The sequence below is a fragment of the Numenius arquata genome, chromosome 7, assembly GCF_964106895.1.
Source record: "Numenius arquata chromosome 7, bNumArq3.hap1.1, whole genome shotgun sequence".
Classification (NCBI taxonomy): domain Eukaryota; kingdom Metazoa; phylum Chordata; class Aves; order Charadriiformes; family Scolopacidae; genus Numenius; species Numenius arquata.
The window spans coordinates 41,488,368-41,631,664 of record NC_133582.1 but is presented as its reverse complement, the minus strand read 5'-3'; the positions used below and the strand labels follow the sequence as shown (position 1 = coordinate 41,631,664).

The 143,297-nt window shown below is 44.9% G+C and overlaps 4 protein-coding genes across 6 annotated transcripts in view; 2 read left to right on the top strand and 2 right to left on the bottom strand.

Moving 5' to 3' along the window:
* Positions 1-35,337: 35,337 nt before the first annotated feature.
* TMEM158 (transmembrane protein 158) lies at positions 35,338-36,282 on the top strand. Its single transcript, XM_074150993.1, has one exon. The coding sequence runs from the start codon at positions 35,338-35,340 to the stop codon at positions 36,280-36,282; it is 945 nt and encodes a 314-aa protein (XP_074007094.1).
* Positions 36,283-78,613: 42,331 nt separating this feature from the next.
* Positions 78,614-105,084, top strand: CDCP1 (CUB domain containing protein 1). The gene is made up of 10 exons (XM_074150792.1): positions 78,614-78,699; positions 84,279-84,343; positions 92,033-92,236; positions 93,555-93,911; positions 95,277-95,645; positions 99,875-100,102; positions 100,867-101,247; positions 101,706-102,071; positions 103,351-103,432; positions 104,637-105,084. The coding sequence occupies exons 1-10, from the start codon at positions 78,614-78,616 to the stop codon at positions 105,082-105,084; spliced, it is 2,586 nt and encodes an 861-aa protein (XP_074006893.1).
* A 15,478-nt stretch (positions 105,085-120,562) lies between these two features.
* Positions 120,563-129,060, bottom strand: CLEC3B (C-type lectin domain family 3 member B). The gene is made up of 3 exons (XM_074150469.1): positions 128,874-129,060; positions 123,912-124,010; positions 120,563-122,541 (listed from the first exon to the last, which is right to left on the bottom strand). The coding sequence occupies exons 1-3, from the start codon at positions 128,977-128,979 to the stop codon at positions 122,141-122,143; spliced, it is 606 nt and encodes a 201-aa protein (XP_074006570.1). The 5' UTR covers positions 128,980-129,060; the 3' UTR covers positions 120,563-122,140.
* Positions 129,061-138,383: 9,323 nt separating this feature from the next.
* Positions 138,384-143,297, bottom strand: part of EXOSC7 (exosome component 7) — a 24,723-nt gene continuing 19,809 nt past the window's right edge. For 2 of the 3 annotated variants that reach the window (XM_074150631.1, XM_074150629.1), the window contains 3 exons: positions 143,120-143,243; positions 142,031-142,186; positions 138,384-138,984 (listed from right to left, as the gene is read on the bottom strand). In XM_074150631.1, the coding sequence (XP_074006732.1) occupies positions 138,880-138,984; positions 142,031-142,186; positions 143,120-143,243 (385 nt within the window). In that variant the 3' untranslated portion in view covers positions 138,384-138,879. The remainder of the gene's footprint in view (positions 138,985-142,030; positions 142,187-143,119; positions 143,244-143,297) is intronic. The other variant, XM_074150630.1, reaches the window with a different exon arrangement.

The window sequence follows — 143,297 nt, the reverse complement described above, 5'->3', positions numbered from 1 at the left end:
GATTACATCATCACTCTGTAAAGAAGTTCTTTTTGACAACTGATTGTAATTTTCTTCTGCTAAATTTCCACAAGTTCCTCCTAACTCTCTCCCATATTGCAGCATGTGTGTGCTCTCCAGACTATGCCAGGAGTAAGTTTCTGTTGCTTTCACACCTTTTGTAGCTTGGGGAAGTCACAAAAAACAACCCAGACCAAAACTATCTGAAACTAGACTAATTTAAAAGCTCAGATTCTGCCATCATGCTCGTACCCAAACAAAAAGTGCGCCTGAAGCCCATGCATCAGCGGAATTGATGGACAGAAGATGCTGTGCCCAGAACAGATCACAAGTAGTGCCCCTCAGCTGGCTCCACGGTTGCCTCCACTCAGCAGACTCCCCTCTGCTTTGCTCAGAGTCCTGGTGCGAAAACTTCTCACTTTTTGTTTACTAGCTTGGCTCTAGGAGATGCCTACGGGTAAGAATGACAATTTGGAAGATGGAAATTGATTTGGTCGCTGTATCCTGCTCTCAGAAAGCAGAGGAGTGCTTCACATTGTGTTCACCCCATTAGCTAAGAATACAAGATTATTTTTTTTTCCATGGATTTTGTGACATGCAAGACCACAGAAATGCCCTGCTGACTCCTAAACAAGGGTGAGGAATGGGCTGTCCTTGAGCTCTTGCCAATGGGACAGGGAGACCTAGGGCAGGGGAAGATGTTTTCTCTGTTTTCTGTGTCGCTAATGATTATTTCTCTGATCTGGAAGTCCAGGTTGCCAGATGTTTCTGGTTCCCCTGTTAGCAAAACATAAACTTTAGAGACAAGTTTGGCCCTGCCTTAAAACCAAACAGGAGCTTTAAAAAGAACCTCTCAGGTTCTTTCCCTGTCTAGTTGGAGAAACTAGGCACTTCTGGAAAGGAAGGTTTTCATTTGTCACACAGACTTAATGACTAAGTACAACAGTAGAAGCAGGGGGTTAAATGATAGACTATTTACTGGTTATCATTTTCACAAACTATAACTAGTTGACCTTTTTATTGCCTTTCTAAGAGGTTCCTGCCCCATTTCTGCCCCCTGCCTCCTGGCCACAGGTCTCTGTCCTCTCAGTCGTGTCAGAGACTGAATCGATGATCTTTTTGTGGCCTGTCTCTAACAGAGGGGACAAAAATCTCCTCCCCTTGTGGGAAAGGATAATAACTGGCAGTTACTGTTTGTGCCTAATGCATTACTGCCCGAGCAGTATTTACAAAGGTAACAGCCCTGTCTGAAGCTAAAGCAGGGGTACAGCTAGAAGTAACAAAAGTCCTGTCGTTAGAGTAAGTATATTAAGAAGTTGGTGTCCATTCAGTTGTCTCTTTGTGGCACAAAAGACCAAGTGCTAAGAGAGAGAGAAGAGCTGTTGTATGTTATTTACCGATGATAAACTCTGATTGACTCCCTTGGTCAGCAGTTTGCAAAAGAAGGTCTGTTGTGCCATTCAGAGGACCTATGGAGGCTTTGGTACCTGCCCAGGCTACAGGACAAGGAGAAGTCTGATCCTGCCCCTTAATCTGACCCATACTAGCTTTCCCTTTCCATCTCAGTAGCTGGGGTATCTGTGCCATTCCCCTGCCCCTTGCTATTGCAGCTTCTCTCCACCGTGTGAACAAAAGGGAGGTTCACACACCCCCAGAGGTGAATGGAGGTGGGACCACCATCTGGAGACCCTCAAATCCTTCCAAAGGGTTTGAAGGTCTCCAGACGATGGTCCTAGCTGATGGTCCCAGCACTGTTGTGGGACAGAAGTTCAAAAGTTGCATTTGGGCTGGGAGGGGATCAGCAGCCTGCTCCAGGGCCATGGTATTTGCCTTACAAAATAGTCACAGATGTGGGTTATTTTCTGCTACTAACTAGAAGAATAGTTTTAAATCTACGTGTCACTCTCCCGTTTCTCTTTTAAGAGACAGTGCTTATTTTTAGAAGAAATTACTCACAAACAGTAGGTTTTCCTGGTCATATCCGCTGATAGAAATGTCTGTATTGCAGATGGCAGCATGTCTAATTCTCGTGAGACAAATTTCCTGGAACTGAACAGAAGACAAAGTGTGAATATCACAGCATCATTTAAGTAACCATGCCTGTTTAGCAGAAAATCAGTCAGCAATACAAAACAATTTTTTAAAAAAGCAGTGTCTCGGACATCCATTTCAAGTTGCATGTAAACAGCTCAATCTTTCTCAAGCTAGTTGTGGCTGCAGAAGCAAAATCGGGTAATGAAAACATGGTTTTGAACCGGGAATTAATGAACAAGTTGCCCAGTAATCACAGAGATGTTTTTTCACTGGCACAGCTAGACACCCTCCGGGTTTTTTTCCTTCTTGAGCCACTATAGTAATGAGACAAAATAAAAGCTATATACTTTTGGGGGGAATTACTAGCGCAGAAGTAGCTTGCAAGCCAGTGAACAGAAGAACAGGGTCTTAAAGGCCTCCTGTCAACTTTCTTCTTGTTCAAGCTGAGTGCACCAGGTACGAACTGTCATAGATGGGCAATCAACCAGAGAGAAACACTACAGCTCTAATAAGACACGATTATTAGTGAAAGGCAATGCCTGATGAACAAAAGTCTTTCAGATTAGCCTTTGCTACGTAAGGATATTGTTGGAAAAAAAATAAATTGTACAAACAAGTTGAGAAAAAAAAGTAGCAGAGAAATAGAACTGAGGGTTCGGCTATCCTGAGAGATCAGGAATATAACGCTGGCGTAAAACGTTTTTATATTTACCTTTAACATTGCTTGCTAACTACAAACTCGTGAAGAGTAGGAACTAAGAGTGCCCAAGCATGACCCATGCAGTTGAAAACAAAGTATTAGCCCAGGAGATGTATTTCAAAGTGATCTGCTTTTCAGTGGAAGGTATGTAGGGGGATTTATTAACATAAGAAAAAGGGAAAAAAGATAAAATTATGTCTGAGGTAGATATTCTTCATATCTTTAATCCTAAGGTGATTCTAGAATCTAGACAAAGCCCATGAGCAAAGAATAAAAAAAACTCATTAATTTTTTTTCCTCTCTTCATTTTTTCCTCTCCATCTGCCCTTCCCACCCTCCCTCACTGTTTAAGTCAAAAGAAAAATAATCTGCATAGACTGATAAAAAGACGGTAAAGACAGAAGCCCCAAAACTCAGCCAGGAGACACCGAGACCTTCTCCCTTACAGAACTCAACACAGGATGATGGAGGGAAAGCTTCACTTCTTTTCCCGTCTCCATTTCAGCAGATTGGGCATCTGCCCTTTTAATCCAGCTTTCATTTAGTGGAAGGGGCCTGAAACATTTCTTCTTTAGTTGCTCTGCGCTGTATCCTTTTCCCATCCTGGAAAGCAAGAGGCATTTGGGATACCACAGGGGAGCAGGAGCACTCCCAGTACATGCATGATAAATAGTAAAAGCTTTTGGCAGTGCAATCTGCCAGTAGAGGAAATAAAACTTACGTATATTTATGCAAATCAGTATATTCAGCACAGATAATACATGAACCAAAGACTCTGTTGGCTTTGTGAGGTTTAGTGTAGGTGGGTGGAAGGTTCCGCTGTGCCTGCCATAGAGCAGAAAGGCTAGTGACTCTGGGAGAGAAGGGAGGTTGGATGGACTGAACAGGGTGGATGAATCACTGGGGCATGGCCCTAGGGAAAGCCAGGCATCTCAGGGCTACACTACCAGGAATGCAGTGCTGCCTGGTTAGGCATGGGATAGACGCTGCTATCATTTCTGTTACCTAGTCCAATAAAGGAGATGATAAACAGCTTTTTTAAAATTTTTAGAATTATTCATATTGCAAGTTACTAAACAACAACTGAGACCGCGTGGAATACATAGGAATTGTATGAGGCTGAAGTTATTGCACCTTTCTCTGCAAAATGATTTCAACATCCCTCATACCGTTTGAGTTATGTCCTCTGTCGCTACAGTGAATTGCAAACGTTTGTAGATGTCTCCCTCCATACATCTGTGCATATATTTGTTTATATAAAAGAACCATCTTCAAATGAATTGCTGGCGTTCAGCAGTTTTGGCTATGGGCTCAGACTAGAAGGCTGGTGAATCTAAGACAGGAGAAGAATTCATGTTTTTAAGCATGAATCTCTCTTCTGTGTGTTTTCTATGACTGGGATATCTCACAATTTAACACACTGTATTCTCTGTGGGGTGAAGGCTGGACAAGAGAATACATGAGGGTTGTTCAGCCTGGAGAAAAGGAGGCTGAGGGGAGACCTTATTACTCTCTACAGCTCCCTGAAAGGAGGGTGCAGAGAGGCGGGGGTCAGTCTCTTCTCCCAAGTCACAGGCGACAGGACAAGAGGAAATGGCCTCAAGTTGCGCCAGGGGAGGTTCAGATTGGATATTAGGAAAAATTTTGACACCGAAAGGGTTACTAAGCATTGGAATGGGCTGCCCAGGGAAGTGGTTGAGGCACCATCCTCGGAGGTATTCAAAAGACGGGTTGACATAGTGCTTAGAGACACGGTTTAGTGATGGTTTTTGTCAGAGTTAGGTTGATGGTTGGACTAGATGATCTTAAAGGTCCCTTCCAACCTGGACAATTCCATGATTCTATGAGAATAATCCCTCAGTGCCTGAGCAAACCACAGCCCGCAGCCAGGAACACGAAGGATGCCTGGTCTTCGTTCGGCCCGCCGGCTCTCCTGGAAGAAGAATATTAAGTCAACAAACCACCAGCTCTGAGGGCACACTGTCAGCTTGCACCTTTAGCACTACTCCAGTCACTTTAACAGAAAATATCCTATCCAAGCCTTCTGGATTGCATATAAGGAGAAGGATCTCTTCTGACCAATGCAATTCATCACCATCAGAAAGAATATATATTAAATCTTATCTGGACAGAAGCACCAACTGCAAAAACCTTTATAAAATTCCTCTTTGTGACAAAAAGAGCACATTACCTCTTTCCAGTCTCTCGTATTTCTGTACTTTCCCCCTGCCTCTTTCCCAGGCATTAATTCATCCTCCAAAGGAGTTGGCTTTACTCAGCGTTGCCTCCACTGACCCACACAGAACTATGTGGCGGGCAAGTTTCAGGAAGGAATTCCTAACTTTTGATAAAAGTTTGCAAAAAGAAGAGGGAATGCCTTTTCATACTTAAAATGTGAGATGTCCCGGTCATAGAAAACATCAAGAAGAGAGATCTATGCTTAAAAATATTAATTCCTACCAGTCTCAGGGAAGACAGAAATCATTTTCTTTGACTTGCACTGACCTCTTCCCCTCTCCACACGTGATAGATCCATTTCCACGTTCTTGCAGTCATTTGAAATAAAGGTCCCCTCTTTACTTTCCAAAAGGCAGAAAAACAGCAACCGGCTGATGCGTACGCAGCCTATTTTCTTTGCTGGACCAGGTCTATGTACAGGCAGAGCAGAGCCCCTTCCCACAGCCTCCCCTCCGCCGCCTCTGCCGAGTCTCATCCATGGCAGGAAGGGCTGCATTTTGCCTCCCTGCCGAAAAGCCTCATGTTTTTTATGGAAATGGCAAACCCAACCCGTGGCACTTCCAAGGTCAGTGTGTCTCACTGCTCTTATATAAATAAGATATTACAAGGCACCCTTTCTGCAGCAGTAGCACCTCAGCTAGTCCACAGGTTACCTTACTGTGCATTAATCATCCGTGCTTAAATTCCCCTGGCAGTTTGCATCATTGTGTGACAGTCTCTGGAAATGAAACCTTTAGTGTCAAAGCGGCCCCGAACAACCCTCCGCACACCTCCGGTGAGCGAATCTGAATGTTTAGCAAGAGGAGTGACTGCAGAGTTTCTCTCTGACTCCCCAGCCCCAACAGCTACTGTGAAAATTAAACAGGCAGCACAAAAGACCCATGAGTAATGCTGCACATAGTTGCCATAAGGATAATAGCTGGCATTTGAGTCTCATTGGCCAGTTCAGGATAGCATCCGCGAGGCCAGAGAGGTCGCCATACCGATCCCAGGATTTAGAAGTGAGATTAGAGGCAGCTGTTCTTTTATCAGTGTAAAGATGAAAGCTCAGGGTATAAAAATAAAACACAACTGATCATCCCTCTCCTTGGAGGCCGTAACCAACTTCAGCAGCAGCTCTTGCCTCAAGCAGCAGTGGTGGCATCATGGTGTGCCCACGCTGCCTTTGTGGGGGGACATCCCTCCGCCCTGTGTGGTGGCTGCTGATGTCTTCAGGGGGACCTTCCGGCTGCCACTGTTTTGCAGCTCCCTGGAAGAATGTGTGCTGTGGGGAGGGGACAGCTGCCCCTACAGAAAGCCTTTGTTTGGAAGAGCTCTGCTATTGAATAAACAGCCACGAACACTGTTTGGAGCTGAGATGAAGGGCACTTGCTTTTGTTTTAATTTCACGGCGTCACTTCTCTGTAGTAAAAAGCATCCATGTAACTAGCAAGCTGGGGAGAAGCATCTTTCATCTTGCTTCCAGCCTCCTCATCAGAGATGAACAGAGTGGGGGCAAACCGTCCCCCACCCGAGGTGATTTTGCCTGAGTCCTCAACACCAGTGGACAGCCACTAGACCACGGAAATGCTGAAAATTGGGCCGTATGGGCCAGAGCAGACATGGCTTTCCCTACAAAAACCAAACAGAAATTGAACTATTAAAAACCTAAGTTGCCTTCATGCGGGCGAGCTGTTTTCTTTAGAGCATAATAAATCAAAACTGTCTCTACAAGCCATCTCTGTATGAGGAGATGAGAACAGAATACAAAATTTGGGAGAAAAATTTCAAAACCTTAATCCCAAGAAAGAGTACTCTTAACCACTGCTTATAATTTCTGCAGTATTTCATTAAACGTTTATTAACATGGCACTTGTTTAGAAAGATCAGATTATTCAAACCAACATAGCATGAAAATTTGTCTTCTCTGAAAAATGTTTTCCCTCTCTGAATATATTAGATCGCCATCATCAAGTTGCACATTGAAGCATTTATTGTTGGCCCTTAATGTCTGAAATGTTGGGTTACATGTACCCTCCTAAGGCCACCCCTTGTCCTGTATCACCATACTTTTTCGTCAGCAGATCCCCCTGTTAATCATATGAACCAGTATGCTGATATAAGGCATTCTGCAAACATAGATACGAAGCTAGAAAGATTATGAATATCTAAAAGGAATCATCTTTGGGAAGGGACCAAGCAATGAAAAATTTCATTCCCCAAAGCGATTCCATCAGAAAGTTAAGAGCCCCTCGAAACCGTGGACTTTAATGACACCTTCCCAAACTACTGATTTGTTTTATGTACAGTCTGATCACCTGCCTTGAGAATGCATCAGCACTAGTCACAAGTCATAAATATTTTACTGTGTAACTGGGAAGTGCTGGTTTTTAGACAACTCAGTTTTAGACAACTCAAGATTACCAGATTTCTAGGTAATTGACTTTCTTTTGGTTGGCGCTTAAGTAATTTATTAAAACAAAGATGGCAGGAGTGTGTCAGGTAATTAAGAGAATAATACCTAAATCCTCCTTTTGGTTCAGCTCTTACTCTGGTCTTCATTTACTTCACTTCTTCTGAAAAATCATCAAATCTTTAGTTCACAGGTTTAATGGTATGCACACTGACATGGCTGAAGTTATATATTTGATCATTTTGTAACGCTCTGGAGCCCTCTGCCCTGCCGTTGTTGGACACCCCCCCAAAAAAAAAACTCCAGTACTTTCTATAAAATACTGGGAAGGTTTGTGGAGTGTGTGTTAATCTCTGGTCTGAACATCAGGACAAGCAGAAAACAAAATGAAAACGTCAGGAGTGAGGAATCTCAGTCCCTTAATTCTTCATAGTCTCTTTCTTGCTCGTAAATTAGATTTATCAGAGTGCCTGGGTATGTAAAATATACATGAAAGGAAAGTCTCCTAATGGGATCAGCAATTGTAATCATCCTCTTTTACTTATTGCTTTCAACTAGTTAGAAAATTGCAGGCAGAAGAACAGGACCATTACTAGAGGACCAGCAGATCTGCTGCACTTTTTGGCCATGGCGGTAGCTGTATTACAGCCAGGGAGAGGTACCGTCACGAGAAGCAGGGGATCAAAATGTGCTTTCCATTACTTTGGTCCCTGCTCAATTCAGTGACCTTGTGCGGTTTAAACAGAGTGAAAATCTCAGCGCTTTGTATGCACAGCAGGTACCAAAAAATGTACCATAAACCAGCTGAACTCGCCGGGTTTGATTACCACTTGCATATTTATGCAAATCGTCCCCATGACTTCTGGGGAAGCGACACAAAGCAGAAAGGTTTCCTACAGTTCGTCTTGGAGGGAGGGGGGTTCTTGCCTAATCACCCAGGATAGGTGAAGATACCAAAGCGCTTGCTGACAGTGGGACACATCCTCTTTCCCCCTGGACTCTGCCTGCCCTAATGAGTGCCTGCCCTAATGAGTGCCTGCTTGCTCTCTCTCTGCAGAAGATGCTCTTCCCCGTGCTAAACAGCACATTTAACACCGGCACTCACCCGGAGCCTAGGGAACATCAGCTGTATGCTCTACCTCAGTTCCTTTCCTGCCAGGTAGAGCGGTATATGTGATCGAGACTGTGCATCTTAAAATAGCACGGTGGAGACGGTGCTGCTCAGCACCCTCCAAAGGGTAGCTAATTGCCACGGCAGCCCAGCACGGCGGCACACGCCAGGGACCTGCACTCTGCAGATTAGGAATTCGCACACGTGGGGAAGAACATGGGGGAGAAGGACAGCAAGAGGCAGCGATAAAGAAAAAGAAGATCAAATCAGACAGGCAAACAGGGAGAGAACAACCAGTAGATAGAGTTAGGAGTGTCAGGGATGAAGGCAGCAGCTCCCAGAGGATGCGCAAGCGTTACAAGCTGGGGGACAAAGAGTTTGATTTCTCCTTGCTTGTACCAGCTACTGCTGCAGGCTGATGATCCTGCTGGTGGCAATGCACACAGTGGGCACTGAAGAAAAAGACCAGAAGACCAGCCTGTTCAGAGATGACAGCACACCCTCCAATCCAAGAGAGGACCTCCAAGCAAAATGATGGCTTTCAGTGAGAAACAGATAGGCCAGGCTGCAGGAAGAAACTAGGAAAAATGACAAGTACATCTTCAGAGCCTCAGTAGGAGTCACACAGACCCACCTATGGCCAATCACCAACCTTCATGCCCTGAATGAAGGCAGATGAGCCACCCAGAAAGCCTTCAGACACACCATGCTTTGAGTGTGCATCCCCTCTGGGCTCAGGAATGAGGGCGCACACCCCTTGCAGGCTTTGTTCAGCCCAGTTATTGGGTTGAAGTCTCTCGAGACCAGGATTGATCTCCCAGAACTCTGTGATTTCCTGCTCATCCGTCCCATACCCACCACAGCATGTTCAAAGCATCTTGTTTGAGAATCTTTTCTCACCTGCCTTGTCAAAGATGTGCTGAACACACTCATGATGTTACACAATGGCATAACTAGACCCTCACTAATAAATAATAGTTTGGCACATAGTTAGTATTAAAAAGGGCATAACTTCCAGCTTCAGTCCATTTCTGACACGTAGTATTTGTATTCTTGTGTTCTTGAAAAGCACAATCACAAAACTTCCATTATCTTTCTACTGAGTAAGCCATCATTTTGTTCAGATACAGGCAGTGGAGTAGGCGATGAAGATGTCTGGGTTTCCAAGGAGTTAGCCCTTGAATCAGTGTCTCGAAGAAACAAGAGGCCTGAACAGCTAAAAGTTCTCCCCTAAAATCACACTTTGAGAAGCCCTGACCGATTTTGCTTTATTACAGTGCTTTGCAAGGGTGAAATTAAGCTGCATAAGCACGATGGAGCAGGGAAGTTCAGCCTCACTGAAGAACTCCCCCACGCACCTGTTCTTGTAGAAACGGAGAGAAAGCTCTTTTAAGAGATGAAATACAAATCTGAACATGACATCATCAGAAGCACGGGCTGTGAGCAGGTTACGGTTTCCTAGCAACTCCTGCAAGCAGCTCGCTTCAGCGGCAAAGCATTAGGGTTTAAGTGGCAGCCGGGCACCTGGCTGCAAAGCCCTGCTCTATTCATCAGCAGAACCCGGTGTTCAGTGGCAGAAATAGAAAAAACAAACACAAAAACCAACCAAACAAAAAAAAAACCAAAATAAAAAGAAAAAAATCTGGGAACATTATATTAAAGACCTCCGTTGCAGCCTGCAAAGCGAACCTCTTTGGGGGCCCACCCTGTTGTGGTACTGCATGGTAGATGACAGGCTTTTCCTCCAACAGAGTCCACTCTGAAAGGCAAGCTAGGACATGGTGGCAAGACAACCCGGTAAGAGAGTACAAGAGTGTACAGTGTCTGACGGATCTGCAAGGGTTGCTTTCAGATGACACTGGATGCCGATATCCATAAATTCCCCTCTGCAGCTCTGTATTGATCCTAATCGCGTGTGCCCAGCTAATGCACATGTTCTAGGAAGGCAGCTGGTTTTAATTGGGAGACTCCAATCATGGAGGAATCGAGCATCTCCTGCATTCTGCGGCAGGGCATCTGCAGGCTTCCCTGGCAGTGGCTGCAGAGTCTCCAGGAAAAACCAGTGCAAAAAAGGCCTGAACAAACCCACTACCAGCACAACCGCTCCACAGACTTCAAAGCCATCACCACTGACTTGGTCATGTGAATTATATATTTATTTGTCTTCACATTTGCAAGGAAGAACCGCATCTCTACTTGCCTTTCCCAACCCACGTTGGCGTACCCCGAACCATTCGCGTGGTCAGGATTTCACCCAGGTTTGCCACATACCTTGGCGTCTGCAGAGAAATGAGACACCTCCCGTTTCTACGTGTCAGTGTCCAAACTGTCTCATTTGTGGGAGAGCTAAGAGACAGGGAAAGTCTGCAGCAGATAAGCGGTGAATTGACAGCAGTCTATACTCAGTAGCTGAGGAAACACAAATTGTGTGAGCATGGTGTAATGCAATATATGATATTATTTATAATCTCATCAGGCTTTTCAAGTCTTCAACTGCTTCCTCTTTAGATTGTCATAGATTTATTTCTAGATGAGAGTCACAGCTTCTATTTGATGTTAAGATGCTTTTTGTTTTTCCTGTTAAAACACTGCAATTCTAGGAAATGCACCTATCACTTAGGTGTCTAGCCCTTTTGATGGACTGTTCTCAGTCAATCCTTTCATTAAGAGAGGTGAGCCGTGATGTTCCTTCTGGCAATATTTTCATCACACTCTCCTCTCCTGCAAGCCTGTCCTCTGTTGCAGGATATTGCAGTCTTGATTAAGATAGGGCCCGTGATGGGGTGATAAACACGGGTGTAGATAAACCCCCCAGAGCAGGGCAGAGCAGCAGGGAAGAGCAACCCTGGGGAAAGGGGTCCAGGCCCACTGGGGGACCTGCTGACACTGCTCCTGCTTGCTCACAGGTCTTTGGAGACCACTCGTGGCTGGCATACATGGGTGTACCTCCCTGTAAGAGGACAGCTTTTTAACTTTGCAGCAGTACCTGTATTTCTAAGCTGCATCATTACAGGGCTCTGGTCGGCTTTCTTTGGGAAAAAAAAAAAAAAAGAAAAAAAAAAAGAAAAAAAAAGAGGGATTTGCTCTACATCTACAGATGTTACTCTGTCTACTGCTTTGGCATTAGAGTATCTGAAAAAGCTTAGTCCCCCCAAAAAATGTTACAGAGGTTTATACGAACAGTCTGAGGCCCAGGAGCGAGGCGAGTTATTCATGAACACACTGGCTAACCTTTACCAGTTTTCTTCTTGTTAGTAGCTTCGTAGATGAAAATACAGGAGCTGATGTCAAGGAGCAGGTGAATGGTCCATCCATTACCATCTCACTGGTTCTTCCATTCCCCAAGACTGTAGAGGAAGATGATGAAAAAACAAATAGTAAACAAATAGGAGATTTGCCTGTTGGCAGGGAAGGGAGACTACTTCTTATCTTTATGCTAGTAACTTGATTTCTCCAGAGACACAGAAGCTTATAACCTTACATTAGATGGGATAGAGAAAATATTAAACGAATACTTTAATAATTTATACAAACATCTAATCCTTTTTATAGCTTTGCTAAGTTTTTGGCCTCAATGGTTATTGTAGGAGGTTAACTGTAGTCTCTATAAAATTACTTCCTTTTATCAGATTTCAATTTGTTGCCCTTCTGTTAACATCTTGTTCTTGTGTTATATGAAAGACTAGAGAGCAGCACCCATTTAACCTTCTCCACGATGTGCATGGGGAGGGGGGGGATACGACTCTTGTCACGTCCTTCTAATCCATGCCCTCTCCAGGATCAGCGTTGCCAATTTTCTGGCAAATGCTGTTCCTGTGCGCCAAGGAAGCCTTTCAAGGTACCAGCTTCTCTTTTATCTGTCATGGTTCTTCCAGTGTGGTGGTCAGAGCTGCAGGGCACTTAGGGAGGATGTGCCATTCCAGTCTCACAGTTTAATGCTGTTGGGGCATCTAGTTCTGCTCAGCTGTTTCGGGGAGAACTGGCTTCACCTGGTGAGGCTGGCAGAAATCTTGCTTCACTGAGGAGCCCATGCAAAGAAAAAAGCTACAACACAACCTTCAGCAATCCCAGAGAGGAAAGGGACTGATTGTTCTTCAGCCTTCCCCTTTTCTTTTCAACAAACTCTTAGGAAGGAGTAGGAGCTGCTAGAGAGATAACAAGAATAACAAAAATCCCTGCAGTGCAAGATGTGTGGAGGCTCGGAGAGTCGTGGTACCATCTGTGCCTGTCTATTTACAGCCAGAACAACTAACGCCCAACTAATGGTGAAGAGAAGCAGAGCATCATGTCATGGAGACAGCTCTCTAATCTTACATAAAAGCAGCTTTCTGAAAAGCCTGAAGTGTTCAGATGGAGAGAGGAATGATCACAATTTACACTTAGGAGTGCTTATTTATGGAATGGTGGAAACACCTCTGTTTCAGCCACATCCTTTGAACGATCTTCAGCCGAGACTCCCAGACAAGCTTGGCCAGAGCTTTTTCAGCAACACAAAGTTTACTACACACAAAACATGGCGTTACAGATAGAGCCGTAGTTACAGAAAAAGATCAGTAATGAGGGGAAAAGCAAGTACGCTGTGGAAGCAGCCTGCTTGTTTTGATTTAAAAAAAAAGATTTTTGTGTTTGGTACAGCTTCTGTGTGAAAAGAATCGGTATTAGTTGAAGGGAATAAATGAGCTCTTCCCTTCATACTTTTCAATGAAAATATGTTTTGAAAACATATATGTTTAGGCTGCAATTTTAAAACATAATTTTTGAAATAAAAGGAAAACGCAGAGTTAAATCCACTGTGTTTACCTCCATGGTGTTGTCCTCAGGGATAATTCTAGACCCTGTGACTCAATTTGACTCCAGCAGGGAAAAGAGATTGGACTGGAAGAAAGTACTGTTTTCAGGTGAAACAGTTGCAGGCAATTATCCACCTAATGAATGGAGCTGGGTGCACAGGGAAGGGGCAGGGACACACTATGTTCTGAAGCAGGAGACACACCTGGGGAAAGGAGAACTTGGGGACCAGAGAAAGTCCCAGATGAAAGAAATAAAAGGTAGAAAGGAAGGAAAAAGCATTTGGACTGGGGAAGTCTCTGTACAAGGGAAGACAAGTTCTATGTCTATGGTTTAAAAAAAAGTATATAGAAAAGAAAATTAGGTTTCACTTAAACCGCAGCTTCCAAGGAACTGATAATATGTAAAGAAGTCTCTAAAAATCAAAGACTTTTTTGGATTCATAAAATGTATGAGTTCAAGTGCTCAGCTTTTGCCATTGGAAATTTTAGATGCTAAATAAACATCCAGCTAAGTAATATCTAAAGTTATAAACACTACCAGAAAGGGTGCTAAATTTGCTCGCTGTTCTGTCTCCATTGACTTCAGCGGAGCAGGTAATTACTCTCTCTGTCCCTTTATGGTTTTTTTATTCATTTACTTATTTCAGAACAGATACCTAGACCTCTGAACACTCACAAAAGTATAATAAAAAAGGAATAAAACCCACAATACAAGAGAAGAACAAATGGTCACCACAAAGACGGGGTACACTTAAATATAATAACAGCCCAGTGGAGAGAGGGAGTGAGCCATTACCATCATCCTATCAAAAGTCCTGGAAGAAAAGATGAGTATTCAGTGTTATGTTTGCTCACAGAAACAGACTCCTGCAAGAGGTTGGTCTTTTTCCCTTCTGATTGTCAAGTTCCAAGGGATGAAGGAAAAGTATCTCATTTTTCTGATAAATTGTGAGGCTACAGAACTGTTCTGTGACCATCCAAACCACTGCCTCGAAACATCTCTGGAGAACTTCCACCAGCCTCTCAGAACTCTAATACGTACAGCCCAAACCTGCTAATTAACAAAAGTGCCTCTGAAGATTGTACCACCAAATAGATGCAAATTATGCCTCTAATTTCTTTCTTCATTACATTCCTTGTTTTCCTTTGATGCTGTAATGCCTTTTTCTCCCCATGACAACACACTAGCAATGACTGATAACATCTTGAAAGTAATTGCTAACATTTGAAATTTTATTTTTCAGCTTTAGTTTTGTAGGGACTTTTCTTTGACCATGTCTGGGGTTTCCTCCTAATCCTGCTTCAGCTTTCTCCAATCCTCCAGGAATTGATTCCCCTTTTCGCTGGAATTCTAGCACTCTTTGCTCGTTCTCTGCGCTTTTTTGGCCAACTATGGCAAATAGTTATCAGACCAACTTATGATATTTGTAAAAGCAGAAATGACAGCAAATCTAGTGGAATGGAAGCACGGCTACATGGCCTCATCCTGTATAGTTTGTGAGGCATTTATGCCCAGCTACTCTATGATATTTTAGGTAAGAAATTCCCTTTGACATCAGGGTTGCCTAAATAACTTTGAGGAAGTGGACCTCTGACAAGGATGCCAATGCAACTTGCCTGTACTAAAAAGAAATGTATGTTTGTTAGAAAAGGAATGGAAATAGAATTAAACGCCCCAGCAGCTAGTCAAAAATAAGTTTCTTTCTACAGATAATAAGGACATATATATATCAGTATATAGATATGAATATTACACATTCTTACAAAAACAATACGATTTTTTTATCTTTATATATGTCCTATAGTTGTTGGGTAGCAACAACATTTTCAAAACTTACACAACTTCACACAAACCAAACTCCTAATAATAGGAAAATTAAGATATTTGGAATAATTTGATGTTATGTGAGCTATGAAAAGATGTCCTTGACTATTCAATTGTCTGCTTTTTACATATTTGCATCCTTGGCAGCCATACATTTGGCATCCAGCAAATTTCCCTACCTTTGGCACTTCTTGGTTGTTTCTCCTTTTGCAAGCGTAAGATAACGATAGTAAGCACCGGAAAAGTGCAGATTTGCACCTTTCATTTGTTAAAGTTCAAAATCAAGCTTGTTCCATAAAGGAAGCACAGGATGAACTGCTGTGGTGTAACTACCCAGATCCCACACGGGAATGTGATCAGAGGAACTGAATGTCCTACGTGGGCTAGAGCTAAAGAATGTTTCAAATGCAGACACTCAAATAGTGCTATAATTTGTCTACGGAAGAGGTTGTGAAGACATTCCTTTGTTTAATGGACCAGAATATACCAAGGATATGTTATAAATTTAGTAACACTGATTTAGGTTTCAGTGTACTGCCAAAAATAAGTATACCAAGTACTCTTAGAATGGAGAATGAAAATAAAGGCAGGACTTAATCTGATGGTAAAATGAGGTATTACTGAATCCATCCAACTTAACGATTTAATTGTTGAGTAAAAATGAAGTAATTGGTAAAATGTACACTAAATAAGTGTTTATGCATACCACAGAAGAGGTGAAGGCAAAAAGAGATGTCTTATTACACGAATCAGCATAAAAAGCAGCATCCGGACTGCAGAAAATCATCACAAAATTGTAGTAGAGATCCATTCAATGTTCAGCAAATCCCCTTAAATATTGGCAAACATTTCTGGGTCGTGCAAGTTTTCCTGAGTATAGTCATAAACACGTAATATGGTATGACCGCAAATCTCTCTCTTTTGGAGAATTATAGGAAACTAGTTACCCTACAGCACTGAGACCACAAAGGAAGGTTTTCAATTCATAGCACAACCAGAGGAAATGGGTAGGCTAAAAATAATAACTCAATCCTCCTTTCATTCTTCAGGCATCCCTTAAGAATGACATTTTGGGGAGGGGGTGTCATTCATACAGGGAAGTATTTGTCTTGTGTTAGAAAAACAGAATAAGCTCCTTAACTCTTCTGCATAGTCATGGAGGACTGACTTCAAAGAGGTTTTCTTTAGAAAAAGGGCCATTGTTTTTCTTCAGCTGTGTCAGAAACAGCCATTTTACCAGGTAATGGAGGCAATTCTGCTCATTGTAGACTGCAAGTCATTTATCTTCTAAAGGAGAAATGCCAAGGCCATAAAATATACATGTATATCTACACATACATATATATGCACACAGACATTCACCTGACAAACAGCTACCGTTCCTAGCTGCCCGTCACCACATCTGTGTTGGAGGTTGCCAACTGCCCCAGCTCTGCCAGTGGAAGGGACTTTGTGAATGCTCCCTCACCTGAAAAAAAAATGTTGGTGGGATGATCTTGCTTTTAAGGATGAATATAAGCCAATAGTCACAGCGCAGACCAAACAGAGCGGTGGGCAGAGAAACAGATGCCTCCAGGTGGTGGGCGGCTGCAAGCCCCAGGAGAGCCATGAGCATAATCAATGTTATCCTCGGGTGGCAACACCGGAGTCAGGAGCTGTGGGCAGATACTGGTCTCCTTGACACAGAAGATGATTGTGAGCTCCCTGTACAGTTGGCAACATCTTGACCACCCGACAGTAATGACTCTGTTTGGAAAACTTCTCCAAGTGAAAGCTGCAGCATTTGTACTTATCTATTAAATCAAGCTGCTGATCTCTCTATTAACAGAGATGGAGAACTTGCGTTCACATCACCACTGGTTCTGAATAAAAAGGGGCAATATCTAGTATGATATTCCACTCAGAAAAAGCATGTCATAAAATTATTGACATGTTTTTTTTCAAAACTAAGGTCTACCTACAGTGAACAGACAGGCTTTCATTGATTACCCTATCCTTTCATATTTTCCCTTCAACCAAAATCAATGTAATTTTAGATTTGATTCCTCTGGTTTGCTGTTTCCATTTTTTAAAATCCACTTTTATTACAACATGTGTTACCATGTAGGTTTCTGATTTACTAAACTATAAATAGAGAGATTTCCTTGCTGTGTCCTGTGCAGTTACGGTAATTGCTCAAGGTTGAATGTTTGGTGGTGTTAATGGGAACTCTGCAAGGTGATATAAATATACAACAGGAGAATCACAATGTAGGAAAATGTAGATGAGCCCATCAAGAAATGCATAAATGTAGGCATTAGGTTAGATAAAACTAAATATAGAATTAGATTATTTCTTCGTATCTGGTTCTGATGTGATACAAACAAGTGTATCCAATGGCAAATGCAAATTTGTGCTTAGCATTCATACTGTTTCCTCCTGTGAAGAAAGGGATTAAAGTTTAGGCGTGGGTCTAAAGAAAAAGATCAATGTATGGAAAGAACAGCCTGAATTCATTAGGAGGTTTGACATCAATGTTAGAGCATTAGTGAAGATGTCTTAGGTTTCACAAACTCTCCCCACATTCCAAGACCAAAAGCAGAGACTTCATAAAGCCATTTTGTTCATGAGATTCCTGTAAGCATTTGTATGTCTTTGATTGCATCCCATTGTGAGCCTTCCTTGAAGTTTCAGCTCCAGAAGTGCCCAAGTCTAAAAAATAGAAGTGAATTGATTACAGATGACACCTGCTGTTTACTCTCACCCTCCGAGTTTCACATACTCTCAAATAACACAAAAAAATATTAGCCAGTAAAAATGGCACAAAAATAGTACAGTTTTCCTTAAGAGATCTGCTTTACTTAAAAGACCCTGCATAGAAATTCTGCTACTCACAGCCGGTGCTAGACTCCGATTAGCAGAGAAGGTCTGTAAATCTGAAGCTAAACTTGAGATGAGTTTCTGAGGAAAACAGATTTCTGTTTACCTCATCTATAATAATAATAATTTCAAGCAAAACAGATCTGGGATGAGGTCACAGTCTTCACCCTACCAGAGTATAAATACCGTAAGTATTTAAAAAGCCCTTGGAAATCAGCTACCAGGTCTTTTATTTTCAGCAGGGAGAGAATTATATGCTGTTATTTTCTTCCTCCTCTCATGCCAACAGTGTGACACAAGGATGCCTACTGGTGCCACACCTGACTCAGAAGTGGAGAAGATCTGGTCCAAGCACATATAGTAACTGGCAACAGTGTGAGCTGGTTTACTTCTTACCTCCTCAGCCCCTTCAGTTTTCCCCTTCCTTTTATGATTTCCTAGAAAAGGGAAGCAGCTTCAGCTACAGCTTCATGCCCACTGAAAGTCTGCAAGTCTCTGGCCCTGAATAACTTTCTTGATGGGCAAAGATACAGGAGGGTCTTTGGCTCCCCCACCCTTTCCCCAGATTTTTTCATCTGACCCCTCTGCACCAGCAAAGCCATCAAAGAAAATGAAGCAACAGGAACTAATTAAGATCATGAGAGTTTAGGAAGTTTAGGAGTGAAAAATAATTTGATGGGGGAACAATTTGATTGGATTTAAAATTCTGCACCATAATGGGCTGTGTGGGGGTGAAAATTGCTACTGAATAGTGGGGAAGTAGCCAAGCAAGGAGAGAAGGTCCAGCACAGCCACAGGTATTTCTGCTTCCCACGTCTCCTGTGAGGTGCTTGCAAGGGAAGCCTTTTCTGCTGCTCCTGCAGAGCACATACATGCTGCAACTCATTGTTATTTTGACAAGGAGGTCCTCTTGCTGAAATCTTGCACACATCACGTTGACTCTGCACACAACTGCACCTCTGCATTTTCCATCCGTAAATTTACTAAATGCTACAGTGCTCCTGATGCCTTTCCTTCTGCTTAAGAATGAAATAGTTGGAGAAAAAAAGCTTGCCTTTCCAGTCAGCTCAAAATATTCTGTCATTTCTGGGAGAAATCCCCAGTCTGTACTAACCCCCAAGCTTCAAAATATAACAAAATAAATTAGCTCACGGTGAGCACTGTTTTGAAGTGAGTAGTTCATTATCTCCTTGCCTAGGGCAGAGGATTGACAAAAGGAAGAAAAGATCCAGATATTTTCTGGATTCTTCCTTGGGATAAGTTACAGCTTTAATTAAAAATGCTGCCTGGCAAAATGGCTGATGTGCACAGGCTCTGTTGATGCCCAGAATGGAAAAGTCTCCTTGAAGGAGAGCTATGCACATGTAGTCTATGTATTGCTTTCACTGTCTTGATTTGGAACAGTAAATTGGAAATATATATTTATTTCTTAACTTTTAAGGATAAATTCAGGATTGTGCCTCCCATTCAGAGAAAAAAAAAAACAAAAAACACTGCTAAAAAACCAACGAGCTCACTCCCTGTTCTGTTGGCCATGGTGGGCATTTCAGGTGCTGGTCCACCAGCAGCCCCTACATCACCAAGCGGCTCTTGGCAAGGCCACAGGATGAGACTCTGCCCTTCTCCCCCTTCCCCATGTGTACATCCAGCTCCACCTACGAGTCCCTCTTCTGCTCTGCAGCGTCGTTTGCAGCTGGGGTGAAAAACTTGTCTTCCCGTGCAGCCTAAACGTGTCCTCCTTTCAAGAGAGATTGGCTTCTGCAAAGAAACCAAACACCGGGCTCTGGGATAAACAAACCATTTGTCATGTGCAATATATGTATTGTGTTGATTTGTGTTGATTTGGGGATCATTTTCTGGGTAGTACAAGCACCCAGCTGGGAATGGAGAATGGGCAGCACAGTCCTGCTCACCTCGAGTGCTGTTTTAATAGAACCAACAGTGCTGTCGCCCAAAAGACCCCTGAAGAAATTAAATAACATATATGAGGCAACGATTGCTGTTTTTTTTCTTTCAAGAATGCCAAATGCATGTCTGATTTCTTAGTCCCTTGAAGTGTTTCAGTGATTTCTGTTCTAAATCTGCTTTGCTGCTATCACCTGTTTCTCCATAGATAATGCAAATAGGCACAACTCCTCTCTACTGGGGCAGGATTGCTGGTAACTTTCCAGGGCATTCAGGATGTAACGCTGATTCCTAGATTGATTCCCTCTGCTTATATACTTTAAAGTTTGCTCCCTGCAGGCAGTAGTGATTATGTTGGTGATAAGAATGCTTATTGCATTGGTTCTTCCTTTGCCTAGGAATGTATGTGTTAGTGGCCATAGACGCACAATGCATACTGGCAAATCCCTTCTAGTCACCAGCCCTCCCATCCCTTGAGCCTTACTGGTTCCACCTCCAGCAGGACATTGCTATCACAGAAGGTCCCAAGGTTGTTTCCAAAGCAAGACTAGTCCAATGGAGGTTTAAAACAATAGAAACTAAAATCTTAAGCTCACTTCTCATGAGATATCAAAAGTGAGTGTGGTATTGGATTGTATTCGCTTGCTTGGTCTGACAAGTAAGCTATAGGTATTTAATCTGCTGGATCTTCACAAGCTCAGGAGTTCCAGTCACACTCAACTCACTGTACTAAACATGCTAGGTGGACACAAACTATGTGGCCTAAGGCCAAATCCAGGAGACATGGGTACTGCAGACTGTTCCCCACTGTCACGGATATGTACTGATGAGGGCTCCAGAAAGGGCTGTCTTTCTGAAGGCCATGTCAGCAAATGAATGACAAGTGGATGACAGATACCTCTAGAGAAGCAATGGTGATATTAGGACCGGTAAATTCCTAACACAAGCATTAATGTTATACACTATACCCAAATTATCAACAGATCTGCTATACTGAGATGTCTTGCAAAAACTGATTCGGCCTTCTTACAGATACTGGCACAGGCTACTGCTTAATTGAGTCATTATTAGCAGTTCAGTGAGGGTGCGTTTAGTCACTCAGGTAGCAGCATTTTATCTAGCATTTAGTGCTTAACTAGAAAATCACAAATTCTTGACTGTAAACCCTGAAGGTGCCACAGATTATAAAATGGAAAAAATACAAATGGGAGGAAATATCAATTCAGTAAAATATGGCCTTCCAGGAACAGAATTTGTCTTGCATCTTAGTACAGTATTTCCACTTCATTTTTTGGCTTTTTACACTATTTAAGATAAAGAAATAGCATGTACTCATCTTTGAGGTATCAGATTATCCACAAGAAGATTTAACCTAACAGAGTTTTTTATACTCCATCAGGCACAGCTATTGCAGTGAAATATTGTTCCTTTCCATTCCCTAAGTCAATAGAAACGAAATACAACATATTCTCTACCTTCTTTTCAAAGGACAGACATAATTGATGCTATTTCCTTGAGAAAACAAAAAGTGAAAAGCAAAAAAGCTTGGCTTCAGATTCTCAGAGACACTTCACTCAGCCTCCAGAGTTCAATTCCGATAAGCTCAGCCAGGAAAGGGCTAACTGGCTGAAGCGTTATGGAGCAACATAAAAAACTCCGTTCATAACAAGCTCTTTGTATGATACAGACAGCTTTCATTTGGTGTGGGGCACAGATGACGCTGCAAAATGGTGAGAATAAAGTTCAGAAAAGTGCAAGACTGAAGGGTCAAATTCTTTGCTTGGGATACGACTCCAATTTATGCCAAAACCCCTTTAAAGTGGTAGAGCTACAGGATATCAGCAATAGCGCACGTAGCTTAAATTGTAATTTGAATTGAATCTTGGGGAAGAAAGTCAAGGAGCAGAGAGAAAAAAGTTCTTATTTCATGGGAGCATATTCCTCCATTTCCCCATAATTGCTGCCTATAAAGAGGCTCTTCCCATTTTTGGTCAGACAACTGCTACTTTGCTGAGCAATGCAGGTATTAAAGGCCCCTCCACACCTTCCCATTCGGCCCCGACAAAGCTTCATGTCACAACACACATTAAAAGTGGAATAAATACCACATGATAAAGTGTTCCAATGATACATCTGAGTGACTGTAAAAGCAGCGTCATCATCTTTAACCTATTAAACCCAGGAGGCTTCAAAAGGTACACTGAAGAAGGCTACTCCTGGCTCTGCCCCACTGCACCAGTTCTTGCCCTTCATCCTCTGCACTGGTGACGTAAGAGCAAGAAAGAGAAATCTCTTGTGGTTTGTCCATAGGATAATTACCTGAGCCTTAGGTGAAGCATGCAGAAAATATCCGTTTTCTTTATCGATTTGTGAAGTGGTTAGCTCCAGAAGGAATGGGACGGCTTAGATGATGTTTCTGGATAACCCAGGCACCGTTTTGCTGACTCCACTGGGTAACAGCTCAGTTGCTGGTTGTGTAACTCATTTTTATCCTGCCCAGCTGCATGCAAAGGTTAAAAAAGATATAATTAGTCCCCTTCTCTGTTCCCACCTCTGGCCCACACAAACCCTGTCTCTTATTCAACCTGTCACTGTTAGCAGTATTATCCAGGTCTCCTGAAAAGAGACAGCAATGAGAAAAATTATGGTAATTTAATTCAGAATGATCTTTCCTTTGTAGTTTGCACATTACTTTTGCAGATACATCTATTAATAACCTGTAGGAATCAGCTTCTATTTACGTAGCACTTCTCTTCCCAAAGGGTCTCTGAGTGCTTTGCTAACCTCAGGGATCATTTCATTCTTTCCTGACAAGCAAGGCTCAGTTGCACCTTTACGGCAAACTTCAGGCAAAGGATGGGGAGAGGGGAATGCTGAGCCAACCCACTCCTGCAGAGCTCTGCTAGAGTCCAGCAGAAGGTCTCCTGTCCCACGCAGGTATTGTTACTCCAGTGCCTGAGGCTCACTTTGTCCTTCTCTCCCTGCCTTCCCTCTGGCTGCACAGAAGGAGCTCCAGCAACCAAGGAGGTTCGCACTGACACTGTGTGGTGACACTCCCGGTTCCCGCTCCATCAGCACGGAGCTCATCTTGAGCAATATCTATGGTGTTAAATTAATTATTCATGCAATTTAATTAAGAAGTACTGGAAGTCTCTGGGAATGCTGGGGAGAGAAATCCTGCCTGCCTGTTACTGTTATTTCTCTGCAGGGTTTTGTTTTTTTTTTGGACTACAGGTGCACCTACAGGCACCACCAAGACTAGTTCTCACTGCGCTACGTGCTGTAGTGGTATCCACTCAGTTGTAGCTCAGTGTTGTCCGGTTAAAGGACAAAGAGGCAATAGGCACACATTGAAATACAACAGTAAATTCCATTTAAATATGGGTTTTCAAAGGCTGGCACACGTTGCCCAGAAAGGTTGTGGAGTCACCGGCCTTGAAGATACTCAAAACCTGACCAGACATGATCCTGAACAACCTGCTGTAGTTGACCCAGATTAGAGCAGGGGGGTCGGACAGTCCCTTCTAGCTCAAGCTATTCTGTACTTCTGTACACTTACAGGTAAAAGTTGGAAGGAGCAGTGGCAGAGCGAAGCACCTTGTTCTGTCCATGTTACCAGACAGGTTAACCAAAGAATTAGGATTCACTCCAGGGCTTATTCTGATGGCCCCTCCATCAGACCATGCTGGGGACAGAGTATGGAGGCCAAGGAACTGCCTCCCATTCAGAGCTCAGTTGTTACAATGGGCTTCAACATTGCTCAGTGGACATCTAAAGAGAAGTCTTCATGTGAACATAGTATTATCTATATATAATATGTAGATAGATGTGTGTATATGTATACATGGGGTCATCCTCAAGTATAGGCCTTCAACTCTTGGAAAAGTTTTTGTGGACTATCTATATATAAGAGCACTGCCAGAGTTATCATCCATAAGTTTTTCTAGTGCCTTTTGTAACTTCTTTGCAGCGAGCTGAATGGATCCAGGTGCAGTAATACTACAGGTATAGACAGCATTTATACAAACAATGATCATCTTCAGTGCGGAGCTCCTGGAGCTGTTCACTCAACGCTGACAGTCCCTGGGGGACTCCGGAGCAAATAACTTCCGTGAAGCAAATACTTTTTCAATGGATTTGACTTCAAAAGCAGTTTCTAGTAGCTGAAAAACCTGACCCAAAAAATTACTACTGAAATCACAGAGAACAGCATTATTTCAGCAGATGCCTGGCCATATTGCAATCAAATTTATGGCCTCAAACCTCTCCACTCTTATGTGTCTTAACCAGAAATAACTCTGTCAAAATCAACAGGAAGATGTTGATGTAAACCCTGTGTTCAGAGGAAAACCTGGCCTTTTGAATGAATTGTTTAGTATTCATATCCATACCTCTTTGTAGCCCTGGCACATTGGAAACAGTATATTAGGAGAGACAGAAGAATCTCGCCATCTGTGAGTGACCAAGAGTAAAATCTCTACAAAAGATCTCTCTAACAATGCTAACAATCAGGGAAGTGTTAGGTGTGTAAATGAGCCAAGGGCTGGTCTGCAAAGTTGGCACAAAATGTAGCTTTGTCCAGAACAAACCATTCTGTGACAATCTGCCACCTTCCAGTTCAGTTTTCAATGACGTAACCCTCTCAAGCTTTTACTTTTGTTCTGGTCTTGTGGAAACGCTTAGTTTAATAAAATACCACCACTTTTGATGTTATTGCTTGATACTGACTCCCGTATGTATTGTCTTCTGTATTTTGTATTAAGTAATATTAGATAATGTATAAACATAATATTGCAGATATGTGACATTTGAGACATTAATTCGATGCAAAGTCTAAGCAAAATTAATCAAGATAGTATGGTTGGCACAAACCATATTTTGTTATTGACATGATACTAGTAAGCCAACTCTTTTAAATCCATACAATAATAGCTTAGAAACAAATTTCTTTAGAATTTTGATTTCCTGAGGAATTTCACTTTTCAGTTCTACTTCAGAATGTTTTTATATTAGTGTTAGAATTGCCTGTGGAAGAGGCCTTAGTCCAAACCAGTTCTCATGATAATAAACAAGAATTTTCACAAGAGCAGCTCCACTGCCTTGAAACAGTTTTTGGACTTTGCCTTTGAAGGTGCCATTTTCAACCATACCTCAAACTCCTCTTTTCAGTAGTGACACAAGAAATCACAGTTCTGCTCCTGTGTCAAATCTCCTTCCAGTACAAAGGACTGTCAGAAGGCCTTCTGTGTCAGTTAAGCCTCAGGTTCAAGTTGTGTGGACAATTCTGCTTAAAAGATGTAATTTGCTTTTACCACTGAGGAAATCTTTATAACGCATCACATCAATGTTTGATGCTAAAGACTATTTTGAATAAGAAAATAATGCTAAATAATTAACCATATTCATCTTCACTAATCAGCAGAGCCTCAGCGAGTCCCGTTTATTGAACTCATTTTTGTTCCTTATGTGTGTGCTCAAGAGTATAAATTACAGAACAAAAATAGCATCAGCATTTGTAAAATCTCTAGAGAAAACCAGCTACTGGTGTACTTGACAACAGGGAGAACAGCTGGAAAGTCTAATACCCACCTCTTCCAACCACATAAAAAACAAAGATTCTGGCAGACTGACCAAGGCTTACGCTCCACACTTCTTCCTAATTCTGTCCCTATAACATGATTTTCTCTGTAAAATACAAATATCTTGATTTTTTTTAGGTTTTTTTTTTTTAATTAACACGTGACACTAAGCTCTGCCTTTCTTCTTATGCAATTACCAGTTTAACAAGCAGCTACCTTCACTCAACCTTTCTGTGGCTTCCTTCTTATCACTGCCAACATGCCAAATCTGTCTTCCTACTTGTAGGCTAGAAGCAGGGAGAATAGAAGTGAGATAAATACATCCCTAAGCTGAAACTGCGCTCCTTGTCTTCCGAGACCAGCCATCCAGTATGTCCACTTAAGCAGAATTGCTGGCAGAAAGTGAAAATTAGCTATACTGGTTATTTTATGTAGTAAAATGTCCAATTTTACTGGGACTCCATCTAACTTGGAGTCCCAGTTACACCATTTCAGAACCGGTGGGCGCAAATCATTGAATAGGAGGACTAGGAGAACCAGCTCAGATACTGCAGGCAGAAAACCCATGCTGGTTTGTTTTGGTTTTGTTGCTGTTTTTTTTTTCCCTGGGGAAAGTTCTGTAACCTCTAAGCATATGAATAAAGGTCCAGCCTTCTGAGCAAGGACTTGACATCAGCATAGCAGAAAACAAAAGCTGTAGAGAGATGATAACAGTCTGAAGTAGAAAACAGAGATGAAAGTCCAAGATTAATGATGTTTTTAAAAAAAGTTATATTGTTATATTGTGTGTATTACATGGCACTGTACATAAAACTTAAGGCTCAGATACCCATTCAAAGATACCACACAAGAAGCCACGATCAGTGGATTAGCAGCTCTCACTTGGTAGCACAGAGAAGCCATCTGTTTGATTAACGGCAGGCAAGAATACGCATATCGGCAGACATCAGTGAGGAGAGATACAAACCAAAATCAAACTGCAAAGGCATGAACAAAAGTTAAAGGAAAGGAAATGTAGGAACTTCTAAAACAAGATATTCAGGTAATCCTACAGATTTCTGAGCAAACTGCTTCCCTGTGCTGAGAGAGGAAGATGCTCCTTTCTCTTCTAGCATTGTACTTCTACATATTCAGCAAAGCTGGGAAAACGGATTTTGATCTAATCTGCTGCTTGCACACACTATTGATCTGGCATGAGGAAGAAAATGTAGCCAGCGCGTATTTTATGGCAGGGATGAAAGCTAATTCAATATTCAGATACGCAGACAATACAACAGAAATAATATTCTCGTAAGGCATTAAGCTAATTAAAGTGTTATAAACTCTCTATCAGATTATCCTCTTTATTCTAGTGGTCCACTGGTGTCAGCATCCCTCACTGTCATTGCACATGGCAATCCCATAGAGACTAATTAAATTTTCCTGGCTTGCAATAAGAATACATGGGGGTTATTTTTAAATCCAATTTTTACCTGTATGAATAAGATGTGACCAAAAGCACAAACATGCCTATGTCATCTTCTCATAACTCTGTCTTCCTCCAGGGCTTGGGAAGTGTATACCAGAGCCTGGAAACCAGGGAACCATGGCATTTCTACCAGCAGTTTGTCAACTGCAGCAGGATTAGTCTGGATAAACCATAGCATGTGGGTATAGGTGAGAAAAGAGACAATGGCTTCATTCATAGCTAGAACTCAAGAAGAGAAGCCTGAATATGGTTATGACAGATTACCACCTACCAGTCTTTCTGAGAATATAAAAAGGCAATTGTCAGCTCTGGGAGCTCTACGGTGACAGAGTAAAAAGGGCAAATGCAATGATGTGGGTGATGGATTCACATATAATATTAGAAAGTGTAGCATTTGATGTGATGGCTTGAGCAAGAGATCCCCCAGACTAATTTAAGTTACACATCTTACACATCTAAGTTACTAACTTAGTTACACAACATAAATTGATACGTGTCCCTCTTTAATTTGCAGAATCAAGCCCAGGCACACCTTTTAAATCTGGTCAGATCAGTGAAGAAACAGGCACGTAACATCAGAGGCTATATTCCCTACTTGTTTTGCGATTATTAGTTCATGAAAGAGTAGGTAAAGCTGAGCGAATATTGATCTTTCAGAGAGCAAGCTGTTTGTACTGCACGTATTTTCTAAGCATCTCCCTCTGATTCAGAACATTGAGAGTATTTGCATGAAAAGAAAAAAAAATCTTTGTTTTTGAAGGGCCTGTATTCCTCTGCTGCTTGTTCAACGCATCAGGTTTAAAGGCTGAAACCTGCATTTGCTCTTACTTGTGTACCCCTGCATTAAGGGCTCAGTCTTTTGTATCATACAGAATAGCATTTGTAAGTGCCATGGTCCTGCTGAAAGCAATCAGTTGCTTTGTTCATGTACTGACTTTGCTGGATTAGGACAAGAGTGCTTTGGAAATTAGGAATTGAAGCTCTGACTCCTTTTGACTTCCATGAAGCTATTCCAGCTCAGCAAAGGTATAACAGACATGTCTTGGGTTTTGAGTGCCTAATTACAGCTCAGACAATTGTTGAACTGTCATACTGATTGTGGCCATTGCTGGGAAAATAAGTAGTGTGAACTAGCAAGTTCCCTAGAAATGAAGAACATTTCGTTTTCTTTTAAATCTCGTTCCTATCTAACCCAGAAACAGCTGACAGTTTTTTTGAATCTGCTAGTTGAAGCCCAGGCTGTCTGTTGTTCTGCAAATAATTATGATGCTGGACCAATGAGCGGAACGGGAAATGTAACCACCTTCTCTTTGACACCTTAGGACTGCTTCCCAGCTGGAGGAATGGGTGGGCACCAGGCTCGTTGTGTCTGCTTGGATGACTCAGCCCCACTCACTGGCACTGACACTTCTGAAAAGAGTTAATGCGGTTCTGCTGACTCACAGAGGCAGATGAATCTCTTTTCCCGTTTTGATAGACAGCAAGTGTGTCTCACCAGAGAAGGGACAGCAGGCAAGGGTTCCCAAACAGGGGCATGCATGTCTAGTATGCAGACCACCGCAAGTGGTACCCAAGTGCTGCTTGAGAACTCAAGGGTCACCGCTTCTGCATACCAACAGCTACAGCAGCTCCAGGAGCCCCAACTGAAAGTGTTGATGCACAGTCTGGAGGCAGGGAGGAGTTTATTTTTTACTGCTAATTTTACTGATGATGTTGATACTGCTGTACGCTTTAAATGTCAATGATTTGTCTCATGCAGCATCTCCAAAGTATCACAATTCGTTTCAGTTTGCTCTGCCAAAAGCCCTAGCCAAGGCCTGTGCATCTTCCCTATTGTAATCTCCTCTCTGGCTAGAGCACCTGGAACTGTCTCAAGTTTACTCATTTGGGCACATCACAGAGTTTTCCACAGTTCTCTGTCATTTCTCTTCTTCCACTGCTCCAAATACAAACTCCTTGTTCTCACTTTCAAAGCCCTTCACAATTCAATCCTGCCTCATACCAATCCTGGCATTTGTTATTCTTCCACCAACCCTCGCTTTGTCGATTGCCGGCTCCATTCCTGCTTCTCGATTGTACACTTCCCTTTATGACTGGGGACAAAAACCTGCAGTGAAACCAGTAAAGTCCCTGCTGCAGACAACGTTTCTGTCATGTATTACACAGCACTGAAGCACCAGCTAATAACAGCAAGGCAGAGGATGATCAGGGCTGTAGGTTGGCTAAGGAGCCGCACACAGAAGTTGTATCATACCCTCTCCTTTGAACTCCGATTCTCATCCACTTGTTTTCTGGAGACGTTCTTTAGGATACGGACTGTCATCGACAACGTCTTGTGTTTGTGCGTCTTCTGTGCAGCACGGCAAAACAACTCTGTGACACAAAACCTGCGAACTAGCTTGTCTTCCTCTCCTGTGGAACAGGATTGTTTCACAGACCAAGTCTCTTGCAGCTTCTCGGGGAAGCTTCTTGGGATTTTGTATTTTATAGCTGGATTTCAAAGCCACAGAGAGACTGAGGCCACACGGTAAGCTCACAGGAGTGCCAAACCCACGTCTCCTTACTGCAGACTAATACCAGACTTCAGCACCTGTCTCCCTTTTCTATACAGAGATAAATAACAGTAAAGGCAAGCCCTAGGGCCATGTTCAGAACAGGCTGGGAAACACTCTAAGTATTTGCAGAACTAAATGCTTTCCAGGGAGCTATTTTTCAATGTATTGTTGTAGTAAATGTTTAGATTTTCCAAAGACAAACTCATAAAACAGTCATTAAGGAATGCTATTTTATGTACAAATATTTTGCAGAACAATTTAATATGTAATCACACAAAATGTTTTTGCATTCCTAGCACCTCCACAGCATCAGCATTAAACTACTGCTTTACCTGACATCTTTTTTCCTTCAAGAACGGCTGTGACATGTCAGGTTTTGCCCAGAACCCCGGGGGATCATTCAGATGTTGAGAACAGCTGTGCTTCATGAACACACAAAGCCTGACATCTGGACAAACCCACCCTACAACGGCCTTTAGCAACCTGGCAGAAAGCGGTCCCGAGCATACTCCGTTGGGAACAAAGGTGTTACCACTGCCCTTTCACCCTACCCGAGGTTTCTTAAAAATTACTCAGACTGCCAGTCCCTCAATTCTGCCTGCACAGACCATGTAATTTGGATTCATTACCTTTATCGACATATCAGATCTGAAAATTGCCAGTTTCAGCCAAGCTCCAGCACTGGATAGGTTTACCGGTGAAATAAATATGAGGTAAAATAGCTTATAGTTATAGTCAGCATCCTGGCCCATAAAATTTAAAATAAGCAAGTGTGGTAGTTAAAAGACAAAATAAATATTGTCCAGGGCTGAATCTTGCCTAAGCTTCAGAAGTTCACCTGTGAGGAAGTCTCACATGAGTGAGGATCTTTTCCAACCTGCAAGTGGGAAACTAGTCAAGAATGTGAACCCAGTCTTCCTAGAACACTGCTTCAGGTCAAAACACGTCTTAAAAACTTCACTGTATAAATGGAATACCTGAAAGTACTGCATTTATCACTCTTTGTGGGGCAACTAGATCTAACCAACCTATGCCATAGGTTTTTGGGTTTTTTGGTTTTTTTTTTTTTTTTCCTCTATTTTTCGATTACCTCAAGTCAGTCTGATCTTGTTTTAAGATCACCTTCAGCTGTGGAGGTGCAAAGTTTGTTCTTTGGACCATTTCTCTCTTACATCCATTTTCACTAAGTTTTCTTTTTCTGTCATTTCTTTTTGATGTTTGTCTAAAAGCCTCAACCTATATAAAGTATGCTACAAAAAAAAAGCTCTGAAAGTCTATTAATACTTTCCCTTTAGGATTCTCTGCATATATTTCACACTTATCTTTAGGTTTGAAGCAGTCTTTTTAGTCTGTGCTAGTACAGCACAGAGCCTAACAGAGTGCTGGACATGAGGTCCTAAGTACTCCTCAAAGCTCACGGAGCCCTCAATCTTACTGATACCACCTGAGGCTTTGAACAATGTTTTCCCAATATCTAGCAATCGAGAGCTCATCTTGACATGCAGTGGTTAGTAGCCCTTTCTGCTGCTGATAGAAATGCATGTCAAACGATGTCTTTGCTGAGATAGGTGTGTTGACTTCTCCAGAGAGATTATGCCCTTGTTCTCAGGCTGTTTGCCAACTGGCTGTTCCCTTCGTCTGGGCTCCTGATATTCATACAAAGAGTGCCACAAAACCCTGGCTTGTTCTGTGCAGCGCATGATCTCTGTTTTCTGCAGATAAATCTTTCTGACATGATGTAGCAGCAGCAAGCCACTTAGTCCAACCACCTCTTACTATCTATTTCAGAAGCTTCAGTGGCCTTTAACTGTTTCATCACAAACATTTTCCAACAAATCCACAAGAATAGCAGGCAAGCAGGAGGAGAATGAAGGTTCTGATCACTGTGCTCACAATCAAAGCAACATGTTGGTGGGCAGTATGAAACATCCCTTAGCTCCTTCCTCAACCAGCAAACCACTGATTATCAATGACTCTTCAAAGAGCACATTCCACAGCCACCATAAGATCAGCTCACATCCTTACATTAGTCTGAGATTCTCCCCCCACATCAGCTGTGAAACCATGAGGCAACCAAGCCTTCTAAGTTATAGCACAGAAACATTTTTCCTCAGCTGGGAATAAGCACCTCTCTCAGAACAATCCCCAGGATGACTGGATCCTACTCCTTTCACAGAACTGAAACTGCTCTTTTCTGAAAGGAGTCAAGTACCAACTTCTTTCTCCTGACCTCACCTCCCTCTTCAGCTGTTGACTGTGAAATTCTCCTTATTTACCTTGCACTTTTACAGAGATCAGTAACACACCACTCTACTTACTTGCTCTTAGCATCTTTTTTCCTGTAATTGACAGCAGGTGTCTTTCCACAGAAAAATACCTCTGTGATGTTACACAGCTGAGTATCCAGCCCTTTGCTCTGCTACTTTCCTATCTTCTCTCCCACATGCAACGCCTTTCAGAAATGACAACCTCAAAAGCGCCTCATCTGTCAAGGAAAGTTCCACAGTTATTCCCTTTCCTCAGTGCAGATCAGCATAAGTTTGCTGAATTGAGGAATGCTGCCCGAGGGTCACAAGATTTGACTTGAATCTAATTATGGATTTCCTTCTGGAATCTGTACCTGCTTAGGGTCAGTTTCCACTAGCTGCAATGAGACTTCAGGCTCTAAACCAGCATCCTCATGAGATGCACCTTTAATGGCACTTGGGCAGAAATACTTATTCTTGATTTCATCATCTAGAAGTATTTCACAAGCGATACTTTAAAAACAATGTTTAGTTAAAACATCATTAGAACAACTCTCAAAGATTCTGATTGTCCTTTACCAAAGATTCTGATTGTCCTTTACCGTTAGTTTTCATCCTCCCAACAGCTCTGCAGTCTGTCTCATGAAACTCCTACTGTCTTGTTACCTCATTATTCCCTTCTAAAATTTTATCATTATAGCCCACTTCACACCTCCTCTACCACACTGACAAATGCTACTGTGACCTATGGTGCATATTATAGTTCTAGTTATATCTATAGAAGCAAACCTGCAAAATCTCCATCCTGATCTGCCTGTGACTTGTGGGTCATCTCTGGCTGGCCCCTAATTTCTTTATGCTTCAGCCTCCCCAGCCATAAAACTGCCTTGCTCTTTGAGATTTATGGCTGAAAAACGCAGAACAGAGCTAAATATTAATATTACTTCTAGAGAGTTTTCAAGTGTACTGCAACCTCTTTTGAATGACTGAATCCATGCCGAGATTAATTATATCTGATAGACCTATAAATTAAATATCTGTAAAGGGCCCTGTTGCATAGTGGCTATCACCCAATGATCTAACATACTTTCTGCTTCTTCTGCCCACTTGCTCAATTATTCCTTGATGAAGAGGAATAGATATGAGGCACCCATGCATCTCCAACCTGAAATGAGTTGCTCTCTTTTAGTTCTTTGCTACGGCAGTCTAAATGATGCTAAATGCATTTAACCATCCTGTGGCAAGTTATCTTTTCTTGCAGGAAAAGAAAATTAGCTCAACTCTCCCTCATCAAACTTCTTCGCAAATACCCTTGACTGCATTCAGCTGGGCGCTGGGAGCTGAGACCAAGAGAACTGAAGCTCTGCCTGAGAACATTTGCCACCCACATACTGCAACAGTGTTCAGGAGCTAAATCTTATTTATGAGGCTTAGTTTCATTTCCAGTCCTTTGTGCCAAAATCCCAATGCAATGTAATTTGTGCACATGAGTGGTCGCAGTTTTGTCATTATTTGCAGCACACTAGCCCTCTCTTAATCTGGTTTTGGGTCTGCAGACATACTACAACAGAAACACAGCCACACAAATGTGTAGGACTGTAGCTATGACAAAGGACATCAGGAGATGCACACAGAGACACATGTAGGGACAACAAAAAGTATCAGAGAAGTCTTAAATAAGAGACATTGAAAATTGTGCTGAAAATTGTATTAGCTGTATTGTAACATCTGAGCAAAAACCCAGAACTGGAACCACACAGCTTGCTTTGAATGCTTCATCAGGCATGTTTCTCTGTAATAAGCCAAACTAAAAACCTAGCCAAACCACAGACATCTGGTAGACAATACCCGTTGGGCTAACGTGGGACTGAACACAAGTCCATTTTGGTGTTCAGGTCTCTTCTGAATTGAATAGAAGGCAAGCAACTCTGGGTTTTGTAATCATACATTTAGACAGGGGTTTTGAAAGAAAACCGATTCACTACCTTCATTCATGGTGAATTACAGCAAATCCAAAATTTACTCTCTACCCTCTCGCACTACTGTCATCTGTCTGAATGACTTCACAGGGGTATTACAGGAACTCATTCTCCAAGTGAGAACGTGTCCGTGTGTCGCTTTGACGTGGGACCATGTTTCACACAGGACCGATGCCAACCTCAGAGGAGCGCCTTACTGAGTTCAGTTCTATCGTTTACACAAATTGTCCTATATATTCTTGGGAAAGACTAGGGGTTTTTTGTATTTGTGTCTCCCTTTTGCATCTGCATTTGTCAAAAAAAGGGATGCAAAGTCAAAGAAGAGAGTCTCAGTTCTGGACACCTGCCAGGAAAGATGTTAACTCTGTCCAGCTATCTGCCCAAGGTAAAGGCTAAGAAACGTTCATCATTTGTGTCATCCAGTTCTGTCCCTCCCCGAGGCTCCAAAGTGCCAAACTGCAACACAGCAAGCCTCAGCTTGCATGGCGAGTGATACCGCGGCCACCACAAGGTCGTGAGACAAGCTGAAGTACCTCGCTCGACTATAGAAACTATCACGCTTACAAAGCAGCCTTCGGACAAAACGCAAGCCAAGTCTCACAGTTACCACACTCGGGGGCTTTGTGCTCCTTCTACCACAAGCTCCCGCGTTTAAATCTTTGCGACGGGGACCGACCGCGCCCGTCGGCGGGCTGCCCTGCGCCTCAAGCCCAGCCCAGGCTGCGGACGCCCGGCTGCCGGAGCAGCTCCCGGGGCTCAGCCCGGGCTGGCGGAGCATCGCTGGCAGAGCCCAGCCACTGCACCCTACCTGACAGCCCGCCATCCCTTCCTCCGCCGCTACCTTCCTATAAAGTCGAAATAAAAGTGTGTGCGCTCGGTTCCGGGATGCTCTTCCTCCACCTCAGCCCGGGGCGGCGGCCCCAGCCCCTTTCTCTACCCCCCGAGGAGGGGGAAAGGCGACTGCCATCGTCGCCCCCGCCCCACAGGTCGGCAGGGAGAGGGGGGACGGGGGAGGGGGGGACGGGGGAGGGGGGGGACCCGGCGGGCTCGAGGATCTCAGCTCTCCCCCCTGCGGAGGAGGTGGCGGCGGCGGGCGGCACGGGAGAGCGGTCCCCGCCCGAGGGGGAGAGCGGTCCCCGCCCGAGGGGGAGAGCGGTCCCCGCCCGAGGGGGAGAGCGGTCCCCGCCCGAGGGGGAGAGCGGTCCCCGCCCGAGGGGGAGAGCGGTCCCCGCCCGAGGGGGAGAGCGGTCCCCGCCCGAGGGGGAGAGCGGCCGCCTCTGCCGTGCGGGGGTCCCGGGAAGCGCTGCCTGCCCCGGGGAGAGCAGCTGCGGGGGTGCCCGGCCGGCACCTCGGGGCGCGGCGGCGGGGCCGGGCCGGGCTCACGGCTCCTCCCGCTGGGGCGCTGCCGGGCCGGGCCGGGGGCGGAGGAGGCGGGGAAGGGGGGAGCCGCTGCCGTCACCGAGGCTCCCGGCTCGCCTCGCCTCGCCGCCGCGGCAGCCCCAGCCCCGCGCCCACCCCCTCGCCTGCCCCCACCCTCCTTCCCTTTCTCTGGGCGAGAGCAGAGTGCCTTCCCCTTCCCAGATGGCAGCCGGCAGCGCCATGCAGCCTCCCGTTCCTCCTCCTCCGCTGCCTCCTCTCCGGCTCTAAGTCAATGCCATGCTGCCGCTGCTCCTCCCGGCACTGCTGGCCGCCTGCCTGCCCGCCGGCCAGGGCTGGAGCCCCTCGGCGGCCGCCAGCGGGCAGGAGGAGCCGGAGCAAGAGCTCTTCTTGCCCGCTGCCAACTCCTCCTCCCGCTCCTTGCCTAGCCTCGAGATGGACTTCGACGGGGCAGCAAGCAAGGAGGAAGGCGGCAGCACCACCGCCGCCACCACCAGCCCGGGCACGTCGGCTGCCCCTAGCCGAGAGCCTTTCCCTTCCGCTCCCACCTCCTCCGGGCAGCAGCAGCAGCAGCAGCCGCGTCCCCAGCCGCATCCCGCCGAGGACCCGCACTGCAATATCAGCGTGCAGCGGCAGATGCTGAGCTCGCTGCTGGTGCGCTGGAGCCGCCCGCTGGGCATCCAGTGCGACCTCCTGCTCTTCTCCACCAACAGCCACGGGCGGGCCTTCTTCTCCGCCGCCTTCCACCGCGTGGGGCCGCCGCTGCTCATCGAGCACCTGGGGCTGGCGGCCGGCGGCGCCCAGCAGGACTTGCGCCTCTGCGTGGGCTGCAGCTGGGTGCGGGGCCGGCGGGTCGGGCGCCTGCGGGGCACCGCGCCTCAGGCCGCCGCCGCCGCCTCTGCTGCTTCCTCCTCCTCCTCTTCCTCCTCCTCCTCGCTCTCTTACCCGCCGGCGGCGGAGCCCGGCCAGTACTGGCTGCAAGGGGAGCCGCTGAATTTCTGCTGCCTGGATTTCAGCCTGGAGGAGCTGAAGGGGGAGCCGGGTTGGCGGCTGAACCGCAAGCCCATCGAGTCCACCTTGGTGGCGTGTTTCATGACTCTGGTCATCATCGTGTGGAGCGTGGCCGCCCTCATCTGGCCGGTGCCCATCATCGCCGGCTTCCTGCCCAACGGCATGGAGCAGCGCCGCAGCACCACCGCCACCACCACTGCCGCCGCCAAGTAGCCTCTCTCCCGGTGACTGACCCCCTTGTTCCTCTTCGTCGTGTGGTGTGGCGGGACGAACCCTGCCGCCATTTTCTCCTTTCAAGCGCGTCAGGCGCGGCGCGAGCGGCCGCGGGGTCGCCTCAGCGCCCGACCCGTCCTGTCCCTGAGGGGAGCGGCCCGGCCCTGAGGGGCGCATCCCCGCCGCCGCCGGGGACGACAAGATCCTCGTTTTATATCTTTAATATCCGTTTTAAACGAACCTTTTACTAAAAAAGAAGAAAAAGGAAGAAAAAAAAAAAAAGACAGCCCCCAAATCAGCGCAAGAAATAAAAGACCCTCCCATTCAACCGCGTTTGTTGTAGTTGGAGTAGCTTTTTTTGTAATGAATACCGTTTTCTTTTTCTTTATTTACAGAAAGGGAAGACTTTTTGGCAGGATGAAGAACTGAAGCGGTATATATATATATATATAGTTATTGCTGAAGCTGAACTTTAACGAACCTTTTACACTGTATTTCCCAGTTGAGATAGTGTGTATTTAATATTGTAGCTCCGCGTTATTTGGCTTTTAATACAGAGGTTTTCTTTCTGGAGCCACTGTAGCCTTTTGTCAGTCTGTTTTTGCCAGGGTGGAATGGAGGGGTTGCCCGATTTCCCCATCTGCAAACGGGCTGCCAAGCTCCTTTCCCCATGGGATGATATTACTGGGGTTGTTGGTGGAAAAAGGGGAATTCCAAACCCTTTCTGAATGGTGGTTTGTCCTATCCTTACAGTAGATTTAGGTCTATTTGCCTACATCAGGGTGGGATGGGGAACATGGCTGTGCCAGAGATCCTCCAAGGCGGTTTACTTAGCACTGCTCCACAGGCGACGGCTTTCTCCATGGTGTTGGGTTGGGTGGTTTCGGTCCTGGGAAGAGAAGGCACCCTCTTTGGGACGTATTAAAAGCAGCTCGGAGGCAAGTCTCTGACTTCCCCAAAGCGCATTCCTCAAAAACAACTCAGGCACAGCGTATTTGTTGAAAGCATGGTAATATCAGACCTCTTCTTCATCTACCAGGGTTGCTCACAGAAAGCCTGTGGGGTCGAGAGAAGGTCCACCCCAGATGGCAGCTGCCACTGTGCACGCATGCGAGGAAGAAAGATTTGCAAGATTTTCTTGTCAAAGCAGACAGTTGCGTAGCCCAAAATATTGTTTGTTGTATACTTCCAACTGTTTAGCCTTATAAGAAGTTGTTTTCCTTTGCCTTAGATGTGAATAGTCCAGCTGAAGTATCTAAAACCAAAATGCGAACTGCGTGAGAAAGATTTGCAATAGGAATTCTCATTCCTTTGTCAACATTAATGTATTTAATTTGTTAGTGACCCATGAACTCACTTGGGGGTAATTTGCTGTATTTGTAATATTTTTTCTTCCCTATGTTTGGTGGAAATGACTGGATGAAAAGTCTGAGAGGGTTAAATTCTTAGGATTCCTATTTTTTTAATTGAGAACAAAATAAATGCATGCTTTATGTGTATGCTATCTGGAAAAAAAAAGATGCAGAGAGAAAAAGATTGACAAACAGCAGAAATAAATGAAGATTTTAAAATGTTCCATGCTACTGGGCTACCTCTACCCTCTCTGTTTCTCCTATTGATCTTAACGGGCACGTCACTCGAGTAAACAATCGCAGTGGTGGTGTTTTCAGAAAGCAGGGAGTCCAGTCGCTGTGAGAAATGTTCGTTTGACCTGTTGATCTGAAGGGCACCTTCCCCTGGATGCATGGTTTACAAAGCCCCACTTTTCTTTCCTTGGTGTGAAAAACACAGTGTCATTTCCACCTTGTGCAAATTCTTTCGCACAGAAACGCCACGTGCTGGGGAGCGCATATTTGCCTGTAATGTCCCGTGTGAGAGAGGAGCATCTGTCCTGAAAGGCAAGGCTAGCGAGAGAACACGAAGCTAATCTTAACACCCTCCCGAAAAAGAAAAGCTCTACGTATGGAATAAACCTCAGAAAAGTTGCTGTGCCAAAAAAGAATTTCTTCTTTTAAATGAAGATGCATTTAGTCGGAGCTTTAAGAACTCCTGTTGGAAGTTGTGCTGGCTTTGTAGCGTACAGTGCGTGGTACTCACTGTGATCCAGGGAGCCCGTGCTTTAAGTCAAGGTTGGAATCTTTTTTTTTTTTTGCTTATCCTGGTTTCACCAGTGAAATGCCATTGTTTTTTTTTTCTTGAATTGCATCAACATAAGCAAGATAATGGCGTTACTGTCTGAAACAGGCAGCTTCAGTTATTCAGGGTTTTTTATTTGTGGTTCTTACAGACAACTACCAAGAACAGTAAATCTGGTCTGGAATGGTTTTGGGGTTTCTCTTTTAACTTCTGCCAGTATCAGCTTGAATACAAACCTTGCGAGCAGGCAATGCCACGCTCAGAATATTTTGCTGCTTCACTTTAACAGTGTGATAGAAGATGAAGGATTTGCTTCTATAAATATGCTTGTAAGTGGAGCTGCTATTAAAAATCTGCTAAAATGTGAAATGTTTAAAACACAGGGATGGCATTAAAAAAAAACCCGAAACAAACCCCCAAAAGGCAAATCTTGTCCAGAATACGAAAAAACCGCAACATTTTAAGGGGGTGCTGATCTCAGCTACAAAGTGCAAAGAGCACTTTGGAGTCAGGGAGGATGTTTCCTGAGATCGCAGTGACCCTTGGGGCAAGCACGTTTCTCTTTGGTAGAGAGAGTCTGCCTTTCTGTGCCTGAAGGAGTAATTTCGGCACAGTGGAGGGCACAGAGATTACCTGATGCACCGGGTTTAGCCTGGACCTAACTCCTGGAACCCTCGGGTGAGGTGGCAGCAGGGTTTCTCCTGTAAGGGACAGAGAATGGAAGTGCATTATGCAGACCGTGAGCTTTCTGCAGTCGCTAATACATCTAACACCAATAACCCTGCTCCCATAGCTGTGGCTGCTAATATGACTCTTAAGTAGCCGGTAATTTTGAGTAACAAAAGGCGCACACAGCTTTCCCCCACGTCCATGGGAAGTTCATGGGAATTAAACGCAGAAGATTCAAGCCCAGAGTAATGGGAAATGATACATCTCCACACCAGCTAGTTTTAGATTTTGACTTGAGACACCAAAGTGTCTATTTATTTTATTTTCGCTGGCAGCGGAGATTTATGGTCTCTTTACTAGGGATGGTTCTAGGCCATTTTTATTCATTTGGATTTATTTTTAAGACCAGTTGGTAGAAGGGTCAGTGCAAGAGTGGGATTAGTCACCATATATAATCCTTCATATACTCAGGGCGGGCATATATATGCATATATATACATACATCTATACATAAGGACTTCCTGTGTACAACAGAAAGTCAAAAGGGAGAAAAAGGATGGTGAGAAGCAAATAGTACAGAACAAGTAATACTGTTTTTCCTTCACTAACTATTTGTTAGATCTTGTTTCCTGGTAAATTATCCTGACTTTTTTTATGTACGTGTGTTTGTTGGAAAGCAAGGGGTAGCAAGCGACAGAGGTAATTTCTCAATTTCCTTTTTTATGTAATTCAAGTGTATTGAAGATTTTTTTCCCAAGAACCAGGAACTCTCTCTAGAGAGATATTCAACGTTAGAAGGTACTAGGCTTGTGTGCTAGCGTGAGACTGGTGCATTTTTTGCTGTATATCCAGACCTCAGAAGTGGATGTGTCTCCCTCACCTACTTGTTTAGTTATGTTTTGTAGATATATTAGAAGCAGAAGTATACAGATCAATACATAGTTTTAGCATGGACGCAGTCTTGCTGTTATTTGGTGCCATATTGATTGCCATCATGAGAATATAAAAATGTAGTACAGTATAATAATTATATATTGTGTAAGCATACTGTTGTTCAATAGGTTATCAGTAATCAAGGGCAGTTTTGTATGTCAGGAGGTACGTGGGTATTTGGGGCAAAATTGCCGTACTTGGATAAATGTGAGAGTTGTTACTGATTCAGGGCTTAGTTCACCCGTGCTTTTGATGATTAATATGACTGCAACAGCAGTACTATTTGTGCGGTGAATATTACTCAATATGAGTAAGGGCTACTGAACCAGGCCCTAAAAATACTAATTAAAAGCCTCACTTGTCTGAGTAAGTATTATTCATCATGACCTCCGCTTACTGAATAAAAGTATCTCCAGGGCTGACATTACATGATTCCAGGGGCTGAACAAAAGCCCAATGAAATCAAATAGTTAATTGAAGTTTTGTATGACTAAAGATTGAAGAATCTATTTTAAAGATACATATCTAGATATAAGAGTAGGTATTGCATTCTTGATCCTCTCTGGTTTTTATACACAGAGTTTATAAATCCAAAGCCAGGATTTCTCAGGCCAATGTAGGGCCTTGCTAGTTTGGAAATAAACTTCTTTCTGAAGCTAGTGTGAAAATGTCGGTTATTTTTCAAGGAATTGTACTGAATAAATGTCATTTTTTTCCAATATATTTCAGGAAATGGCCTTGTTTTTTCAAAAAAACATTTTTAATGATTCTGGGAAAATGTTTAAATATAAAATCCCAAGTGCATTCAGATTTCAAAACATAAAACATCTTTTTAACCGGTAACTGATTTTTAAAAGCAAATTTTAAACAAAAACATCAGTTTCCACTTTTTCCCTCAGAAGCAGAACATTTCAATGAAGATCAGAAGTGCAGATGAGTGTCCCACATTGCAAAAGTGCTTTTGTGGAAAAAATTTTTTCTTTTTACTCCTATTTTTTGTGTGATACATAGCCATGGTCTAATCATAGTGTTCTCATCCGTGATTTGGAATTGATGGCAGCTTGTGACAGATAAGGAGCTACATTTCCCGTCCCTCCTTCATAATAGTTCTGCTTAAATAAGTAGTTCAAAATAATTGGGGAAAAAATAGCTTAGCCTGTTGGTTTTGTTTCTATTCTATTATGCCAAGGGAGAAAGTAGCCTGGTATAAAAATTGGGATATTAAAGATGTTTACTGGAAATGTCTGGATGGTGTTTGATTACATTTGTGGCCAGACTAAGTCTCCCAATCCAAACATCTTCCAACATTTGTAAAGTTTGGATTCATAACTGAGTGTAGCAGTTCAGTCATCGATGTGACAGAGGAGTCTCTGGCTGTGTGTGTTGGGAAAGCCAGGGTCTAAAACCTTATTTTAGCTGTTGTGTTTTCTCAACAGGTTACCGAAATCAGAGTAAAACCAGAAGATCCAAATATTCTGTGAAATGCTGTGCGTTTCTTTGTGCTTGACTTGTTCTTTGCTTTCGTAGAAAAACATGGTATTAATGAGGCATGAATTCGAGATCAATGCTGTTCTGAGGAAGTGAATTCACCGGGAGTGTGAAGTTAAATTATATTTTTGTTCCTTGTAAGGTGAGACTTGCTAGAAGCAGTGAGACCTTACCTTGTTGGTGTGATTCTGGGCGTTGCTAAGCAACATGAAGTGGTTAGAATGGAGATACAGAAGAAGAGCACGGAAGAATAAAGGAAACAAAAGACATCGAAAAAGCATAAAAGAGAATAAGTGTGCCAGCACATTCTGCAAAGAAGTTGCAAGGTACCAACTGGGAAAAAGCGATTAAGATCATAGAGAAAAAAAGAAAGCTGACATAAGATGGATTAGGAACTTGACTCCGTACTTCATATTCAATCACATTTTCCAGTGCTTTGCTTAAATAATTGATTGCAGGTTTGGCCCCAAATGGTGAAAGTAGTGGCAAAAGAGAATAAAAGCCTGGGAAGAAATGGGAGGGTCAAGAAAGATTAGGAGTGGAACCACCATACCATAAATAAAAAGAGAAAATAAATCACTCTCCATATTGCTAGAAATCAAGCAACAAGATGGCAAGGCACTCTGTTGCATATACTATCTACTCTAATTTTGTTCAGATGTTCTCCGAGGCTGAAAGGAAAACATACTAGAAGTTTTATTTATGGAATGGATATGGTTCTTCCATCATATCTTTTTTTTGATCCATGTAAAATAGACGTTTCTCATTGTCCAGCACAAGAATGTTAATCAGAACGGTATTAAAGCTTTTCACCTGAATTGAAGTAGTGCTGGTGTGACTGTATTTCCCAGGCTGGACCACTGCTGTGGACAAGACTACATGCTGGTATGCTGTTTACAGCATTCTGATCTATATTGCCAACAATTTCTCACTCATATGTTTTGAAGACTACCTACTTAATCATCCTGTCCTGTCCCTATCTCCGTTGTCTCCCAGACTTCACTCCATTTTTTCTTGTCATTGAAAATTAATCATTCTTAAGATTTGCTCCTTCTTACTTACTATGTCCCTTTTTCCTTCCCTCTTTCCCTAGCACGTTTTTATCTTGACATTTTTTGTCATCAGATTTCTCACCTGTCTTTCCCACAAGCACGTCTGGTATTATCAAGCTATAAGAAGTACCCCAGGAAACTCTGCTATCAGTTTCTTTTGCTTTTCCACTCTGCTTCTCACCCCTTCAGACCGTACCTCTCACGCCTTTGGTCTGTGACACCTACAAGCCAAAGATGAACAGGAAACCTTGTGTTGAGGGCAAAAACCCAAGGGCAAAGTTGTCTCTCCCACCAGTCCTGTGGTCACAGGACTTTGTCCACACTTCTGCCCCAGACAGTGAGCAGGGGCCCTAAGTTACTGTGTCCTCCTGTAGTAAATGAGAAGTGGACCCATTTGAAGAGTTTCCTTTCACCTTAATTCCTCAAAGTCCTTTCTCTGAATAAGCCTGTACTCATGCACCTCCCCAAAACCGTATCTCATGAATCATGGGAGCTCTTGCATGCCACCCTTCCCAAATATCCTCCACTGTGATGTCAGGACGCGCCTCACCCTGCCTTCTGCTCTAACCAAAGGTAGGTGTCTCACGTCTTGGCAAAGCTCTGCACAGCTGGAGAAGCAGTGATCTCACTTAGGAACGGATCAGTGTTTAAAGTTACGCTCAGCTCAGCTATGCAACTACAGGGTCGAAACCATTACTTTTTAATTAAAACCTTGGATTGTGCAGAAATTGTAAGTCCCTCGCCTGGATAGAGAAGTGGTACAGGCAGAGGGTCCTGGCAGATTTTTCAAGTGCTGATCTAGTAGCATTCTGGCGTCACTAGTCACTGACTGACTGGCCAGGACAACTGGCTGCAGCCCTGCTTCTGGAGGATGATCGATACGTACAGCTCACGCTGGAGTCTGTGAGTGCTCAAGCCTTCTGAGAAACCACATGTCTGTCCGTGTCTCTCTCTAGCTGTGGAGGAAATAATACTTACGCTTCTCTCACTGGTAGTGAAAGGATTAATGAGCTAAATCCGTATGGTGTTTTCAGCATGTGAAGCACAATAGAAATGCAAAACATTAACATGATTTTATTCCTTCTCTGTTCTTTCTTTTTGCACTTAAGGACATGGTTTAAGCCTTACGTTGTTAAATTAAGGTATTCTGCACAATTTTGTCCACAATTTAGCCAGGCAATGGCTGTACTCTAGAAATGCTTTTCCCATTGAAAGGTGCTGCTGTGAGCTGATATATTAAAAACAAATCATTACTAAGTGACGAATGTTACTGGAAGAGATTCTCATTAATCCAAAAGTATATGAAAGAATCCCCCAAGGTGTAAGAAATACTTTCTAGGAGGTGAATATATGAAAAAAATTGGTGTGGAGGTAGCTGGTGGAGATTTAATCATGGGGCTGTTTCATTTCTTTTCTTGCACTGTTTCATCACATTTTCTCTGGGGAATGTGAGCTGTGCCTAATTATGCCGGCAATGTAGTTGCTCCTAAATGGAAACTGGAAACTACTTTCTTCAGGCAATACTTACTATGAATTCTTGAGATGTTTTCATTTCCTCCAGGACATGTAAAGCACTTAACAATGCAGGGTCACATCATTTTCTTAACCCAGAGAAATCCACTTCTGAGGCATGGTGTTTACCTCACAGTGTGTCCAGTGCAGCCCTGCAATGCCCTATCCCTTCCCCGAGATGGGGTTTTGCCATGGTGCCCCAACACCCACTGTGTAGTTGTAGGATCATTTCAGGGCTAGGACCATGAAGACAGAGGCCTTATGCCTGTGTCCTCCACCCCAGCCATATATCACCTTTCCCTCTGTCCTGGAAGCACAATTATGGTGGGAATAAATTTACAGCAAGCCCACGCAAGTGGCAGTTTCTCACTAAAAATTAATATAGCTGTACTGGTTTCTGGAGATGACCACTGCCAGCAGACCTCTTGTTCCCCTTGCCCTCAGCTGATGGCAGTCCGTGCCAGTGGAGCACTCCGCAGCTATCGCTTCTCCATCGGTCCTTGTGGGGCAGCTAAGGGAAACTGTATTCACAATTTAGCAAGTGAATGAGGTTTTAGCCTGAAAGCCATTCTGAGCAGAAGAGATCTTTCTCTGAGCTGTCTGGGAGTGTCCGTGCACTATATGAGCTGTGTACTGATGCCTTTAATGCGTATTGAGAGTTTTGCAGGCCTTTTTCGTTTGCTTTGTTGTTTGGGTTTGGGTTTTTTTCAGAGTTTGACTAGGAATTGCTGTAGGTATTGCCTTGGGAACCTTTCCTATGCATACAAAATGTAATTCCATAGGCTTTGCTCTAACTACCCTGATGTGAGAGTGGATTGCCCGTGACAAAACTCATCCTCCAAAATGTACTTACTTACCTTCAATTCTGAAACAGAGACTCCTATTCTCTCCCCATGAGATTGCCATCATAACACTTACCGGCACCAGCCCATGCTGCGTTAAGACAGAAGAAGACAGTTCTTATTTTCCTCCTACATCTGGAATCTTTCATGCCTGTGACAATTTTGAGTTCCCTGAATTCAGCCGGCGAGATTGATAATGGTGCTGCCCAATGCTAACTGAAGTGTCGTGGGTGGAATGGGTCAGAGAGATTTACTCTCCTCCCACACACAAAGTACAGAAAGAAAACAACATTGGCTAATCTGTTTTCCTCCATGCGCAGGGCACAGCGAAATCAGTGGTTTTACCCGTGTAAGAAAAACAGCCTCTCCTGAAGCAGGCTCTGAATGAAGCAGTTCTTCAAAAAACAAAACCAAGAACTGTATTTTGTGCGTGTAACGCCTGCTGATCACCGCGAGAACAGCCCTGGCGAGGCTGTGTGATTGGAAGGTCTTTTACCATAGTGCCAGGAATAGGATCACTTTTTGAAAATTTCCCAATTAGTTTCATCAAATTACGTGTGATTCAGCGGATACCTGCACTATCTTCAGTATCTTCATGGCGATCAAGTAGCTATCTTTCTTCTGCTACATATAAAAAGATAATGAGAAACCTATAATGATGAATAACGTTAATGACATTTCTGACCAAATAACTTCTTTAAATGCCAGTTAAATCCTTCCAACACTGATATTCAGAGAGCTTGTAAGCTGGGAAACATCAAAGAGTTAATACATTTCTGTAATGTATTTAAAATATCAAAATCCGCAGTGTGAGGACTACAGGTCGACTGTAGCAACAGAAAGCATTCACAGCAAGTTCCCAAGCATGTGTTGTCTGCTATTACTTGGCAAATAATAGTTATGCTTAGCTACTTCCTAGTATCTTCCAATCCCACATTCATGGTAAAACCAATTACTCGTGACAATGCGCATAAAATATTTTCAAACTACTGCTCTGAGCTCCTCAATGATACCAGCATACTTCATCTGCCAATAAGCCTGTCTTGAATATAAGGGTTTAAGAGGTCCAAAATGTTCTTTCCCACTGACCATCTTCATTTTCTTGCCTTTATTTCCTCGAGCTGCTGTACTGCCTGTCATTGCTCAGCATGCTTAGAGTTGTGGTTGTTTAGGAAGCGATGTAATATGTGAGCAATTCAGCAAAAAGCTTGCTACAGGCAACGCTAATCCTTCGAGGCTTGTAGTTAGCAGAGGAAGGGAGGGTGCTGGAGGGTCCGTGCACTGCTGGCTGTAAAGCGCCGAGCATGACTTCGGGAAAGAGCGAAATCAATGTTCACGGCAGTGATTTTGAGAAATTGATCGTTATTCATCAGTTCAAAGCACTGAGCAGTTAGTCTGGATAAAGCATAAGGAAAGGAGGATGTATCAGCTCCTCTGTTTTTAATTTAAGCTTTGGCGGTTGTTAGAATTTGATGAATTTAGTAAATAAATGTATTGCAGGGTATAAGTTTCTATATTACTGTAGGATTTTGAGTTAGTTCAGAGAACTGGAATTTGGGGGTTTGATCAATTCAGAGAACACACAGAAAATATATGCTGAAAGAACAGGTCATGTGAAGAGCCCTTCTGATGCACAGTAGAGGACATCAGCACAGCTTGGCATAAGTACCACATCTCAGCTCACCCCACAGCACTGCAATACTTACCAGTTAACCCCACTGTGCTGGAACAACTGAGCCTTCTCCTTGGTGGGCAGGAGGGTGAAACCCCTGAGAGATGGCAGGCCCAAGGGCTGAGGGCAGCAGTCACTAACCTCTGCGCCAGTCACGGAGGCCCACTGACGTGGACACATGTCCATGGAGCAGATAGCTGGAGCAAATCTGAGAAGCTGCTTTCCTCTTGGTGGCTGCTTGGTGAGACTTACCACGTTGTGCTAGCATGGAGCTAGCTTCAGAAAAAGCAAAATCACCACGTATATGAGCTGGTCTAAAGAGTCACTTGGAGCCGCTCTGACTGACTCCAGTTTCAGTGTGCTCAGTCACGCTTTCTTGACTTTTGCCCTTCTCCACTGTTGAAGGTAGCTGCCCAGGGAGTACCTCAGGTGTTTAACAAATACCAGTTACTCAAACAAAGTCTTCATTTTGTTAGTTACCAGTGGCAGACAGAATTTTTGAAAAACATTTCAATCCAGTAAGGTTTTCTGCAGTTGTTTGCACCTCAAGGTGCTGTGCAAATGGAATCCACGGAAGATGTCACGGCTGAAGGGTATTTGTGCGGACATTGCCTGCTCCAGTACTCTAGGCTTCTTGCATTTTCAAGACTTCACACTTCCTCCCCTAAGTTATTTTTCTCCATTGGCGCTTTGGCTTCTAGACCCCGCCTCAACTTTGGTGCTTTCCTCTTTCCACTGACCAACATATCAGAATACTCCATGCGCAATGGTTTTGAATAAGAGTATATTGCCCTTGTGTGTTTCATTGCGTATCCTGAATTTTCTTTTCTCCGAGCTCCTGTTGGAAGATGAAGGCAAGATAAAACAATTAGCACTGTTGTTCTCACGGAAGAACCCATTCCTGGCCAGTACTGCAAGTTGGTTGTGGCAGTAGCGCTGTTATGTGAGCTTTGCTTTTGCCCAAAGGTCCAAGTGATTAGCTACATGACTGGTAGTTGAATTCAGCAGGGTATTTGCTAATAGTCTCGGATATTTATTCTTGGAGAGCGTGCTAAGAGTATGGATATTTATGCTTCATGTCATTAATAACCAGAAATTGTATCTAATAAGGTTACAGTCCTGTGTACATTATACAGAAAATGGCATTTAAAAAACAAGCTATGCCTTGTCTTAAAGGTCAAAGTTGTTTCCAGATTACCTTCTGCATATTAAGGAAAGCGAAATATTAGTGCAAAAATGTATGAGATGGTTAGTAAAAGCATGTGTTTGAATAGTAATTGGAGGCAGTATTAATGAAAGCCAGGCCTCTGTGATGAACCCCATGGTATCTGAACGGTAACACGATTCACACAGAATTGGTCGTGACCATGAGAGGGTGTAGGCAGTGCACAGCTTTATCCCAGGCTTTGTGAATGCTCGCATGAGTGCTTCTTTGTAGAAACTTCAGCAAGCCCACTCTGATGTGCTGCGGGCACAAGTCGACACCTGAGGCAGAATCTCCGGCACGTGGCATCACCGTGCTTGCTCGCATGAGTTGCTCGCATGCTCGCTTGCCCCACAGAGTTTCCAGCTCTCCCGCACCCTTCCAGCTGACCACAGTGCAGCAGAAGAGGCACAGTGCCATTACTGCGTGCTGTGCTAGAGGTCTCTGGCTGGCTCACCACTCCTCTTGCCCCAAAGACTTTTGGCCAGCCAAAATGTCAGAGGCTTTCTGAGCCTGACCTGTGGGTCCCAGGCAGTCGAGCTACAGGCTGTCCTTTGGGGGATGCTGGGATGCCCTGACTTTGCTTGGCCTGACTCTGGGCTGCCATTATGCTCCAGATTTGTGCTCCTGGTCATTGGTTCAGTCTCCCGCTCTGCACGCCGCTCCTGCCTCTGAACTCCTTAGCTTTGACCTGCTACAGGTTGGATCAATGGGCCGAGGCCAATGGGATGAGGTTTAATAAGGCCAAGAGCCGGGTCCTGCATTTTGGTCACAGCAACCCCAGGCAACGTTACAGGCTTGGGGCAGAGTGGCTGGAAAGCTGCCCAGCAGAAAAGGACCTGGGGGTGTTGGTGGACAGCCAGCTTAACGTGAGCCAGCAGTGTGCCCAGGTGGCCAAGAAGGCCAATGGCATCCTGGCCTGTGTGAGGAACAGCGTGGCCAGCAGGAGTAGGGAAGTGATGGTGCCTCTGTACTGAGCACTGGTGAGGCCTCACCTCGAGTGCTGTGTTCAGTTCTGGGCCCCTCACTACAGGAAGGACATGGAGCGGCTGGAGCGTGTCCAGAGGAGAGCCACCAAGCTGGTGAGGGGTCTAGAGAACAAGTCATACGAGGAGAGGCTGAGGGAACTGGGCATGTTGAGTTTGGAGAAGAGGAGGCTGAGGGGGGACCTCATTGCCCTCTACAACTCCCTGAAAGGAGGGTGTAGAGAGGTGGGTGTTGGACTGTTCTCCCAAGGGAATAATGGCAGGACCAGAGGAAATGGTCTGAAGTTGCAGCAGGGGAGGATTAGATTAGATATTAGGAAGAATTACTTTACTGAGAGGATGGTCAGGCAGTGGAACAGCCTGCCCAGGGAGGTGGTGGAGTCGCCATCCCTGGAGGTATTTAAGAAACGTGTAGACATGGCACTTCAGGGCATGCTCTAGTGCCCGAGATTGTTGGTTTGTGTCTGTTTGTGGGTGGGTGTGGTGTGTGGTGTTTTGTGTGGGTTTTTTGTGGTTGGACTCGATGATCTCAAAGGTCCCTTCCAACCATGAAGATTCTGTGATTCTGTGATTCTCTGTCCCTGACCACTTCACCTGATCTTGCTCAATCTCTGACTACATCCTTCACCACTGGCTTCCCGGCCATACCATGCCCTGGACCTAACTCTTGGGACTGGAGTAAGTTTTTTGGATGAGAAACTTGGAAGATGGGAGGGCTTGCTCCTTTAGTGCAGAGAGCTATTCTCCACCTCATCATGACTCGTCATAGTGATTCATTTTGCATGTAAGTAATTCACGAAGTTAAAAGGAACAAACAAAAAGTTTAGGTAGCCACTGCAACTAAAATGAGGGATTTCTCTTGGGGTAAAGTATATTGGAGAAGAATGGGACCGAATATAACCCGTGCTTGCAGGGAAGACAGAGACTCACAGACATACAGGTATTCACAATGCGCATCTATGTCTGTTCTATGGAGTTGGGGATTTGCTTTAACAGCAGTGTGATTTATGAGGTAATCACACTGTCTAATGATGCTATCAGATACTGGCCTGTGCGATGAGCAGAAGTGACTCACTGGCAAGTTAAATAGCAGAAGGGGAATGAAAATGTGCATTCACCAGCCATCCCATTAGTGCAGAGTGCCGTAAAGTGCCATTAACATCTCAGTACATACAGGCTAAATAGACTTACCCAAATCAGTTTTATTACCTCAGTGTGTGCATGCTTTAGCCTGCAAACCACAGCACGGTGCTGGCTCTTTCCCCACAGGGAGCAGAGCTGTGCCCTGCTGTGCTCTTCTGACTGCTTCCTGCTCCACAGCTCCGGCTGTGCTGTGTGCCATCCACCCCACAGACCCTGCACACCTATCCCTGATCACCAGCGGCATCCCGTTTCCAAGGCAGCAGGAACACCTATGCCAAGAAGCCAGTGTCCAGAAAGTATCACCTACTTGTCTTTAAAGACCTGCTTTTTAACTGGTTATGGTGAGTTCGGAAATGATAGATGTAAGTGTGTTACATTGCTATTAGGCTACCAGGGAAGATATTAAAAGTGGCCATAAATCATTTGTTATGCAGTCTCCTCGCCTCTAGAACGATCCACGCCAAACATTTATTTCCTTAATGAAATGTCCTTTCTTCTCTGGTTGACTCTTTGCAAGACAGCAAGAATCAAATCCTCTGCGTGATCAATAAATAGCAAGGAATCAATTCCCTTGTAACCTCTCTGGCCCTAATGCTGCAACCCCAGCGGTTTCAGCATTGTTTCTCCAGATTTACACGTGGGAATATGAGGTCAGGACCGTTTTTTTCTCTGGCAAGTAAGAGAAGGCTCTTTCAAAGGTAATAATAAAGTGGCCCTGGCTATCCCTAGCTATTGCTAAGAAGCCAGGGTACAAACTGGCTGGGCAGACTATACCTAAGCAGCCCAGGTCTGGCCATGAAATCCAGAGGAGAGGAGGCTGGTGGGGCCTTCTGCAGCCAGCTATCTGTTATCCTCCCACCGCAGGAGCTGGCGGACAAGGAAACCTCCATCCACAGGCTGAAGAAGGACTAGTGACAGTATGAAATTACTCCAAGGTGCAGACAAACCAAGTGACTCCCCATGGCTGAGCTATAAATTAGTCTCTGCAGCCCGCCAGCATAACCTGCCAGCTGATAGCTTATAAATAAGCTACAGAACAGGGTTAATATTTACCTACATGTCTCAGACAGGTGGCATTCTGAAGATGGAAAGCGTTACAGAAGCGCTAGACTAAGTCATCATTAAGCCTTTCTGCTGGCATATTTACTCACCTCTAATAGCTTACAGAGGTGCAGAAATACAATTAAACTAGAAGATATCTATAGCTGCTTGCCTCCTGATAACACCTCATCTTCTCATGTATTGATTTAATGCCTGTGCTGGTGGTCTAACATATGTTTACCGTGTTTTACAAGCACCAGTGTGCTGACCTGATTTCTGTGTACTGACCCTGCCTGTTTCATTGTTCCTCTGGTTGGTATTTATTTATTGTATCTGATAACATATACAGAAGCTTGCCAGGGTCTCAAAGGCAGGGTAGCTTATCCACGGCTCAACATTCAGAGCGTTTCTGTAAGTAAAATGTGCTGTGGGATTGGACTTTCTGGGCAGTAAAAGTATCCGTCATTACACTTCATCAAGAGATCATTAAAACCAACCTTTAGCCCTTTTGAGTTCTGTGGTTTAGAACAGAGACGAGCACAGTGCAGTCATTTCCATTTGCTCTGTCTGGAGAGGTTTTTTTCTTTCCTCATGATACAGCTGTTGCAATTTGCTTTTTTCTTTAAAGACAGTAATAATGTATGGATGTGCACTCTTATTACTGGTTGCCATTAGCCCTTACAAGCATCCCTGTATTTTTGTTACAGGCGCTATCAAAGGAAAAGAAACAAGGAGCAGATACGGTGTCTGTGTGTGTACATCAGCTCACTGCAAGGAAGAAAATTTTCCTGCCGGCCTTTTGCATGGGTAATATTGGAATAAAGAATTACATAAAAAGGAAAAGGAGCGTCTCTGGCACAGAACTCAATATGGTGAAGGGAAGGCGATATTTTGAGTGATGCAGGCATTTAATTTATTACCCTCTGACAGCCTAAGCTATCATTTTGCTTCGATTACATAAAACCTGGTCATCACACACTGATTCTCACATCTCCAAAACCCCAATCCCGCACAGAGATTTGTGCCACGCAGTCATCTTGGACTGCAAGCAAAAACCTGCCTCTCACCAAGGTGACGTTCCCTCTTCCTTTCTTTCTTTTGTCCTCCTGAAAGGATTAATAGGAAGCATGACCCAGAGCCAATTCCTGGCACATGACAGCTGGAAACTTCTGCATAAATGTGCAGTTTTTCTAACATGACCATTAGTGCTCACGGTGATGTGCTACAACTGCTAAACATGGGTTTGTGGTCACAGTGCTAATTGGACGTAGCAGTTCAGCCTGCTCCTGGCTCTGCTCTTTATCTTGGCAAACTAGGATTAAGCGGGGTTAGCAGCCCCTGGCACCTAGTCCTGCATCCATGGCAGAGTCGCAAACTTGAAGGTTTAGGGCTGCGAGAGCCAGAACCAGTTTGGACGTGCTGGGTGCAAGAAGCAGGTTGGCATTACTTTGGATGAAAAGCACGAGGTGTTGTGAAAGCACTGTTTTAGATGTCTATTTTAGGATGAGATGATCCGTGCTCTGTGACTATTTCTTTCCACTGTTATGGATGAAACCTAGATGGGATATTTACATGGTAGATGTCTACATATGCTTAGATGAATCCCACCCCTAAAGCCAAATCTAAATTTTGCCATGTGTAATTTAAACACATTATTCCATGTTCTTCTGACACCCCGCCCCCGCCCTCCCCAAACAAATAATCCCATCCTGTTTATAGCTACTCAATCCCATCCTGCTTATAGCTTCAAGTATTTGAAGACCCTTCCTACATCCCTCCTCCATGCTCTCTTCTTTAGCTAAAGAACCACGCATGGCATTGGAGTACCCAAGCAAATCTCTCAATCTTGACTGCTAAAGGCCTCCTCTCTCTCTCTTCATGCTATTTAATATAATTCTATGAAGAATGGAATAGGAATAGAATATAACAGAAATTATACTCTATGAAGAGTAAATTGCCTGCTATAGACTCCGGGTGGAATTCAGAAGCACGCTCCCCAGAAAGATGTCTTTTGACAATGAGAGTAGTTTCATAATCAAACCCCTAAAAATGCTGAGTGTTCTGTTTTGTGAGCATCCAATGAAAGTGATGCACTCCATCTGGAATGTCCAAATTGTATCTTTGCTGTTCTAAAAGAGCCTGCAGTAAAGCAATCAAAAATAATTGATTTGGTAGGTCCAGTTTCATGCTATATTCAATTCCAGCATTTCCTGAAGAGTCTTCAACTAATAGTATCTTAAATTTATACTGAATACTTAAAAAGGAAGGAGCTGGGAACAATGGATGTCCTCTCTGAGTGAAGTCAGGCAAACATCGAATTACTGGCCTGCAGATTTTCAGATCACTGTTTTTGACCCATGAAGACACTGAAAAGTCATCCCCTCCTCTAACAAAACTTCACGGGTAGAGGCAGAAGCTTCGTCTGAACCTTGGAAATAGCACATATAATACCTTTGTTAAACTAGTTTCCATGGTAACAATTTCATGTCATTGAACATCATTAAAGACTATAAGAACTTTTCAGTTAGCTTGTCTTTAGGGTTTTATTGACCTCCCTTTCTGAATAACTGTTCTCCTGGGAGATAAGACTCTGGGAAAAACAAGGGATGCAGGAGGTGGACTGCTTTGCTGTCATGTTATTAGCAACCCGTTTCTTTGATTTTTCAGCTCAGGATTTCAGAACAAAATCTGTAAATATGAGTAGGCATGGAAACGTGGCACAGATATTTCTGTCTCTAACACAAAAATAAGGCAACTAAAGATGACTGCAGTTAAGTAGCTTGTCCAGAGAGGAAAAAAAGGGAAGCATGAGGAAGCTGAGTGAGAAATTATACGCTGTGATGACTTGACTCCCCCATTTAGCATCCTTGCCAGAACACTATTGTTCCACTTTGTGTTAAAGCTGGATAAAACTGCTGTCAACTTTCTTTGCCACTGGCCCCTCTGGCATAGCAGAAGAGATGAAAACCCTGGCAAATCTTGACCTACGTGAGTAGCTCAGCTCTTCTTACAGGAAGCTCTAGCAGTAAAAGGGAGTGAGATGCAGTAGCAGGAAATCTCAGCAGTTGCCTGTGATTTCCTCTGTGCAGTGGGGTGGTTTTTTTTTAGCTTACATAATTAACATTTGTTTTCTTACCCAAGAATGTTTCATGTACTACAGTCTTCTCTCATGGGCAACATTTGTCACTTCTCCTGCTAGGGCAGGATTGCAGCCCTAGAAATAGGAGCAAACCATGTCTTGAATCTGGCTCTAAAATCACACTGGCTTCTATGTAAGGCTTTTCCAACAGCCTGAAGGTCTCCTATGGCATTGTCAGCTCTAGGGACTTCCACAGCATTGAGGAAAGAGCCTTGAAAACTACTGCTGAGAAAGGAAGTCAGTAAGAACCACCCTCTGGCCATGCTGCTGTTGTTTTCCCGGCACTGGGCCTGGCTGAAAGAATTTGTGAGTGCCTTCTCCTCTACTTGACACAGCTGCAGCCAGCTGGGATAGGTCCTTCAGAGAGGGAGGGGGACCAAGGAAAATATGTCTATGCTTTTTTGGATCAGAACCAAACACACAAATCAAAATATTGTGCATTTTTGGAGAGGCAGATATGACTGCAGGCAGCCTGTTACTCCCGTGTGCTAGGTTGGGGTGTCAACTATATCCAGGGGATACAGAACATAGATTTCAAAAGATAAATGGTTCACCAGCTGAGATATGTATTCAATATGCTACCATCCTATGACAAATAGCAAATTGCCTACTACTGCCAGCAGGATGCCTGCACAGAAATCAAAGGAAGGATAAGGGTTTCATTTTTTCCTGGTGGAAACCTGTTTGAGGGGGGAGTCAAATAATGCACTGTATTACTATAGGTTTATAATACAATAAAAAGATATCAATTTTGGACTGAGACAAAGTCAAACATTGTTTTTCAGACCAAAAGAAGAAGCTGTGAAACTGTGTTTCAGGTTAAATAAAATAATTGATAGAGCATTTCACAGAGGCCTTCAGCAGCTTCTGCTGCAGCCTGAGCAGGAGGAGGTGGAACACGGCTGGGAGGGAACAAGAGGAAAAGTGACATTCCTGCTTCTTTAAAAATTTCCAGAATTATTTATAGCCAGGCACAGCGTCACTCTTTTTGTTCTGGATACTGAAGACTGAGGTGGTCATGATACTTCTTCCCCTTTCCCACAGAAGCCTAGTGTTTGGGGGATGCACCCTAGATGTGGGAGAACAAAGTTGGATTTCCTCATCTCTGAGGTGAACGCTGTAGTTCCAAAATACATTTCTTTAAAAGCACACTCAAATACTTGAAATTACAGAAATTACTTGAGCCAGCAGCTCCATAACTTGATGGTGACAGGCTCAGTGGGGGAAGGGCAGATGGGTTCCAGTTTCTAATTCACTGGGCAGTAAGATGTGGATTTTTCCACACCACTTCCCAATTCCTAGTGAAGGAATTGACACCACCAAGTATTTTTCTCTGCTTTCTTTAGCTTTACAATGCTACAGCAGAAGGAAACACCAAGACCTCAAATGATCTGACATTCTCTAAATATCTGTTTCTGCCCGAATTATTAAGTTCAACGTGAAACTTGAATAAGCAGAGTGGCTCCTAAAATGTCTCTCACTGACAAAAAATTATTTGTGACAAAAATTAATTTATGAGCCCAGTAGTATTGAATGAGGCATGAAAAGTCTGTTACATTATCATTCTGGAATTGGAATTTCTCCAAAAAAATTTTAAAAAAAATTTAGCATTACACGTTAATTTTTAAAATTAAAATTCTACCTGCAGGGTTGAAAGGAGATCTAGGGGATTTGAAATGAGGGAAACCTCAACCACAATCCTACTTCCAGCTTTTCTAGCTGAGCCCTGGGTATTCCCCCAATCCCAGGGCAAGCAGTTCCCTGGTTATTGCGCTGTTTTGGGCAGGCCAAGGCTCCTTCCCTGGCTGTCTCTGCCTGATGGAGCTGTGCAGAGCTGCATGCAGCAGGGCTCCAGGGGGTCCTGGCTCTGAGACAGGCTCCTTGACAGGCTGCAACGCTGCTTGCCCAGAAGCTGGTTGGTTGAACTGATAGAAAACAAGGATGAAATAATATGCACAAAACTTTTTATTTCAATTATCAAAACATTTTTCATCTGACTTTTTTCCAATGGCCTTTTAAAATGAATTCAGCCTTCCTGGCACATTTATTATCGGTGAGAAAACATCCTTACCTTTAAGCTTACCTAATGATCTTTTCCTTCCCTTTTTTGCTTTTTCTGCTTCACTCTTTCTTTCAAACCTTAGCAACCCTCCTATCTTTCTCCTGCTCTTGCAGGAAATCCCAAGTCTGAACAGAAATATGCCTCATTCTGTTGGTACAACTAGCAATTCTACCATTTACATGGGCATGAACTACCCTGTCATTCAACACTGACACTCATTTCAGATGAAAAACTGATGCAAAGGAGGAGGGGGTGGGCAGACCTTTCTGTGTTGCTATTTCAAATGATGTACATGATGTTGGACAAATTTTCTTTCTCTTTAAAAATTCAGTGTCATTGCTTAGTCCTAAAAATTACTGTCCAAACCTCCTTTCTACTTTGAGGAAATTAAAAGCTGTGACTAAGGCTCGTCTCTATCAACATCTCAAATCATTCTTTAATGAAGAGAACAAGGATCTTGTCTCTTTGTTTTCACACAGGCTTCAGTTCAAAACAGCTTGCTTGAGGATAGCATTTAATTGACCTGAGTGATGGAGCACTTCCAGGATGCCTCTTGCCTAGCAACAACCGCCAGGTAGGGGAGCTTTAATAACTGCTGGGATTTAGAAACTGGAGAATGCTGTTGTGCAGCAATCGTGGCTTCTGAGTAGCCCAAAAGTGAGCCATCAGTGCAAGCTGTCTCCCCTAATGCAACCTTAGACCAGGGCTGCTGGCTGGTAGGTCATGAGCTCTTGCATTTCGCTCCCAGGCCCTAGCAGCAAGATGGTCCCCGTGCAGGGCTGCATTGCTGGCTCTGTCCAAGATGTTTGCTGCAAACATCATCTAGATCTAATGGCATGCCCAGCCCTGCTCTGTCCTGCAAGCTGCAAGGACACGTGGAAGGATAAGGCAGTTACCCTTCGGCAGTAAGCTGCTGCTGGGGCTCCTTGGCTCTCTGAGGGTTGTGGTACAGGTGTTGTGGTTTTCAGCTTTGTACAGACAGCTTGGAGGTCAGGCTGGCTACTTTACTCCGAATATCTTGCAGAGCAGTATGTGGAAGCTTGAAACCTCAGGTGGTAACCAGAACTCTGCCTCTTTGGTAAATAAGCAACTGTTACCAGGCCAGGGTTCATTTTATCCTATGATGTATAAGTGACAGACCAACCAAAGCAAAATACAAATGAAAAAAAGGGGGCTGGTGCTCAAATGAAATGTATCCAAACAATTTTGACAGAGAGCCTTTCTGTGCATCTTCAGTTTCTAACAAAAGAGAGAATTTCCAAAGCCAGCTAACAGACAAGGTCTTCATCCCACTAAGCCAATGTTGGGGTCAAGTCCTTTGTCTTTTAAATATAGAGCATTTGGGGAAATGAAGCTGAAAAAGTGAATATAAAAGAACAGTCAATATTTCCATTTATCCCCATTCCAGGCACAGGGTTGGGTTTTTTTGGATTTGTGGAGAACTGTGCTACAAAGAGTCTGTGTGTGCTAATAACTAAGCATTCCCTACATTTGTCTCCCTGCTTTCGGAAACGTCCTTCAGCTAATTTTCAGTAGCCCTTTATGTAGTAGTCATTTTTTGACTGCTTTGAATTTTTGTGTTACATATGTGTGTGTGTGTGTCTTTGTGTCTGTATGTGTATATAACTCATATACCATTCTGATGGACTTTGCAGCCCAAGCCCCTTCTGCAGTTTCTTCCCCTAAATCTGTTGCTTTTCTTGTAAATCCTCTAACCAGCCATGGTACCTGACACTGTAACCAGAGATGAGAAGCAGATCTGATAGTTACTGTCATACTCCTAGTCCTCCTCTCTCCTCCTCTTCCCCTGAGCATCAGCATCCACAGCCACACAAGAGGATGCCACGTGAGAGGCAAATAGAGCCAAGCCTTGCTAGCCGCTGCTGCTTGAGAGGAGGTGACGCAGGTCCTCATCTACAAGGACTGACTTGATCTTTTGGGGTGGACTAAAGATGGGAAAAGAGGATTATTTTGACAGGGAGAAGTAAAATCAGAGAGTTCCCCCCAAGCACTGAAGTATCTCACTTGGACTCTGTTAGCCTCCGTCCCTCTTTTCCAGCTTGTGCCTTGTCACACAATCTGTTTAGGACAGGAATCTGCCCGTTTCTTCCCTGCTGCCATTGAAGCCTTAGACTCTAAATGTCTCAGGGCCAAGACTTGCTTCACGTTGTTGGTCAAGCACCATTCACGCCTCCAGTGTTGCACCAGCAAAATAACCGCACTGGGTATCTGCTTCAGTGTTGAAGCCACTATCTCCAAGAACAGGGTGGTGTGCTGCAAACTGGCCTTGTCTGTTGAGGAGTCCCATCCCATGGCTCGCTGAACCTGTCTGGTCTTGGTCAGTGGGGTCTCATTAAGCCTCAGCACAGTTTGTGATGTGTCAGATAAGAATAATCCTATGGGAGAAAAATGAAACCCTGAGTCTCTACTCTCTTGCTGTGTGGCTATATCCTGACCTGTGTGAAGCTATCAGAAGGTAACAGTCTTCTGGTCTGCACTCGTTCGATCAGTGTTCTCTTGGTGGAGCTGTGCTTTGGTGTTGGTAACAACCTGAAAGGGAGAAGGCAGAGATTGCTGTACATCTCTTAATCTCTGGTGTGCAGGAAAAGTTTCCCAGCTTCTTCTGCTTTTCTTTCCTGTGCTTTTGTCCAGGAATGCATCTCCGTGGGCTTTTGCAGCCTACAAGGGGCTGTAGCTAGCGCAGGTCCAACACTGCCCTAGCCTGGCTGTATTATTTCTGCCCATCTTAGAGCACTACCAAGGCAAGCTGACATTTCCCTGCAAAAAAATCATGTAATCTTATCACTGGTTTGTTAGTCCAAACCTCTTATAGAAACATGCTTTTCAGACATGCCTAGCTCAAATCTGGAGTAGCTGGCCATGAGATTTCAGGGGGAATTACATGTTCCTTGGAAGCATGTTCCTCCAAACTTTACTTTGAGGCAAAAACAGATGAGCAGATTTTGATCTCGGCTGCCTGAGAGGGAGTTTGCAGCGACATTATGGTTAGCAGTTGGGCTACTCTCCATTTATACCAGCTCAGAGTTGAATCTGGCCGGCAGTCAAGCCAGTAGGTCTCATGGGATCTTATCTGCACTGTTTTTAAAACCTATTTCTTAAGAAAAACAAAGGCAGTTCCCTTAATCTGAAGTTCATAATGTTTTCAGTAATCCAGCTACCCAAAAACAACTCCCCCCCCCCGCCCCCGGCAAGTAAAACTCCTTTAGAAAGGCAGCAAACAAGACTCTTTTCCTGGTGCCTTGCTGCTCTACGAGGAGGACCAGCCCTTTTTTCTTCAGAAGGCACAGAGTTTGTGTATAACTGGCCAAGAAGGGATCGCTGAAAGGAAGACTAGACTTAGGCTGGGGGGATTCAATCCCCGCTCTCATACGGGCTGCCTGGTCGAGGTTGAGCATCGCTTTGCTTCCGTTCCCCATCTGCCAGATGGGATTATTGCTCCGCTCAGGCATTTACGGGGATGGGGGCCGGGCAAGAGCCTGTAGCAAGGGGAAGGCTCTCTGATCTTGCAGCTCCTGACATCTGTGCCTACACTGGTAACGAAAAGGCCACTGGTGTAAGTGGCTTTTTGTTGTGGAAACTGCAACGAGACCTGAAATGAACTGAGACCACCTGCTTTCTTTGTCGTAATGAAAGCAACTGAACAAAGAGTAAAGCCTGTTTATTTCTAACAGGTTTGATCTGTGAACAGGAATCCTGGTTCTCTGGGGGGGGGGGTTGGATTATGACTCCCCATTAATGTTCATGCTGCTCCCCAATAATGCCTTCCCTTGTCTTTTCCTTGTTTCCTTTCTGCCCCTTTCCCCTCAATTCCCTATTTCTCTTCCACTCTCCTGCTTTTCTTTTCTTCCATCCTTCAGTTCACTGGGTTTTTTCACAGTAAGGCTAACGGGTAAAATCACAACCTTTTTTTTACAAATTGTGACTCCTGCTCCATGCTCACATAACCCAAATGTAATTTTCCCATCCCACCTCTAGGTGGTTGAAATAAGCAGAATTCATAAGCACACTGAGGAACACATTTCTAATTTGTAAGGAAGGGCGATTAAGGAAAATCAACAGCCCTGAGACTCCTGGGGAGCGCGTACTGCTTCTATCCCCCAGCACTGCAGGTACCAAGCTGCCTGTTCTCTAACCCGGCCACTGGGTTTACGCTGCTGTGACGGTGGCTACATTCACACTGTAATCAACATCCACCTCCTGGCTATATTTTAAATTGGATTAGGGTGTGAGTTTCCTTCTCACTTTACAATCAACATGAGCAAATGCTTTGTTTATCAAAGCAATCTGAGCGATGCATGATGGAAAGCACCAGGATCTATCTGGAACAATTATAACGGTGGAATAGGTGCGTTACAATAATGGGAAAACTATTCTGCTAAAAGCTTCCTTCAGGATCATTATCTAGAGACCTGCTAACTCTGTAATTGTTCCCTCAGCACAAGCACCCTCTTCAGAAAAAAAATGAAGACCATAGTCTCCCACTTGTCCTTGTGGGAGACTTCAACCTACCAGATATCAGCTGGGAACACAATACATCTGAGAGGGAACAGTCCAGGAGGTTCCTGGCACAGCTGGTGAGGAAGCCAGCTAGGGAAGGAGCTCTTCTGGACCTGCTGTTTGTAAACAGAGAAGGACTTGTGGGGGATGTGAAGGTTGGAGGCCGTCTTGGGCATTCGGTTCTCTTTAACATCTTAATCAATGATCTGGACAAGGGGATGGAGTGCACCCTCAGTAAGTTTGCAGATGACACCAAGTTGAGTGGGGAATGTCGACCTGCTTGAGGGTAGAAAGGCTTTGCAGAGGGATCTGGACAGGCTGGATGGATGGGCTGAGGCCAATGGGATGAGGTTCAACGAGGCCAAGTGCTGGGTCCTGCACTTGGGTCACACCAACCCCCTGCAGCGCTACAGGCTTGGGGCAGAGTGGCTGGAGCTGCCTGGCAGAAAAGGACCTGGGGGTGTTAGTCAACTGTGGGCTGAACATGAGCCAGCAGTGTGCCCAGGTGGCCAAGAAGGCCAACAGCATCCTGGCCTGGATCAGGAACAGTGTGGTGAGTAGGACTCAAGAGGTGATGGTCCCCCTGTCCTGGGCACTGGTGAGGCCCCACCTTGAGGGCTGTGTCCAGTTCTGGGACCCTTCCCACAAAAAAGACATTGAGGTGCTGGAGCAGGTCCAGAGAAGGGCAACGGAGCTGGTGAGGGGTCTGGAGAACAAGTCTTATGAGGAACAGCTGAGGGAGCTGAGGTTGTTCAGCCTGGAGAAAGGAAGGCTGAGGGGAGACCTTCTCACTCTACAACTCCCTGAAAGGAGGGTGTAGCCGGGGGGGGTCGGTCTCTTCTCTAGCAGGTGGTAGGACAAGAGGAAACGGCCTCAAGTTGCGCCAGGGGAGGTTCAGATTGGATATTAGGAAAAATTTTGACGCTGAAAGGGTTATTAAGCATTGGAATGGGCTGCCCAGGGAAGTGGTTGAGGCACCATCCCTGGTGGTATTTTTAAAAGCCAGTTAGACATAGTGCTTAGAGACATGGTTTGGTGATGGTTTTTATCAGAGTTAGGTGGATGGTTGGACTGGATGATCTTGAAGGTCCCTTCCAACCTACACAATTCTGTGATTCTATAGCGGTCTGGCTCAGAGTACGAACAGTCGCGCTTGCTGGTGCTCTGCTGGATGCAACTCTCCATGTGAATGCAACACTTCCTTCCCCAAGATGAGAAAATGCAAACCAAGCACTTTGCACAGAAATTCCTTACTAGTGCAAATCCTTCTTGTTTAAAAACATCGGGGGAAAGACTACCTCTGTGTCCAATAGCCTCTTTTATTTCTTTTTAACTGAGCAGAAGAGTCTTCTCTAAATCAACCCCAGGTGTACATTTCCAAAGAGTGAGAGACTGAGGTCTGTGTATAAATCAGTGGTATCCGTTTGTACAAAGTGGAGTATTTACTGTGATATTTTCATAAAATTGTTTGAAAAAAAGCTGCTTGCTTTCTTCTTGAGGATGTTTACTCATTTTATACACAGACAAGACGTATCCATGTTATTTCGAGTGATTTTTCCTGAGCTCATCAAATGATTCCCCTGCAATCCCGACTTTTGTGCTGTTTAGAATTTTTTTTATTTGTCTGACTAATCTAGATATTTAGAGAATAATTTGTATCAACCCACTTTATCCTCGAACTTCTTCACAAACCCGTGGCTATGGCTGCTGTCACGTGCATGGTAAAACAGACCCGTTGTTCAGCCTAGGAGTGGGCACGGCTCGGTGTGAGAAAGGGAAGGATGGAGCTTTGTCTCCAGCCTGTTGGAGACCCTGCCTCGGCCTCAGCCTACCTGGGTTACCACCGAGGTCGCTCCGAGTCTGCCTCGGCTGCCAAGTGGGCCATTAAAACAACCGATACCTAAATATTATCACAGAAACCTCCTTTGGTTTACCTACTTAAACAAGCATTAAGCCTTTCTCGACAGAGCTTTGGCACTCACAAGAACAAATGCAAAACCAATAAGGAGCCAAAACGCAAAAAAAACCTGGACAAATAAAAGCAGGACAGTCAGACTTGCAAAGGAGAGGATGAAGAGCCTCGCAAGGCTGTCCCGCTTATCTCCCATGCTTAATCCCAGCAGGCGCCTCAGTTAAACTGGGTACCCTTGGAAAGGCAGCACACAGTGAATAGCAGCTGGAGGAGGCGGATTCAGAGGGGAAACGCTTTATCAGGCGGATATTTGAGTGTGTTAGAAGGGAAAACAAAGGCTGGGCAGGTGAGTAATATCTGTGGCAAAGCAAAAATCCACGGAGAATGAAAGATAGGGACAAAGCCAGGAGAGAGCTCTGCAGTGGCGGGGAAGGAGAAGCTGAAGTCAGGGCGAGAGCTCAGCACCCCGCGGCCCTTGCTTGAAATCCTGGCTGCATGCCACAAAGTGCCTGCATGCCGCTAAGCTGGTCGTTTCGGGCAGCAGATTGCACTAACCATGGCAACCCACGAACTGGGGCTAAAATCATCACTCCTGTACTAAAATCATCACGTCTGCCCGCCAGCGGAGCACCTCCTGGTGTATTGCTCCTCTGCTAGAACCTATTCCAGCTGTCCTCAAGCCTACAACTGTAAATCAATGAAATCGAAATGATTTTGTAGCTGTCCTAGCTCTTTCGGAGCAGCAAAGCCTCCCACCACATCAGTAATACCCAGCGTTCATGACAGGGCGATATGTGGCATTGCTGTGGGCGTGCTTTTGAGGAGATACTCCTTGAACAAAGAGGTTTTTGGAACGCAGAGGTAGGGTTTACCCCATCCACAGTACCTCCAGATTTCACACCAACATAGTTTTTTGGTGGTATGGTTTTTTGATTTAATTAAATTGTATTACAATATATTATATTGGCAGTATTATTATTGTATTAAATTGGGGTTTATACATATTTTTTTAGTAACATCAAGAATCTAAAGGATTGAAAATCACGCTTGAAATTCTCACAGAGAAGAAGGGTTAACGGTAATAATGGTGCTTCAGCTTTTAGGAAACCCTAACCCTTAGGTTTTGAGTCACTGTTGCTGCTATGAGATTCCCAGAAGCTTTGTGCCAATGAAAAGGGATTTTACAGAATCACAGAATCACAGAGTCACAGAATCTTCTTGGTTGGAAGGGACCTTTGAGATCATTGAGTCCAACCAACAAAAAAAAACAACAACAAAAAAATTATTTATATATATATATAAAATAAATATATATATATTTATTGAAGACTGATACAACACTGAAAAGCTACTGCCTCTTAAATACAGCAGAGACTTTGGGAAGGTGAGTACCCTTCTCCCGCTGATAAAGGCTGCACGCGGCGGCTAAAGAAATGCTGATTTTCTGAGAAAAGTAACCATCTGCTAAAAGGAGCCAAGACTAGATCCACCTGCCATTCAAGTCAAAAGAAAAGCTTGCATTAAAGCAGGTCGTTGTGGTCTGACCACACAATATCAAGAAAGTAATTTTTATTTCTCATTACATACTTTTCTGCTGCTGGAGACAGGTGGAAGAAGCTCTTAAACGCCTATCAACAGTACAAAAGGATGGTGTTTATCTGCTGGGAATGCGTTAGAGAAAGGAAAATGCTAGAATTTGGGGGGAATAATGTCTTTTATATAGCAGTCTGATGCGGAGGCCTCCATGCATCAGCTGCACTTGAAGGACTGGAAAAAAGATGTACAAATAAACAAACCACAAGTCAATATCCATTTGAATTTTAAATTCACTCTAGATGTGCTGTCATGCCTTTTGTATTCATTTGCTTGCAGATATGGAGGAAATCACGGTTTCCGAGTTCAGATAAACTCAGAAAAGAATTTTCAAAGTTTGTATGCCTAACTATTCAAGAAAATAAGCACTGCATTCATGTTTATGAATATTTGTACTGGAAGTGACTGCAGATTTATTCAGCCAGGGAATAAAAATGACATAACTTGATTTATTTGACCAGCCACTAGAAAACAATGTGCATATTAATGAATGTGCATAATTACTTAAAATTAACATTCAATCTAAAGAGCAGTAGGATCATTAAGATGTATCAAATAAACTGAACTGAGGAATAAATTCAAAAGAAATGTGTGATCCTCTGGAAGTTACATAAATAGGAGAAAAGACTGCATTAATTGTATAAATTATTCATTTTTAATTATTTGCTCGGCTGCAGTAAGTATTGATAACATTCTGTCTCAGAGAAGGAAGAACGATGACAAATTTTGCTTATTCTCGTTGCAGTGGCAAAGTAAACGAAACTGGGGAACGAACTGAGAAGTCTGGGAGCACTGGGGAGATCTTGTTCATTGCTCTTTCTTCTCTCTGTCTTCTTTCTACCCTTCTACACAGCACTAGTGAGCCTTCCTAACAGACACATTTTTTGAAAATTTGACTGATTAAAACGTTGGTTGGAAGAAGAATGACACAAAATAAAGTAAGCTTTGATCCGTGGAAAGGTTAGGTGATAAATGGCAAATACAGTCCCTACAGAAGGTACACGTGTGCGTGGCTGCAAATGCAACTCGCAGCAGCCTGGCGAGCCATTTGGATCCTCAGCGATGTGCAAGTAGAAACATTGCGTGCTTTGGGGATCCAAGAGTGTGCAGTAAAAATAAATTAAGATTATTCTGCTTCTCAACGTGTAGCCTGCAGCTTTCCATAGCTGCCGATAAGCAGCGGTGGTCCCCAAGTCTCTGAGACCTCTTTCCTGGAGCAGGTGTTGAATGCAGAGGGCAACAGGGATGATGTTCATGTAAGTGCCAGTTGATCCTCCTCCTGTTCTCGCCACCAGGACGGACAATGCTGTGTGCCTTACTCACCAGGCACCTGCTTTGACGATAGAGCTGCAGATCTCCTCCTGGACTTCCTCTGGTATTTGCTTTGGGATCTGGCTGGATGAAATTTTCAGGTAAGACAAACTTTTATACAAAGTGTTTGTGCTGCTGCTGCTTTAGCCTGAGAGACTGTTAGAAACATCTTACCTTGACTTACGACAGCACCACCCCATCTCCTCCCTTGCTCCCTTTCTCATGTCACCTCTAGACCTCGCTGCCATAAGCTTGTTGGTTCGGCAAAGTGGGACACCCGAAAACTGATTTTTTTTTATTTATTGCTTTTAAAGGGTTAATTTTCAGTTAGATTACAGAGCTGACTGTGAAACTAGATCCTCAGGCCTGATGTCCTGCTGCTGAGGACAAAACAGCGATTTGAAGGAACCTCATCAGCCTGCCTGCAACCAAAAGGCCATGGAAAATGCGAGCGCCTGAGCTCTGCTCGGTCACTGACCCGGGAACGTGAAGCAGCTGTACAAAGTAACTGGCAGCCTTCTAATGGCTTTCTGGTATCAGCAACAAAACCAGTAAGGACATTAATTTCACTAAGTGGCATCAGCAACAGAAGCCAAGGAGCTTTCAGACTGCTGGAAATCTTGGAAAAACCTGGACAGACTTACTGCCCCTACACTGGTTCTGGTTCTTGCTCCAAAGCATGTGAACAGCAGAGCTTTTTGGGAAAAAAAAAAAAAGCTCACCGTATTTTTGTACAGGTAACAAAATGATGACTTTATTGAAGCAGTTCAATCAATTTGGCTAAAATGTACTCAAGGAATTCAGATTGAAGCAGATAGTTGGCACGAAAAATTTCAGCACGGAGAGTATGATAAGTTTACAAACAATCAAAAACCATTTTAGAGAGGGAAGCCTCAGACAATCTTAACCAGAGGTGCCATTCCCAATCTCTAATGGGCGAATATCAATATCCCATTAAATACCACATATGATATTATGGGTAGCTCCTGTGATACACAGCTGTTTCCTTGGATGTTGGCGGTGGTGATGATGCTGACGATGATAATGATGATTTCCTTGCTGTACAGTTATATCTTCAGATATTCATCAGGGACTTTTATTAAAGAAGTACTACTACACACCGTGCAAGAAATATATCCTTGGCAGATCCAACATTAGTTTATAGTACCTGTATAAGACTTTTGTCTTCTGCAAAGGAACATATGTCCCAGTGAACGGTTGGGCACTAATAATTTTTTCTACTTGCAGCTGTTGTCTGGTGGGAAATGAGAAACTAGCTTTCCATCGGACATAGCCTCCCTCCAAAATGAACTAGCCATCATTTTATGTAAGTTATTCCTCTGCCAAAATAACCTGAGGGGCTTTCAGCCTCCACACTGTGAATGTGGCATTCGACAGAGCAGTCAGTCTGAATCACCCCAACAGCCTCTGTTCCCTTCCAGGAAACCTGCTGGCCACACCAATTTCCAGGGACAGTGTCTAAGGAATCACTGATGATCAGGAGGTACCGCTGACACAAAAGGATGCTGTAAGCTGCGACATCTTGTGTAGCTCACAAAAAAGCCATCTGAAAGCACAAAGATATTCCAGAATATTTAAGGAGGCAATTAGCATCTGTGAACCGAATGCTCCCAAATGGCTAAGCTTTAGAAACACTCACTAGGATTTTTAGCTGAGTTTGCATCCCAGCTCGAAACCCAGGGAGCTTTTTACATTTGCTGCATACTGCCAGGAAGGAGAGAACAGCAAAGGTGTCTCATCTCCTTGTTTGTTCCCACAAACCTGCACGAAAGGCCCCTCCTCAACCCCGTTGTTCTCTCTGGGGACACAAGGATGCAACACCTGCTTGTGCTGCTCTTACTACAGAATCTAGTGCATATTAGTCTCCTTAGCTCTGCAGGACGTTTGCTGTCACCTCTGTTTTGGATATGTTGCAGAATCAAGTGTGCAAAATTTGATGTTGAGACCTAAGCTTAAGCACCTAAGCAGGGGATAGGTACAGATATCATGCCAAGATCTGCCCTTACATATTTTCCATGAATGTGAAATTCCCTGATGTAAAAAAGCTGACATAGAGCTTGAGATTCCAGCAGGAGATAAGTTTATGCATGATCTCTCAGCAGCGGTGACATTTGCGTTCAGCTAACTCTACCTGTGCGGAACAGCAGGAATATTTGACAGCACAAAGGAAAAGTCAAATAAAATCAAGCAAGGAAAAGAATATAGTTTAAAGCATACACGAAGGGCATGAAGGGCATATGCTATGTCCTGTTACGGAATTAAATGGAGACATTCTGCACCTGCTTTTCTCAAAGCATTTCTCTGAGATGGAAGATGTGAATTCATCCCAGAATCACGGATCACGTAATCACAGAATTGTCAGAGTTGGAAGGGACCTCTAGAAATCATCTAGTCCAACTCCCCTGCTGAAGCAGGATTGCCCAGAGCACATCACTCAGGACTGCATCCAGGTGGGGCTTGAGATCTCCAGAGAAGGGAACTCCACAACCTCCCTGGGCAGCCTGTTCCAGGGCTCTGCCACCCTCACTGTATAGAAGTTCTTCCTCATATTTGAATGGAACTTGCTATGTTCCAGCTTGTGCCCATTGCCCCTTGTCCTATCGCTGGAAACCACTGAAAAGAGTCCAGCTCATGTTTTGCTAAATGTGGAGTAAGAACCAACTGATTTTTACAATTAATTCCCGGTACAGATGCAGTGTCCTAGAAAATACGTTCCCCCTCCTGTTTTGTGTACAGCTTTGTTAGGAAGAAGGTAGCAGGCTCAGTCTGAAAGGGCTCATTTGAGAGGGCTCGGTGCCCTCTGCTGAGCTTGAATGCACAGACAATGATCAGGAAAGAAAAAGATGTTGAGCCTCTCCAGGCAGAAGGATCTTACACTGCCTGCCGCCACCAGCACCTTCTCCTTGTCCAATAAATTGGATATTTGTAAAGTAATTTTTCACCCAGACTGTGTTTCTCCTAAGGATTTGATAAGCCTTTCTAGTATAAAGTAGTGTTTTCTGAAGTCCAGCTCTAACCTCCTAGGAGAGAAGTCCTCTTTACTGGAAACATTATTTGCTTTTGGAAAAGCCGGCATTTGTGCCCAGGTAAACGCATTCTGATTTGCAGACCCCACGGTATTTGTACAATCACCATAGGCAATGTGTGGCAATTATCTTCTGAGAAATACTGATTTTCTAGTCATGACTACTACCGTGCCTTTCATCTGAGTTTTGGTCTTTAAGGTATAAGCCCAGGGATGTGTGACTGTATCGTCTCTGTGGCAGGAGTACAGCAACATGTATTACAGAGTTAGAGCCCAAAAGAGCAGCAGATGATCTGTGGACACGAAAATAGAGCTAGACCTCGCCCCGGGACTGTACGTTCTTGGTATTATCAGGTTCTACAGAAAGTTTCTGCTGTTCCACGCCCTTTTCAGCATCCAGGCTATCTGTCTTCTGGTGGGAGGGTTCAGCTCTTCCGAAACCCGGCTCCTCTCCCCAGAGGGCAAAGCAGCCTCTTCTCCAGCTGCTTTTGAAAACAAGAGACCTAAAGTCCCTAACTTCAGCTGAAAGGAAGATTTCTCACACTTACTCAATCCCTATTGCCACAACATCAGAGAACACCCCGCCACCCCCCATTTTTGAATGCATTTAACCTTTTCAGCGCTGATGACAAAAGCGTTGCTATTTTTCCTTGTTAACTCAGGCCCAGAAAGGCTAAAACTACATCTGTACTGTACAACACAACGCAGCTCTTGACCAGCAGGACCTAAAGAGGGTAACACAAAACCCAGTACAGCCCAGTAAGTTCTCCACCTAGTTAACTTGCCTGCTGGGAAGCCTGGTGAAGCTGGGCTAGTGAGGTGCACAGCGAGGGTGGGTGGGAAATGATGGGCAGATGCCAGATTTCTGCTAAATGTAAGGACTGACTGCTGTGCTCCCATTCCCCAGCAGGCTTTTTAATATCATGCTTTGTTCCTGCAAACCCCAGTTAGGATGCTGGACCTACACGCCACGGATTGCTGGAAAGCTGAATTCCAATTTAGATGACGGCTCCTTCGCTTAGCACCCTGTAGCCTGCAGAAATCGGTACCTCGGGAGCCGCTGGAACGATCAAAGTGTAAATGCAACGTCACGGGAGCATCACGTTCAACTCCCCCAGGCTTGGTGACAATGGGATCTAACCACAAACTTTGCAGTTAGAACAAAAAAAAAACCCCACAACATTAACACTTCACATTATCCTGCTGGGCAGACTCTCACTTTTTTGATACGTTCTGTATAACTTAAAATAGCTTCAGCATATGCTCCCTTCTTCCCCGTTAAACATTTCCAGGAAAGTCTTAGCAGTTTTGTATGCGGAATAAGAACTTTAGCTTCAGTTTCCTGGACAACGTGCTGCAATTTCACCTAGAACGCCACCACAAAATATCTAATTGTCTTGAATCACCGACCTAGTCCTCTTTTTCCTTGTCCACCTGAGATGGCAAATATTTTTGCCAGAATGGGACCGGGTATGAGTGACAACAAAAAATCCTGGGATGCAACCCTCCTGCTCGGGAGCTTCATAAATCTGTGATGGAAAGACTGTCAATGCCAGGCACAAGTGGTGTCTGTGTGAATTGGATCGTTTCAGTCCCTAACAAAACCTGTTTAAAGGCGGAATATTATGCAGTAGGCACCTGCTTCGCTTCCCTAATGAAGCCATAGACTTCATAGACAAAGGCGTGGGAGCGTTAGAGCACATGCGCAACTCGGGGAGGAAACCTCAGTGTCTCAAGCTCTTTCCGAATTTACTGGTTTTACCAGAATAGCTAATAGTGCAGGCACATTGCCAATAGCCCCCATCTATAAAGGACCCGTTGCATACGTGCCAGCACGAGAGCCATGGGGAAGCGCTGCTCTCTCCATGGAGTTCCTTACATGACTCATGCTGTCTCTGTGGATGCTAAGTATACGTATAAGCATACATGTTGTTTGGTAGAGGCATCCTATTCTACAAGTTGTTTACCACACATGCTATTTATGCCTTTTGTTATCAGAGTTTGAACTTCTGTACCAGAGATGTTTGTATAAACTGACAAACAGATACACACAGTGTGCAATAAATAACCAGTCCTTAAGCGCTGAGGAATGTTCCTGCTGTTAAGCTGGTTTGTTATGATTTCACTTAGCGACAGATAAAAATGATAGAACATGACTTCTCCCTGACAAAAAATTGGGTTTCTTCCCAGAGGCTCAGAAATGCCCGAGCCTTGAGACTCTCTCTGCCGTCTCCTTTGCCTGTCTGTGTGACAGATGATGAGCGCTCCCTTCCTACGCAAGCAGGTTATTCCTTTCAGGCCACTGTGTCTCACGTGGAAAGGCAATACATTTTATGCTGAACCACCCCTGATCACCATTCGGGAGCAGATGGATACAAATGAGCCAAACAGTCACTCTGGCTTACTGATGGGTTTTCTTCCCCTGCATTTTGCATAGCACGAAGCAGAAGGGGGGCAGGCAGCCCCTCATGAAGCCCTGCTTCTATTTTATTTTTTTTTCCTGAGTAAACTCCCTTTAAAATATGAGCAAGAAGAAAACAATAACTTTATACCAAAGAGAAATGAAATGTACCGGAGGCAGCAATTTCTCTCCCATGCTACTGTAACAGAATCACATTCTTCACACCCAGTTTCACGGGAAAATTGCAAGCTATCTGTTTATTGAAGCATGCTCAGGGATAAATCTTGCTTGTCCTCTTTATGTGAATGAGTAATCCTTATTTGAATGAGCAGTTCAGGCCAGGGGCAGAGTTACCACGCAGTTTGTGACCCACCTCCTCCTGTGCTCAGGGTGCAGCTTTTTGCATCCCCTCTCCGCTTTGCCATCCATCCAGCCCCGCTTGTGAAGCCTCTGGCAAAGGGCGAATGATCCCAGGATAAGATCTAGCACACATAGCTTTCAATCTTTAAGGTAAGCTTCTTTGTCTAATAACAAGCGTGCAATTCAGAATTGCCTCACCCCTATGACGAGAAAAAAGCCCTGTGCTAACTAATTGACTGAGGGGTAACTCCAGTCAGCTCGGGGACTGGTGTGGGGTTTCTTTTTTCAGCATAAAATCATCATAGAATCATAGAATCATCTAAGTTGGAAGGGACCTTCCAACCATCAACCTAACTCTGACAAAAAAAACCCCAAACATCACTAAACCATGTCTCCCAGCTGCATGTCAACCCATCTTTTAAATACCTCCAGGGATGGTGCCTCAACCACTTCCCTGGGCAGCCCATTCCAATCCTTAATAACCCTGTCAGTGTCAAAATTCTTCCTAATATCCAATCTGAACCTCCCCTGGCGCAACTTGAGGCCGTTTCCTCTTGTCCTGTCGCCTGGGACTTGGGAGAAGAGACCGACCCCCCCTGGCTACACCCTCCTTTCAGGTAGTTGTAGAGAGCAAGAAGGTCTCCCCTCAGCCTCCTTTTCTCCAGGCTGAACACCCCCAGCTCCCTCAGCCTCTCCTCATAAGACTTGTTCTCCAGACCCCTCACCAGCTCCGTTGCCCTTCTCTGGACCCGTTCCAGCCCCTCAATGTCTTTTTTGTGGGGAGGGTCCCAAAACTGGACACAGCCCTCGAGGTGGGGCCTCACCAGTGCCCAGTACAGGGGAACCATCACCTCTTGAGTCCTACTCACCACACTGTTCCTGTAACAAACGTTGCTGCACTCACTGCACAATACACCTGCCAAGTCAAATCAGAAATATCAACAAGAGCATTTTAAATGTTCTGGCGAGAGAGAACTTTCTTTAAGCTACTCGAGCACTTTGTGGGTGTATTTTCAGGTAAGAAGCCTTGGCTCAAAGCCCTGCATTCAAGCATCGCTGAATCTCACTCATATTCAAAAACTAATCAGAAACCGTATTCGAGTGCTGTAAGCAGTCCCTGTGCTTCCCACAATTCATCTAACCACCATTAATAACATAAAAATAATTAAGCTTTCGACCAAAATTATATGCTGCATGACTTCAGCCTATGGAAGACTGATTTGTTGCCTCAAAAATTTTCCATGGATCATTATTATAGCTGGGCCTAATTCTTTCCTCCAGTTTTTTATGATGGATAATGTATATATTATGACATGCAGAGTTGTATTTCTCATTTAGCATCATGTGTATCCTTATTAAACACCGTAATAGAATAACTCCCAAATAGAGTGAGCAGGTGTTTTACAGCTGTAGCACAGATACACTTCAACTTTATTTCAAGAACAGCTTTAAGCAGGTGCCTAACTTAAAAGAAATGGAATTTAGGTACATGCAAATAATTGTCTTTTATTGTGAGAAATCTATTCTGTCCTGCAGAGGCGGACTTAATCCTGTGTCCACTAGGGTTTAGTGGACTAGAGCCAGTGTCAGCAAGATGTTGATCATGCTGGTTACAAAATTATCAAAGTAAGTACTTATATTTACCAGAAGGGCCCTGATTTTAATGCACTTCGGCATTTATGTTCACTCCCTTCCCTTGCTCCTCCTGAGCCACCTGCTTCCCCCGAGGAGTGACTCACCAGACCTGGTCAGGGGTGCTGGGGCAGACTTACCCTGTGGAATTGCTTTAGTAGAAGAAATACTTTAGTAGAAGAATTACTTTAAGAAGTCATCACAGGAATGGAAATGTGTTCATATGGCTTGGATTTTCACAAACATGCAGAAGATCGTGTGGGGCTGTACGCCTGGCAGGCAATACAAATCCCATCTCCTTACATATTTTTTGAGGCAGTGATGAGGCTCCAACTCCTTCCTCTCCTGGCAGCTGCCACAAACGGCAGAGAGGTGTTGCATCCCATGTACCATGACGGATATGCTGTATTACTATAGCTGGATATTCCTGCAAGGATTGAAGGAGACATAACGGGGACTTTGGTTCTCTTGAACAGAGATAAGGGAACATAGAAAGTTCTTTGGTCTTTCTTCAATATTAACCTGCTGTCTCTTAGTTACCCTGCTAGTATGATGCAACTACTGTACAAGGGAAATAGATCACTTTCATAAAAACACGGTAAGTAAAAACAGCTTAAAAAATCAATGTGCTATTAGCTATTTCCATGCCTACCTCAGTCAAGAGATAGCACATTCAGTATATTCAAGTAATAAGCTTCAGACAGTGAAAAAAATATGCCTGGAATTTGCTAGGGTTGGAAAAATGTGGCGTTTCCTCTGCTCTTGCAAGAAACACCGAACTTCGTACCATTCTCCTTCCATACTGAGCTGAGCTTACAGCACAGGGAAGCAGATGCTGTGCATCATTGCTATTCTCAACTGCAGCAGAACTGGAGAGCCAGCGCGTAGCAATTACCATGGTACATCCCATCCCTGCAAAGCGGAGCTGCCCTCACCCCTGTCAGGAGCGTACAGACACCAACAGCCCTGAGTTCTGATCCTCTTCTCCATTACAGGCTTCTGCCACCTTTTGCTTATACATTTGCAAGCTCTGGGGAGCAAGGCATGGTGCCTAGGGTGAGGCTGCCCATGTTAGGTATGGTCTTTAGGCATCACCACAGTACACGGTCATAAAGCAGCTGCTTGATCTGATCTTTTTTTTTAATTACAGAGGAGATTAAATACTTGGAAATTCAGCTAGAATGCCCGGTGAGTGCCCTCTCACCAGCATGGGGTACTTGTCCGGTTCTCTTTGGGCAGCTGGATGAGTGTCACACAGCTGGCTGAAAGCTGCTTTAGTTTACACAGTGAAAGCACGTGCTGTCTCACACAGCAGCTGTGTTTCAAGCACCATGAACTGCATCTTGATCACTCTCTTTAGGGCTGCATCGGCTTTTCTACCGCCTGTCTCATGGACACCTGCCCTAAATACACACCCCATCGTTTCAGGATCCTCCCAGCTTGTTTTGCTGTTGGGAGTCAGAGCACAGGAGGAATGACCAGCATGAAAATTACTTGAGTGAACTTTCTCTCTTTAGGACAAGAGCAAATTTATGTGTGTCTCGCCTGGGGTGAGGTAATCAGAATATTTTCTCAGCAGATTTTTCCCCAGGCTGACTGTAGGGGTCTGTGCCCATGTGCCTGTATGGTTATTTAATGATTTCATTTTGGGTGAAAAAAAGTAGTGAAAAAAGGAAGTGGAATATTTCATTGACAACTATTGGTAAAACAGCATTTGTTCAATCTTTGATGTGTTCATCTAGAGATGTTACACACACTGTGGGGATAAGGAAGCTGAAGTGGGAGATTTGCTCCTCAAAAAAAGTATGGTTTTGAATTCTTTTACTTCCATTTATAGTTTTTCTGTATTTTCTTGTAACTTGCTCTGTGTAATTAATAGGGCATTTCCTGGCAAAGGATATGATTCCCATAGACAAAGGAGAGGAATAATTTTTACTAACCCAGCACATGCACGTTATTGGGGGGGGTTGGGGTGTTATCCCATTTTTCTCTCTTCTCTGTCTTCCCTTGCTAAAGTCACATTTTCACGATGATTAATCCCAGCTCTTCCTCAGAATTGTATCGACTTTACTGTGGTCAGCCCGTCCATAAAGCTCACCACTGAACAATACATGGCCCACGTGAAACGGCTGCTCCAAGGCACTTAAAGTCTTGCAGAAGAAGAACGCTATAAAAATCACAAATAATGTTAATGAGGATTAAACCCTCTGGTTTTATACACGGTTTCCAGCTGGACCAGGGCACTGTGAATTAAGCTAAAGAGAGGTGAAAGCCAAATTAGCTGGTTTTGACGGAGCTTTCATGGTGTGTGGGCACACTCTGACTGCAGATGCAATTATTTCTCAATCCCTGGAAGCTTCAATTCCCAGTAAGGCCGGCCCCCAAATCTGACCCATCTGACTCTTGTTTTTTTCTGAGGAAATGACTGTAGAGCAGGGGAAGACATCGCTGTCAATATATAAGCATAACCAAAAAGAGAGGAAACCCAGAAATGTCTTAAGCACACACACACAATAAAAAGGAAGATGGGACAATGAAAAAAAATTCTTTGTCTTCAATAACAAGACTGACTGAAGGAATGATTCATCAGCTGCATCAGCCAAAACAGACATGCGGACAAATTGACAGTATCACAAGAGCACTCACCTTCTGAAGAAAATACACTGAAGTGAAAGTCGGTAACTATTTCAAAGGAAATTTTGGTAAAAAGATGTGTGAAAGGAGAAAGGTCTCTTACTCTTCCTCCCGTTTTCCTTCTTCATTTTAAAAACAAAGTTGAAGCAATTAAAGTCACAGCAAAGCAGATTAAGTTACTTTTATGCTTAGCATATGGACTCTTGCCACTAGACTGATAATTCATTACCTGTGGTCCTCACTCTTTGCAGACAGAGGAGAAAAGTCTGATTGTAGCAGCGTACCTAATTAACAGCATTCACCTTCAGAGCATGCTTTCTTACCTCCTGGATGCTGGAGCATCATCACAGAGAGCGGTACACCTCCTTTTGCACTGTACTCTGAGGGCCAGGGTGTTTTGGGGTAGACGGGTGGAACAGCTCTTTAACTTTAACCCTGCCAGCCCCCGAGGACTCTGCTATAGCATCCTGGCATGTCTAGACAAAAGGTGTCAGTGGAGGTCGACTCCTTCACTGTAGCTGATACTATAGCAACTAGGTTTGCTACCGTTGTAAGGAAGTGCATTAGCTGCACAAGCCTTAATGAAGTCAGCGGAAAACGCCTTCATTTTGTGTTAGTGGTTTTTTCCCATAGAGTTATTTGTACAGACAGTCAATGTTTTTTGACTTGAAGTGGTCGTTTCTGCGTGCTTTCCCATGCCAAATATTTTAAGCATCTTAATCCAGCTATCTACATCATTTATGCAACAGTAGATGTCCAAATCCACTAGGAAGTTACTCTCATAACTAGCCAGTCTGTCACTACACAGCCCTCTCAACCCCACGGAGGAGGACTCGCTCTCCGGTCACACTGAGGAAGTCATGAGGACTGTCTGTCCCTCGGTCCATCATCTCCAAATCAGAGGGAACTGAACTTAGCTGTCTCACAGAGGTGGTGTTAGACTGGTGAGCTAATGTTTACAGAGCTTACAAAGGGAATTAGATGGTGACATGCTCGTTTGGAAATGCTGGCGACCGGAGGGGCGACTGAGGAGAACATAAGGGCAGCCAGACCGCAGGTGATTTCTGGTTCTGTGTTCCTACGTCAGAATTAAAAATGACAGAATAGTGGTAAGAACTATAATGAACATAAACCCACATCTATTTTAGGAAGTCCACCACACCTTTTCCATATCTTGATCTGGAAAGAAGAAAAAAGGGATTGTAAGGTAATATAAAGCTGAGGTAAGAATTACCTTCAGTGGGAAAGTACTGAACTTTATGAAGAGGTGAAACTTGATCAGACACAACTAACATAAATTAAAAACTGTGAGTTGGCCAAAAGCCTTCCTATTTCTCAGTAGGAGAAAAAAAAAACCCTAGCCCTTCCTTATTTCCTTATGTTAATGAAGTGGCATCAGACCTAATTTGAGCCCCTATGAAATCATTCTGTTCCTCCTCATATAGCCATATTGCTCCTCTCTGTTCATTTCTCTGCAGTCATACAATCAGTTAATTACTTCCTTATTAACAGCACCCATTTCTAAAGACCGATTGGGGTTTTTCTCCATACACATTTTCTTTTACTTGCGTATTCTTCATTAAGATTAGTAAAAAGCCATGCTGTGCAGAAGACCGCTGAACAATCGGTTTATTTATAAAGGAGGTGTAAAGGTCTCCCAGGAGAGCTGAGTATCCTTGTTGCCAGCTGAAATCAGGAAGGGCAAAGGGTCACAGAATCATGGAATCATGCAATGGTTAAGAGTTGGAAGGGACCTTAAAGATCATCGAGTTCCAACCCCCCTGTCATGGGCAGGGACACCTCCCACTAGACTTCTTTAAAGCTTGGTCTTAAATCTGGAAAAGGTCTTGAACTTCTGACGTCATTTTGACTTTTCTCCTTCTTTGAACATGAATATTCCTGTGCACATTTCTGTAATAGCCAGGTGCTGTTGTGGGCTAGGATAAACGTCCTGTTTTTTCACAATGATACTGCCAAAGAAACAAATGCTCCAAAGCAATGGCGTGGAATTGCTGGAAGATGAGCTGTCTGACATTAGTAACGTATTTACTCACTGGGCAAACATCTACTCCTGACTATGTCACAATGGGGTTTGATGGGAGTTTTTCATTGCAAGGTCCCCAAACGTTTAACAAGCAGGATACAAGTCTCTGTTCGCTGGGAGGAACCCACGTCTGTGTGAAATGTGGCACTCCAAACGTAGACTCATAGAATGGCTTGGGTTGGAAGGGACCTTTAAAGGTCATCTAGTCCAACCTTCTGCCATGGGCAGGGACACCTCCCACTAGACCAGGTTGCTCAAAGCCTGGCCTTGAATGTTTCCAGGGATGGGGCATCTACCACCTCTCTGGGCAACCTGTGCCAGTGTTTCACAGCCCTCGTTGTAAAATATTTCTTCCTTATATCCAGTCTAAATCTAACCTCTTTTAGTTTAAAACCATTACCCCTTGTCTTATCGCCAAAGGCCCTACTAAAAAAGTCTGATCCCATCCTTCTTATAACCCCCCTCTAAGTACTGAAAGGCGGCAGTAAGTTCTCCCCACCACTTACGCACCTCTAGGTGTGGAAGCACACCTGTTCAGAGATGCTTTGGCAGGCAAGACGCACTTTACCTGGGATCGGTAACAGATGGGGAACAGCCGAGAGTGCGAGGGGAGCTCCCTGACCGGAAATTCCAAACTCTTGGAATTCTTCCTAACTTTTTGTTCGCAGTTCACAACCTCGGAAACGAACATGGGGAGCGTTAAGAGTAAGCTGTCACACCAGAAATAACACTGCAGGAGCATCATCATCATCATCATCATCATCTCTTCCACCCACCACGACCCACACCGCCGGTGCCCCCCTGCCCGAGCCGGCTCCACCCCGCCTCGCCGGGGCGGCGGCAGCGCCGGGAGCCGCCCCGAGGCCGTCCCCTCCCCTGGGGAGGAAGAGGAGGGCCTTCACCTGCCCCGTCCCGTCCCGTCCCGCCCCGCCAGGTGCCAGGTGGAGCAGGAAGCGGCGGTGGCGCCGGAGGGGACCCGCGCCCGCCTCGGCGCCGGGCCCATGCGGGGAGATGGCGGCGGGCCGGGCGCTGGCCGCGCTCCTGGCCGCCCTCCTGGCCGCCTCGGCGCAGCTCCTCCAGCGGGAAGGTAGGGATGGGGCGGCGGGGAGGCTCCCCCTCGCCACCGGTTCGGCCGGTGGGGCTGTCCGGGCTTGGGACGGGGCGGGGGGACACGACCCGCCCGGTGCGCGGCTGAGCCCTGCCTTGCTTGTCGTGGCCGCAGCGCAGGCGAGGGACCGGTGGCTCCGTTTTATCCCCGTGTGATGCTGCCCCATTTAATAACTATTAGTTATTGAGAAAGGGGGGGGGGGAGGGGGATAGAATAGAGTCGCGTGCGTTAACGCTCATGAGGTGCTTTATGGCGGTGCCAGCCCCCCCCGGGGGGGTGGTGTGCGGGTCGCCTTTCTCCGGTGCCGGCAGGGGGGGGCAACCCGGGGGGCGCGGGGGGGTCCGGGCTTCCCCCCCCCCGGGGGTCTGGGCTCCCTCTTTCCCGGAGGGAAAGTCCGGGGCGGCTGGGCCGGGCGCCGCGTCCCGGGGAGGCGGGAGGCGTCCCACAAAAGGTGGCTGAGCCGCTGTGCCGGGGTGCTCGGGCATCCCCTAAAAATAGGGTTGAAACGGGGGCAGCCCCAGTTTCAGTATCCGTCGTTTGAACATTCCTTTTTTTGTTGTTTTTTTTTTGTTTGTTTGTTTGTTTTGTTTTTTTGTTTTTCTCGGTGAAATAAATACTAACAAGAGAAATGATCTGATTGTTACGGCCTGGCTCCGTAGGCTATTGATTAGGCAATTAACTTCACAAGGGCCTTTTCCCTGGACGCCAGAGGCAGCTGAATTAATCTGTAAGAAGGGGGAGTTTGCAGGATTGTGCTCTGTGTCAGGCTGTGCAGTCGTGTAAGCTTTTAAGCAAAGAGAATGCTCTATATAAAAAAAAAAAAAAAAAAACCAATGGATGAAGGGTACCTGCAGGGAAAGAGAATGGCTTGAATTCCCAGCCGGGCCAGATGGCTTAATGGGGAGGTTGCTGCTCACTATAAAATTGGCGTCTCTTGAAATTCCTGGATGCTTGATGCAATCCCATGTATATAACCAGTGAATAATTTTCATAAATCCTGTCTGTGACCCTAAAAGAGTGTCTCTGCGTTCATAACCGGAAATGTGTGGGATTTTCCTCTATTTCCAAAGCTGCTTGATTGCAAAAAAAAAAAAAAAAAAAGCCCATCCTTAAATCTAAACAGTCCGTTTTACAGCTATTAGTCCTGTTAAAGACTCTTGAAGTATGAGTCCTTCTGTACAAAATAACCGCCGAGTTATTTGCAGTCACTATGAAAAATGTAAAGAGTATGATATGAAATTCATGCCTTTTAAACTTTTCTATTACCTTTAACTGGTTATGCTGAAGTGTGGCTCACACCCCTTGTTGTTAGAAACAATACAGCCTAGATGTTGACTGTGAAATTGGACGGCATTGAGGTTTAAGTTTCAAGCCATGAAATCTTTTAAATAAAACATTTGCATTTAATGTATTGCCTCTGTGTCAGGTGGATGACAACTATTTGCCTCTCTAAGCCTCTTCAAAGGAAAAAGGATACTGTGGTTAATTGTGTGTTGTTTTCAAAGAAACTTTTAAAACAGATGGGCCGGTAGTAGAAGGAGAGGAGCCAGCCTTTCCAACAATCTTGTACTGTTGAAGTAGCCAATGAAAAAATCCTCTGTTGCATCCTTTTTTCATATGTAGGTCTAGACCTTCACTGGGAGACACAGCAGCCCATTAACGATACGTTCGTAACATCATACGTTATTCCTCACCTTCTGGTCAAACCGTGGTATCAAAATCCTTCGTTCCTTTTATTCCCCCGCGCCTCCAAATCTTCTTGATGCCTCACGTTAAACTTCATGGGCTTGCTTTTTGGGGCAAGGTAAAGCTCTTTTTGAGCCCATGTCTTTGACTTTCCCTTATTGTCATCATCTGCTCCAGCTTCTGCCCCTCCCTCACGTTTAAAACCTTATGCATTTGCATTGGCATTAAAGAAAAAAAGCTTGTACCTGCTTTATGCAAGGTTGAGCCCAGACAGTGAGTTTGGTTGGGCGTAGTAGGGAGGAGGCTGTGTGGGTGGCAGTGGGTGCAGGCTGTGTCCTTGGAGAGCCAAGCAAGCCTGCTTTGTGCGCGATCGCAATAGCTCTCGTCGGGAAGGTGGCAAAAGCAAATCGGACGGGAAGGTGCAGGAAATGGAAGGAAGATGGCAAGTCCAACGAGAATGCGTAGTTTATCCTTACTGTGCCAACCTTCTCTACAGTCAAGGTGTCTGCGTGGTCTGGGGCTTTCTTAGATTCATCTACAGGAACTGGGGAGGGGGTTCTCACCACCCAGTGACCTTGCCCTTGGGCAAATCATGAAGCTACTCTGTAAAGCAAAGTGTTTTGTGCCACCTCGCTGTTACTAACCACTGGTAGACCCAACGGTTTGCTGCCAACTGTTGGTGGTCCCTCTTCCTACCTTCTTCAGTCCCTTCCTTTCCAGCTGCATGCTTCTGCCCGCTTGTCCCTCCCCTGCATGAACACCACTTCTCGGGGACCGGTGACGACCTGGTGGGGTGGCCACAAATCTCGGTGCCCCTGTTTTTAACGCTGTCTCTTGTCATCCTTGGTGAGGTCCTTTCTTCTCTCGCCTTCTCCCTCCACCCTTTCTCAGCAGGTACAGTGTTACAGGGTTGCCTTTACTTTCCTGTAGGAACGTGTAATCAAGGATGGCTGGTCGCATTGTCTTCACAGGAGCTCGTGGTTGTGCTTCCGATGCACCTTTATGCATAACGTGATTATCAAATGAAATGTTGGTTAACTTGCAGCCGGAAAAGTGCAGAAGGAAGTATTATTTGGTGCCATAGTTGTGAATAGATGTAGGAACGTGAATGAAGTGTTGCGTATGTGACCGCTGAAAATGTGTTTTTCAACCAAAAACATGTTTCTTTGAAACGTTAATAGTGAAATTAATCAGATTTTTATGATATCTATGAAACATAAACATATATTTTGGATTTAAAGTATCCTTCTGTCATAAAATCTGCATATGTGTTTTGGTTTGTGGTGTTGTTTTTTTTTTAAATGTCATTGTTATAATAAGTGAGTTTGCAGATAATGCCAGGCTGTTTCGTGCTCTATCCCCCAGTTAACTTTTTCTTGGCAACTGACTGATTTGAGTCACACATCAGTCTTAACGTGTAAAGCTGCTGCTTTTAATAAAATAAAAAAAAACCCAAGCTGCTAGCAGGGTCTTTCTGGTCTTCTGACAAAATATAAATAACCGGCCTGTTTGTGCTCCTCTGAAAGTCGGTGAAAGCTGCATTATTTCCGTTCTGAATCACCATTTGCTCACTCCATCAAGACCTCTCCTTTTAAGACCACAACTAATGTGTGGTTGGTTGTACCTCTTTTTTTTTTTTTTCTCTTGTTTTGCTTGCCTTGTGCCATTATCAGTCTGGAGTGCTTAGTTTTTACTCTCTAGAAAATAACTTGTATAAAATAAATTACCTGTTTATTGCATGTCTCAGTTCTGGTGCTGCTACCTTAAATTTTTCACCAGAAAATACGCTTACTTTTTTTTTCCCTCGATTCCACATTTTTGGGCCTTTGAGATGTTTGTTTTTAACAGGTGAGCCTTGTCTGTGTGTGGGTTTCATTTGTTTGTCTTTTTTTTTTTTTTTTTTTTTAGTCTAAAAGGGTGCAGAAGTAAGGTGATGGCCCAAGTGGGAATGTGGGGTGGTGGAAACATGAAAATACTTGAGGGTTAATAGGCTGAATTGAACTTGTTGTCCATAGCAGCACAAACGACCGCCGATTTGAGTGCCCCCACCGGAGATCCTCACTTAGGTCGTGGGTCTCTGGAGTCACCTGTGAGTGAAGCTTCTCCAACAGCCGTACTCTTGCTCATGGGGTTATGTGTATGCAAAACTCAAAACACCAACAAATAGCAGCCTAAGGCTGCGAAGAAGTGGCCCAGGAGAGAACGATTGAGTTGTGGTGGGCCAGCTCCTGAGGCTGGCTCCTTAGGCAGCTGGTGAGTCCTTTGTGCCTGGGGCTGTCATTTGATGAGCTGTGGTGTCTTGTCAGCCAAAAAATAGTTAAGGAGCAGCAGGCTGAGAAGGGATTATTTTTTGGCATTGGCTCAAAGGACTGGCCAGGGGAGAAACTGGTGGTGCTGGGTTATTGCTGGGGCTGTGTGGTGGGAAGCTGGGTGTTGCTCACCACCGGCATGAGCGGGCTGTTCAACTGAACTGGCCAGCAATTTTCCTACTATGCCTGAGGCAGGGTCCTCCTGCTGTCTTGTGAGTGCTTCTTTGAGCTCTCCCTTTGGATGCTTTCTGGCCATGGTCTCAGCTCAAGAGCTTCTAGAAAGTCTAACACGCTTTGCTGCAGCTGAGCCTGAGGGATGTGGAGAAAAAAACCAAACAGATCTTGGACGCTGATTTTGATCTAAATGCTCTCTTGTTGGGTGATCCCCCATCCTCTCCCCTTGCTTTTCTTAAGTTTCTGTTAAAATCTTTTTACAATTATACATCTTTAGTAGTACTTATAATCTATAAATTTTTGTCCGACTGGAGGAAAGACTAAAGATGTTACCTTACAGAATCACAAAAGAATCACAGAATGTTCTCAGTTGGAAGGGACCTTTGAGAGCACTTCCAGCAGTTTCTGACACGTTAGCCATCTCCCTGAGGCCGTTGAGGTATCCCTGTCAAACCTCAGCTCCGGAGCGGCCAACACACCCACTGCAGCACGGCTTGGTTTGTTGGAGCCAAACCATGAACCAGTTCCCCTAGAGCACCTGGTGACTTCTGGTGGTCTCTTAGTAGGATTCAGCTAGAGCCTGGGCACCATCCCTCAACTTGAAAACTCCTCTAATCTGATGGAGGTGTGACCATGCGGATTCCTCTCGTTCAACGGCTGCTTGCACCACCAGGGCGTGAATGGAAGGACGTGGGTTGTGCAGCACCTAGTAAACTGTTGACTGCTATGTCAGAGCAAAACCTTCTGTTTCTGTATTAGCTGGTGACAGAGATGAGCCTGTAGCTGAACCTGGCCAGAGTAGATAGTATTGATGGCACTCCTGAAAGAACTTCAGGAACTGAAGAATTGTGCCCGAACGTCTGGTAGATGTGCATTTCATGTATGTTAGTAAGGTCTCGTCTGCATCTGGGTTCCCAGGCTGCTAGTACTGTGGGAAAACAGATTTATTTTTTTATTTTTTTTTTACTTTTCTCATATAATGGCCGGGGGGATAGTTTCACCTGTGCCTGTTCCACTGGACATCCACAACCATCCTCGGGGGTGTCATGGGGCAACCTGCTTTGAGCTGTGCCTTTTGATATTTTTTTTTTTTTTTTTTTTTTTGGGGGGGGTGGGGGAGTGGGGAACAAAGTGAGCATGGTTACTCGCTGCCAGAGCAAAAGCTTATTTTGAGAGGTAGGATCACGCCAGCATTTTGGAGTTGGCCCTGGCTCTTCCGTGCCCGTGGGTGGAGCTGAGAGATTAGCGTACCGAGACAGCAAGCTGCGAGGGGTGAAAAGGGATCATCTGAACATCCTCAGGGGTGAGAGACAAAGAGCTGTTGGCAGGGTGTTTGGCATGGGAGGGACCACTGATTGTGAAACGCGCTTTTCCACCTTCCTTAACCAGAGCCGAGACCAAAGAGCTGCTCAGACACGCTCCGAGATGCTGTCCGCTCCTTGGCTTACATCGAAGTAGGGACAAACTGTGCAACCAAACACCCCTTTGATCAAGGGAGGCTCCTGCAGTGACTTGCGTGGTGTCTTAGTGTTCCTCGTGCCAGTGCCACGTTTTCTGGACAGGCTGTGCAGACCCATGTATCTTACGTTTTAGTATGCCGTGCCGCGAGTTGGCGGTCAGCTCGAAGACAGCCTTCACTGAGCTCTGCGTCTCGCTTCTACGGAAGCAACAAAGCTTCGTATCTGTAAAATAATAATTAAGAAAAGGCAGCCCAGAGTCAACATTCTCCCTTCCTTAATTACAGCTAAGCTTGCCAAGTCCCAAAGTGTCGTCTTTTTCTTCCCCCCCTTGCCACTTTGATGTCTTTTACACAAGTTATATGAGTGTCTTATCCTTCTAAAAAGGTTCTAGAGAAAGGGGTAGAAGTGCTGAAATTTGTAATTACTTTTTTTTTTTTTTTTAAAAAAAGGCATTTTTAAACAGGGGGTACTCTATTCCTGTGAGGCATTAATAATGAATTTAATGAATTAACAACTTTTGAATTAACAAACCCTGCTGGCCTCGGGTACTGACAGACCTGCCTGGTGAACTGTGCTGGCTTGTAACATTGCAACCCCAGAAGTGTCCACCCTTTTTCTCCTGATGAGGAGAACGGGATGTGTGACATCTCGCCTGCTTCGTATCCCCATCCTGGCTATCAGTTTAAGCCACCAGTGAAGATTAGGGGGCTCTACTGTGGTGGCTGAGGAATGGATGTTCTCTCCCAGGCACCCTCTCCTGAGATGTGGGCGGTCACACCAACATAATAGTCACTGGCAGCATCTATCTGTAAGTGTTTACAAGCTTTGCAGGTTTTAATCTTTAATTTTCTGGGCGATTCCCTGAAAGCAATCCTTCCACAGAATACGGACCTCGTATCCCAAGCAAAGCGTGGTATTGGAAGATGGGTCCAAACGCAAGGAGATCACTGAGCAATGTAGAGAGTCATTAGTTTACATTTTGCGTGTAAACAGAGAACCTGTTTGCTTATGATAAAGTCCAACAGGATTTCAGCAGCTTGCAGCAAGTAGAGTTGGCTGTAATTTGTGATTGTGATCTCTGTTTGCTGCTCTCAGCACTGCTTGGTAGGTATAGAGTATAAATGGCCTAGGGGTCCCTGACTAACTTTGCCAAGGGCTTGAAGATTGTGAAGGCAATTACCTGGATGGGATTGCAGGTGGAACTGGAGGAGTGGATGATGCTTGGGCAATCGGATGCTGTACTTAAACTGGAGATTTGGACTCAAATGGACAAAGAAAGATTCAATAAGGCAGGTACAAAACATTTGAGTTGGCAAAGCATGGAGACATTTACTCTTTTAAATAGTCTTTGGCCTGTAGTTGGCAAATTTGAGCCAACTGTGCAGTGAATTGTGTTGGAGAAGATGGGGAAATGGATGATCAGGCATAGCTGTTGGTGCACCTCTTAGCTGAGCCATTGGGGCGTTCATTTGGGATGCGGGAGCTGGAGCCTGCAATCCCTGTCACACAGGAGATGGCCTTGAGGTCCCCTTGCTAGGCAAAGGGTGTTTTGGATGGATTGCTCTGAACGTGTGCTACCAATGCTGCCGTCTCCTGCACCGAGGTTGTCCATTAGATCAGTAATAGGAGTTCTTAGTGTAATAGTGTAAAGTGGCAGAATCAGATCCAGAGAAGTGATTCTGCCATTTTACACTGCTCTGGTGAGACTTCCCCTGGAGTACTGTGTGCAGGTCTGGAGCCCTCAATATAAGAAGGACATGGACCTGATAGAGAGGGTCCAGAGGAGGGCCCAGAGGAGGGCCACCAAAATGATCAGGGGGTTGGAGCACCTCTGCTACGAGGACAGGCTGAGGGAGCTGGGGTTGTTCAGCCTGGAGAAGAGGAGGCTCCGGGGAGACCTAATAACAACCTTCCAGTACCTGAAGGGGGCCTACAGGAAGGCTGGGGAGGGTCTGTTTACAAAGGCTGGCAATGACAGAACAAGGGGTAATGGCTTTAAACTGGAAAAAAGCAGATTTAGATTAGACATTAGGAATAAGTTCTTTACCATGAGGGTGGTGGAGCACTGGAATAGGTTGCCAAGGGAGGCTGTTGAGGCCCCTTCCCTAGAGACATTCAAGGTGAGGCTCGACGAGGCCCTGGGCAACCTGGTCTAGTTGGGGGTGTCCCCGCTGACTGGGGGGGGGGTCGGACTAGATGACCTTTGGAGGTCCCTTCCGGCCCAGATGATTCTATGATTCTTACAGCTTGGAACTGAAATAATTCAGCTTATGGCCGCGTCACTGCATTAATGAGTCATACCCCTTGCTTCTCACCATCTTGCTGTGGCCTTTGGAATAGACTATGTGCAGTGGAACAGTGTCAGCAGGCTACAAGCATGCCTGTGAGCCAGCAGCCGTGCAAAGGCTCGGAAGAGGTGATGAGCTTTCCAGGAGAACTTTCCCAGCCGCAGAGGCGAACAGTGCCGCAGTGCTATCCCTGTCCCGAGGTAGTGACATGAAGCGCTGTGGTGGATGAGCTTGTTCTCCAGAAGGGTGTGTTGGTTGTGTGGGTTCACATCCCCCTCGGGCAGAAGAGGGGTTTGGATCCAGGTACTTCATATCCGGAGCGAGTGTTGCCGCTACTCGTCTTCTGCAGCAGCCTGGCTCCTCCAGCTGCCGCCGGCTTGTGAATGGTGTCTGAGTCAGCCCCATCCAACTGGTTTTTTACTAAAATGGTTGCAGTGGAACAAGCCCACGATTTAACCAGAATGACCAGACCAGCACTTTTTGTACGTTATTTTGGAATAAACAAATATCTGGGATTTTTTTTTTTTTTTTTGGTGGTGACTCCTGTGGGCTTTGGTTTCTTGGTATGTCTGGGTTTTTTGTGGTTGGTTTTTTTTTTTTTTTTAGTTGTTTTCATCCATCCGGTGAAGTCATGAAACAATCCATAGATCCTTATGGATAAATTGCTGCAATAAAATGCAGCCCTCTAGCCAAAACTAGTTGGACTCTGTTCTCACTCCTGCTTTGTTTAGCAAGGCACTCTACAGAGCCATAAAAATTGCTGTCCTGCCATGTCCTTTCCTTGTACGTACATACGTATACTCTCTGTAAGTGCCTCTGGACGTACTGCCCTCCAGCTGCCTTCTACATTGTACTCCCACCTTGTACAGGAAAAATGCCCTTTTGACATTCATATATACATATGAAAAAATACCAGGGGCTTAGTGTCAGGTGCAACCACAGTAGATAAATTCAGGCTAAATTCTGCAGAGTAATCTGACTTGTTTTACATTACGCAGTTTGTTTCTAACTCAAGTTGGAGAACTCTGAGTAATAAAATTGATGGAAGGTTTGGGAAAAATCATACTGTTGAGGAAAACCTAGCCAAGGTCATTTGCGCAGAGAGGAACATTACTTAGTAATAAAGGGATGAGGCAACTGTTATGAAGGCATAGTCCTAAAAGAGGGTAAGCAGTAGCAAAATCCAGTGGTGGCAGGGAAGATTCAGACTGAGATTGGGGCAGTTGAAGAAATAGCCAAGGGAGGCTGCAGAACTAATTGCTTAGAGGGGAAAAAATAAAAATAAAAATAGGGTGAGATCGGATGTCTGTGTCAGCCTGTGAACTGGTTTGGGACTGGAGGCTTCACCTCTGAAATCATTGGGCTGGAAGATGTCGTTGTGTAGACAGAGAGTGGACCCGGCTTGGCAATGCTTCCTCTTGTTGGTTTGGATATCCTGTGTGTCATCTCTGTGCGGCGTTAACGAGGCGTGGAAATTCCTCCTGTATAAGAAATGTGTACGGTTACCGGTAATCCTAATAAAAAGGCATGCAGTGGGAATCATAGACAATGACAGATCGGTATGAGTCACGCAGAGATTCACTCTTGTTTATGAAAGCTCTGCAATAAAGGTAATTTAAAGTAGTCTCTTTATTGTGTTGTGTGTGGCTATAGTTTTTGGGGGGGTTAGCCATTTAGTAACTTATTTTTAGTGATTTTGGGATCACTTTCTGGGATATGCAGAAAGTACATCCCAAAGCATGAGCCTTTTTTTCCATTTTTCCTCTGAAAATGAGATTTGCTAGTCTAAGGTAGCTTAGCACGCTTCCTAGCAGCTGGCTGCTGCTGATGTTACAGCACAGTACTATTATTTCTTGGCCAAAATGATGATCTGTGAAGTTTCATCTTAGCAAGCTGTTCATTTATGCAATAATCTAGCATGGTGTCTGTCCTCATGTGGGCTTCCAGCAGATGGCTTTGCTGAGCCTAACTGGGTATGGCTCTGTGTCCTTGTTGCCTGTTGGGATGCCTATATATTGATTTGAGCTTCTTGAGGGGAGATCAGATGAATGAGACTATGGTCACGAAGTCTGGAAAAGAGGTGGGGGGCAAAAAACCTAGGGAGCAGAAATCGGGTCTTTCAGGGGCTGGGGAAGACGATGCTTTGGTTTTGACCCTTTCGGGAAGGCTTTGCTTATTTCCCAATGCCCTTCAAAACGTTGAGAACTTCTGTTCCTTGGTTTCAGCTCGGGGTGTGTATTTGTTTTGTTTTAAAGCTAGTCACGTGCTTATAGGTTATGCTTAAACTTAATCCTTGTGACTAAAAATGGTCTTAGAGCCGTGCCCAAGCATTTGGTGCAGAAGCACTGGCTGTTAGTGGCCCTGGTGCCTCTCTCCATCCTGCCAGGTTGGACATGTGGTTGTGCTGTCCCGGGGATGGGAAAAGGAACAGCGATAACTGTTTGACTACAAAGCGAGAAACAGACTCTTCAGTCATACTAATAAACTGTAGACAAGTGTTTATAAACTGTAGACAAGTTCGACAATTACTTTACGCGAGCAAGAAGTCTCTTTTGTCTGTAGTTATTAATTATTGGTATTATGCTCTTAACACTTCGTATCTGGGTGACGTAAACAGAAAAAAATTGACCAAGGACATTTTGTGCACTAAGCATGATGATAAATAAAGCCCCCCAAAGAACCCAAAAAGCAATGGCGGTACGGAAAACAAAACTCTGGGCTAGGCTGGAAATAGTTGTTTCACTTTCTCTTCTGAAAACTACTTCTGACCTTGCCTTATTCTTTTAGTTTCCCCACCCTGTGGATGTTGCCCCTGCGATTGTTGTGTGTGTGCTTGGAAGGTCATTGCACAAGGCAGTTCCTAGCCTGTGTTGTTGTCTTTTTTTCTTTTTTTTCCCCTCTGGAAACCCCAGATTGATAACCTCTGTGAGAGCAAGGCAGAAATGTCACGTGGTGCAGCCACTGGAAGAAGCGACAGAAGTCAGTGTAGATGCTCGGGGCGCAGGGCTGTCCCATCACTTAAAAGCTGTAGGGAAGTTACTAAGTGACAAGGTTCTTACTAATAATATAGAGGATTGGTAAACTCATCGTTACAAGTATGTGCAGAAATTTGGTGAGCCTCATAGTTTTTGAGGTTTTCATTTAAAGCCTCTGATCCTGGAAGCAAATAGGTAAGGCAGCTTCAAGGGCTTGTTAAGTCTTTTGGCTCCAAGATTGTATAGAAAAGCTGGAAAGGCTGGAGAAAGGCTCAAGACCAACAAAACTCAAATAAAAGCACGATGGGGTATCTCTGAGCACTCTCTTGTGCCCTACTCCCCCTAGCAGTGAGATTTTTGATGCCTGATGTTTGCAAACCAACCTGGAGCTGCAGTGTTCCCGGTGGCAGGGAGGGACGATAGCCCATGCCGACTGCTCGACCCCTGGGGCTTTCACAAAACGTTGCAATGAAAAGTCAGGCCCTGCAAAACCACGAGATTGCTGTAAAAATCAGGATATTTTAAAACAGAGGTTTAAAAATAGGACAGGTGGGTTTTGTGGGAACTTTAATCGCTAAAGCTGTGCGCTCCTCTCTGCAGCTGCGATGGCTGAGGTTTTGAGTTGGGTGGAGGGTGGTTGGTTTTGAGTTGGGTGGTTTGACGTTGGTTGAGGGTCTCTAGTGTGTGCTCATCTGCCACGAGAGGGCTCTGCTGACAAAGGTTTCCCGTGGTGTGCTCAACCCCACTCCCCACAACCTTCACCAGGTGAGTCCCTGGGTCTCTGGGCTTTGGCCAGTGTCCTTACTGCCACTGTGGCAATAGCAGCTGGCAGGGACCAGGCTGGATGTTGTTTAGGCGCTCAGGGATGGTGAGTGGTCGGGTAAAGCCTGGGGCACCCTGCAGATGTGCATTTCTGAGCCAGCTGTCACCCCACACCTTCCTGGCACGCTGCCTGGCAAAGGCTGCAGGGGCTCTCCCGGGGTGCTGCGCTGCTGGGTTTGCTGAGGAAAAATCTCTCTTTATTGGGGTTAATGAGCAAGAGGATTCCCAGCCTGGAATATGGGCAAAGCTTTGCTATGCAGCTGTGCATGATGTCCTGCTCAAGGAACATGCCTTTTTGAACAGAACTTGGGGTACCCTTATTTCTAGATATCTTTTTTTTAAAAAAAAAAAACAACCCATAAATATGTATTTTTCTATAAACGCTAAAAGCACAAGTGCTGTAGATGCTGTGACTGTGTCTTCCATACACTGAAGTAAGGAAAGGAGAGTAGGGATAACAAATGGCAGAAAACTTATGAACTCGCCTGTCCTCGGATTTTTACCTGGGGCTGGGATATGGTTGACTTCCTGCAAACTTTGCTCACTTCAGCCAGGGCTGGGCTCAGTATTCGCTGAGCATCACGCTGATGCCAATAACTTTTCTAATCATCTTGAATGCCCAGTCGGGGCTCCTTGGTGTCTTATATTGCGTGTATGTTTTTAGAAGACAGTCAGGTGTGGTCCATTTGTTGCTAATCTTCTCACATTGAATGGGTAGTGGTTTGTTCATCGAGCAGTGGCTCCAGTATTTCCTGTGAGAGCTGCTCCTGCATTTGGTATTGCTTGAGGATGGGTTGAAATATGTGAAGACTGCTGAGGCTTTTGTGTATTCCCCAAAAGCTGTAAGTCTATGATGGTCATGTCAGGATTAGAGAGGAGGTATCCAAGCACACGTGGTCCATCCCGGGCCACAGGTGCCACAGCACCTTCTCAGGTGCTGCTGAGCGGCATTGCATGGATGTCCTGTACCTTCAGGGAATGAGTTGCAAAAGGTGGGGAGGGTGGGAGAAGGCCATGATGACCACAAGTGAAAATGTGTGTCGGTATGTGCTTTTGGTATTGCCAGAGGACCTAGTCTGGTCTGCAGTAATGGTTGGGGCATACCCACAGATTCACCGGTTACCATCAGGTGCAATGGAAGTTGAGAGTTGCTGTGTTGTTTGGCTGCTGAATAAAATTCCTCAGTCGAGTCACAACTTCATGCCTGCTTTCAGAAATGAAGCCGTCTCTATGATCGGCATAACAGACCTAAAAATAAAGCCTGGACAACAGAAGTTTGGAAGGAATAGCTGAGCTACTCTTTTAATGGGAAATAAATAACACCCGTGAAGGTAGCCTGGAACAGAACTGGTCCTACACAAATTCCATGTAACACCTCTCCCTGAGCTCACGCAGCAAGCATATTTCTGTGCTATCTGTGCTGCATGGGAAGAGCTGGGGCAGTTTCTGTGGGCTCAACAATAGAGGCTTTTGAGAACATGGATGCAAATATCCTTCTGAAAATGTGGCATCTATAGGCATGTGTGGAGAGGCTGGTGATACTCATACATGCGAGTGACAAAACACCTCTGTTTGTTTTTTTTTTTTTTCTTTCTTAGCTTCCTTTACGATCTCTCTTCATACGACAGACAACATCACAGTTACGATTAATCTGAGACCTGGTGTTTTGGTGGGCTGTCAAATTCGTGTTAAAAATGTCATCAAGTCTGAACTCAAGATAAATCCTGGGGAGAAAGTGACTTTTACTTTCACTTGTAGTACTCCAGAGAAGTATTTCATCATGGAAATTAAGAAAAATATTGGTAAGATACAGGTTTTTAATTTTTCTCCCCAATGGTAATTTTCCTCCAGAAAGACCACTTACCTTTTTTTTTTTTTTTTTTTTTCCCCTGTTACTGTATTAAGATATCCTCTGTAATCTTAGGTAAGAAGAAATCTTTGAACACTGATAAATAACTTCGAATTACTGAACTACGCAAGTTAAAAAAGTCTGTATCGTGGCTGGCAGAATGAATGTGAACTTGTCTGTTTCAGAAACAGTTAAATGATAGTTTGTTGCATCAATTCCTTGCTGCCTTCCCTTCTCCCACAGTTTATTAAACCATCAAAGAAATTTTTTTTCTGTCCAAAGCCTCTGGGCACTGATGATGATATATTACCCACATTATTCATTCAACAGCTTGATTGTAAATGTGAAACATTGAAGACATTCACGTTTCCTTATTTTTAATGAACATTATTGAAGTCAGGAAACCAAAAATTTGTTAGTGTTGGAACTAAAGCTTCATTTGCTTTGAATGTCATCCCTGGTGTGCTCTTTAATGGCATGAGCTCATGCTACTTCTCAGCAAGATCCCAAACTTCATTGAGTATTCAGTCTTTGGTAACATCTTCATTGTTTTTGGGGTGGTGTTGAAGGGTAGTTCTTTTCACGTTTTGGAGTTTTATTCATATGGTTCATGCGAATAGTCATGTTCACAATATTTCATGATATGTTTTTAAGATGTAGTTGTGCTATTTCTTCTTTTAAGTTGGAACCTAGACATTAAACTATGCTTATTTTTAGTGTCCAGCTTGAAATACCAATATTCTGGATTTTTCAAAGAAAAGTTTTCGGGGTTCTCCCGATTCATCACTTCTGCAAAATTTGGGGCCAGGTTTTTTATCAGGGCACCAAGGAAAAGAAGTCTATGGCAAGCAGTGGAAAATATTATAGATGATTGACGTGCCATGAATTCTCCGAGTGAGATGAAATAAAATCAATTCTCTAGATTGATGGTTTCCACCTCTCCTGATGCTGCATTTCTCCCTTTTGCCCATCCACCTCTCTACCCTATTTGCTAAATACCTTCTAAATTCTTCAGCAAACAAGGTGGGAGGAATACTATAATGAATCCCTTCTATTAGTCAACTTGACTAAAGCAGGTTTATCCTGTCTACTCTATGGACTAGGAACCCTGTTTAGAGACAGCATGTGACTGTGTTATAGGAGTGTCTTTCAATGCATGTAGAAGAGAAGTGCAATCTAAACATTGTGAAAATAGCAATCAAAGTGTCAAATTCCTCATTTACTTGAGTGCTTTCCAGAGTGTATCATGGCTATTCTCTCTCTGCATTTAGACTGTGTGTCAGGTCCGTGTCCCTTTGGAGACGTTCATCTTTACCCACTGGGGCTACCTCGCCTTAACAGGACTTTCATCTGGGATGTGAAGGCGAGTACAAAGGCTGGACTTGAACTGAAATTTTCTGCCCCGTGGCTAAGACAGGTTGAACCCAGAGAGACGTGCCCAGATTTTGTTAGCTACAATATCAACAGCTGTATCGATAAGGCCACGGTCAACATTGGCACCTTCTGCAGGAACGGCTCGGTGTCTCGCGTCAAGCTGCTGGGAGGCGTCATCATGTCTCTGCACCTCCCCTGGAACTCATCTCTCACCACCTCGGGCTTCAACATCGCTAACAGGGCTTCCATAAAACGTAAGTATGGGGTAGTGTTTCCTCACCTGTCGTCGCCTCGTGCAGATTGCAGCAGAATTCTTTAAACCTTTCTTCTCAGGTAACCTTCTACTTTTGATGCTGCTACCCCTAATTCCCTTCCACTTCATCTTTTCTCAAAGCTGCTGTTGTGTGGATTTTAGTTTGGTAGCTGTTGCTTTTCTAGCATCAAAATATCTTAGCTTGGTTGGTTAACCTAATAATTACAAAAACTGTCCTGGAGCTGCTTGGTGCACAATACTAATTTTCAATTGCTTTAAATTTCATGGAACTTAAACATACCTGCTCTGTTTTTATTTTTCCAACTAGGTGAGACTAGATAGCACAAGTAGAACGAGCCAAGAGAGTTATTTACTGGTTGCAGTGTGTAGTTGGGTTTGTTTATTTTTAAATAAAGCTTCCTTAACTTGCTGGAGTCTCAAGCCAATGCCTCTCTTCAGGAGAGGAAGGTGGGAAAAGGGGAAGCAGTGCCTGGAAGGCACTTGAGGCTGCTTAAATACAGCTATCTGTTTCAACCTGCACAGTAACGTAAGCCCTTGTGCAATAATCTTCTTAAAACACCTGGAATATTATACAGCGACCAGTGGTTTCGTGATCAGATTTGTGGTCTCGTGACAAACCCTCTGTGGGAGATGTTACTGCTCTTTGCCTGAATTCTGCAGTTGTTGCCATCAGTTATAGAAGGGGACCTGGTCCGAGTTTGAGGTTCTGGAACACAAGTTTTTGTAACTCCCAGCACTCCTCACGGTAGCAAATCGTCGCTGGAGCCCTGGAGTGGCACTGTAATCTCTGCGTACCCAACTTCACGCTGCCGAGAGTCATCCAAGCATGAAGTGTCTTACGCAGTCTCCGTAGCTTGCATTCGTGTTTTATCCTGTGTATTTGAGGCTCTCTGCTGGCATGCTCTTGTTAGATTTGAGAGGGATTTGGACGGAGAGCTCTGTGCTGGTATAAAAGCTCACATCTTTTGTTTCCCAAAACCCAGTGGAGCAGAAGCAGTTGTCAGGTTACATGTTTGTTCTTGTAAAGCCAGGACCAGAAGTAGGAACTTGGGTATTTCCTTTCCAAAAGACATAAAGGCCTCTCTGCCCATGTGTTTGAAAGGCAAACCCACTAAACTGAAAATACAGCTTTAATACATCCCTTGCCTCTTCTGTAATTGAAGACAAAATCATCAACTCAAATGTGTGTTTTAGTCTGAGGGTTTTGTAAAACCTAACCTGTAGCTGAAGTGCATGATCTCACTGTCAAAATGAAAATACTCTGCTGCTGGGCTGCTACTTGTGCCAGTGTGTCGTCTTCAATTGCAACTTGTTACGTGTGGGTTTTTTCCCCCCCATGTTTTAGGGTTATGCATTATTGAATCCATTTTGAAGGGGGAGTCTTCAATCACCCTGATGTCCCCAAACTACCCGCTGGGCTTTCCAGAAGATGAGCTCATGACGTGGCAGTTTGTGGTTCCTTCCAACATGAGAGCCAGCGTGCTTTTCCACAACTACAGCCTCTCCAACTGCGAAAGGAAGGAGGAGAGGGTGGAGTACTACATCCCTGGCTCCCCCAGCAACCCGGAGGTGTTCAAGCTGAGTGACAGCCAGCCTGCCAATATCCCTGGCAGTTTCAACTTGTCCCTGCAGGGCTGCGATCAGGATGCTCTGAACCCGGGCATTCTCCGCTTGCTCTTCCAAGTTGTTGTCCAGCACCCACAGGTTGATGAGAGTAAGTACCTGCCTGCCCCTTCCATTGCTTTTGCTTACAGATGCCTGGGCTGAGCACCACAAGGAAGAGAAATACTGGGGGAGGGGGGTGGGGTGTTGTCATTTTTCTTGAACTTTGGACCATCCTTGAGTTTAAGGAGATGGGTTGCCAAGCAACGCTGAGGGCTGTTTTACCCCCATGGGTACCACCGGCTGTTGTTATAGCAAGGTGGACAGTGATGCTAGAACTTGCAATTTGTGATGGAGTATAAAGCTCCATTGTAGATTTTACACTCGCTTGTAGACAGAGATTCCTCTCCTTTTCCAGCACCCATATCGTGTAATTGAAAAACACCTTTAACACCTGTAGTATCAGGTCTTGCATGTTCTGTAAGCAGAGCTAGCTTTTCCTTCCAACCATGTTCCCTCTGGGGCCCAACCCAGCTATCGGGCAAGGACCATAACTCCTTGATCGGAATTGTCCAGGCTGACGTGTCACTGCCTGTTCGCCAGTACAGAAAACAAGTTCAAGCTTATTTGGACAGTTTTATTTTCAGCTGTAAGGTTCAACATAAGATAATGCTTAAAATGCGAGCCCAGGTTTCTGCTCTGTTCATAAGCAGTCGCCAGGTGAAACCTGCTGTCATGGCTGGTCAGGATCCATAGCACTGAACTGGTCAAACTGGAGATGTAAAACTGTCTTTGTACTACTAATGACATCAATATGCATTTCTTTCCTTCCTCTGAGTATTATTTTGCTTCCTAGAAAAGCCTGAACATCTTCTAGTGTGAAGAAGTCATACTAGACATGGAAGGTGTCGATAAGATACTCCAATGATAATATCCCCTACACATTTGGATGTTCTTTTAGGTTACTTTCTGCTTCATGCTACATTAAAATTTTTTTCTGTTTTTTTTTTTTTCCCCCCAAATTCAGACACTTAACACAATGATGTGTAATACACAGCATCTATCTAAAAACAGAAATAAAAGGCCTGGCTAGGTAATGAGCTATGAATTAAGTGATTTATCTTCTGGCTTCTTAACTCTGACCTCAGTTCATGGTGGAGTTTAATAGTCAAGGTGCCCTCACTGCAAAAGAGCAGGTGGAGGGAAATCCACACTCCGGACTGCCGCTGCATCAGGAGCTACTTGGCGACTTTCTAAGTAATTTTAGAGGGAATGAGTTTTGAATGGCCTGTACCTTGAAATCACATGTCCAGAAAAGGTCTGTAGCATCTCACCACTGTAGTCCTCGGTTCTTTGCCTAGTCTGGCTCCATTCATGCTTGGCAAACCCTCCTGAAATTGTTGGTAAGCAAATCATATTTGCTTGCATTTATTGTGTGTTACACCTTGGAAGCCAGACAGAGTGAAAACATTGTATTCAGTTAATCAGCTTTATTTCCCTTCTACTCTGGAAAGCAAAGAGCAATTTTAATATATTTATGGCCAGTAGACAAGATGATAATCACCTAAAAAAATAAAAAACAGGTTGTCATTTATTGAATGAAATGCAAGCAATAAACTGCTTGGATTTAAGAGACAACAGTGTTTTTTCTAGGGATTTTATAGGATTTAATGAGTGATTTTGTAGTTATATAAGTTCCATCAAAGATTCAAATTCAGCCCTTAGGACAGCATTGAAACTTTTATTTACAGAAAAAGAAAACCAAAAAATGCCGTCTGCAGTGTGCAAGTGTTAACCATGACTCTTATTCAAAATGTACTGGTATCTGCATATTCTCTGAGCTTCCCAAACACTTGGGTATTCCACAGCTGTTTGTGATGCTTGTCATTAAATAGAAAGAAAATACAACTCTTTCCATTCAAAATAATTTATTGATCTAAATCTCTCTGTGTTTAGCTGCCACAAAAAAAAAAACAAAAAACACACCAACAAAACCAAAAGCAAAACCAAAAAAAACCTGACAACTCTGAAAGATGAATAACCCTGTGGTAGAAATCCCAGGTTCTGTGCTTGGTTGTGGCAATGACTTGGAGATTTCTGCCTGACCTCTTGCCTTTTTATGTGTCTGATTTCCCATGCAGGAGAAAGCTATTTTATTCACCTTTTTGTTTATGCCTTTAAGATCCATAGCTGAAAACAGAAAACGAATAATAATAACAGTGTATCTATTTAATTTTTTTTTAATATCTCCTTTCTTTGACGTCAGAGACGTGCCTTGTTAACATCATAAGGATGCTGTGTGGATCTGATACCTCTTTTTCCATATGTTTATTAATCTCTGAACTGGGCTACAGCCATAATGTTGGATTTTTTCCCTATTTCCTTTCCTCTCCTCCTTCCAGATGTTCTGAGTATTTGCAACTCTCATTAGCTTAGGTTGGGAGAAGGTGTTTGTCATCCCTGCTTACTGCTTACCCCTGTTGTTCTGACTTGCTGTAGCAAGTCATCTAGGACGTCACAGACTCGCAGAATGGCTGAGGTTGGTAGAGACTTCTGGAGATCTAGTCCAACCCCCTCCTGCTCAAGCAGGGTCAGGCAGAACAGATTGCCTAGGACTGTGTCCTGTTGGGTTTTGAGTATCTCCAAGAACTTCACTGGGTAACCTGTTCCAGTGTTTGACCACCCTTGCATTATTTTTTGTTTTATTTAATGTTTAAGCAGCATTTCCTGTATTTCAATTTGTGCCTATTGCCCTGTCACTGGACACCGTTGAGAAGAGTCTGACACCATGTTGTTTGCACACACGAGCACACGCACCCCTGAGCCACCTTCTTCAGCTAAACGGTTCCAGCTCTCTGTCTCTTCTTGTTTGAGAGATGCTCCAATCCCTTAAGCATCTTTCTGGCTCTTTGGCCTTACTCCAGTATATCCATGTCTCTCTTGTCCTGGGGAGCCCAGAACTTGACCCAGCACATGTCTCTCCAGTGCTTTAGAAGAGGGGGAGACTCACCTCGCTCAACCTGCTGTTGATGCTTTCTAGCATAGCCTAGGAAGCTGTTGGCCACCTTTGCCACAGAGGCACATTGCTGGCTCATACTCCACTTGATGTTCACCAGGACGCCCTGGTCTTTCTGCAAAGCTGCTTTCCAGCCCCACTCCTGCAAACTTGCGGAAGGTGCACTCTGTCCCATCATCTGTCCCACTAGTGAAAGTATTAAGCAGTTTTGGCATGGGTACTCGCCTCCTTAAGCAGATCTTTGAGATGAATCTCACTATTTGAGAGGGGGTATCAGGGTGATGGTCGCTGCAGGCATGTGGGCACCTCAGGTCCGATGAGCTCAGAGGGCATTATAGCTGGTTGGGGTATGGAGGAAGGGATGGATTGCAAGAGAAGTGGTGACTAATGTTGAGGAAGGGGAAGGTACTCTTTACTTTTCAGGGTTAACTCTGCCAGCTCTCAGGTTTGCCTTCTACAGCTAGCCAGAAAATACTTCTGGAAGAACAATTTGAGCAACCAAATGTAAGGGCAGTGTGGTAGTTCAGTTATGCCATTGAGGTAAATGAAGCAGTCTAGCAAGGTGTGATCCTCAGCCTTGCCACCGGCACGGTGACAGACTTTGATCATTTGTGGCATCTCTGTATGTTTTTAACTGCCAAACAGGAAAGAATTTTAGGGAGTGTCTTTGAAGGCTCCAGTAACTTTCATAATGACTGCCAGCACTTCTGCTGAAGTACAGTACTTGGCAATTTTTTCTCTTTTGAACTATATTGGTACTTGCATTTAAATTAGCTTAATCGTTAACTGACTCCAGACAACCAGATGTGCTTAATTACTGACTTCCAACAAATTTCTTCAGCTTGGCTCCAAAAAACCTGAACCAACAAAAAGTTAGCAGAGACAGAAATCTAGATGGAAATAAGAAATTTAAGAATGGAGGGCTTTTTTTTTTGATCAACTATTGTGTGATCGGTAGAGCTGAACTTAAAAGAAATAAGAGAAACCTCTTAAGAAAAACAATTTTAACATGGGTGGTTGAGCTCCTTATGTTATAGGCTAACCTGTTCAAAAGGGGCTAGCATACGTGTTGTGCTGTCACAACTGGAAAGTGGTAGGGAAAGGGGGTTTGTGTGTGGAAAAGCACAAATATCTAAATTAGAAGAGTGATATGATACTGCCTGAGTTCATATTACACTGATGGAAAGAAGAAAATAATGTTTTCTTAGCTAATATAGAAATAGCTATAGCAGCTGCTCGTCTAATGGGGCGAGAAGAGACGGAGGAAATTGTGCTTCACACCATGCCTCTTGCCAGTAATTGCTCTGGGATGCTTTTCCTTGCAGATGTCACCCATTTGGTTGACCTGAGCAAGGAATGGAATATGACTGTAACGATACACTTCGAAGGGTGGCCCGGCCGCATCCCAGTCATGTCTGAACCCATGTGCCTGATCTGTAAGGATCCTCGCACCTGCGACCGCGTCTTGACTTTAGTGTCTGGCACCATCTACAAGATCTCCTTTCTGTGCAAGGACTTGTCCCGTCTGAGGATCACAGCTGAAAAAGGCATAAGTATGACAAAAGTGGCTTAATGTTGTTTCCTAGAGAATAATTTTGGGTGCTTTTCCCCAAGGATCAAACCTTCTCTCTCCATTGGGCTTTAAATAGAGTTGAGGTTGGAAACCAGGCTTCAGTCAGCTGGGAGAAGGGTACGATGTATCTGGAGACAACCTTGTTGTTTGCTATGTCATTCTACCTTTAAAAATAGAAACTGCATAGCTATTCCTAGAAGTGAAAGGACAGAAGGCACCTAAGAATCTTCTTGCTGAAAACTGCAAAATACGGAAATGGAGCAGGAGAGCCATAAATCTGCCCAGTAAATGCAGGATCAAAGTGGCCACCAGGAACGCATCTTGTGCCGCTTGCATGTCCACCTGGTGTAGGATTTTCCCAAATGCTTTCAACTACCAGTAGAGAAAGAGTTTTAAAATATGTATCTGGACCTTAGCTAGTCTGCAACAGTGTCCCAGTCAGCAAGTGAGAGAGCAAAAGTAGTATCTTGAGTGAGGGATTTTGAATATGTTTGTATCTGTTGGTTTCTTTGGTGTCCTGCACCCTTTTAAGGGAAGCTCTTTAAAAACAAGTGATGCATGTCTGGGTAAAGGTTACTAAGACAGGATATTTTCTCAGGTAGATGCTTATCTGGGTTTGTAACACAAAACTGACAGTACTGTGTGTTTGTGTGTGTGTACTCTGCTACATGGGAAAATTTGCTTTTCCTTGATATTTCCTCTGCAAGAAAAATACAACCCTTGGGACTTTTTTTGTGATTGCAGGCTGTGTCGATCTTCGGTGGTGTCAGAAGAAGATCTATTCCCTTTTGGTGCCCAAGACTATTACCCAATTGCCGATTCAACTGCATAAGTTTATTTGGAAGCTCTTGGCTTCCGATCTGATCAACATAGAAATTACATCTCCATCCTTAAAACTTCAGCAACACGTCCCAGAGCAGAGGTGCAACACGAGCTACAGTTACAGCATTGTTAGTGCCACCCCAGAGAAGGAGTTGAACATTGGTGTGTTCTGTCCTGGTGGATCCATTGAAAAGATTCAGATGAGGAACAATGTCACCATATCCTTAAAAACATTTGGTAAAGGATTCTTCAATGAGTCTAAACATCAGGATCTGCAAATGTCTTTTGTGCCACATATTAAAGGTAAGGTAATGGTTTGTATTACTTTGTTGTAGTGTTGGATTTCTCAATAAGCTTGTTAAAGCACATATAACTAAATAGAAATAAGAGTTCAATTCTTTAGAGTCTAGTCCTGGAGCCATTGCTAGGATCAGTCTTTATCAGAATCAATGACGTGGCTTATTCCTGAAAGAAGGAAGGAACTTTGTGTTCTATATGACAAATAGCTGTTCGTGGGAAATTCTGCAGATATATTTGTACTAATTGGATAATTACTGATGTAGAAGGGATGATAGGTGAGTTGTATTGCTGGTACTGAGATGCAGTTGACTGTTATAAATTTGCTGGTCGCAGGTATAAGTGATGCTTTTTTTTTTTGTTACAGAGGAGAAAGACCAGATAATTTTACATGCTGAAAGATAAATCTTAAAAAAAAAATCAAAACTGAGTTTTTAGTCCTTCATTCCTTTCCTTTATTACAGATGAGTGCTCTTTCACTGTAAGTCCAGATCCAAAAGCTAAAGTTTACTTGCAGACTCCCAACTGGCCATATGGTCTACCTCCTTACGTCTCCATATCCTGGTATGTCGTTGTGCCCAGCAAGCAAGTTGCCCGCCTAGGATTCTCCAAGGACCGCATGGGCATCGCTTGTGAGACAGGCCGTGCCTATGTCAACATAAAGGAGGAGACTATGGGGGCAGAGGAAACTGTGCGCCGTGAGGATGAGCTTCTGCCTGAGCCCCGGAATATGTATCACAACTTCTGGGTAAACATCTCCAACTGTAAACCTGTGGACAAGACGCAGCTGACCTTGCAGTTCCGGGTGACTCTTGCTGATAAGCAGATAGGTGAGTCCTGTAAGGTTGTGGTGGTTTGCTTTCTGCTTGTTTCCTTGCTTTCCCTTGGGGGAGAGTAATGGATGCTGGTCCACCTTGGGTGCGGGATCCCTGCCTTTGGAAATACCTGTCCCTCTAAAACATCTGAGAGTTACAGCTGGGTGCCTCTAGAGGCTGCGAAGGAAAGAGTTTTTAATGTGGTTGGGGTTTTTTTTTTATGAAACAGGGGATTGCAGGGCTCTGAGGGAGAAAGACTGGACTTTATTTTCTTTATTTAATTTAGCTTTATTAATTGGAGATCACAGCCAGAAGGTATAAGAAGATCAAGTGATGTTTTTCCCTCCCAAGGTCACAGACTCGGTGAACAACTTGGGATTTGATTATGCAAACATATTCATCCAAGTAGTCTTTACTTTGTGTTAGCGGTTCAATTAGTCTCAGTGTTCACACGAGCAGGAAATCATCCCTTGGGCTGGTCTGACCATTTAGTGGAGAGTGTGCTGACTACTAACGGCAAAATCGGCATTCTTGGTTTCTTTCATCTCCCCAAACATGAATCATTAAAAAAAAAAAAAAGACCTTTTTAGGGTAGGCTTTGCTCATGTAAATTTACTTCCCATTTGCACTCCCTCTTCATCTGTGGGAGACTGCTGTCTGTAGAAATATTGGCTACACAGGCTAGAATTGAAACAGTTTATTAATTTAACAATTAACAATTAATTTCTGATTGGTTTTCCTTTTTTTTTTCTTTTATGTAATGTATATTCCTTTTAAAACACGCAGCATTTGTCTTTGCTCACATATGGACTTTTCTGATCAATTTATGACTCTTAAAAAAAACCCTGGTCAACACAATTTTTGTATTTCGGAGAAAAGGATTGTGTTGAGGGGAAGTTGGTGAAATGTCACTGTTTCCTGTGTTGAATCCCTCTCTGTCTCTCTCTGCACTTTCTTCTTTTCCCTGCCTATTCCGCCAGAGGCTCGCGAGATGTTGCAGGTAGGTTTAGTAGCCCATGAGCTGTATTAAATTCTGGGAGGGTGGGGTGGTGGGTTGGTTGGATTTTTTGGCTGTGTTCCACTGCTAGCAGCAGGAATTCGTTGTTGCTCGGCCTCCAACCTCTTGGAAATGGCTTGTGTTATCCCGTGGTGAGCATGGCTTGGAAATGCCTGCTCTGCAGGCACCTGGTACGCTTGGAAACTCTTGAGAAGGTTCAAATCCACCTGGCTTTTAGAAGAAAGCGGAGTGTTTTCTCTTTCTCACTCAGTGTCCTTGTACCTTGTCCATTTGCAGACCTAGGAGTGATACTTGCTGTGGTGGCTGGGGCTGGAGTTCTCGCAGCTATTGGACTCACTGTGTGCTGTGTGAAGAAAAAGTAAGTTCATAATTTGGCATGTGTAACTTAACAGTTCAAGAAGGCATTTCAGGAGAGCTACTGGGGCCTCCGTTTCAGATGTTGATACAGATCCCTTGAATGAGGATCTGAAGCATGAAGTAGGCAATGTGTTGGCTGTTGAATTAGTGCGCCTCGAAGAATGCTGTTTTACTCTACACTGATTGACTTAAAGAGTAGAACATCATTCCTTGAGTCGCATTACTTCCACCCTCAGTGAATTCCCTACCTTGGCCTTACTTAGCACAGGCTTCTGGCTGTGCTGGAAGTAAGGTATTGGTTGGACTTCATCAGCAATTCCTGTGAAATGAAATTGCAGTGAACGTGGCTGATGTACCTATGGCTTTAGACAAGGCTTTGTTCAGACAAGCTGTAAACTCACTCGGCTATACTAAGAGCTGTCTTTCATCTACACAACTTCCATCAGCCTCTTCTGGAGTTTGCACATCAAGTGGGAGCATTTTTCTATGAGATGAGCCCTTGGGGAGAGAACTCGGTTGTGCAAAGCAGACATGTATAGCCTTACTCATGCGAGCAGAGTCTGAAGTCATCGATGGCTTGGGGTTTCCGATACGTGTATGCTCACTGCTGGCGGGGTGATGGGGTCCCGAAGCTGTAGAGCTGGAATGGATTTGTGCAATATGATGACTAGAGCAGTTAGGAGCACACTTCTCTGCCACACAGGAAAGACTTCACAAATACAGGCTTAAAAATCAGCCTTTGGTCTTCCTACCTCGGGGATAGTCACTCCAGAAAGTGCCATCAAGAAAAGTTCACTCAGCTTTCATAGATGACCCGCTATCTTACTAGTCTTCAGCAATGCTCGGCCTTCTTTTGTGAGGATCTGTCGGCCTCTAGATCCTATTAGTGTCTGTGGATGTTGGGAGACTCAGTACACTGCACAGCTGGGACCCCCGTACTTGGGAGGCCATTGAAGTTTGCAAGATCAACTCCAAGCTCAGCAGAACAGCAGTAGGTAACAAAATAGTGTGAAGTTATTTTCAGCTCTGCCAAAATAGCACATCTAGAGTTATTTTTCCTAAGATTGCAAGTAAAGCCTTCAATGCAGGTAGGGTGCCTGACCTTGGGTAGCTGGGATGGATGAACAGAAGCTGCTGTTATTGAGTTCAAAGGCACCAGCCATTGTGCTGTTTGTGACCTTTTAACAATTTCAACTCTGTAACAGGAAGAAGAAAAGCCAGAGTCCCATGGTGGGAGTGTACAATGCTAACGTGAATACCCAGGTCCCTGGAAAACAAGGATTATTCACAAAAGGGAGGAAAAACAATGAGTCTCATGTCTATGCAGTTATTGATGATGCTATGGTCTATGGGCACTTGCTGAAGGAATCCAATGGCTCGGTCTCTCCAGAAGTTGATGTGTACAGGCCTTTTGATGGACCCGTTGGTAGCTTGCCGCCTTCTCCACCTCCATTCTCCTTCAGAAAAGACATTAAACGCTCTTCTAACACTGAGGAACCTCCACCTCCGACAGACGCAGAGCAGGACACTTATACGTTTGCTCACCAGAAATTGGGACAATCAGAGGATGTTGGAAATACGAATGAAAAGAATAATGGAGATACGAGCACGTCCTTGCTGGAAAACAAGGAACAGGATGGTTTAGTGGAGTAATTTTATGCCGGGTATAGCAGTTTCCTCTGGAAATACAGGTGACTTGTAAGGACAAGAGTCTAGGGGGAAAAAAACCTGAAAAGGAGCGTTATTTTTAAATGTGTTTTGATGTTGTTTTGTTGTGTGTGTGGTTTTGGTTTGTTTGTTGGCTTTTTTTTAAACTTCAGCTGTTGATAGCTTTCAGTTTTAGAATGAATATCTAGCAGACTCAAAAACAGTCGAAACACTCCAGGACTGCGCACACTTCTGGTTGTGAGACAGGTGCCAAAGGTACGCTCCTGCTTCTTACAGTAAAGACATCAGGAAAATGAATTCCTAACTGCCAGCTTAAATTGAGTGGGGAGAGTGTTTTGTCCAGACTGTCCTCTCTCTCACAAGTCATTTGATCCTGAGTGTTGGTTGGTGACTCCCTGAAGGCGTAGGCTGCATCGCTGTCTCAAGGCAGGTCCAGGTTGCACAGGTCAGGTGTCTAATATCTGTGATCTGCTAATGTCGGAGCAAAGGAAGGGACGCTGTCGTTTCCACCACTTGCTGCTTGAAAGTTCATCGTATTTATCATACTGGTGGCTACATAAGTGTAGTGAAAGACCATGTGTGCCGCCTGGAAGAGCTCCATGTGTGTAAATCGGTGTGAACGCTTGAGCTTGGGCTCTTCTAGTTTGGAATAAAAGTTATGGGTTTTCTTTAATTTCCAACTGGTGTTATAATACTTGGATATCACTGTGTGAGCCTATACCAAAGACTCTATTTTCTTTGCTTTTTTTACAAAAACAATTTCAAAAAGTTTTAAACAACTTCCGCTTCTGTTCAGATGTGTGTAGCATTCACATTTTATTAATACCTTGTGCTTTTGGCTCAAGTAAGAGTAACGATTCAGTGAAGAAATAATGATGTGGTCATCCGGCTGTTTACACTTAATTTCACGTGTTAGAGATGCGTGGTTATTTAAATAAGGATCAAAAAAACAGGAAAGAGAACAGATTATTTCCAGCAGGTGGTTTCTCTGAAATGCAAAGTATGAGAGTGAATCCCTAAGGAAAGCCTAGGTATTTATTTTTCATCAATCTGAATTTAACAACCATGTTGAAAGGATGGTGGCGACAGCTCTTGATTTCTAGTGGGACTCATACTTCAGTCGTCTGGCTGCCTTTGAAAGCTACCTCTTGAAATCAGGTAAATAATAGGTCTCATTTTTAAGTGCTGTAGTCATCACGCCCCTCACTTTCTGTGCCTTTTAAAACTTGAGGGTCAGATCTTCATGCAGAGGACTACAGGTATATGAATAAAGGTGCCTTTTATATACAAATACCTGGCTTGTCCAGGTGTGCAGTTACTGAGGATGTTTGCAATCTTGCGTGCAGCACTAGGCCCGACGACTTGAGAATTTCTCTCCAAATGTCTTATTGTGACTGTTTCCTGCCTAAGGATACACAGAGGTGCCGTAAAACTTGTAGACAGTGTTACATGCAATAATGTTAAACGTGTAATAATGTCAAAAATGAAAATCTCCTTACCAGAAACCTTACTGTTTACATCAGAAAAGAATGTGGATTTCTTCCCGCGTTAACTATGCCGGCGTTGCAAATTGACTATTTATACGGTGAGGTGTGTGTATTTAACAATGTATGCTATCATACTGCTTGGACCGCTATAAGAGTCAGTATAATGTTGTATCTGACTCAGTTTTCTGTTGCATATAGCAAAACATGTGCCATCTAAAAGTGCCTTTTAATTCTTTCAGGTATTTTTCTGCTTGTATTTATCACTTTTAATGTAGAAATGTGTATCCTTAAATCTCTGGCTACTCACTGGGATCACATATTTCAAAGTGTACTGGTCATTTTAACGTCATTTGAGAACTCAAAAAGATTTCTGCAATACTGATATCTGTTTTTCTCAGGTAACTGAATTGCCACAATACATTTTTATCAGAGTAGTCCAGTTGTGCATTCATGTTTCTCACTTCTCTTTTACTGAGAAGGAATGAGAAGTCTGTAAGAGAAATTCAAGTGTGTCTCGTACCTCTCGTACCTCTAGTTCAGTTTCTGCAGTTGCTTAGATGAAGTTTTTTAATTCATGTTCTCTCTAACCAGCTGAAGAAAATGTACTGGAGGTAGGGCTTTTGTTCACAACCTTTTGATGTTTGAAGGAAGAATACGATGCTTGTTGACTGTTGTTTTTATTTGTTCTGTTTTAACTCAACTTTTGGTATGGCAATATAAACTTTATTTTACAGTTGTTTCCAATCTGAGGTTGATTTCCCCTGCGCTTATTTTGGTATGTTTAGAGTAAGAGTTTAGGTACAAGTTCCAGTTTGCTTTACATTGAGAAAAAGTTGTGACTTAATTTTTTAAAAAAATAAATAAAATATAACAATACTACCAGATAGAGTAACTAGTGTATGCCTTTCTTGAGTGTGTGTGTGTGTGTGTGTGTAAACTCAGCCTTAAGTGTTTTGATTTCTGACTGTTGGTAGCTATGCCATTGCCCTAGATAGTAGAACTGGGTTTCTAGAGAACCTAATTTGCTGGGATAATATACTGCTGACCGTGCGTGTCCTTTTTCTCGCATAGCTGTATGATATGCTCTTAACTGCTGTTTTTAAAGGTATGTGTTTAGATCATTGGGGAGGAGGGTTGCCAATAGTTTAAGCTTTCAACATAAAAATAAACAGTTCCGTGGCTTCTCGGTAGGGTTGTGATGTTTGTAATTTATTCACGCCCAACTGACACATACAATTGAATTCCGAATTAATTTCTTTTCAGGGATAATAGCATAAAATTACATTTTACGATTAGGCCTTCAGCCTAGAAGAGACCGTTATGAAAATATGTGAAGCCCTTTTTTGTTCTAAATTGAAGTGCATGGAATCAGTACATACTGACTGCTTCCTTGGTTTTGGGGTTTTTTTATTTATTTTGGGGCAAGTTCAATGCACATAGAAAATGATGTTTGAAATCTTCACTACCGAGGATTCCAGTAATTGCTGGGAAAAGATCCTGGGCTGAATTAGTCAGACCTACTCTTGGAAGGCATAGGAAACTCAGTAATGATTGGCCAGTCCGTAGGCCCTCTCCAAAATTTTCACTTAAGTATTTTCATTTACATTCATATTATCACTTGGATCTTCACTGAGATTGTGCCATCCTGCAGTGGTTCCTGTGCAGTGGTCTTTATCTAAGAATACAAAATGTGTAGGTCTGGTTAACCGTTAATTGGAAAGTGGGGGGTCCATAGTAGGGCAGCAGTTCAGAAACTCCTGGCCAGAATGTTATTTGCCTTTGAAGAGCGAAGAGAAGCAGTTTGTTTTGTTGCTCAAAGCTGAAAAGATACTACTTCTCGCTCTTTGGACTTGAGTTTGTGAGGTTTGGATGATCTTGATCTACCAAAACCCGCAGTAATCGCTCTATTTTTAAGCATGTGTGTGAATAGTCTAGTGCAATTTCCAGACAAATCAAGAGCCAAGTTACTACTCTTTGGATTAGAGCAAAATTTGTAAAGCACCAGTAAGACATGAAAAAGTTGGTTTGTTGCTGCTGACACCAGACTAATATCGAAACTTCAACTCCTTGACCTTAGGGTTGAAAAAAAATCATGTTACTCTGAAGAAACTATCCTGGGATATCTGTGAGTGGGACAGAATTAATTTAAGTATGGGAATGTTGTTGAGGGGCAGGGAAGAAGCAAAATGCTGAATAACCTTCATCCATGTGCCCGTCTTCAACAGCCAGCATTTAATTGCAGGCTGCAGTGTACACAAAGATCGGAGCAAATCTGTCTCCCCAAAAACTTTGAAGCTAGAAGCCAAAAAAAAAGTAAAATAATATATAGGATTCATTCTTTTAGTGTGACTTTCTACATCCAACTTAGTGATTTGTTTATTTTTGATAAAGTATAGCTTCACAGCTATTAAGTAAGCATGGCTTACCTAATTTTCATTGAAACAGAGGAATTCTGGTGTAGAAAACTGATCCAGCCTGGAAGAAGTGACAGTCCTTTTACAAGGACTTAGAAACTTCTGGCATGTTGTTTCAGCAACATAAATGAAGCATGGCAAATTGTTTCAATTAGCAACACCGCTAACATATAAAAGGTTTTTTATTTTTGTGGTTTGGGCTGCATCCATCTCTTGTATTAAAGAATTACTGTACACAAGTCAGGCTTTGCGCTTCTGGGCAAGATGAATCTTCAAAAATGGAATGAACTGCTTTGTTTCTTGCTACATATGTGGGTATGTCTGTATTTATATAGAGAGATACGTGTTTTCATCCTGGTACAACTGCTACAATTATGAGTGACTGTAGGAAGAGTGACAAAGATGCTCTAACAGAGCAATACTCCATCAGCGCACAGCACCTTTTTGGAGACGAGGCTAGAAAAATGGCCTCACTTTCTGAAACAAGTTTTCTCAGAAGAAAATGAGGGGGAAAGTTCTGGCAATGTCCTGTCATCTTTGCAAAAAAAAAAACTTTTTTTTTTTCCCTAGCTGGAAATGATACGAATTCAGAAAGTTGTTTGGAAGAAATTAAATGTTCCATTATAAAGACCTTCAGGGTACATCAGAGTCCCTGCAACAACTTAAACCTGCATGCTGCTTTTCCCAACAAGGGTTAAATATTATTTTTTACTGCAGTACTTGCATGGCCACAGCCACTCCAGGAGAAAAGGAGAAAGCCGTGCGTGGCTGAATTGCACCTGACTTTGAAACCGATTTCTCCCTGAGATGTGGTGGGCCTGATATCTCCATCAGCCAGCTAGACCATCACCTCTGCTGTTACGTGTAACTTTTCCCTTCAGAAATGGGGAAGTTTTGAGTGGCCTCAGGCCTCCTGGTAGCGGGGGGTGTTGGAGCTCTCCCACAGGCTTTTCCCACTCAGATTGACCTTCTCCCCAGTATTTCTCAAAGGCCTTCAGAGCGACCAGTGCTCATTTCTGAACATGACTTGAGGCCATCACTGGTGCCTGCTCAGGTCAGAAAGGCTGCGTCCTCCAGTGGTGGGGTTTGGGTAAATACTGGGAGAAGTGAGGAGATGTTTCCATCTCAGAGAGTACCTCCTCAAATGAAACGGGGACAAGTTTGGGTTGTCTTCTTTCTCAAAATCCCTTGCTGTGGCTTTGCCTGAAGGTGTGACTAGGATACCCTGAAACTTTGCCACCGCAGTAAAAGCATCCCTGACTTTGATCTTTATTTTTGAGGGGTGAAAAAGGACAGACAGAGCCCATACAGACAGCTTCCTCCCTACACGCGATTAATCACGGCAAGGCATCTATTAAACATGTGTATTAATCTAGTTTTCTGCACAGAAGAACTTGGCCCTGAGTGAGATTCGTCTCTTAGTCTCAGGAGTATGAACTGCAGGCTCCTAACTCTAATGGCTTTAGCCTCTGCTTCAAATTCATCGTTGCAAATACTTTTTATTGAAAAGGTTGTGGTGTGTGTGTTTTTTGTTTTTTTTTAAATTCCGAGAGGAGCAAATTAAGGGTGTGTTTCTCCTCTCCAAGTGCTACTTGTATTTAATTGCTGGATTCTGGGAAAAGTAACCTGAAAACAAGTATGCATAAGTGTTGTTTTGTAACATACAGTGAAGTATGGAGCCAAATAATCATTTGTAATGAGGTAAAAATGACGGCTCTACTAAGCTGCTAAGTAGAGTTTTGTTCATACACGTTTGCACTTTGGGGTATGAGTATATGGGGCTTTCTGCTTCAGAGACCTGCACGTCCACCGCTGCCTTCTCCTGCTGTAGAAACTTTTGGAGTTACGCTACTTAAAAAAGTAATGCAGCTTCTGATCTCTTCGAAAGTGAGGACTTTAAAGATAAATGCTGGGGTATTTTTGTATAAGAATCATCTTCGTAATAGGTTGCAAACCCAAAAGCTTGAATCTTTACAGATTTCACGTTTCTGCAGTAAATTAAAACTGTTCTACTTTCTGCCAAATCAAACGTGTTTAGACACTTGGTAATTACTTTCACAGCTTAGTGCTTTACCCATTCAAAAACTCAAAAAGGTTCGGATACTTCTCCTTCCATTTGTTTCCTTAAGTTAATGAGAGTATGTTTGGCTTTTTATTTAATAAGTGGTAAACCTAAAAAGTAAACAAAGGCATAATGAAATCTTCTGGTGTGATTGCTCTGTGAACACTTTATAGCTTAGTCTTTCAGAGCAATTAAAAAAAAAAAAAAAAAGCAGGCAGCAAGCCCTTACATCTACTTTTCTAATTTCTTTTCTTTGGATTAATGGAGAACAAGTTTCTAGATATCTTAAATCAGCCTAGCAAAGCATACAGGTTCATACATACGTCTAACATCCTAGGGAAAATTTAATGTTTTTCCTTGCTAGTCAAACATCTGAGGAAAATGGGCAATTTACTATGTACTTGTGCATTCTGACGTTTGATTTTTGGCTGATCAGTTCTGCAGGTCGAATTCTTAACATGTTCTGGTTAGGTTCTTGTGACCACCCATCTGTGTCAAAGGATGAGACACAGCTTCAGCTGAAAGGAGATGCTGGATTTTTGTAACAATGCTTCCCAGTACTACTCATGGGACATGAGTCTTAAGGAATCTGTGCCCGGGCTATAGCTGGGAAGGTGGCCCTGCTGGAAGTAAGGCAACTCTGCCTGGAGAGGTTGAACCGTGTGTTAATTAAGTTGCTCCAAGCACTGGCTGAAAGGTGAATTTTTGTCATCACTCCCTTTTATTTTCCTACTGCTGTATTTTCCTGTCTTTTTTTTTTCCTCTCTCCCCATGCTCCTACTCGGGCAAATTGAAGACGGATGTCTCCAGAGACCATTTGGGTGAATGTCCTCTATGAGATTTACACCAAGCAACCCATGCTGTGGGGTGAAGATCTTTTAACCTCTGTCTACAACATATTTCTCACTCCAGCCACACCTGTACCTGCTGGCTTTACCTGCGTTAAAAATGCCTCCGATGTCTTGGCTTCCCTTCCCTCTGGCTGGAGAGGCTACAGTAAAGCTGCTGTAAAGGGTGAGGTTTGCTACAGCAAGGTCCCCAGGTTTTGCTGTCACAGAGCTGCTTCAGGGATGAATGAAGTGGCAGCACTTGAAGTAATTGTTTATGTCTGAAATAGCTGGAGCAGCACTTGGTAAAACATTATTAGAGGTAGGAGAAGCTCAAATTATTCTGGAAACTATCGCTTCTCTTGACACCAATGATCTCTCATATGAGTAATACCCGATCAGACACCAGAGCAAAGTGTGCAGAACGATAAGGCAGGTCCACAAGTGGCACAACGAATCGTGTCTCTACCGGTAACCGAGATATACTTTACAAAAATCCGTAGCTGCTTCACTAACACTTACCATAGTAAAAATGTTTCCACCGGTTCATACTTTCCTTTAGGCGCTGCAACGGTGACGACTCGTGGCTTTCTGTCACGCAGAGGAGCCGTCCCCCTTTCTGCTACCTCAAAGTAGAAAAAGCTGATGGGAATAATGCATCCCTTCGCTTCAGAAATAGTATGATTTGAGGCTTAGGTACCAATTTTAACTTTAATTGTTAAGGTGAAACTTACCCCTTATTATCAGGGTGGACATTTTCCTGTATCCTACTGAGATTTAAACCTTCTCTTAAATGTCAGCGCCAGGCTAGGCTTTACACTTGTCCTCACCCTGGTCCCACCGAAGCCAGGGAAGGAAGACTACCACCCATAAAGGGAGCCCCTCAGCTTCCTTCCCCAGATACAGAGGCAGTCTTTTAGTAGTTCATTTCCTTGATTTATTTCTAATAAATAGAAATAAAATCAGGTGTGAACGCCCATCAGGTGGATGCCGCCTGACTAATATAGGAAGTGGGAATGGACTTCAAATTTGAAACTCCCCATGGTGTGGGGCAGGGGGGATATTAAAAAAATAAATAAAAAATGTTTCCCTGAAAGCCAAGGTTGTGGAGGGGCTGAACAACTGAAGAGTTTGCACTGTGCCATCAGCAGTTTCTGATCAGGATGCTCGGATCGCTGGGTTTCAAAGCGGTGCTGCAGAAACAACGGGCACGGGGAGGAAAGCTACTGAACGTGGCAGGCGCTGGCTGCTCGTGAGTTTGGGGGATGCATTTGTTCTCCTGACACTTGGTAATAACAGCTTAATGTCCAGTGCAGACTTTCGGTGTATTTCTCGTCGTTGATAATTAATAATCTATGCCAAACTTTTGTGTTGTCTCACACGATTGTTATGAGGGCGTGGATGCAAGAGAAGGATCCTGTTTGCTGCGGCAGGAGCTGTGCAGGAAGCTTTCTCTGTTCCTGGAATATCACAACCACCCCTCTTTCCTGCCGACATCCCCGAGGTGCACCGGGTGGGCAGGCTGTGCTGGGCTTTTGGGGGCGATGAGGACCCAGTGTGCCACCCCTGGGGATTCCCAAACCAGCAGCTGTTTTTGACGGCATTAGCTGAAGTCAGTACCCCTCTGACTACTAAGTCTCCACTCCTAGCCACAATATTTTGTTAAATCGCTTTATGCACTAACCTTTGCCGGCAGAATATCTTTAGATAACTTTATACATCGGTAGGAAACACGGGAGATTTCCTTTGTCAACGTTGTCAGTGGACCCTAACTAGGGACCCTAACCCACCCTTTGGGTTTTGGGGAAGAAACTGGTCACACCTAGGTCATAGCTGGGGAGAGCGAGGGAGGGAGGCAGAGCTCTCCTGCACAGCCGGAGGGCACGTTTCTGCCTGGGTGCTTGGATTTCATCCTTTTCCACAAAGCTGCTGCTGTATTAGCATTTGCTGTGGTTACTACTGCTGTTACACTTGCAGTAAATGTATTGGCACTGCTATGAAATAACTGGTACAGCTAACGCCTGGTGAAATAACGGAAGGGTGTTGAATCTAGATTTCCAGGCGACCTTAATTTTCACATCTTCCTCATTATTTTTTTTTTTTAAGGACTGGGGCTTTACGGTTTTATTATCTCTTACTTCGTGTGTGTTGTCTTTCATTGTGCAGGATTCAAACCTGAAGTCCCATAACTGCAACGTCCGTAATGCTGAGGTGCCCTCTGACCCCATCACGACCCCAGACCCAACGCAGATGCCTCTGGGTGTATGTGGTCCCCGGGTGCCCAGGAGCCCTGCCTCATCCCAGCCTGTGCCTCTAAACCAGCTCCCCACAGCGATGCTCACGCAGCCTGGGCGCCTTCCCTGATGAATAAAAAAGCATTAGCATCTCTGGGATGTGGCCACGGCAAAGGGCTGGAACATAGATGTTGTTATGACCTGGTAGTCTTTTAAATTTTCCCTTTCCTTTGGCAAAGCTGGATCTTCCACGCAGCTCTGCTAAGAGCAGCTGGGGAGCGAGTCGACGGGAACTTGTATGCGAGATGGGCAGGAGGCGAGAGGGGCTGGCTGCTGTGGTCTCCGCCTGTTTTATCTGCCTGGAAAGGCCTGAATGTAACTGAGAAGTGGGTTCCTGGACAGAGTACGGCTTCAGACTTCAGGTATGTGTAATTTCTTGTTACTCCTGAGACTGGGAAACTGTCAGATTATGTGTGGGGCTTTTTTTAATAGGCAACTTTTATGAAACTTAAAGTCCCTGTGCCTGGAACAACCGACTTAAATCCCCAAGGGGTGTGGATTCAGGACACTGGGAAAAGGGAAGGAGAGAAGGAAAGGAACAGTGTCTGGTGTCCTCAGCCCTGCAGCTGGCAGACACGGCTCCTCCACAGGGGGAGGTGGGAGGATGGGTGATCACAAGGCAATATATTGGCACCTTGAGCTCTACTTGAGACCTTTGTATGAGCTACAGCAAGATGGCTCTCACCTCTGTGTCCCTCTTCCCCAAGCTCAAGGGAAGCAGATGGACTGGCTTCTCAGTTTTCCTATGCCCTGGGGCCACCTGTCTGCTCCAGGGACTTTGGCAATGGCCAGCTTGCCCCACCACACAAGAACTGGCAAAGGAAGAAACCCAGTGGTAGATGTCCTAGGAGGGTCTGGCAGTTTATAGACACCTCTCTCGTTCATCCCAAAATAGGAGAGGAGCAAGAAAACCTGATACAGCCGGTTCCTGAGACTCAAAACTGTGATTTTCTATGGACCTCCAGGGTTCTCTGAGCCCCCTGATTAGCATGTGAATCAAAGGCTGAATCTTTGCTTTTGGGTGCACAAATTTCTCACTGCAGTTTGGCCTCTGGACCTGTCTGCTCTCTTTTTTAATCACTTGATAAAAGCTGTGAGGTGGTTTTATATCTGGCTGTGGACACTACCTGCATCTGCAGTTCCAGCAGGCTTAAAAATGGGCTATTTGTGTAGGCTGGCATAACAATTCCTGTGAATATTTATGAGAAGGAAAAGTTCTCAGTAATGATTATTTTTGTTTGTTTTTGAGCTTTCCACATTTTATATGTAAGGTGTGGGGTTTTTTTCTTCAGTACCATGCTTTCATGTTTGCTTATCTTTCTCCAGTGATACACTACAATTACTCACTGTATTGGCATCCCTTTTTGGCACATACATTTTAATTTAGGAATAAACAGAGCTGATTGTTGTTCTGCTTCGTTTTTCAAAGCAAGATCAGTTTCTAGGCTGTGTAGAAAATTGTCAGTCACTCACTGTAAGTATATAGTACCTCGCCCACACAGCACCTTCCAAGTCCTCGCTCTCCAATGGAGCCAATTATTTAACCATATTTATAACTAGTGCTATTTCTGGAGCATTTCCTAAAAGTTGACTGGTTTAAGGTCTACCCTCTTCTGCTCTGACATATTATAGAACAAAATGTAAGAGTCAGCCTCCATGGATGTCTGTTGCAGCACCTCTGGTGCACAGGCGGTGGGACCTGTGGTATCTCCCATCTCCTGGTGTTTGGATCCCCCATGTCAGCATGGCTCAGTGCTCAGAGGGGGGTTTGGATCCAACCCTTCCCAGTGATGGAGCAGTGCCCAGGTTAAGCGTGAATCTGGATGAGATTCAAGCTGCCCATGACCCATCCTGCTCTAACAGTAAAGCCAATCCTTCACCGTAGGTGAGCTGATTCACAACTGCATCTTCCCACTCGTGAATTGTGTGTTGGGACTGATCATTTAATATAAAATATATCTCATTTGCTTTTTGGTGCTCTGGTGGAGTTTTCTGTTTCCCTTTGGTTGAATTTCTACATGAAGTTTCAGCTCTTGTCTTCTGATCACACTTGGCAGAGCAGCAAGACCTAGAATCTGGAGTCTGGCAACATTACAGTGAAGAAATCACATCCCACTAGAGATTATTTTATTGGCGTTTTCGATAACCTTTCTCTATAGGACAGCTTTTACATGTGAGCTCATCCATCAGGGGTCTGAGGTCATCAGTCTCCCCCTGAAATGCCTGGTTTTCTCCTGTGACTCTAGAATAGGACCCAGTTACATAGGTAGGATCCCTTGCTCAATGTCCGTGCCCACACAGAGGAGCTGAGGTTGGCAGGGTCTTCTGGAGATCGCCTGGTCCCACTTCCTGCTCAGAGCAAGGTCTCCTGGAGAAGGTTGTCCAGGTCCATGTCTAGTTATGTTTTGAGTATCTCCAAGGATGAAGAATCTCTGGCCAACCTGTGCCAGGGTCTGACCACCCTCACAGAGAAAAAGGTTTCTCTTCTATTTAAGCAGGATTTCCTGTACTTTAGTTTGTGCCCATGGCTGTGTCTTCTCTACCTGTCCTCATTAGGCTCTTAAACATGTGGATAAGACCCCCTGAGCTTTCCCTTCTCCAAGCTGGGCAGTTCCCTCTCTCACACAACAGTTATCCCAATCATTTCATTGATTTTTGTGGCCCTTCACTGTGCTTGCTCCAGTAAGTCTATGTCCCCCCCTCTACTGGGAAGCCCCAGACTAGACCTGGCACTCCAGACATGGACTCACCAATCCTGAGAAACACAGAAATGGGGTGCGATACTGAACATCAGAGACCTTGCTTTTGGGATCCCTGGTGATGGGTGTGATAGACATAAGCAGCATTCCTGTTACTGCAGTGGGAAACGAAGCTGCCCCTGGGGTATTTCTGCAAAGCAGTAGGTGGTCTAGGTTTTATCTCCCTTCTTGCGTTTTCTTTTTAAAGATGTAGTGCTTCCCAAACAGTGTTTTCTAAACATAGCTTCTGGAGACGCGTTCTTCATTGCCGGCCTGCAAGGTTGGCAAGTGGCTTGTGTGTTTTGTTCTCTTCAACAGGCTCAGGGTGAGCTTTCTAACGGGGCTGAAGCAAAAGCAAGTATTTTCTGCACTTGACAGTTGGCCTCACCTCTTGGCAGTGCAGTCATCTGTGGGTTTTCGTCTCCTTCCTGGGACGAGGCTGGACACTGAGGGTACAGCACTGGTTAGTGAGCACCCAGGCTGCAGGCGTTGGGGTGCCTTATGGTCACCACCAGCATTGATGTCCCGAGCCACCATGAATGTGTGTGTGGGAGGTTGCAGGGAGGTGATGCATCCACTGACCTGTTTGCACAGGACAGGACAGAGCAGGGAGGCTGCTGGGTGTGAGTCATGGAAGAGATGTTTGTAATTTCGTATTTAGCTGTATCTGCAACCGTCCCCAGCTGTTACCTTTGGACTCCCTCTGGGTACTTCTATTCTGCAGATAAAGAGGATAAGGTGCTATTTTTTTTTGCTCTGTATACCATAGTCTGATATTCTGTCATCCACTGCTTTATCTTCTACCCCTGAGGAGATTATTTTTATGCTCTCCATCCATGTAGTGACCCCCAACTGTTTTATGTTTATGCTCCCAGTGGTCGTTTGGCTTACCCTTGTTTGCTGATCCTCACAGATCTGTGTTTCTTCCCTGCCTATGGTGGCTTCCGAGCTGGAGAAATGTAACTTTAATTTAGGTTTTTATTTTATTTGCAAAAGGAGAGATGAGAGCTCAGGCACTGAAGGGGTATCCAGTGCTTATGTAGGAGCGGGACCAAACAGCAGAGCCTATAGAAATAACAAGGCTCAGTGGTGCAGGGGGTGGAGGTGCTCCTACCCTTTTGAGGTGCATCCTACCAACGGTCTTATCCCACAGCCAGAGGTGGGAAGTTCTTTCCCCTTGTGGCAGGCAGGAGCAGAGGTGGTCGGGAGCCATTCCTTTCAAAAGACAACAGAGAGAGACTGCACCTGACACAGAGAGTGACTCGGGTCTGAGTGACTCCCAGGCTGAGCAGACAGGCACAAGGAGCAGAGACGTGGGCTTGGGTTTCTGACTGTGACTCTTCTCCCTCTCCCTGCTTGGGCTCCTTCTCCCATGTCACCAAGCTCTCTGGATCCGAATTCAGACAGGACTGCTAAGGACCGAGTCCCACAAAATTGTGTTCAAGGCTCAAAACAGGCTTTTGGCTCGTGGCTCCCAAGTTCTTACCCACCTTTGCCCTACCTGGCCCTTTTACTGACTGAAGACAAAAGCAACCTGGCTGTGGGGTGGGGTGTTGGTGAGTGTTAATAGTGTGCTGTTCTGGCCCTTGCTTGGAGGGATATTCAGGAAGATATTACGCATTTTAGAGTGAACCATTTTACTTTAAACCGTTTTGTCCTTCGTCCTTACTTCAGGACCTCGATGAATTGGGGTCAGGGCAATTAGATGGGTAAATTAGCATAGTTCTACTTAAGTCAGCTGTCAATGGTATAGTGCTGGGGTAACACTTTCTGGGGGCTCCAGTAACTTTTATTCTTTTGTTTATATAAATATATGCGTATTTCATGCTTCATCTTTCCTCTGCTGCATTACAGACCTGCAGGCAGCTGAGAGGCACAATCAGTGGCACAAGATCTTACACAACATCCCCTATTTTAATAACACAAGGTTCATTTGAGATTGCAGGCACCACGATACGATGGTTCAGACATCACTTCCACATTTCTTTTTCTTGGGGGACAGCTGAGGTTTTTTTTCCATTAGTCTGCATGCCTTTGGTTGAGACCACACTTTGTGCACAGCAGCTGTTTCTCTCTGGCTTGAGTGCCAAAAAGATTTAATGGAAGATCAAAAAAGTGATGCTTGTCCCACCCCCCAGCAGATGGATCCCATCTGCTCCAGGCAGTTCCCATTGGGCCATGCTGGAGCGGGGGCAGCCAGTGTCCCCCCATTCAACCCCTCCACCCCAGCATTCACCGTGAGCACAAAAAAAGGTTGGCCACAAAAAAAACCCCAAAAAAACCAAACCAAAAAAAGTGCTGTGGAAAGCAAGGATGAGGAATCTTCTAAAATTTCTTTTTCTTTGGATTTTAAAAGAAAAGTTGTAGTTCATAATGTACACTAAGAAGCAGGATGTAGAATAATGCTAAACTCATAATCGCCAACCTGAAACTGCAAGCTCAGTTTTGAGTCCAAATCCTGGACCCAATCCTGGGTCCAATAAACAGAGCAGGAGCAAAGCCTGTGCCCTGTGCTCCTCCCAGCTTCAGAAGAGCAAAACATCTATGAAGAACGGTGCTGGCAGGAACGTAGCTGTGAAAATAGAGAGCAAGGGAGATACGAGCAAGAAATCTGCTGAGCACAACTTGTTATTCTCTAGAGTTTGACAGATTGACTCTTTGTTGTCCTCTCTGGGAATATCCAGTGGCATCCGTCTCCACTCATCTCCATCGCCAGGGTCCGAGGCTTTCACGTTGCCCCTCTTTATTTCCTGGGCTCCTGTAAAAGCCCTCTGTTTATTTCTCTGACCACATGTTCGTGTTTTAAGACTTTGTGGTTTATGACCAGTCAGGATCAAAGCCAGCAATGCTTCCAGATTTGCTGCTTTGCATTCATGTGTATCTCAAAACATGGAGGGATTGTCTGCCAAGGGAACTAGAGCATTTATATTTATATTGAAACAGGCTGGCTTGTAGGGTGGGACCATGACCTACAGCGAAGAGCGTTGGAAACCTTCAGGATCAGAGTAAAGCTCGGAGAAGGGCTGTCCTCTTGTGCAGAAGAGACATAATTTCACAGCTCTGCAGCAGTTGAAACCTCCCAGACTGGTGTGGAGCACTGTCTTCTTCATGTATGGTCTTCCCTCCTTTGTGGGATGCTGAGGAGGAGGAGGAGGAGAAAGAGGAGGAGGGAGAAGTCACCACCTCAGCGGGGGGGAAGAAGAGGGATGCTCGATGCTGCTGCAGCTCTGCTTGTTGTGGGGGAGGTGGGAGGCAGCCTGGGGAGTGCTGGCTCCATGCTGGGACCTGAGGTGCCACCTCCCCTGGCACTGCTACCGCTGCCAAACCGGGGGTGAGGGAAGGACCTTTCTTTGGGGTTGGCTCCTATTTTGGAGTGACATTTCCCAGCAGCAAGAGGAGGGGAGGAAGGAAATCTTACTTGCCTATAAAAGGATTCCCTGCCTGTATCCCGTATGTGGCATGTGACTGGGATGATAAAAGGTGGGGGTGGAAATCCTATAAACCATATCCCAGGATGGGAGGCTCTTGCTTTCCGTTTTTCCTTTCTGCTTTTGACATCTCTGACCCTCTGACAGATCCCTGGAGCTGCTCTGAAGAGAAATGGAAGGAGAAGAAAGCACTCCAATCACATTGACACAATTCCATTCCTTCAGCAAGCTATATATATTTTTATTTTATAGTCATTTGAACAGCGGAGAGTTTGGCAATAGTGACAGCCTTGGATGTGCGCACTCTGCATTTATGTTATGTGTATGTTTTGGTCCCTCCAGCTTGGCTCTCCCACTCGATGTCTTGGAAGACCCACCATCGTGCTATTTTTTAAGCAAAGCAGCAAATTGAGATACCTCTCCCGGGGGCTCCCCAAGAGCGTCATGTCTTGAGACACCCAACCTGGCAGTGCAGGGGTCATGGTCCAAACTGGAGGAGTTATTACCAAGCTCTGAACTGCAAAGAACCGCTGACATCTTTCAGCCAACAGCCAGCAAAGCTTCGTTAAGCTGTTGGGGTGGTCTGCACTTCTTTCCCATCATTGCTGTTTATTTCAATTTTTTTTTTTTTTCTTTAACCCTTTTCTCAGGAAAAAATTACTGAGACCAGACCTTCACCTGGGCATGACTTTATTGGCACAAACAGTACTTGGCAGATTTGTGTTTGCTGAGGACTCTGCTGGACCGACAAAGACTGGAGTGTTTCAGCTGGGTTTCCATCACTTAAACAGGTCGTATGATTCCTAAAACTGCTAAAGTGAGTCTTCTTGGGGTTTGTTCTCAATGGGCTTGTCTTTTGTCCCTAATAGGATTACATTTCTATCATTTACCTAATACTTCCATCTTCTATTTCCAAGAATACACTTGACTGACTATGCTGTAAGTCATTACTGCTTCTCCCATGATGCTGGAGCATAAATAATTCTCTGAGGGGATTTTTTTTTTTTTTTAAAGATCTGGTAGTGTGTCTAGCTCTCCCACTGAAACCAGTGAAACGACCTTCTGGTTGATGAGAAAAGGACCAACAAAAGGGCACATGCTTCTGGAAAGGACACCCTCCTTCTCGATAAGTCAACCCATGCCTGTTACTTGCCAGTTCATTCGCACACATAGTTGGATGAGTTGGACAACCCGTTGAGCAGCTGGTACCCAGCCAACAAGTCCAACTGTATCTCTCAATGCAAAGCAGGAGCAACTCCCTGTGCTCGTGGAGACAGGTCTCAATCCCCAGGAGCCTGAATTGGGGAGCTGTGAGGGATGAGAAGCCCAATCCCATGTACCTCACTTTATGGGGAGGCAAAACAGGAGAAGAAGGTGGGAACTCGCTATGCTGGTGTCCCAGCGAAGCTCAGCAAGATGGGAAAGGACACTGCAGAGTGGTAGCCCTGGGCAGCTGTGATGGCTTTTTGCCAGGCTGGACTTCTGCACTGGTTCTTTGCTGAAACAACCGAGCCACCCTAATAAATGCCCTGTGTAAAAAAAAAAAATATATCTATAACTCGTGCCTTAGTAAGAACGATGCAGCTGCTAATGGGGCTGGAGGCGGCCAAACGAAATGCTCTAACGCTCTCTAATCCGGTACCGAGCCGTGACGACTTTCTTTGCAAAGAGTGACGCTACTTGAACGTGCGCGCGCGTGTTGTGTGCATACGTACATGTACACGTACCTATAGCTTCATAATCCTGCTGCCAAAGGGGGGAGACCCGGGGCAGGGGGGACACCCCCTGCTGCTACACGATCATGAACTGGCAGATGTAAGGCAGCTGGTCCCGGCACTTCTTGTCGAACCACTTGCCGACGGCGGCCCCCGACAAGGCTGCGCAGTTTTCCAGCTTGCCGCCGTCGGGCTGGGTGGTGATTTCAGTCTCCCAGTTCTTGTAGCGGATGGGGCCGCCCGTCATGTCGACCCACTTGCCCTCTGCCGCCATGTCGTTGAGGCCCAGCCATATCTCCGCCTCGGAGCCGATGCTCTTGCGCATGTAGTCGTAGAGGGCATCGTTCTCCTCCCCGCCCTGGGGGGTGCTGAGCGTGCCGCCCTGCGAGATGCAGTTTTCGCTGGCCTCGTGGTACGTCTTCCTCTCCGAAAACGCAAGAAAGCATTTTAGGTGAATTTTGGTGCCTTTCAGGCAAACTGAGAGGTTACCACACGAACAGAACCAAAAAAAAAAAAAAAATTAAAAAAAAAAAGAAAAAACATAAAAAAAGGGAATTAGGTTTAAAACCAGCAGCCAGGAAGAGGCAGCAGCAGCAAATGCGGCAGCCACATTACAACTTCATTTCTTGGGCTGTGCAGTGATTCTCAGCCGCATGGCATTCCCAGGAGCCCTCTCCCTCCTACACAGGGCATGGCTGCGGGGACGTGCCCTCCCTGTCCATAAACCGTCAGGGAAAAATGGACCTCAGGGTGCCCCCCTGTCGCCCTCCATGGGCTCTGCCGCTGCTCGAGCAGAGGCACAGCGTGGTCCCCCTACCCTTACCCCTGGCCTCGCTCTTCTCCAGCTGCTGCTATGCTTTCTCCGATGAATTTGTTTGAAGGAAGGTCTGTGATGGGCGCTGCTGGGTGTTGGAGTGTTTTTGGGAAAAAGTCTGCTGTTTCAATTCAATCATCTTAATTATGCAAGCATGAGAAAAATGTCTTTTCTAATAGGCTTTGATCAGAAGTGTTGCGCTTGCATAGCTTGAGGTCTCCAGAGGAAATTTCTACTTTTATTGTTAAGAATAGCAATATTATTTTTTTTAAGCTCTAAACCCTAAGAGTGCAGGGTACTGTAGCCAACAATAACTAATCAGAGCTATGCATTAATCCCCAAACCAATGAATGTGAGCTTGGAACTAAAGCCTTGATTTTGCTTGTGTTCTCTTTTTTTTTTTTTTAAGGATAAAATTCTCCTTAACTTGCATTTTCATCTCATTTCTGTTTCGTGTTCTGCGCATCCCTCCCCTGTTGTTGTCAGTGGAGTTTGCACAGAGTAACTGTGGAACATGGCTGAAAGATGGGCATTTTAGGACTGTCCTCTGTACGTGTTCAATGAAGCATGGTGGGACTGACCTCCATAAGGTTCCCTGAGCAATACCAGGGTACGTGTAAGAGACCAGGTCACCATTTCACTGGGGTTCAGACAAAAGAGTAAGCTACGTTTGACTGAAGCAGAGAATAATCCGTTACCCATCCCTCTGATTCATACAGGAAAACGAACATCTGGCTTACTGTCATAGGAATATTCACAGCTTTACAAATGGGAAGCTCTAGCACATAAAGGGGGGCGGGGGGCATACGCTGCACAACTCATGTCATTAACTGCTTGAGGAGCTTCATCTGCCTGGAGGAGTTACAGTGAGCCCACACTTTGCTTTGATCCCACAACCTCTCTCCCTGGGATGGACGCCTTGTCGCAGGGCGCTTGGGCATCTCTTGCTATAGTGTGTGGAGCAATTGTAGCCGCTTTATAAGCAGCTCCTCTCTCAAAGCAAAAGCCATGCCTTCTTCAGCGAGTCCTTTACCTGTCTGGAGCGCTTGCTTTTCCTTCAGCAGAGCAACCTCCTGAGAGATGTTGTCAATCATGGTCTTCAGGTCTTCAATCATTTTGAGGGTCACACCATCTGTTGGAGAAACCAAGGGAGGAGCTTAAACATCGGCTGCGTCCCCCTGGGGAGCAGCCAAAGTTGTTCCTATCATCAAAACTCCACATTTCTCTACCCTCGGAGGAAGACAAACAAAAGGGATCTGCAAAGTCAACGCCTGTCCCCTTGCACATCCATCACAGTGAGTGTTTGCTCGCTAACCTGGTTCCACCAACAACCCAGTTCTCCCAATTTGAGCTTCAGGGCACCCTGTGGGGCTTTGTGGGGCGGCGGTTTCCCCTTGGGCTGCTGCTGGGGTGGGGGTTGCAAAGCTCAGGCTCACCTCTGGAGCCCCTGTGTAGGGCACTCGCCTGCGGTGGTGCTGCACTGGGGTCAAGCTCCCAAAAATGCAGGAGGGCACTGTATGATGCTGCCCTTCCTGAGCAGCAGTTCTGCCACATACGAGTGTTTTGTTGGGAACTTAAAGCTGCTGCTCAATAGGGTTTACTGTTTTTTCAAACTCCCCAACAACATGTCCCCTCTCTCTCGCTCTATTCACGGCACACCCTCCTGGCTTTCCTTAAACCCCCTAACGTGTGATTTTCTCTGTATGCATTCCTTGCTGTGGCCCCCACGTTAGTCTGCTCTCATGGCTGCGTTGGCAGTAAAGCGCTTTGCTCGCCAGGCTGATGCTCAGCAGGAAGGGGCTGGAAGGGCTGCCCTACCTCCACTAGATCTGTCCCTGCACCATCAGCCACCCCATCCCTCAACCCACCAACCACACCATCCCTCAGGCCATCACAGCCGCCTCCATCCCACCTCCGCCTTCAGCATCCCGGGTGCAGGTACCCAAAAACCAGCCAGAGCTGCTCTCCTGCTGCAAGAAGGCACCTCCTTGGCCAGTGAGTTGGTTGCAACCTGCTACTAAAACCTACCTCTTGCTAGGTGTGTCGCTTCTGCAACCGCTCCAATTAATTGGTACTTAGATTTTTCCTGTCTGGGAGCAAAAGGATCATTGTGCTTTGGAGGTGGTGGAAGATTGAAGTGTTTGTGTTCATTACGCTACCTCTGCTGCTCCTGTTGCTTCACCTCACCTGGCATAAGCATCTGGTAGTCCTCATGGGGTGAAAGGAAAGGGGACAATTTGCCCACAAGCACAGTAGTAGGATGGGCTTCCTTGAGGTTCAAGGAGACGGGGAGCTGCGGCACCAAGCCAGGTAAGTGGGGAAGCTGCTTGGATGCGGACCAGAATCACCAGCCCACAGATTACACGGTGCCATGAATATTAAAAGCCAGACACATCAGGAGGAGGGCATTAAGCTGCTTAACTAATTGCTCAATTAACTTTAATGGGTTCACTTAATACTGAGGCACTAGTTATTATTTTGGTGCCTTTGATGAAAACACTTTGTGGGAAACAGCTAATTAATGCCTTTTTTTCTTTCTTTTTTTTTTTTTTTCATGCAAGCCTCTCTTGCAGCAGAACAGAAGTCCCATAGGTTTAAGTAACATCCAAGGGCCATGGCAGGACACTGACAACGCGTCCTGCTGGCACAGCACCTTACCTTGCTCTGGCTGGGTTTGCTGGGGGGGGAGGTTCCCCTCGAGAGGCTCCCCGTCACCCAAGGTGGACCCACCTCCTTGATAACTACCTGTGCAATCTGTCCCTTTTCACCGCCTAGTTTCCAAACCCTGGGCCACAAGATGTTCCTGCAGCAGCGTGTTCACCGGGACATCGCAAGGAGAACCACGAGCGGTTAATTTGCACTTCAGCTACAGAGCAGGTACCACAAGTGCATAAAAACCCCATCGTTTTCTATTCTATTGGCAGAGATTTTTTTGCTCTGTGCTGTTATTTCCTCAAGACTCACCTCCTGAAGCCCGTGATCAAGGCTATTACAGCTTGGTTTTGCTGCGACTGAAGCCAGCGTGGGGGCTGCCAAAGCTGCCCAGGGGAGCTGGAGCAGGTCCTTGTGCAGCTAAGCGTTAGCAGAAGGATCAAGCGTGGGCAGAGGCGAGATGAAAAGGAGACTCACAGAAGGATGTGGGTCTCAATAGTCTGTTGGTTCGAAAGCCTGGCCAGTAACGTATTTGATGCCACAAACGGGAGCTCTTGCTCGTTTTTCTTTGTTCTAATTATATTCTGAGTAACGACCGAATCCCTCTGTACTTCATTTTGATTAATTAACTATCCCTATATGAAATTTGGATCTATATCTCGGCTGCTTAGCTTTGCCTGGGAAGGCATCACCTTGTTTGCTCCTATCCAAACGGGTTTCTGTCCGTCCCCCAGCAGGTTAAAGCATCACAATGTCTGCCATCAAACCTCTCTGGCCATCGGTGTTTCTTCTGGTACCTGGCATTTCCCTGAATGTTCCAGCCGCAAAATTTAGGTCCCGTATTGCAGCCTGTCCCTGGATCAGAGGAGGGGACCAAACACAGTCGCACCGGGTTTATATTGGTATGAATGTTGGCAGGCATTTTTCTGGGAAGAGCACCCAGACTCCAAGATTACACGGGAATTTTGGCACCCACATCAGCCCCTACCTGCTGATTCAAGCATCTGGACTCCAACGGCCGGCTCCAATTACCTTAAAAATACATGTGAGAGCTACACAAAGATGTTCCCTCCCATGTCCCCAGCACCCTGCCGCACTGTGACCAAGGGGAGCCCCCCCAGGGCTGGCGGGTACCCAGCTTGGAGTCCCATTGTCCCCAGGGCAGGGGTGCCATTGCCCACCGTGGCCCCCACCTTCCCTGGGGACCCTTCTGGGCAAGAGCCCCGTGGCCACCGGAGCAGGGTAAATCCTATCTGCCCCTCCCCACAAGACATGGGGGTTTGGGGAGAGTTTGCTGAACTGCTGAGTCTGGGAAAATCACTGGGGAGCAATTTGAGGGGGGGGGACCCAACAGCAGGCAAAGCGAATGTGTTATCTCAGCATTTTCTAAAGGCTATGGTTTGGCTTTTTCATGTTGAAACAGCACCATTTTTGTTCTGAAGCAGATCCAAATGTAAGCAGTAATTACAAAAAAAAAAAAAAAAGATGAAGAAAAAACAAAAGAAAAGAAAAAAACAAATAAAAGGGAAAAAAAAAAGAGAAAAAGCTTGGCTCAAATAATAATTTTCTTTTCTAACATTTGTGGTTTGGCTGTGGAGATGAAAAAAAAGTAAATCCAGCCAAATACCCCAACCCTCCAGTGGCTTCACCCTGCCCAACCCTCCCCAGTGAAGGACGGGGGGTGAGCTGGGATGAGGGCGCTGGGGGCCTGGGATGGGGATGGGACGGGACGGGGCCATCCTGCCCTCACTCAGGGCAGCAGCGGCCAAGCCCTGGCCCCTGCAGTGGGTGGGCAGGGAGGCTTGGATGTGGCAAGGGGCTGGGGGCGAAGAGGAGCCTTGCAGGGGATTTTTAGTGCTTTCCTCCCTTTCTCCCCACACCCCCGGCATTGGTAAAAATCAGAAAAACATGTTAACCAAGAAATGCTAGAAGTTTCCAGGCAGTTAAAGGCAGGGCAGCTGACCTACCATGGGGCTGGGTGCATCCATCCCCAAAATGCCAATTTTGGGTTGGTTTTTTTTTTTTTAATTTTCCCCACAGAAAACTTGACCTCTTCTTTGAAAAGAAACCCTGAAACTCTCAGCAAAAATTGCCACCGACTGTTTTTGATGGCTTGATTTTTAGAGGAAAAAATGTCGAACCCCCCCCCCCCCCCCCCCCCCGAAAAATCTCTTTAAATCAGAGCCCAATTTTCCTGACACAAAGGTGATTTTTCTCCCACCTTCTTGTCACCAGTGGGTTACAAAGAGCGGTTCCAGTGACACGGAAAGAAAAATAACATTTCTCTAAGGAACTTATCAATCTCTCCTAAGTAAGTGCAATGAACGTATGTGCCCTATACCAGCCCAAGGGGGTATTTTTGCTCAGCTGTGGACCAGAGACGTGGAATAAGCAGATACACAGTGATTTCATACAAAGATCTAACGGGAAAAAAGGGGAAAAAAAAAAACAAAACCTCAAGGATGGGGTCTGACAAAAATAGCCACCGGGTGAGCGCGGAGAGCAGCCAGGCCAAGCGGAGTCCTGGGATGCTTCTTCCTCGCTCCCTGCTTCGTTCCAAGCAGCCGAGCGCCCACCAGAAGTGGTCCAAGCCCACGCCACCGCAGCCCGACACATCAGGCAGGGCTCACACGCTTCCTTACCTGCCCTCTCCTGTAAGTGATGTGCTCTGTGTCAGAGGTGGTGGTGGTGGGGAAGGATGGGATGGTAGCAAAAAAAAAAAGGAGAAGAAAAGCAAAAAAACCCCCAAACCACTATGGAAAATAGACCTTGGGCACCTTTTTGTGTGTGTTGCCCCCTGGTAAGCCTGAGTAGTTAAAACTTGTGAGTGGCTCGACATACACCCGGGGCAAGTGTGTTCATAATGAAGAGCCATGTTGATATTTAAGGGACTACGTCTCGCTCCTGTTACCTGTCTACTCTTGTGGCCACATCTACAACAGCAGCCTGTCATCTGCCACCTATTTGCTTCTGAAAAATGAATGAGTAGGGGTACGGGGGGGTCATAGAAATGGAGATTTTAGTAGAGGAAAGGTTTGGGACGAACATTAGAGATAACATAAAAAAACCACATTCACCCTCTGAAATTCAGACCGAGCTGCCCCATCAAACTTATTCAAGGTAGTAACCTGCCAAAACCATTTCAATTTCCTCACTATCTTACAGAAGGGCTACGCAATCCTTCCCACGGAGGAGGGGGGGAAAAAAGACACTTTATTAGCTTCTTAGACGTTTTTTAAAAAGTTTCATTAAAGTACTGTTAAATACCCAAACGACCAGGCTAATCGCATCCCCCTCACGCCCCGCCAGGTTTCCTCGCCGGGAAGGTGCCGCAGCTCCTTACCTTTCTTGGAAGCCGCTGTTTTTTGCCGGGCTTTGCCGTTTTGCTGGCTGGAGACCTGGGCGAGGGAAAGGAGGCAGAGGAGCAGGCAGGCTCCCCGGAGCGCCATGCCGCTGCCGTCCGGCGCCGAGCGGAGGTGGAACAGCTTCGCTCTGCCCTCAAGACAGACGGCTTAACGCCGGCTTGGATCAGAAATGGCCGGCCCAGAAAGCCGCCCGCTGAGCCCCGGCCAGAGGCAGCCTCCCGGCCCTGGGGAAGGGGGGGGGGGGGGCTCAGGCAGCTCCGGCCAAGGCTGAAAAACATCCCAGCGGGTTTGCATTTCTTAGCAGGCTGCTTGTTTTTGTTTTAAAAAAAAAAAAAAAAAAAAAAAAAAAAAGGAGGAAAAGAAGGGAACGAACCTACTGAAAGTCTGCTAAGCTAAACACGAGGAAAGGCTGTGGAATGATTCCCTATGGATTTGAGCAAAATGCCACAGGTTTGATCTCACGTGGCAGCGATGGTAACGATGATGTGAGGTGGGAAAGGGAGTTTGGGCAACTGAGGGAACAGGAGGGGGTCCAGCCCTCTGCGGGGCTGCCCGGGAGGGATGCCGCCGGCACTGACAGCCGTGGAGGGAGCGTGCAGGGGTTCCTGAGCACCCCAGCCCCCCACCATGGCACAGTGCAAGGCCCTGCGTGGAGATTCCCAGTTTATCCCCACTGCAATCCCCCAGCCCAAACACAGCCACAGGGACGGGGCATTCCCAGGGTAGCCCTCGCTCCAAGGGGAGCTCTTACACCTCAAAACACCAGCTCCACCGTGGCCTTGGCAGGGTTGTCCTGCCATCATTGCCTCTCCACAACAGATGAGACTGGCTCCTCACACCCACCTCTTCCCAGCTCTGCATGGGGTCCCCTCTGGAGGGTGACCCTGGCAGTGGGGACACTCGTTTCCCTGCTCAGGTGCCATGCAGCAGCAAGAGCTAAGACGTGGCCGTCCCACAAGAGCTATACGTTTTACCCTCTCAGGCCCGGTGGCAATTTCTCCTTTGCTCTCAGACAGCCATGGGTTAAGGGCAGCTTCCAATGCGATAGGTTTGGACCTCTATTTTTGGGGTCCCCCCCTTCCAAGAGGGGGTTGCTGGGCACAGCAGCCCTGTGCCTTTGCTCTCACCCAGCTCCCACGTTTAGGTTGGAGGACAAGGCTTCGGGCTGCTTTTCCTTGCACCGACGGCTGGAGACAAAGGGTGGCTCCCAGACCTGGGCTCAAACCACCAGTTCTGGGGCAGCTTCAGCGCAAATCACTCTCCTCGTGGCGAGTCCCATCCCTGGGGGTGAGGACAGCTGTGTTGGCCATACTGTCCCCTACCCCTATGGCAATTTGCAAGGACAGGGGGGGTCAGTGCTGTGGGGCTGCCTGGTAGCAGCATGGCACTGAGACCTCAGAGGCACCTGGGTGGCACCACCCCGGGGAGTGAGACTCCTCTGGTGGCAAATGCGTCCCCACGGCCAGACCATGCGGTGCTTTTAGTTTTTCCAAAAACGCTTTTGTTTCTGTAGGACAGGAAAACAAACAATGGCTCTGGAGGTTTAAACCAAACCAAGGGGCTGCTCAATCATGTTGCTCTTAACGCTTTCCACTGCGCCGGCGGGGAGCTGGAGGTATTTTGGTTCTGCCTTACCCCCCAAGGCAGCGGGAAAGAAATCTCAGCCCCAGCACCTACAGCTGTGTCTGTGTCCCAAAAGCCACCTGAAAGAGGGCTGCATTTCGGCATGCCTGGGCAAAAGCGGGGACAAAGAGAACCCAGAAGATGTTCAATCTGCTACTGCAGACATCCTGCTAAGAGGAAGGCTGCTCTGCACCTACCTGGTGCTGGACCACCTCCCTTCCTCCTCTGGCACCTTTGAGAATCAAAATCAAGTCAAAATCAGGTGCTCTTCAGAAACCTGGTACATGCCAGGGTCGATATTCCAAAGTATCCCGTGGCCAGGTCTGTCAAAGCTCTCATTGATGCTTCACACCCACCCGACAGATTGAGTACATGGTGGGGTCTTCCCCGGGGCCACCTGATGGTTAGGTGACTGGAAAATATTTTGAAATTTGGGCCTTCACACAGTTTTGGGGATGTTCAGGCTTTTAAATACCCCAGACCTGTAATAGATGACTGGGATGAGCTGGACTTAGGATGGAGGGGAATGCATCCCATAGAAAGCTGTTTTCCCTGTGTCCCCCCCTTTCAGGGTCCCAGTCTGACTTCAGCATAGCCCAGCTGCTTTAAGAGCCACCCTGCTGCCTAAACCAAGACCAATCCCTCATTTGTTTTGGGTGCTGCGGTTGTTCTGCAGCTGCAGCACAAGCAGGGCAGTCTTTCCTGCAAGAGGAACAAGAACGTTTGAACAGGCAGAGGAAATTCTTGTAGAGGAGAGGATGGACAGGCATTTTGGAGAATAAAGTGCTCTGGACTTTAATGTTAAATCTTAAATTTGGCCATTAACCTTAAATCTTTTCTGAAAAATTCAACTACCCAGCACAATGTGAACCACTGGAGTGGTAGGAGCATAAAAACTCTGAGATAAACAGGGGTGTGGCTGGAAAAAGAGCTGCCACTGATTTAGTTTGGCCACAACTGTGTTACCCTGCCTCGCACTTCTGCTGAAGAAGGAAAACCCTGCCCTTGTATCCTACCTGAACAGAGCTCCCTTGTAGTCCAAGCCTTTGAAGCCAAGGAGGAACAGGTTTCATTTTCCCTTCCCTGCACCACAAACGCTCAACCCCTCTCACATTTAAGCCAGACAATATATATTTTAGGGATTTACCGTTCTCTTGCCTGGGCTATCCCAAAATGGGATGGAGCACAAGAGCTGCCAAACACCTACATACACATACGTGTTCCCTTCTCTTGACATTTGAGCAGCACTGACCTATCCAAAGTACTTTTGGTAACTCAGCACCTCCCAGTTTTCCTTGGACCTAGATTTTCTCGCCTGCCTTTGCTTTGATTCATGTCCTGCCACGCTGGGGAAAAAACAAAAATGTTGTCTTTGCTGCTGCGCGTGAAACAGATGGTTCTGATGTGGGGTCTGATGGCCACAGGTTTTGGGTGGCTGAGACTTGCCAGAATGTTGCATTTTTCCGATTGCCCAGCTGAAACGAGAAGGGCAAGGCAGGTCTCCACTAGCTCCTGAAGGACAGGCCTGTGGTGGCCAGCATGTCCTGTGCTGGATGCCACCATCACTTTTCTTGAAAAAGAGAAAAATGAAAAGAAGTAGACTTAAAAAAACTTGCCTCTGGCTGCAACACCTATTCACAGGGGGCTTTGTTCCAATTCTGCCCTACATAGGCTGAAAAAAGAAAATAATCCTTGATATTATAAAACCTCATAAACCTCCGCAAACCCACCTGACAGGAGCAAGCTGAAGTGTTGCTGCAACAGGTCTGGAATGGGGATGCTATGGGAAAGGGCCACCTAAAAGCTGGAGGGCCCTTGCCCTTATGGAGCCCACTCCCTGCTCGGGCTCCTGCTGAAGCACGAGGCTGCGGTTCCAACGGGGCTACCAATGGTCCTTCGTAAACTGGCTCTTTTGGGCAGATATGCTTTGGAGATCCCGATGATTCACGCTTCTTATGTAAGGGAGGTGTGGGAGGTGGGTAGAGGTAATCCTTTTTATTAGATGAACTAATAGAACTGGAAGATGGTGGCAAGGTTTTGGCAACGTGAACCCTTCCCCTTCGGGGCTGAAAGGGAAGCAGCAGATGTCAGAGCTGAGGAGCAACAGCTGTGAGGCTCCTTAGGCACATAAAGCCCATTGGAGAGCAAGGGAGCAGGCACCAGGGGAAAGAGAGTAACAGCTGATTCATTGAAGGGTTAATGAGAAGGAGAAAGGCTATAATCATGCCAAGAAACCAGGTTTTTGTCCCTGATTTTTTAAATCTGTCCAATTATGGATTTTACTTCCCAGTAAAAGCACTTTACTCCCTGGTTTTGCGCCCAGTCTCCTGGTCAGACTGACAGTAGCTCCTGTCAGCTCTAAAGAAACTGGTTCGAGATGAAAAAAAAAAGGGGCAGAAGAATGTATGCTTATGGAAACTGTCCCAGGGCCGCAGGAAAGCAGTCAGAAAAGTTTACGTGGCTTTGGGAAACCCAGTAAGTAGGCTGCGATGCTGAATTTGGAAGGCTTTCAGTTAGCAAAACAGTGGCTGGAATAAGCTCATGAAAGGAAGCTGGATGCTCCTGGCAAAGATGCAGGCCTGTGATTTCATGCCCAGCTAGGCAAGGAAATGGGCAGCGAGATCAGAGGCTATTTTGATTTGGCTCCTAGGAAATGAGCAGGTATCGCCAAGCCAAGAAATGAGGCAGCGCCACAACACAATGGCTGGAAAGTGGAAGGGTGGACTAGATAACAGTATTCACACGGTCATTATCAAGATAGGCAATTACCAGCCCTGGCTTTTCAAGTCTAATTTACTGGTTCAAAGGCAGGCCACCACAACACCAAACCATTCTTGCTCTTTGCCTGCAGCCCAACTCCTCCGGGAAGGCTCCTACCTTTCCCACCGGCACTGACAGCAGGAATGCAAAGGGGAGACCCAAAAGTGTCTTTACACATGGGGCCATGTAGCTCGGTGCCTTCACCCACGGCCGGGGCAGCAGGCAGGGTTTCGTACCTCTGCTGCCTTCACCGAGTCTACTCTGGAGGATCCGTGTCTCCGCGGCACCGCAGTAACCTCGAAGAGGAGTAAGAGAGAAAGAGCGGTGGACAGCAAAAAACACACCGCGAGAAGTGGGGCTAGCAGAAGATGACCTCTGATACTAATTAACCGCTGCCTGAACTTGTGCTGGCATCGTTCCTGATTTCTACCAGCATAAACATCAGAACAGGTTAAAATGGAAAAAGCCGAATCTATGGATCATTGTTTTTGAGACCAATCGAGAAGAAATGCGATAATAGTCCAGGAAAGGGCGGTATTCATAAGGACAATGATGGGGAAAACCAAGGAGTCAGCACTTTGCCAAAATGTTATCCCCAGCACCAACATTAGGAAATTGGCTCTGAGCCTCATGAGGGAGTCGTCCCATCACACGCCATGGCAAGCACAGCTCACATCCCTGCCCTATGCTCACCAAGGGTCACAGGACAGAAGGATCTGCGCTAAAGGAGATGCCCAGGCCTTGAACCGGACCAAAATGTGGAGAACTTGAGTTGAAGTGCTACCAGCTGCTCAAAATCCTCCTGTTTCCAAGAGCAGCTGCACCAAAGGACTCACTCTCCCTTCTGCATGGAGCATACAGCTCCTGCGGGCTAGGGTTAAACCTGGCTGTCTTCACTGCTTTGCTTTTCTGCCCATCATCCCTGTCCCAAAGTCCACCCAGCCAAAGGAAAACTGTAGTCAAGTGTATAAATCTAACATCAAAACTCTGGAGAAATTCCTAGTTGTGTAGGATTGCTGAGCAGCCTGCACGAAACTGTCTGTTTCGGCATCAGCTCAAGTGAAGTCACCATTGAAATTTAAGTCAGTATTTTAGGACAGGCAGGCAGACAGCGGTTCTGCCAGCTTATGATCTTGTTGCCTCTTGTTCTCACCTTTGAGCGACCGGTTTGCATTCACGTGGCTGCAGATGCTGAATTAGGGACTCTAGGAGGATTTCAGCATCGGTCTTAGAAATCCCTTAGTTTTTTCAAAATAGAGAGAAGATTGTGTGATCAGCCAGCAGGAAGAAAGCAATCCATGCCCTTGAAAAGCCTCATCAGATTAAAGTTGGTCTCTCTCTGGGGGGAAAGGAAAAAAGTAGAACTTAAATCCTGACTTTTTAACCCATAGGTTTCCAATCCCAGAAATACCAAAACTTACTGTTTGCCAAAACATAGTTTTGGGGAGGGGGGTGGGCCTGCAGGCTGGTGTCTCTGACCACCTCTAATGCCCAAGCACAACTGGTTCTGCTGCTGTCCCCACCATGCCAGCTGGGTGGAGGAGGCCTCTACATCAGAAAGTGGCTGAGATTTCATTTCCTTTTTCTCCCCCCGAGTTATTAGCTAAGGGGCTACAGAAACTATGATCTTCTCGGCCTCAATCAGGGAGATCAAATCTGATCTACAAATGTAGACATGAAAACTCAGGGGTGTCTGTGCTGCTGATCTTATCCTAATGCTGAGAACAGGATAGCAACAGAGATGCTCATAGAGCTCGTAAGATAACCACAGCCTTATTAAAAAGTGTTCCAGTTGATGAAATTGAGGTTGAAACCATCACCAGGGAGTCATTAACAGCAGTATGTTTGAGATGCTAACGTTTTGCAGGAACAGCAAAAAGGTCTTTGTTACCTGATAGCTAGAAATGCAGCTGATCCAAGGGAAAAATGAGGCATCACAGCCTCTCTGTGGGGAGTTGGGTACCAAAGTGCCCTACGGTGGCCGAGCGCTATGACTGGGAGACCAGGGCTTCAAAGGACCAAGGGATCAGGCATTTAAAGTGCCAGCCTGAAACCAGCCCCTGGCAGCTGCCTCCCTAACAGCAGGGAGCAGGCACAGCCACAGGAGCATCCACGTTTTGGCTCAGAGGGAACAGCTGTCTCACACTGGCGGGGAGCGCCAACAGGCAGGAGCGTACTAGGAGACGAGGGGCTGGGGAGCAGGGAGGAATGACAGCACGGAGGCTGACAGCTGAAGAGCTTCAGTCTCAGCTGCAGGCCCGCTCTTCCACTGTGCTCAGGCGTGTTAACGGAAAGGAGGGTGGTGAGACACTGGAAGAGGTTGCCCAGAGAAGCTGTGGATGCCCCATCCCTGTAAGAGTTCAAGACAAGGGTGGATGGGGCTTTGAGCAACCTGGTCTAGTGGGAGGTGTCCCTGCCCATGGCAGGGGGGTTGGAACTTGATGATCTTGAAGGTCCCTTCCAACTCTAACCATTCTATGATTCTATGAGGGAACAAAGCTCTGGGGTAAAGACTAGACCACTCTCCTCTCAGGTCTTACCAAGTCATGCTGATTTCTTCCCCCAGCTCTGGGGCTCCCCGGCTGCTTATTACAGGCAAAGTAAACCAGTGCCACAGCAGGGCTGGAGAACATCCCTACGTCGAGGAGGGAAGCAGCATCTGCTTAAGTTTAAAAGAAAAGTTGGAGGCAGTCCTTGCAGAAGGTAGTAAATCCCATTTAATTCCTATTTGCAGAGGACAGGCAGAAACTCCATGAGATACTATCTACATCAAATCAAGGTACTGACTCCCTCAAAAAAAAAAGAGTGAGCTCTGTTTCCCACTAACATGTCTCTACAACAGGCTGTGCCGAAGCAAGTTTTTATAAAGCCCAACTGCATGTGGCATAGCCCCTCTCCTCCCCATTGCCTTAATCCCCGTCCCCAGGGCCAAACAAGCTCCCCTTCTCCTCCCCAAGCTACGCAATTGCAATGTTGAACCGTTACTGTAGTTGTGAAATGTTGGCTGATGGGATTCCTGGGCTTGGTAAATCTGCTGTGCATCACCTTAAATGTAAACACAGATCTGGAGAAAGATGAGAAGCAAATCAGCCACGTCTACTGACCTACACCCTTAGCCTTCTCCTGCTTCATGGGGGCTGTCTCTGTCAAATGGACCTTTAGGCTGGGATACATGGGGGAAAGAAGAAAAAAAAGAAAGGTAAATTGCAGCAGAGTGTATTTTGGGCAACAGAAGTAGAAGCCTAGCAGGAGTTGCTAGACTCCTCATCTATAGCACACAGCTTTCAGCTTCTCGACACTCCCAGCAGAAGCAATTAATTTCTGGGACAAACAGAGAGCTATCCTGCTCCGCAGATGTTTCCTCTTAGTTCTACTGGACTTGAGTCAATGAAAACGTGGCAATATCTGCACAGCAACACATGGAACTTTCCACCAGCCCAGATGGGAACAGGAGCAGTCTCAGTTGAAGCTTCTATTAAAAATCTAACTGCTATTTTTGTTTGTGATGGAAGGGGGTGGTTAAAGAGAGCCAAGAAAATAGAAACGGGCAGTGTAGCCCTTAGCACGCCTGAGAACCACGGTCTCAAAGATTTCTTGGCAGATGTTGTATCAACCGGGAGAGCTTTTACCCCTGTTGGAGCTTTGTTTATCTATTTGGGATACAAGCTGGTAGCAGCAAACCTCCAGGGGCAGCTGAGACCAACTAGCAGCTGCACAATACTTTTGGCCGGGCTCATTATTTATATCTCAGGGGTAGAAGCAGCCTTAGTCTGAACTGGGACCACACTCCACCCCACTGCTTTTCAATGCCAACAGAGAGCGAGGTAGCGGGAGGGAGGTAGCGAGTGTGGAAGGAACAGGACCCCTTGAAGACACCCAATTCATTCTGTGCCTGCTTACACAGCTACAGAAGCCCTGGGGGAGGAGATGCGTGATTAGAGGAGGCACTGCAGATACTTGCACCATGTTAATTTATACTTACACTCTCAGAAAGTGCCTGGTAGTAAGTATTTTGTGACTGGGGTAGCCATTTTTGTATACACAGCTGCTCCACAGGTTTCCGTGTGCTGGCAGCAGAGACGGATGCTCAGGTAGCAAGAGTTTGCTTTTAGGTACCTTGAGCACATAGGCTAGATCTCAGATGGGCTAAATATTTGTCATGCTTAGTAAGAAGTAGAGAGGGAATGCAAATATGTTCACCTACACAGAGGTGTCAGTTAACAGGCTTGAAACAGTGAGGTTTCTTCTCCCCCCACCCCAGCTCCCATAACAACCTATTTGAAATTAAAGGGATCTGGACAGGGTACAAGAAGCATCTTAAATGATGTAACTTGCAAAACGCTTGGAGATCCTTCAGCTGGAAGGCTATGCAGAAATACTCTATTATTACCATGTTACAAAATTCACCCTGGAAGTAACTCTGGGCAGCCTTTTGGTTTCCAACTACAAATCTGTAATAAAACAGGCAACAGCTATTCAGACAACATCTGTGGTTTAAGACTCACAATCCTCATTTAGATGAACCATTTTCTGAAACATTAAACAATACGTGACCAAACAAAAATTGCCTGTGGTTAAGTCTAAGGTATTGTAAATGTTTTTTCTCCCTTCAGTTTTCTTTCTATATTCTTACAAGTAGCTTTTCATGGCAAGGAATGGATCACAGCTACTGTAAAGCTGAGGTCAGGTTAGTCTTTGCTTCACATTGTATAACTCCACTGGAGTAATTAAAGATGATATATATATATATAATCATTCTCACTTCTTGCCTGTATTACTAGGTAGCACTATCATAATATACCTATTACTTAAGGTACTAAAAAAAAATCCCACATCTTCAAAATAGATATCTTGGGCAAATTTGGTAGGACAATTTTTTATGTTTTTAAACCTGCCTGCTCATTACAGTAGTGGCTGAATTATCAAACTCCAAAAAAATTAACTTATTTTCCCTTCTACCTTAGCCATGCCCCTTCTCCTCAGCCACCATGTAAGGTTTTGGCTAGGTTACTGTTGTACCTGTTGGCAAAAGGGACAGGCAGAGTTCTTGTAAGCAAAGAAATCTCAGTTTAAAATATGAATTAGAAACTTCGGACCACGTATTTATAGTAAAATCTAACCACATTTTACTCAAAGAAAAGTAAGATAATTTAAAGGAAGAATTCCACAAAGTGCTGTTCTCATCTGTCTGGTGAACCAAATAAAAAATTTCAAGAGGCCCAAAACCTGGCTTACGCTGTACCGAGGACACCCCCATACACACCCTTGAACGCAGCAGCTGGTCTGCAGAAGTGGAGCACATGCAAACAGAATTAAGCGGAACCTACACCAGTGGCTCTTGAAAACAGACTCAAGCACTTCCCAGGCAACTGCATCAATTGCCGCTAGTGCACTTCCTAGGTGCTGACAGTTACCCATATGGAAAGCATCTCAAATTTGCTTGCTCGCATTTAACTGTAGCTTTCTTTATGCTTAGTAACATTTTAAAAGTCTCTCAGCCAGAAGGATAAAGGTACTGGAACAAAAAATAACCTTTTTCTATATACAAAGTGACAAGATTGCACAATCAATTAAAACCAGTTTTGAACATTTAATAAAAACTCATCCTAGAAATCCAACTTTCTGCCGCGAGGTCCCCAAACTCTCTTCTTCATCCAAAATCTTCTGAAGGGCTACGTGCAATGACTTGCCTACTCTTTTTCCCGTCTGCAATGCAAAGAAAGCAAAACAAATCTGAGACATATGCTTATTAACAGGAAGACAATTCTCATGGAACACTTCCTTTTGACAAATATTTTCCCTTTAATGATTAATATACAACAGCTGGTATAACACAAACATGCTTTTAAGAAAAATGGTGGTGGAAGTTTCATTTTAATTGGATTAAGTTTTGGAAAAATGTACACGTAAAGGCAGCGCTCCCATTCATCAGAGAAGCATTCCGTGACCATGAGCACCAGATCTGCGTGGCACTGGATCACCCAGGAATACAAATTAACTTTCCATCAGGCACGAGCGCACATTGAAATTAGCCAGCACACACAATATGAAGGAATATGGTAGCTGCCAGAGGACAAGAGGTATCTGACCAGCAAAACAGCTTACTAACCCAAAGTTCAGTAAACTCTTCTGAATGTGCTCAGAATCAGCAGACTGAATTTAGACCCTGTCATGTGGCCAGAGAAGCCCAAAACGCACACTGGCTGCATAACCAAATCAGTTTGTGGGCAGATTCTTCATTATAACATGCAATTCTGTACTGTCCAAGGACCTTAAAGGAGTTAACAGCCCGTTTTCTTTATAGAAATAAACTCCAGAAGTGGAAAACCACCAGGATTAGCTCCGATACCAGCCTCTGCTCTTCCCACATGCACAATTTTACTGTGGAAGCTGCACGACAGGGAAACATTTAAGAATGCTGAAATAGGGATCTTAGGGTAGTGGTGACTATTAGAACTGTCCTAGGGTTTCTCTGAGTGACCTGAAATACTGACTCCACAGAGAGATGAAGAGAGGCCACCTGTCCCTAAAGAGCCAAAGACAGATTATATTAAACTGAGTTGATTAGCTCCTGATCTATGCAACGATGGCTATGGCCTGCCATACAGTTGAGCACAAAGCTCTCTTTCACCTGTTGTTGACAACTGCCAACACCGTGGGTACACAAACCTTAAAATAAGGTACATTTCTAATTGAAGGACCAGGTGACAGAATATGGCCCGTAGGACCAAAGGAAATCTGGGAAGAGCTTTGAGGCAGCAGGGTAGCTGTCAATAAAGGGGGGCACACACAAGAATTGTTACAGCTTTGCACTGGGACAAAGATCACAGCAGCATCTGGAGTCCTGAGGGGTGATATCCTCTCCACACATTCTTCTCCTCAAATGTAGGACAACATCACTCACACCAGGTCAAAGCAAATGGGAACTGTGCAGAGCCTTGGTATTGACATAGCACACAACACTGCTGCCATCTTATTCCTGCTTGCCTCTCTTATGGATAGCATCATAAACTCAGTAAAAAAAGCCTCATGCTGGCAGCTTCCCAAAACTTTCCCATGAAGCTGCCTTCCTAAGAGATATGTCCTAGGAACATCTGTTGTCTACCAGGCAGGGAAAACTGAACACCCTCTGATCTGCAGCCAAATCATAAGGGAATGGAGGTGTCAAGCAAGGGTTATGCAGCTCCTCCATTGGACATTCCCAGGCCTTTCTGTTTTTCTTGGTATCCTCATCAGGCTGCTGAGTTTGAGGCAGGTCCAAACAGAAAACATCATGGTTTCTTCTCATCAGCTTTATCCCTCACTTCTTCAAACTGCTCACCACCCGGGAGGGAAGACTTCTTCCAAAGGAAGTGAGAGACAGTACAACTTGCTGGGTGATCAGCTGAAGCTCTTAACTCCTTGCACCAACAAGCAGGGACAAGTCCACTAAAGCTCTTAAGCCGAGTAGGACAGTTTGAAGATATCCCATGGTTACCTGCCATTTGCATCTCTGATTAGTGTTAAGGTGAGCATGATATAATCCCAAGCAGAGCCTTTGGGGGCAGGCTATATAGTGGAACTGCAGAAGTTCATTTCCTATTTAGGGCTCAATGTAGAGCAAAATCTGAACAAAATAGAAGCTCTGATCAAAGCTTTCTGCAAATAAATTGCTCATGGGCCAGCTTCTACCATGAACCTATACCTAACTTAAGCAGCCATCTTTTTAGCAGACCTAGACTCAAAATCTCAAGTCTTCTATGACGGTTAGAACTGAACTCAAAACCCATCAAGGAAGACACATCAGATGTCCATAGGAAGTCTGGTTTCTTTAGCATGCCAAGTTAGAGATAACGCCCCTCTGTACATCTACACAGATGATAAGGGGGATAAGTGACCTCTCTGTACCACAAGTACCACCAAGATTAGCACTCTGGATCGACATCATTAAACAGTGAAGTGCCATATATACGCAGCAGAGAATTTCCAGTTGAGACCAAGTGTTTTCAAACTTGGCTCCAAGTTCTGCATTCCTAACTACAGCCGTGCTGAAATTAGCTCTAGATCTCTAGGAAAGAGAGCCAGTTGGAAGTATTTTTCATTCTGACTCCAAGTTCAAAACCCAGTTCTGTCTCGTGCTCAAGGCCAAACCCAGTCAGGAGAATTTATACTGGAAGACAGTTTTAAGAAGAGCCTGAAGAAAGGTTTAAAATGGAATTTTTATGGGGATGTGAACAACACCCAGACACTAGTATTTTCATGGAGAAGGGCCAGATCAGAAACACAATAATGGAGCAAAGAAAAACAACAGTAAAACAAGAACAGCAAGCTTATCACAAAACAAATGAGTTGTGCTAGAACACCATGCGCTAGCAATTCAAAGGCACCATCTCTACTTCTATAGGGACTTTACCATGTTAGAAGTTTTGCTCTTTCAGTCTTTAAGGGAAACAATGAAAGAGGGAACATAGTTCTCTAAAAATACTATCAAAGTTTATCAACAAGCTTTAGAGCCTTACAGCTGTGAGGTACTTGACTGAAACAACTGCGAATACTATACATTTCAGGCATCTAAAAAGTTTTAGGTAACTTCCATTCATATCCAGATTCTGTTTCAAAGGAACTGTCTGGGACCTTCAGCAAGTCCCTTGTGCACGTAATAAAAGCATCAGGGTCTCTGCTCTTAAAGTCCTTACTGCTGCTTTTCACATACTCAAGTTCCAGTTCATCCAGTATCATTCAGTATTGTCACTAATGGCTCCAAACTCCTTACCTCCATCATTTCAAAAATACTCTCAGGATCAAGGCTGCCTTTCCCCACTTTCTTCATAGAAGTAAGGGCGCCTTTACTGGTCACAGAAATAAGAAGGCTGGCCAAAGAACAAGCTTCTTCCTGAAGGGTAGCATCCACCACATGCCTATATCCAATCTATAGGTTAGCAACAAAACGACGTATTAGTTTGCAGGTCTTTATTAAGAAGTTAAACTGTGAGTAGCAGCTTTGTTGGCTCTCTACAGCCTCCCATCCTAATATCATGCGACTGACTTAACAGCACAGTACTTAGACAGCCTCTGACCCCAAATTATGTGTGCATATGTAGCAGAGGTGGGATAAGCATGTCATTATTTCACACTGCTTTCCTCTCTGACCATCCTTTTAACTATATGAAAGTTCAGATTCCCCTTTCCCGCCAAATTCAATGAGGGACTTTCCTCCTCACTAGGTGAAAATTGCACACGCCAAGACTCAGGTGGGTCCCCACTTCAGTGGTGACATTTCTACTATTTATGAAACTCATTTAAAAGATAGGTCAGACAAACTTCTGGGTAACTAAGCAAATCACTAACTCTTGCATTGGGAAATGCAGCATCCATCAAATCAACTGCGTTAGTTGTGGGTTATATATGGAAAAGGAAAACAAAAACTTGTTTGAAAGGAAAGGACAGTATTGCAGTCAGGAAAAGAGAATTCTGTGCCAGCAACAAATACTTATTGTGTAATTCTAGGCAGATCACACAACCTCTGTGCCTCACAACAATACCCGCTTGTTTTAACATGCTAAAGTGTCTGCTGCTCTGGATGTTGAGCGAGGAGTAGAGGAAAAACAGTAAATGACTCTTCTGCATGCAGGATGCATTTTAAAATGCATCGAGTGGAAATCCACAAGTCAGAGGTGGGAAAAAACCGTTATTCTGTAAAAGTTCTTCTTAATTAGGAGGCCAGGCATAAACAAATATATACACAGTGGACATTGACCATTTCTGTAACACAAGTTTTATCTCTAGGGAAAAAAGAAATGGCAGTTGAAGTTAATAGAAACTGAAGTGTCTAGGTAGAAGGTCAGAAATTTGTCAGGCTCACTTTGCTTAGTGTGACGATGCAAGGCACATCATCCACGTTAAGTCGAATACAATCATAAGGGTCATCAGACAGCTCAATCTCTTTAGAACCTTCTTCATCCTCCAGAACACGCACTTTGGGAATTCTGTGGAAACAAAATCATTGCTAGAACAGATAACAAATACAGGTGTCCTCAACT

Excerpts from the sequence above, each read along its gene's own strand:
- TMEM158 (XM_074150993.1), top strand. The coding sequence starts at position 35,338 with ATGCTGCCGCTGCTCCTCCCGGCACTGCTGGCCGCCTGCCTGCCCGCC.
- CDCP1 (XM_074150792.1), top strand. The coding sequence starts at position 78,614 with ATGCGGGGAGATGGCGGCGGGCCGGGCGCTGGCCGCGCTCCTGGCCGC. Across the intron at positions 78,700-84,278 it reads GCAGCTCCTCCAGCGGGAAG|AGCCGAGACCAAAGAGCTGC; the intron begins GTAGGGATGGGG and ends TTCCTTAACCAG. Across the intron at positions 102,072-103,350 it reads TCTTGCTGATAAGCAGATAG|ACCTAGGAGTGATACTTGCT; the intron begins GTGAGTCCTGTA and ends GTCCATTTGCAG.
- CLEC3B (XM_074150469.1), bottom strand. The coding sequence starts at position 128,979 with ATGGCGCTCCGGGGAGCCTGCCTGCTCCTCTGCCTCCTTTCCCTCGCC. Across the intron at positions 124,011-128,873 it reads AACAGCGGCTTCCAAGAAAG|ATGGTGTGACCCTCAAAATG; the intron begins GTAAGGAGCTGC and ends TTTCTCCAACAG. Across the intron at positions 122,542-123,911 it reads AAAGCAAGCGCTCCAGACAG|TTTGCCTGAAAGGCACCAAA; the intron begins GTAAAGGACTCG and ends GTAACCTCTCAG.